This window comes from Ranitomeya imitator, chromosome 2, assembly GCF_032444005.1.
Source record: "Ranitomeya imitator isolate aRanImi1 chromosome 2, aRanImi1.pri, whole genome shotgun sequence".
Lineage (NCBI taxonomy): Eukaryota > Metazoa > Chordata > Amphibia > Anura > Dendrobatidae > Ranitomeya > Ranitomeya imitator.
The window spans coordinates 304,400,872-304,524,974 of NC_091283.1; the positions used below are offsets into that span (position 1 = coordinate 304,400,872).

General features: G+C 45.7%; 1 protein-coding gene and 1 pseudogene across 1 annotated transcript; both read right to left on the bottom strand.

Moving 5' to 3' along the window:
* The window catches only part of LOC138666457 (oocyte zinc finger protein XlCOF6.1-like), a 9,660-nt pseudogene extending 3,891 nt beyond the window's left edge, over positions 1-5,769 (bottom strand).
* A 35,221-nt stretch (positions 5,770-40,990) lies between these two features.
* On the bottom strand, positions 40,991-93,764 carry LOC138666938 (zinc finger protein 182-like). Its single transcript, XM_069755133.1, has 12 exons — positions 93,624-93,764; positions 93,315-93,494; positions 93,118-93,241; positions 92,937-93,034; positions 92,660-92,750; positions 73,411-73,568; positions 55,815-55,961; positions 55,506-55,685; positions 55,304-55,427; positions 55,123-55,220; positions 54,834-54,924; positions 40,991-42,806 (listed from the first exon to the last, which is right to left on the bottom strand). Exons 1-12 carry the CDS (start codon positions 93,699-93,701, stop codon positions 41,221-41,223), a joined length of 2,955 nt encoding a protein of 984 aa, XP_069611234.1. The 5' UTR covers positions 93,702-93,764; the 3' UTR covers positions 40,991-41,220.
* Positions 93,765-124,103: the final 30,339 nt, after the last annotated feature.

Genomic DNA, 124,103 nt, shown 5'->3' on the forward strand with positions numbered 1-124,103 from the left:
ACTCTGCTGACCGCAATCCCTAATCCTATCAAACCACACTAGAGGTAGCCGTGGAGCGCTCCTGACAAAAACCTAGGCGCCTCGGGCACAGCCTGAGAAACTAGCTAGCCCTGAAGATAGAAAAATAAGCCTACCTTGCCTCAGAGAAATTCCCCAAAGGAAAAGGCAGCCCCCCACATATAATGACTGTGAGTAAGATGAAAATACCAACACAGAGATGAAATAGATTTTAGCAAAGTGAGGCCCGACTTACTGAATAGACCGAGGATAGGAAAGATAGCTTTGCGGTCAGCACAAAAACCTACAAACAACCACGCAGAGGGGGCAAAAAGACCCTCCGCACCGACTAACGGTACGGAGGTGCTCCCTCTGCGTCTTAGAGCTTCCAGCAAGCAAGAAAAACCAATATAGCAAGCTGGACAGAAAATATAGCAAACAAAAGTAACATAAGCAAAACTTAGCTTATGCAGGGCAGACAGGCCACAAGAACGATCCAGGAGAGAGCTAGACCAATACTGGAACATTGACTGGAGGCCAGGAACAAAGAACTAGGTGGAGTTAAATAGAGCAGCACCTAACGACTTAACCTCGTCACCTGAGGAAGGAAACTCAGAAGCCGCAGCCCCACTTACATCCACCAGAGGAAGCTCATAGACAGAACCAGCCGAAGTACCACTCATGACCACAGGAGGGAGCTTGACCACAGAATTCACAACAGTACCCCCCCTTGAGGAGGGGTCACCGAACCCTCACCAGAGCCCCCAGGCCGACCAGGATGAGCCAAATGAAAGGCACGAACCAGATCGGCAGCATGAACATCAGAGGCAAAGACCCAGGAATTATCTTCCTGACCATAACCCTTCCACTTAACCAGGTACTGGAGTTTCCGTCTCGAAATACGAGAATCCAAAATCTTCTCCACTATATACTCCAACTCCCCCTCAACCAAAACCGGGGCAGGAGGATCAACGGATGGAACCACAGGTGCCACGTATCTCCACAACAATGATCTATGGAATACGTTATGGATGGAAAAAGAAGCTGGAAGGGTCAAACGAAAAGACACAGGATTAAGAACCTCAGAAATCCTATACGGACCAATGAAACGAGGCTTAAACTTAGGAGAGGAAACTTTCATAGGAATATAACGAGATGACAACCAAACCAAATCCCCAACACGAAGTCGGGGACCCACACAGCGCCTGCGGTTAGCGAAATGTTGAGCCTTCTCCTGAGACAATGTCAAATTGTCCACCACATGAGTCCAAATCTGCTGCAACCTATCCACCACAGTATCCATACCAGGACAGTCAGAAGATTCAACCTGCCCTGAAGAGAAACGAGGATGGAAACCAGAATTGCAGAAAAACGGCGAAACCAAAGTAGCCGAGCTGGCCCGATTATTAAGGGCGAACTCAGCCAAAGGCAAAAAGGACACCCAATCATCCTGATCGGCAGAAACAAAACATCTCAGATATGTTTCCAAGGTCTGATTGGTTCGTTCAGTCTGGCCATTTGTCTGAGGATGGAAAGCCGAGGAAAAAGACAAATCAATGCCCATCCTAGCACAAAAGGCTCGCCAAAACCTCAAAACAAACTGGGAACGTCTGTCAGAAACGATGTTCTCCGGAATGCCATGTAAACGAACCACATGCTGGAAGAACAATGGCACCAAATCAGAGGAGGAAGGCAATTTAGACAAGGGTACCAAATGGACCATCTTAGAGAAGCGATCACAAACAACCCAAATTACCGACATTTTTTGAGAGACGGGGAGATCCGAAATAAAATCCATAGAGATATGTGTCCAGGGCCTCTTCGGGACTGGTAAGGGCAAAAGCAACCCACTGGCACGAGAACAGCAGGGCTTAGCCCGAGCACAAATCCCACAGGACTGCACAAACGAACGCACATCCCGCGACAGAGACGGCCACCAAAAGGATCTAGCCACCAAATCTCTGGTACCAAAGATTCCAGGATGACCAGCCAACACCGAACAATGAACCTCAGAGATAACTCTATTCGTCCATTTATCAGGGACAAACAGTTTCTCCGCTGGGCAAAGGTCAGGTCTATTAGCCTGAAATTTTTGCAGCACCCGCCGCAAATCAGGGGAGATGGCAGACAAAATTACCCCCTCTTTGAGAATACCCGCCGGCTCAGACAAACCCGGAGAGTCGGGCACAAAACTCCTAGACAGGGCATCCGCCTTCACATTTTTAGAGCCTGGAAGGTACGAAACCACAAAGTCAAAACGGGAGAAAAACAGCGACCAACGAACCTGTCTAGGATTCAACCGTTTGGCAGACTCGAGATAAGTCAAGTTCTTGTGATCAGTCAAGACCACCACGCGATGCTTAGCTCCTTCAAGCCAATGACGCCACTCCTCGAATGCCCACTTCATGGCCAGCAACTCTCGATTGCCAACATCATAATTACGCTCAGCAGGCGAAAACTTCCTGAAAAAGAAGGCGCATGGTTTCATCACCGAGCCATCAGAACTTCTTTGCGACAAAACAGCCCCTGCTCCAATCTCAGAAGCATCAACCTCGACCTGGAACGGGAGTGGAACATCTGGTTGGCACAACACAGGGGCAGAAGAAAAACGACGCTTCAACTCTTGAAAAGCTTCCACAGCAGCAGAAGACCAATTGACCACATCAGCACCCTTCTTGGTTAAATCAGTCAACGGTTTAGCAATACTAGAAAAATTATTGATGAAGCGACGTTAAAAATTAGCAAAGCCCAGGAACTTTTGCAGACTCTTCAGAGACGTCGGCTGAGTCCAATCATAAATGGCCTGAACTTTAACAGGGTCCATCTCGATAGTAGAAGGGGAAAAAATGAAACCCAAAAATGAAACCTTCTGAACACCAAAGAGACACTTTGACCCCTTCACAAACAAAGAATTTGCACGCAGGACCTGGAACACCATTCTGACCTGCTTCACGTGAGACTCCCAATCATCCGAGAAGACCAAAATATCATCCAAGTATACAATCAGGATTTTATCCAGGTACTCTTGGAAGATGTCATGCATAAAGGACTGAAACACTGATGGAGCATTAGAAAGCCCGAATGGCATAACCAGGTACTCAAAATGGCCCTCGGGCATATTAAATGCTGTTTTCCATTCATCGCCCTGTTTTATACGCACAAGATTATACGCACCACGAAGATCTATCTTGGTGAACCAACTAGCCCCCTTAATCCGAGCAAACAAATCAGACAGCAGCGGCAAGGGGTACTGAAATTTGACCGTGATTTTATTTAGAAGGCGGTAATCAATACAAGGTCTCAGCGAACCATCCTTCTTGGCCACAAAAAAGAACCCTGCTCCCAATGGCGACGACGACGGGCGAATATGACCCTTCTCCAAGGATTCCTTTACGTAACTCCGGGATTCCTTTACGTAACTCCGCATAGCGGCGTGCTCAGGCACAGACAAATTAAACAGTCGACCTTTAGGAAACTTACTACCAGGAATCAAATCGATAGCACAATCACAATCCCTATGCGGAGGTAGGGCACTGGACTTGGGCTCATCAAATACATCCCGGTAATCCAACAAGAACTCTGGGACCTCAGAAGGGGTGGATGATGAAATAGACAGAAATGGAACATCACCATGTACCCCCTGACAACCCCAGCTGGACACAGACATTGATTTCCAATCCAATACTGGGTCATGGACTTGTAGCCATGGCAACCCCAACACGACCACATCATGCAGATTATGCAACACCAAAAAGCGAATATCCTCCTGATGCGCAGGAGCCATGCACATGGTCAGCTGGGTCCAGTACTGAGGCTTATTCTTGGCCAAAGGCGTAGCATCAATTCCTCTCAATGGAATAGGATACTGCAAGGGCTCCAAGAAAAACCCACAGCGCCCAGCAAACTCCAAGTCCATCAAATTCAGGGCAGCGCCTGAATCCACAAATGCCATGACAGAATAGGATGACAAAGAGCAGATCAAAGTAACGGACAAAAGAAATTTCGACTGTACCGTACCAATGGTGGCAGACCTAGCGAACCGCTTAGTGCGCTTAGGACAATCGGAGATAGCATGAGTGGAATCACCACAGTAAAAACACAGCCCATTCTGACGTCTGTGTTCTTGCCGTTCAGCTCTGGTCAAAGTCCTATCGCACTGCATAGGCTCAGGTCCATCCTCAGATAATACCGCCAAATGGTGCACAGTTTTATGCTCACGCAAGCGTCGACCGATCTGAATGGCCAAAGACATAGACTCATTCAGACCAGCAGGCATAGGAAATCCCACCATGACATTCTTAAAAGCTTCAGAGAGACCTTTTCTGAAAATTGCTGCCAGCGCACATTCATTCCATTGAGTGAGCACAGACCACTTCCTAAACTTCTGACAATATATCTCTACCTCATCCTGACCCTGACACAGAGCCAGCAAATTTTTCTCTGCCTGATCCACTGAATTAGGTTCATCATACAGCAATCCGAGCGCCAGAAAAAACGCACCAATATTACATAATGCAGGATCTCCTGGCGCAAGGTAAAATGCCCAGTCTTGAGGGTCGCCACGTAATAAAGAAATAATGATCTTAACTTGTTGAACTGGGTCACCAGAGGAGCGGGGTTTCAAAGCCAGAAACAGTTTACAATTATTCTTAAAACTCAGAAACTTAGCTCTATCTCCAGAAAACAAATCAGGAATAGGAATTCTTGGTTCTAACATAGAATTCTGAACCACAAAGTCTTGAATATTTTGTACTCTTGCAGTGAGATGATCCATACAAGAAGACAGACCTTTAATGTCCATCACTACACCTGTGTCCTGAACCACCCAAATGTCTAGGGGAAAAGAAAGACAAAACACAGTACAGAGAAAAAAAAATGGTCTCAGAACTTCTCTTTTCCCTCTATTGAGAAGCATTAGTACTTTGGGCCTCCAGTACTGTTATGAACAGGTGATTCAGAACCACAATGGACCTAGTGGTTAAGAGCACACAAAGTGACCTGATAGTTACTAACATAGGACGAGCTCTGAGACGTGGAAACTCTGTTGACCGCAATCCCTAATCCTATCAAACCACACTAGAGGTAGCCGTGGAGCGCTCCTGGCAAAAACCTAGGCGCCTCGGGCACAGCCTGAGAAACTAGCTAGCCCTGAAGATAGAAAAATAAGCCTACCTTGCCTCAGAGAAATTCCCCAAAGGAAAAGGCAGCCCCCCACATATAATGACTGTGAGTAAGATGAAAATACAAACACAGAGATGAAATAGATTTTAGCAAAGTGAGGCCCGACTTACTGAATAGACCGAGGATAGGAAAGATAGCTTTGCGGTCAGCACAAAAATCTACAAACAACCACGCAGAGGGGGCAAAAAGACCCTCCGTACCGACTAACGGTACGGAGGTGCTCCCTCTGCGTCTCAGAGCTTCCAGCAAGCAAGAAAAACCAATATAGCAAGCTGGACAGAAAATATAGCAAACAAAAGTAACACAAGCAAAACTTAGCTTATGCAGGGCAGACAGGCCACAAGAACGATCCAGGAGAGAGCTAGACCAATACTGGAACATTGACTGGAGGCCAGGAACAAAGAACTAGGTGGAGTTAAATAGAGCAGCACCTAACGACTTAACCTCGTCACCTGAGGAAGGAAACTCAGAAGCCGCAGCCCCACTCACATCCACCAGAGGAAGCTCATAGACAGAACCAGCCGAAGTACCACTCATGACCACAGGAGGGAGCTTGACCACAGAATTCACAACAAAGCCCTTGTAGTCCATGGCAGGTTGCGGTCCCAGGGATGGTATTAGCGCAGGACCTGTGATGACGTCGCAGTCACATGACCGTGACGTCATGGCAGGTCCTTCTGCCACCGGAACCTGCAACGGAAGATGGCGGCCGCATAGGCAGCATCAATAGTAAATAGTTGGGGACACACAGGGTTAATAGCAGCGGTAGCGAAGTGCGTTACACCGTGGACCGTTACCGCTGCCATTAAACCTGTGTGAGCGGTGACTGGAGGGGATTATGGAGCGGGCGCCGGGCAGTGAGTGCAGGGGAGTAGGGGAGGGACTAATCAGACTGTGCCCGTCACTGATTGGTCGCGGCAGCCATGACAGGCAGCTGCTGAGACCAATCAGCGACACGGGATTTCCGTTACGGAAGTTGAGGACAGACAGACGGAAGTACTCCTTAGACAATTATATATATATAGATTCATTGAGGGTTATAATTTCCAAAATGGGGTCACTTTATGGGGATTTCTTAATGCAGTTTAATTATATGAGAGCTATTGCAAATGATGTGTCCCATATCCTCTGGGATCTCCTCCTGCGCCATCTTCTGTCACCAGGTGCCGCCTTATTCATTCTGCAGGCAGTGCTGATAATGGAGGAGAAGTCAGAACTAGAAGCTTTGGGGTGGCACAGTCTCGGTGTGACCACTAAGATTAGGGTGCCTGGGACCTGTAGTACCTTACAGTTTGACAGAATGGGTTTGTGTGCTGTCCAGCTTCAGCCAACTGGAAAGCACCACACCCTACTAAAGCTCGAAGCATATTTCCTGAAGCTGACAGATACAGCATTGTTCCTCTCTGCTTCAGTCCTCTGACTCCCGACTTGTGTATTTGTTTCCTGTGGTTGCCCTGGTCTGATTTCTGACTTCTCTGGTGTCTTCTGTTTTTGCATTTTCTCTGCTCTCCTGGTTCTGACCCGGCTACCTGACTATTCTTCTTCCCATCTCACACCAAAGAACAGCAGGTAACACTGTGGCCCAAGCCTAGGGGTCTCTGTGTAAGTCCAGAATCATGTAGAGGGATTATAGGAAGATGATCAAGACAATCCCTGAGATCTAGAGAACAGAATGGATAGTGCCAGGCCTGTTCCTGGTGGCCATTTTTTGAGCTGCCAGGTGATCATGACTAGGGTTGAGCGAAATGGATCGGACAAATTAAAAAACCGCCAACTTTTGGCAAAGTCGGGTTTCATGAAACCCGACCCAATCCTAGTGTGAGATCGGCCATGAGGTTGGCGATCTTCGCACCAAAGTCGCGTTTCCTATGACGCTTTCAGTGCCATTTTTCAAGCCAATGAAGGAGGACGCAGAATGTGGGCAGTGTGATGACATAGGTCTCGGTCCCCACCATCTTAGAGAAGGGCATGACAGTGATTGGCTTGCTTTCTGCGGCGTCACAGGGGCTATAAAGGGGCGTGCACGCCAACCGCCATCTTACTTCTGCCGATCGTAGCATAGGGATTGGTTGCCGCAGCTTCATCAGAAGAAGGGATATAGTTAGGGAGGGAAGATTAACCCCTGAAACTGCTTGTGATTTCCAGTGACTTCCACAATGGAGTCTATATTTTTGTGCATCAGCTCTGTAGCTTATTAGGCTGCCTTATAAGGCTCCCTGATAGCGGCATTGCTGTTTGCACGCTGCTGTGAAAACCAACTTATTTTTTAAAAGCAAAAATCCTGTTGCTCCTTTCTGCCCAGTTATCTTGTTTATTTGTCCACACTTTTGTGTGCAGGAGTCCTTTTTATTGCTGCCATACTTTTCCTGAGATCATTGTAGGGAGATTGAAATTGTACTACAGTCTTTGTATTTTTCATATATCTTCCAGCCACTTTCTGCCACTTATATTGCGTTGTTTTATACACTGGGCCTGATTTTTGGGTCAGTCTCCCCCCAAAAAAGGGAGATTCAAATTCTCACAAAGTGGATCTACTGCAGTCCTGTTAGTTTGGTGTATGTCAGCCAGCCACTTTCTGCCACTTAGATTGCGTTGTTTTATAAACTGGGCCTGAGTTTTGGGTCAGTCTCCCCCCAAAAAAGGGAGATTCAAATTCTCAACAAGTTTATATACACCTTCTACCTTGTTTTACAGTACCATATAACGGTTGTTATTTTGGTTAGATTTTCCAAAAAATGAGGAAGTCTCGTGGAAGAGTCCGTGGGCGGTGGTTGCCAGCTGGTATTGATGGTGGTGGCGGTGATGCATCTGGTGGTAGTGGCAAAAGCACAATACACCTAAGGCTGGAGGTGTTGAGCCAGCGTCATCGTCTGGCTACACAAGGCATCGAAGGCTCCCTTTTCCGGGAGTAGGAAAACGGCTTTTAAAGCCGAAGCAGCAGGAAAAAGTTTTGGCTTTCATTGCTGACTCAGCCTCTAGCTCTTTCGCCTCCTCTTCAGAAAGTTCCAAATATAAAAGCAGCGAGTCGTCAGTGGATGCTCCCGGTCAGGAACAAGATGTTTCCTTGTGTCCTTCACCCAAACCAAAAGTGAAGGATGCGTCAGGCGACACTACAGGTTACTCCATGGAGCTCTTTACACATACCGTGCCTGGGTTAGAATGGGAAATTAACTGCCCATTACAAGATGAATCGGACATGGAGTGCACTGATGCACAGCCACAGCTAGATTATAATGCTGTTCCATTGACTCAGATCACTACATTTCCCTCGCAGTGTACTGAGCCAGAATCTGACCCTGATGAGACTATGGTGCCCCGTCCCGAACGCTATAGCACCTTACACGGTGACACAGAGGAAGGTGCACATGACATTGAAGAGGAGGTGATAGATGACCCAGTTGACCCAGATTAGCAGCCATTGGGGGAAGAGGGTGCTGCTGCCAGTAGCTCTGAAGCGGAGGAGGATGATCCGCAGCAGCCATCTACATCGCAACAGCTGTCATCTGGCAGGCCCGTATCAGGCCAAAAACGTTTGTCAAAAACAAAAACAGTTTTAGGACGGCGTGGCCATCCGGTGAAAGTAGCACAGCGTGCAATGCCTGAAAAGGTATTCCATAGTAGGAAGAGTTGTTGTGAATTCTGCTCTTGTGTTCCCTCCAGTGGTTGTAGGTGGGAATGCAGTTGTCTCTGAGTCACAGCACTGGCCAGGTGTATCAGCTAATTGCTGTTCTGACTGGGATATTTAAGTGTGCAGGATTCATTAGCCCTTTCCAGTTGTCAGTGTTTCTTTGGAAGTATTGGATCTCTGCCTGGCCTCACCTGTTTAGCTGCCAGTTCAGCAAAGATAAGTGTCTGTTTCTTTTTCTGAAGCACACTTGCTGTGTGCTTATTTTCAGTGCTGATCTTTTGTTTCTATTTGTCCAGCTTAGACTGTGTCAGCTGTTTTTCTCAGTCTGGTTGGATTCTCTGGAGTTGCAGTTATACTCTCCACGTCTTTAGTTAGATGGTGGAGTTTTTGTATTTTCTGCTGTGGATATTTTGGAAGGGTTCTATTTAGCTAGAAGTGGCCTCCTTTGCTAAGCCTGTTTTCTGCCTGCGTGTGTCTTTTCATCTCTAACTCACAGTCAATATTTGTGGGGGGCTGCCTATCCTTTGGGGGTCTACTCTGAGGCAAGATAGTTTTCCTATTTCCATCTTTAGGGGTATTTAGTCCTCCGGCTGTGTCGAGGTGTCTAGGTTTTGTTAGGTACACCCCACGGCTACTTCTAGTTGCTGTGATAGGATCAGGGTTTGCGGTCAGTATTAGTTACCACCTACTCCAGAGAAGGTTTTCATGCTGCTCCAAGGCCACCTGATCATAACAGTACAACTGGCCAACAATGAGTTAAATGCATCTCAGAAGAAGGGAGGAAAGTTCTTGAGCCATTTTTTTTTCTTCAGTCTGTTTTGTCTTCTCCTCCCTCTTTATCTCTGAGTGGCTGAAGAGCCTTGATCTAGCATGAATGTTCAGGAATTAGCTTCTCGTGTAGACCAGCTTGCTGCTAGGATACATGGTATTTCTGATTATATTGTTCAAACTCCTGCTTTAGAACCGAAGATTCCTACTCCTGATTTGTTTTTTGGTGACAGATCCAAATTTTTGAGTTTTAAAAACAACTGTAAACTGTTTTTTTTGCATTGAAACCTCGATCCTCTGATTCCATTCAACAAGTTAAAATCATCATCTCCCTGCTGCGTGGTGATCCACAGGATTGGGCATTTTCCCTGGAATCTGGAGATCCTGCTTTGCTTAATGTAGACTCCTTCTTTCAGGCATTAGGATTACTGTATGATGAACCTAATTCGGTGGATCAAGCTGAGAAGACTTTGTTGGCCCTGTCTCAGGGGCAAGAGGCGGCTGAATTGTATTGTCAGAAATTCAGAAAATGGTCTGTGTTGACTACATGGAATAATGATGCTTTGGCGGCAATTTTCAGAAAGGGTCTTTCTGAATCCGTTAAAGATGTTATGGTGGGGTTTCCCACACCCTCCAATCTGAGTGATTCTATGTCTCTGGCCATTCAGATTGACCGACGCTTGCGGGAGCGCAGAACTGTGCGCGCTATGGCGTTATCCTCAGAGCAAATTCCTGAGCCTATGCAGTTTGACAGGATTCTATCTAAAACAGAACGACAAGGTTTCAGACGTCTCAATAGGTTGTGATATTATTGTGGCGACGCTTCCCATGTCATTTCAGTCTGTCCTAAGCGGACAAAGAGGATCGCCAGTTCATTTACCATCAGCACTGTACAACCTAAATTTCTGTTATCTGTGTCCTTGATCTGTTCATTGTCATCATTTTCTGTCATGGCGTTTGTGGATTCAGGCGCTGCCTTGAACTTGATGGACTTTGACTTTGCTAGGCGTTGTTGTTTTCCCTTGCAGCCTTTGCAGAACCCTATTCCTTTAAGGGGCATTGATGCTACACCCTTGGCTAAAAATAAGCCCCAGTTTTGGACACAGGTGACCATGCACATGGCGTCAGCCCATCAGGAAGATTGTCGATTTCTGGTGTTGCATAATTTGCATGATGCTGTCGTGCTGGGTTTTCCCTGGTTGCAGGTGCATAATCCTGTTTTGGATTGGAAGTCCATGTCTGTGACTAGTTGGGGTTGTCAGGGGGTTCATGATGATGTTCCTCTGATGTCTGTCGCCCCTTCTTCCTCTTCTGAAATTCCGGAGTTTTTGTCTGATTTTCAGGATGTATTCGATGAGCCCAAGTCCAGTTTCCTTCCACCGCACAGGGACTGCGATTGTGCTATTGACTTGATTCCAGGCTGTAAGTTTCCTAAGGGCCGACTTTTCAACCTGTCTGTACCTGAACATGCCGCCATGCGGAGCTATATTAAGGAGTCTTTGGAGAAAGGGCATATTCGGCCATCTTCTTCACCGATAGGAGCGGGGTTCTTTTTTGTTGCTAAAAAAGATGGTTCCTTAAGACTCTGTATTGATTATCGCCTCTTGAATAAGATCACGGTCAAGTTTCAATATCCTTTACCTTTGCTTTCCGATTTGTTTGCTAGGGTTAAGGGAGCTAGTTGGTTTACTAAGATTGACCTTCGGGGGGCTTATAATCTTGTTCGTATTATACAGGGTGATGAATGGAAAACTGCGTTTAACACGCCCGAAGGCCATTTTGAATACCTTGTGATGCCATTCGGACTTTCTAATGCTCCATCTGTTTTTCAGTCCTTCATGCATGATATCTTCCGGGATTATCTTGATAAATTCTTGATTGTATATTTGGACGATATTTTGATTTTTTCCAATGATTGGGAGTCTCATGTGCAGCAGGTCAGGATGGTATTTCAGATCCTTCGTGACAATGCCTTGTTTGTGAAAGGGTCTAAGTGTCTTTTTGGGGTACAGAAGGTTTTCTTTTTGGGCTTTATTTTTTCTCCCTCGTTTATAGAGATGGATCCGGTTAAGGTTCAGGCCATTCATGATTGGATTCAGCCCACATCCGTGAAGAGCCTTCAGAAATTTTTGGGTTTTGCTAATTTTTATCGCCGTTTCATTGCTAATTTTTCCAGCGTGGTTAAACCCTTGACTGATTTGACGAAGAAGGGCGCTGATGTGGAGAATTGGTCCCCTGCGGCTGTCTCTGCCTTTCAGGAACTTAAACGTCGTTTTACTTCTGCTCCAGTGTTGCGTCAACCGGATGTTTCTCTTCCGTTTCAGGTTGAGGTTGACGCTTCTGAGATTGGGGCAGGGGCTGTTTTGTCCCAGAGGGATCCTGTTGGTTCCTTAATGAAACCGTGTGCCTTATTTTCCTGTAAGTTTTCGCCTGCTGAACGCAATTATGATGTCGGCAATCGGGAGTTGTTGGCTATGAAGTGGGCGTTTGAGGAGTGGCGACATTGGCTTGAGGGAGCTAAGCACCGTATTGTGGTCTTGACCGATCATAAGAATCTGATTTACCTCGAGTCTGCCAAACGGTTGAATCCTAGACAGGCTCGATGGTCCTTGTTTTTTCTCATTTTGATTTCATGGTCTCGTACCTTCCGGGTTCTAAGAATATTAAGGCTGATGCCCTCTCTAGGAGTTTTTTGCCTGATTCTCCTGAGGTCTTAGAGCCGGTCGGTATTCTGAAAGAGGGGGTGGTCCTTTCTGCCATTTCCCCTAATTTACGATGGGTTCTTCAGGAATTTCAGGCTGAAAAAGCTGACCTCTGTCCTGTGGGGAAACTGTTTGTTCCTGACAGATGGACTAGTAGAGTGATTTCTGAGGTTCACTGTTCCGTGTTGGCTGGTCATCCTGGCATTTTTGGTACCAGAGATTTGGTTGGTAGGTCCTTTTGGTGGCCTTCATTGTCACGTGATGTGCGTTCTTTTGTGCAGTCCTGTGGGACTTGTGCGCGGGCCAAGCCTTGTTGCTCCCGTGCTAGTGGGTTGCTTTTGCCATTGCCGGTCCCTGAGAGGCCCTGGACGCATATTTCTATGGATTTTATTTCCGATCTTCCTGTTTCCCAGAGGATGTCGGTTATCTGGGTTGTTTGTGACCGATTCTCTAAGATGGTTCATTTGGTGCCTTTGCCTAAATTGCCTTCTTCTTCTGATTTGGTTCCGTTGTTCTTTCAGCATGTGGTCCGTTTGCATGGTATTCCGGAGAATATTGTGTCCGACAGAGGTTCCCAGTTTGTTTCTAGGTTTTGGCGGGCCTTTTGTGCCAAGCTGGGCATTGATTTGTCTTTTTCCTCTGCATTTCATCCTCAGACAAACAGCCAGACCGAGCGTACTAATCAGACTTTGGAGACTTATTTGAGATGCTTTGTGTCTGCTGATCAGGATGATTGGGTGGCTTTTTTGCCATTGGCCGAGTTTGCCCTTAATAATCCGGCTAGTTCGGCTACTTTGGTTTCGCCTTTCTTTTGTAATTTTGGTTTTCATCCTCGTTTTTCTTCTGGGCAGGTAGAGCCTTCTGACTGTCCTGGTGTGGATTCTGTGGTTGACAGGTTGCAGCAGATTTGGGCTCATGTGGTGGACAATTTGGTGTTGTCTCAGGAGGAGGCTCAGCGCTTTGCTAACCGTCGTCGTTGTGTTGGTTCCCGGCTTCGGGTTGGGGATCTGGCCTGGTTGTCTTCCCGTCATGTTCCTATGAAGGTTTCTTCTCCTAAGTTTAAGCCTCGGTTTATTGGTCCTTATAGGATTTCTGAGATTATTAATCCGGTGTCTTTTCGACTGGCGCTTCCGGCCTCTTTTGCTATCCATAATGTCTTCCATAGATCTTTGTTACGTAAATATGTGGAGCCCGTTGTTCCCTCTGTTGATCCTCCGGCCCCTATGTTGGTTGATGGGGAGTTGGAATATGTTGTTGAGAAGATTTTGGATTCCCGTTTTTTGAGGCGGAAGCTTCAGTACCTTGTCAAATGGAAGGGTTATGGCCAGGAGGATAATTCTTGGGTTTTTGCCTCTGATGTCCATGCTGCTGATTTGGTCTGTGCCTTTCATCTGGCTCATCCTGATTGTCCTGGAGGTCCTGGTGAGGGTTCGGTGATCCCTCCTCAAGGGGGGGGGTACTGTTGTGAATTCTGCTCTTGGGTTCCCTCCAGTGGTTGTAGGTGGGAATGCAGTTGTCTCTGAGTCACAGCACTGGCCAGGTGTATCAGCTAATTGCTGTTCTGACTGGGATATTTAAGTATGCAGGATTCATTAGCCCTTGCCAGATCTCTGCCTCGCCTCACCTGCTTAGCTGCAAGTTCAGCAAAGATAAGTGTCTGTTTCTTTTTCTGAAGCACACTTGCTGTGTGCTTATTTTCAGTGCTGATCTTTTGTTTCTATTTGTCCAGCTTAGACTGTGTCAGCTGTTTTTCTCAGTCTGGTTGGATTCTCTGGAGTTGCAGTTATACTCTCCACGTCTTTAGTTAGATGGTGGAGTTTTTGTATTTTCTGCTGAGGATATTTTGGAAGGGTTTTATTACTGACCGCACAGAACTCTGTCCTGTCCTTTTCTATTTAGCTAGAAGTGGCCTCCTTTGCTAAGCCTGTTTTCTGCCTGCGTGTGTCTTTTCATCTCCAACTCACAGTCAATATTTGTGGGGGGCTGCCTATCCTTTGGGGGTCAACTCTGAGGCAAGATAGTTTTCCTATTTCCATCTTTAGGGGTATTTAGTCCTCCGGCTGTGTCGAGGTGTCTAGGTTTTGTTAGGTACACCCCACTGCTACTTCTAGTTGCAGTGATAGGATCAGGATTTGCGGTCAGTATTAGTTACCACCTACTCCAGAGAAGGTTTTCATGCTGCTCCAAGGCCACCTGATCATAACAAAGAGTGCAGTGCGGCAATTTTTTAACCAAGATCCGAATGATCAGTCAAAAGTTATCTGTAAGAAATGCTCAAAGACCTTTAGCAGAGGGAAGAATCTTCAAAATTTAAATACAACGTGCATGCTTAGACATTTAACCAGCATGCACTTGCAAGCCTGGACTAACTACCAAACGTCCCGTACCATTGGTGCACCTGCTGAGAATGAAAGTAGTCAGCAACGCTACATTGCTTTCCTCACTGTAATCCCACAGGTTAGGACACCAACAACAGCAAATGTGGAGGTATCGTCGCAAGGCCAAATCAGTCAGGGAATCACAAGGTTATTGGTAGGAAACACTGTGCAGTCATGGACAAAAATTTTGAGAATGAGACAAATATTAATTTTTCCAAAGTCTACTGCTTCATTTTTTCTAATGGCAATTTGCATATACTCCTGAATGTCAGAGTGATCAGCTTAACAGCAATTACTGTACTTGCAAAGTCAATATTTACCCAGAAAATGAGCTTTAACCCCCAAAACACATTTCAACATCATTGCAGTCCTGCCTTAAAAGGAGCATCTAACATCGTTTTAGTGATCGATCCATTAACACAGGTGTGGGTGTTGATGAGGACAGGGCTGGCGATCAATCAGTCATGATTAAGTAAGAATGACATCACTGGACACTTTAAAAGGAGGCTGGTGCTTGGTATCATTGTTTCTCTTCAGTTAACCATGGTTATCTCTAAAGAAACACGTGCAGCCATCATTGCACTGCACAAAAATGGCCTAACAGGGAAGAGTATCGCAGCTACAAAGATTGCACCTCAGTCAACAATCTATCGCATCATCAAGAACTTCAAGGAGAGAGCTTCCATTGTTGTCAAAAAGGCTCCAGGGCGCCCAAGAAAGACCAGCAAGCGCCAGGACCGTATCTTAAAACTGTTTCAGCTGCGGGATTGGCCTACCAGCAGTGCCGAGCTTGCTCAGGATTGGCAGCAGGCTGGTGTGAGTGCTTCTGCACGCACTGTGAGGCGGAGACTCTTTGAGCAAGGCCTGGTTTCAAGGAGGGCAGCAAAGAAGCCACTTCTCTCCAGAAAAAACATCAGGGACCGACTGATATTCTGCAAAAGGTACAGGGAGTGGACTGCTGAGGACTGGGGCAAAGTCATTTTCTCTGATGAATCCCCTTTTCGATTGTTTGGGACATCTGGAAAACAGCTTATTCGGAGAAGAAGAGGTGAGCGCTAGCACCAGTCTTGTCTCATGCCAACTGTAAAGCATCCTGAAACCATTCATGTGTGGGGTTGCTTCTCAGCCAAGGGAATTGGCTCACTCACAGTTTTGCCTAAAAACACAGCCATGAATAAAGAATGGTACCAGAATGTCCTCCAAGAGCAACTTCTCCCAACCGTCCAAGAACAGTTTGGCACCCAACAATGCCTTTTCCAGCATGATGGAGCACCTTGCCATAAAGCAAAGGTGATAACTAAATGGCTCATGGAACAAAACATAGAGATTTTGGGTCCATGGCCTGGAAACTCCCCAGATCTTAATCCCATTGAGAACTTGTGGTCAATCATCAAGAGACGGGTGGACAAACAAAAACCAACAAATTCTGGCAAAATGCAAGCATTGATTATGCAAGAATGAACTGCTATCAGTCAGGATTTGGTCCAGAAGTTGATTGAGAGCATGCCAGGGAGAATTGCAGAGGTCTTGAAGAAGAAGGGTCAACACTGCAAATATTGACTTGCTGCATTAACTCATTCTAACTGTCAAAATAACCTATTGGTACTCATAATATGATTGCAATTATATTTCTGTATGTGATATAAACATCAGACAAACACTAATAAAAACCAGAGGGCAGCAGATCATGTGAAAATATAATTTTGGTGTCATTCTCAAAAATTTTGGCCATGACTGTATGTAGGCCAACATCAAGAATACCATTACCAACCCTCTCTCAATCCGCCATGTCCACCACCACCACCACCGCTAGTTCCACCATATGCACCTCTCCAGTGCAGATCACCCTACAAGAGACGTTAGGAAAAGAAAGTACTCATCCTCTCATCCGCGTACACAGGGTTTGAACGCCTCCATATTGCAAGACTAATCTCGTTAGAGATGATGCCCTACCGGTTGGTTGAAAGCGAAGCTTTCAAAGCCCTGATGGCCTACGCAGTACCACGCTATGACCTACCCAGTCAACACTTCTTTGCGAGAAAAGCCATCCCAGCCGTCCACGAGCACGTCAAAGACCACATTCTCCATGCACTGAGGCAATCAGTCAGTAGAAAGGTGCACCTCACAACAGATGCATGAACCAGTAGGCATGGCCAGGGACGTTACGTGTCCATCACGGCACACTGGGTTAATGTGGTGGAAACAGTTGGCTGTAGGCATTCGCAACCCCTCCTCCTCCTCCTCCAGAAGCAAAAGCTCATCCACAGAGCGCAGTTGCACGACCACTCCATTCGCGGCTGCCAGTGTTGCACATGAGTTGTCCCATTATCGAACAGCTAGTGGTAAGCATCTGCAGGCTGTTAGAAATGAAGTGTTTGGGCGACAACAGACACACCGCGGAAGTACTGGCCGAGAACTTGCAGTAATAAACTCAGTCATGGCTGGGCAGTGTACATCTTGAGGCAGGCAAGGTAGTCAGTGATAACGGAAAGAATTGTATGGCTGTCATAGCCCTTTCAGAACTTAAACACATACCTTGCCTGGTTCACACCTTGAACCTGGTGAAGGTGCGAAGATTTTGCTTGCACATCCGCCAGTCGCCCGTACATTCCAGCCGTATGCTGAACCATCAGCGATCGCTGAATCTTCCCCAGTACCGCCTAATAATCGACGTTGCAACATGGTGGAACTCCACACTGCACATGGTTCAGAGGCTGTGCGAACAGAGGCGTGCTGTGATTAATTTGTGGGAGGATACACATACAAGGGAAGGCAGTTGGATGGCAGACATGGAGTTGTCTGGTGTGCAGTGGTCGAAGCTCCAAGACCTCTGTCAAGTCCTTCAGTGTTTTGAGGAATGCACACGGCTAGTAAGTGCAGACGACCTCATCATAAGCATGAGCATCCCACTAATGTGTTGCTGATGCAAAGTTTGACGCACATTAAGTAGCTGGCGTCTGCAGCAGAGGAGGAGGGAAGCTTTGATGACAGTCAGCCATTGTCTGCTCAGGGAACTCTCCTGGACGAGGTGGCGGACGAAGAGGAGGAGGATGGTGGGGATGAATATTTTTGGGAGGAGGATGCTTCTCAGGGGGCAATAGAAACTGGTGGCATTGCAAGGTCAGGTACAGGGTTTTTGCAGGACACAAGTGATGTTGATTTGCAAGAAAGTGCTCCTCAACCCAGCACAAGCAGTGAATTGACACCTGGAACATTGGCCCACATAGCTGAGTATGCCTTGCATATCCTAAAAAGGGACCCCCGTATTAACAAAATGATGACCGATGATGATTACTGGTTGGCCTGCCTCCTGGATCCACGATATAAAGGAAAATTACCTTGAGCAAATATTGGCTACCAAACAAGCAACTCTTGTAGACCGTTTGGTTCAGGCATTCCCAGCACACAGCGGCAGTGATGGTTCTCACACGAAACGTAGCGGGCAACATGGCAGAGGTGTTAGAGGTGCACAAATCCGAAGTTGCGTTGGAAAGAGGGGTTTTATGACCAGGTTGTGGAGTGATTTCGCAATGACCGCTGACACGATAGGTAGTGCTGCATCGATTCAAAGTGACAGGAGACAGCATTTGTACAGTATGGGTACAAACTACTTTTCCTCCCTTATCAAGGTTCTCCCTCACAGGTCATTCCCCTTTGATGACTGGGCATCTAAAATAGACACCTGGCCTGAATTGGCAGAATATGCATTACAGGAACTCGCTTGCCCTGCTTCTAGTGTGCTATCAGAAAGAGTCTTCAGTGTCCCCTCAACCCTTTAAACCATCCTTTGTTTACTCTTGGGAATCTGACCTTAATTTTATCTTTTCAGATGATCAGATCTCAAAGATATTGAAGTTTGCCAGGGGGTTCTCTAGATGCATCCTGCTACAGGAAAATTCATATAAGATATTAACCAGATGGCATTTGACACCTGTGAAGCTCCAACATTTAGGCTTATCGGATTCTGACTTGTGCTGGCGTTGCCAGGTTGCCCAGGGGAACCATGCACACATATTTTGGGAATGCAGTATGATTAAAGATTTCTGGGAGGGAGTAAATTCAACACTTAAAAAGCTAAAACTAATTAAATCTAACCTACTAGCGGTCGAAGCCATTCTCTCATGCCCGACAAGCAACTTCAAACCTACTAGGTACGGTCTCCTACCCTTAATGCTCAGTGCTGCAAAACACTTGATAACCACCCACTGGAAGAGTGTGTCCCCTCCAACACTAGGTGAATGGTTTAACAAAATTGACCATATTTATAGATTGGAGGAACTATCGAGTTGGGAAGCGCATGCCCATGATCGTTTTGCTTCAAACTGGCTTCCATGGAGAAGATTTCGTTCAGCTGCTCCTTAATATTGCTACTAATGTCTTCTTAATAACGAGAATTTATGCTACCGTACTGTTTGTTTTTTAGTGCTATAACCACGTGTACTTGAACTGTTATGTTCACTGCTCCCCCATCCCCCTTTTTCCCTATTTTGTCCCTTCTAACTATTATTCCTCAAACCATACCCCCCCCCTCCTTTCCCAATCCTTCCTCCCTTACCCCCCACTTCCCTTTCCTCTCCTACCATTTTCCAAAGTTGGTGGCCTGGATTCGATTGCTGCCATTGTTAAAACAGTTATGTTTTATTTACTTATTCTAACATTGCATGTATGTAATGTTTCCAGCTTCTATCTTAAATAAAGAATTTACAAAAAAAGAAAGAGTCTTCAGTGCTGCTGGTTCAATACTGACTGAAAAAAGGACACGTCTGGCTACCCAGAATGTTAATGATCTAACCTTCATTAAAATGAACCAATCATGGATTTCAAATTATTTTGCCCCACCTTCTCCTGCTGACACATAGCTTGCCTGAAAAATGTCTTGCTTTTGGCCTCCTCTTACTGACTTCTCCAATTCCTCCATTTGCAGCTGCTGAATGTCCACCATAGGCCATTTTTATACCTCCCTAAATGGGCTGACTCCCCACACAGGGCCGTGGTCACCACCTGGCGCAAGCACCCGTGCGAGTGCCGTTTGCCTGGACAGGTGGGTGTGCCAACTCTAGGGCGACGGCACTGGCACAGGGTCTCTCATAGTACAATGAAGTGTCTGACGGTGGTGGTGCACAACCAATGTCAGACACACCGTCGTAATATGAGGGGCCCTGTGCCAGTACCACCGCCCACGAGAGTGTTCCCCCCCAGCTCGAACAGTGCTCTACCACTTGCAATACTTATCTCTCCCTGCTCCACCACTGTGTACTCTGTGCTGTTAAATCCTTCAATGGCACTGCCAATACAAATTTGTTGAAATGATAGATGATAGTTAAAATATACAGGGGCCCTGGCCTCCTTTTAGACCAGTTAATACTTTGCGCCTACTACCACTGTCTGCTACTCAGCAGAGGAGGCCACCCCAGTACCTAGCTATGCCACCTGTTTAGTCCTGTTACCAATTTTGAACTGCTTTTAGCCTACTTTTGTATTTTGGGCCTACTACCTGTGTCTGCGCCACTCATTACAATGGTCCTCCACAGAAGAAAGCTATGCTGCCTGTTTAGCCCTGATACCAATTTTGAACTGCATTTAGCCTACTTTTTAATTTTGGGCCTACTACCTGTGTCTGCGCCACTCATTACAATTGTCCTCCACTTAACAAAGCTATTCCGCCTGTTTAGTGATGTTACCAATTTTGAACTGCTTTTAGCCTACTTTTTTATTTTGAGCCTACTAACTGTGTCTGTGCCACTCGTTACAATTGTCCTCCACTGAACAAAGCAGTGCCGCCTGTTTAGTCCTGTTACCAATTTTAAACTGCATTTAGCCTACTTTTTTATTTTGGGCCTTCTGTTATGATCCGGTGACCTTGGAGCCGCATGAAACTTTCTCTGGAGTAGGTGGTAACTGTACTGACCGCAAATCCTGAACTAACACCGCAACTAGAAGTAGCCGTGGGGTGTGCCTAACAAACCCTAGACACCTCGACACAGCCGGAGGACTAAATACCCCTATAGATGAAAATAGGAATTCCACCTTGCCTCAGAGCAGAACCCCAAAGGATAGGCAGCCCCCCACGAATATTGACTGTGAGTAGGAGAGGAAAGACACACGCAGGCAGAAAACAGGATTTAGCAAAAGAGGCCACTCTAGCTAAAATAGGAAAGGATAGGACAGAATACTTAGCGGTCAGTATTAAAACCCTTCCAAAAATATCCACAGCAGAAAATACAAAAAATTCCACCATCTAACTAAAGACGTGGAACGTATATCTGCAACTCCTGAGAATCCAACTAGACTGAGAAAATACTGACACAATCTAAGCTGGACAAGAAAAAACAAATGAATAGCACTGAAATATAAAGCACACAGTATGTGTGCCACAGAAACAAAACCAGACACTTAACTTTGCAGATTTGGCAGCAAGGCAGGAGGAAACAGATAGAGGTCCAACACCTCCCAAAAACCATGGACAACTGGCAAGGACTAATGAATCCTGCACACCTAAATACCCCAGTCAGAACTGCAATCAGCAGATACACCTGACCAGGACTGCAACCCAGGGACAACTGCATTACCACCTACAACCACCGGAAGGAGCCCAAAGGCAGAATTCACAACAGCCTTCTACCTGTGTCTGCATCACTCATCACAATTGTACTCCACAGAACAAAGCTATGCCGCCTGTTTAGTTCTGTTACCAATTTTGAACTGCTTTTAGCCTACTTTTGTATTTTGGGCCTACTACCTGTGTCTGCGTCAGTAAAAAGACACAATAAGAAAAGAGAGGCAACACTAGTGCCACGCACGGACGCTATAACCAGATATAGTCAGGTGGTACATGTATGGATAAATAGTATCACACCAAACTATTTTATGGAGCAAATCATCAAAGCTGAACATACAAAAATAGAGTGGTTACATTGTATATACATAGCAAATAATTATTTAATATGCCAATAAATATATGATTACAAGCAAGAATTAAAATTACTAGACCATCTGTGCACAAACTTAGCCAAAAACAAGAGATGCAACCACAAATGTAGATAAGCTCCAAGACTATATCCGGATCAGAGAAGGTTCTTATAAATAGATAGTTTTATAATAAAGTGCATAATGCAGTCACTATATGAGAGTTATAACACTCAATATAAGCCAATAAGAATAGTGCATAGCCTAAGATATACCGGGAAGTCCCATGTAATATATTATTAACCAAGACTACACATAAATTATCCAAGAGAAATTCAGTAAGAACTTAGTGAAAAGAACCAACCTGCTGCTGTGCGTGGAAAGAGGGGCCCCAGCGCGCGTTTCGCAATTGTTGCTTCCTCGGGGGGTGCTAGTGTGAAGTGGAGAAAGGGCCTGCTTTTATACGGGGCATAAAAGGTCTCAGCGGCTGTAGCGGCGCTTACCCGGGCACTGCAGTAACCGGAAGCGGTGGGGTCGGCGTCCAACGTCACACAGCCGCGCCCCGCACTGACGCGTCAGTGGGAGGGGCCAGATGTGCGACGCACCAAGGACGCGTATTCCAGAGAAAATTGGCAAACATTAAAGATCCTAGAAAAAATATCAAGTGAAGTGTATCTTCCATGGCTTAGAGGTAAAAGAATATCTCAGGTTGGGTTACGTTGTGACGTTTCTCCTGGGGCTTTTGCTTTGCCAAATTGATAGTGGTGAAGTAGTGTGAAGTTCCAGTTTTTAATCCGCCAGGTTAGAGAGCGGGATCTCCAAATCAGAACAGAAAGCCGGAAGGTCGTTGAGGGAACATAAGACAGTAATGCTTCCATCTTTCATCGCTAAAAGTGCAAATGGAAAACCTCAGCGTTACTTAAAATCTGTTTTTTCAAGGATAAAACATGTGGTTTTAAGTGTCTTCTTCTTTGGAGAGTTATCCTGAAGAGGTCAGAATATAATTGAATGGGAGTCCCTTCAAAGTCAATTCTACGGAGAGTGCGGGCTTTAGACGTTATGCCCTTTTTTAACTGGAAGTCATATACACAGCAGATCAGTGGTTGAGCCTGAAAGCCACTAGGGTGAAGTGCTCGGTCTAGTTTAAACTTATAGGATGCAGGTTGGCCCAGGATGGAGTTGAACACTGATTCACGTGTTGCATGAAGATCTTCTGGTCCTGCAGCCTCAGGAATGCTTCTCACCCTTATGTTGTTGCGCCAAACCCCTATTGTCCTAGTCCTCAAGATGTTTGTTTCATCCAAAGTAGAGATGGCGAACCCAAACAGTAAAGTTTGGCATCTATACCAAACACCTACTGTTCGGGGACAGACACTGAACATGGACTTCACCAGGAAGTCCATATTACTGTTCGTGTTCAGCCCCCGAACAACGGGTGTTTGTTGTGCTGTCATGTGCAAACACTGCTTCTGATCAGCGGTAAAATCATCATTGCCAGTCAGACAGCCATGGTTCCCATGCTGTCAAATGACAATGTGAGACTGCAGCTGTGATCGGAGGTATAAAGCAGGGGTCCCCAACTCCAGGCCTCGAGGGCCGCCAGCAGTGCAGGTTTTCAGGATATCTTTAGTATTGCATCGGTGGTAATGTGATCATCTGCACAGGTGATGATTCCAACCCCTGTGCAATACTAAGGAAATCCTGAAAACCTGCACTGTTGGCGGCCCTCGAGGCCTGGAGTTGGGAACCACTGGTATAAAGTTTACCTCCGGTCACTGGTGTCGGCTGATGGGAATACTACTCCCGTCAGCAGATGCCTGCTGCCGCTAATAACAGTGATAAATAAATAATTTAAAAAACGATGTGGGGTCCCCCCCATTTTTGACAACCAGCCAAGCTAAAAGCAGACAGCTGGGGGGTCGGCATTCTCAGGCTGGTAAGGGGCAATGGATGCCCCCAAACCTAAAACTAGCGGCCCACAGCTGCCCAGAAAAGGGGCATCTATTAGATATGCCAATTTGGGCGCTTTGCCCGGCTCTTCCCACTTGCTGTGTAGCAGTGGCAAGTCAGAGTTCATTTTTGTGGGATTAATGTAAACTTTGTATTGTCAGGTAACATCAAGCCCACGGCTTAGTAATGGAAAGGCGTCTATAAGACAAATCTCCATTACTAATCCTATATTTATGTGGTAAATAAAGCCACAGCCAGAATGAAGTGTTTTATTTGAAATAAAACAGACACTTTTCCATTTTTATTTAAAAACTAGCTGAAGAGCCTGGCGTTGCCTGGGCCTAGTAAATATCTGTGGTTAGTCATAGCACCTCACTTCTCTTATTTTCCCATCACCCCTCTCATTTAGCACCTCACTTCTCTCATTTTCTCACACCTCTCATTTTCCCCCTCACTCCTCTCATTCCCCCCTCACTCCTCTCATTCCCCCTAACACTTGTCATTTTGACCTCACATCTGTCATTTTCTGATTACTCTACTATTTTCCCTCACTCCTCTCATTTTGCCCTCACACCTTTTCATTTTCACCTCACACCTCCCATTTTCCCCTCAGTATATACGTTTGTCATCTCCCTTATATATAGTATACACCTGTATGTCATCTCCTGTATATAGTATATACCTGTATGTCATCTCCCCTGTATATAGTATATACCTGTATGTCATCTCCCCTGTAAATAGCATATACCTGCTGTAAGTCATCTCCTCCTGTATATTGTATATGCCTGTGTCATCTCCTCCTGTATATAGTATATACCTGTATGTCATCTCTTCTGTATATAGTAAATACCTGTATGTCATCTCCTCCTATATATAGTATATACTCCTGTATATACTATATACCTCTATGTAATCTCCCCTGTATATAGTATATACCTGCTGTATGTCATCTCCTGTATATACCTATGTGTCATCTCCTCTTTTATATAGTATATACCTGTATGTCATCTCCTCCTGTATATAGTATATACCTGTGTGTCATCTCCTCCTGTATATAGTATATACCTGTATGTCATCTCCACCTATATATAGTATATACCTGTGTCATCCCCTTCTGTATATAGTATATACCTGTAAGTCATCTCCTCCTGTGGCCTCCCCTCTAACACTCTCGCACCCCTCCAATCTATTCTAAACTCAGCTGCCCGACTAATCCACCTGTCCCCCTGCTATTCCCCGGCCTCTCCCCTCTGTCAATCCCTTCACTGGCTCCCCATTACCCAGAGACTCCAGTACAAAAGCCTAACCATGACATACAAAGCCATCCACAACCTGTCTCCTCCATACATCTGTGACCTTGTCTCCCGGTACTTTCCTGCACGCAACCTCCGATCCTCACAAGATCTCCTTCTCTCTTCCCCTCTTATCTCCTCTTCCCACAATCGCATACAAGATTTCTCTCGCGCATCACCCCTACTCTGGAACTCTCTACCACAACATATCAGACTCTCACCTACCATCGAAACCTTCAAAAAGAACCTGAAGACCCACCTCTTCCGACAAGCCTACAACCTGCAGTAATCACTGATCGACCAAACCACTGCACGACCAGCTCTATCCTTACCTACTGTATCCTCACCCATCCCTTGTAGATTGTGAGCCCTCGCGGGCAGGGTCCTCTCTCCTCCTATACCAGTTGTGACTTGTATTGTTCAAGATTATTGTACCTGTTTTTATTATGTATACCCCTCCTCACATGTAAAGTGCCATGGAATAAATGGTGCTATAATAATAAATAATAATAATATAATATAATAATAAGATAGTATATACCTGTGTGTCATCTCCCCTGTATATAGCATGTACCTGTATGTCATCTCCTCCTGTATATAGTATATACCTGTATGTCATCTCCCCTGTATATACCTGCTGTATGTCATCTCCTCCTGTATATAGAATATAACTGTAAGTCATATGCTCCTGTATGTAGTATATACCTGTGTCATCTCCCCTGTATATTGTCTATACATGTATGTCATCTCCTCCTATATATAGTATATACTCCTGTATATACTATATACCTGTATGTGATCTCCCCTGCATATAGTATATACCTGCTGTATATCATCTCCTCCTGTATATACCTATGTGTCATCTCCTCTTTTATATAGTATATACCTGTATGTCATCTCCTCCTGTATATAGTATATACCTGTGTGTCATCCCCTCCTGTATATAGTATATACCTGTAAGTCATCTCCTCCTGTGGCCTCCCCTCTAACACTCTCGCACCCCTCCAATCTATTCTAAACTCAGCTGCCTGATTAATCCACCTGTCCCCCCGCTATTCCCCGGCCTCTCCCCTCTGTCAATCCCTTCACTGGCTCCCCATTACCCAGAGACTCCAGTACAAAAGCCTTACCATGACATACAAAGCCATCCACAACCTGTCTCCTCCATACATCTGTGGCCTTGTCTCCCGGTACTTTCCTGCACGCAACCTCTGATCCTCACAAGATCTCCTTCTCTATTCCCCTCTTATCTCCTCTTCCCACAATCGCATACAAGATTTATCTCGCGCATCACCCCTACTCTGGAACTCTCTACCACAACATATCAGACTCTCACCTACCATTGAAACCTTCAAAAAGAACCTGAAGACCCACCTCTTCCGACAAGCCTACAACCTGCAGTAATCACCGATTGACCAAACCACTGCACGACCAGCTCTATCCTTACCTACTGTATCCTCACCCATCCCTTGTAGATTGTGAGCCCTCGCGGGCAGGGTCCTCTCTCCTCCTATACCAGTTGTGACTTGTATTGTTCAAGATTATTGTACCTTTTTTTATTATGTATACCCCTCCTCACATGTAAAGTGCCATGGAATAAATGGCGCTATAATAATAAATAATATAGTATATACCTGTGTGTCATCTCCCCTGTATATAGTATGTACCTGTATGTCATCTCCCCTGTATATAGCTGCTGTATGTCATCTCCTCCTGTATATAGTATATACCTGTAAGTCATATGCTCCTGTATATAGTATATACCTGTGTATCATCTCCCCTGTATATAGTATATACCTGTATGTCATCTCCTCCCGTATATAGTATATAACTGCGAGTCATCTGCTCCTGTATATAGTATATACCTATGTGTCATCTCCCCTGTATATAGTATATACCTGTATGTCATCTCCTCCTGTATATAGTATATACCTGTGTGTCATCTCCCCTGTATATAGTATATATCTGTGTGTCATCTCCTTCTGTATTAGACCTCGTTCACACGTTAATTTGGTCAGTATTTTTACCTCAGTATTTGTAAGCTAAATTGGCAGCCTGATAAATCCCCAGCCAACAGGGAGCCCTCCCCCCTGGCAGTATATATTAGCTCACACATACACATAATAGACAGGTCATGTGAGTGACAGCTGCCGTATTTCCTATATGGTACATTTGTTGCTCTTGTAGTTTGTCTGCTTATTAATCAGATTTTTATTTTTAAAGGATAATACCAGATTTGTGTGTGTTTTAGGGCGAGTTTCATGTGTCAAGTTGTGTGTGTTGAGTTGCGTGTGGCGACATGCATTGTCACGATCCATGTTTGGATCTGTGGCAGATCTGGTTTGCCTCAGTTAAAGACCTTTTTTCCTTTCTGGTCATCGGGGGTTAATGCAGTTTCTTCCCCCCGGTGGCCGCTGATGTTACTGCATTGCTGCTGGCTCAGCTGATGCTTGTGATGACCACTCCCTCCATCCTTTAAAAGGTCACCTGGTTCATCAGCTGACTGTCGGTGTTAGTTCATTCTTCAGCGACCAAGCCAGGAGTAGGAGCTAGCTGGGAACTGCTGTTCTACAGCTGTGTCCGTTGTATCTGGTGTTTCTTTCTGAGGTGCTGTACCTTGCAGCATTAAGTTAAGTTTGGTTTTCCTTTACTTTGTCTGTTTTCCTGTTTTTTGTATAGTTATACACTGGTGCAGTTCACCTCCCTTGGGGGGAGTGGGGGTCACTATAGGGCCTGCATAGGAGACAGTGATACGCTCGGGCCTCCTAACATTCATGGGTACCCCTGAGATAAGGGAAAGCCAGGGCTCCTTATAGTGGCAGGGACAGGAGTGGGTTCCAAATAAGCCATCCTAATTAACCAAAAGAGAAAGCATTACTGCAAGAAATCGCAGACAATAAAAACATAATTAAAAACATATAGGCGCCATCAAGAACACACAGGAAACACAAATCATGACTCAGTGTAATAAAGTGACCCAAGATAGACCTAGTGGCTCATGGGGTGTTACGCAAAAATATTAGTAGTAGGACAGTGCCAAAATAGCTCGCAAGGCCGCAAGCACGGTACCAAGTAAACAAACGGTAACAGGCACAAAAAATGTCCAAGGAATGATAAATAGCAACGAGCCAAAAGGCAGACTGATAGGTCACCTATATATAATAATATCACTGGGTCGCAAAACATAAATGGGAGAAACCTCCCATGCAAGTACAACCTGGTGACGTGATGCCCCACGCGTCTCGCCCGGCGAACCAGGCTTCGTCAGGGAAGATCTTCACCCCATGAGCCACTAGGTCTATCTTGGGTCACTTTATTACACTTTATTACACTGAGTCATGATTTGTGTTTCCTGTGTGTTCTTGATGGCGCCTGTATGTTTTTAATTATGTTTTTATTGTCTATGTTGTGTGTTTTTTGATCTGTTAATGAAAATCAGCCTGTGTTATTTTATACACATTTGTTTATTATTTGATGGTGTGCGATTTCTTGCAGTAATGCTTTCTCTTTTGGTTAATTAGTTCAGCTTTTATTACTGTTATTGCACCCTCAGGATTTTTCTATATGGTATACAGCAGTGCGCCCAATTTTCTTTATTTTCCAAATACGCCGTCCTGCCCCTTTATCGCCGTAATTGGCGTGACATTAACACCGACCTTCACATTTTTTCTGGTGAGCTATGGCTCAAATGCAGGCCTTTGCCCAACTGCTTCAGACCCTCACCGACGAGTTTAAGGTGCTGCGTGATGAGGTGGTGCAGCAGTTGGTGGGGTTTTGGGCTTCGGCCCAGGTAAATGCTCAACCTGAGCCCAAGTTATCTCTTCCTGACAGGTTCTCTGGTGGGAGAGATACATTTTTGGTTTTTAAGGAGGCCTGTAAGTTATACTTCAGCCTTCGCCCTCGTTAATCAGGGAGTGATGAACACCGGGTGGGAATCATCGTTTCCCTTCTTAAGGGTGATCCCCAATCCTGGGCCTTCTCCCTGCCGACCGGTTCTCCATCTCTACGGTCAGTGGACGAGTTTTTTGCGGCTCTGGCGCTGGTATATGGTGACCTGGACGGTGTCTCCTTGGCGGAATCCCGACTCCGAAAGATCAGGCAGGGGGCTCGGCCAGCGGAGGAGTACTGTTCAGAGTTCAGGAGGTGGGCCACGACACACAGTGGAATGACCCGGCCCTTAGGAGTCATTTTGTGTAGGGTCTGTCCCCTAGGTTGCAAGATACTCTGGTACAGTACGCCGCTCTCAAGTCATTGGAGGCCGCCATGTCCCTTGCCATCCGGGTGGATAGACGTTTGAGGGAGAGGCATACACCAAATGTGCCCCAGGTAGTCCTTGCTAGGGAGGAGGACACACCTGACCAGGTGAACAAACCCATGCAGGTGGGAGGAGATGCTTCCCAAACGGGGTTGTCTGGGGTTCGCCGTGGTGTGGGGGCATGTTTTTACTGTGGGCAGACTGGTCATTTTATCAATGTCTGCCCCGCTTGCGCCAAGATACCTGTTTCATCTAAAAAGCCACGTCCCCCTGGTTGTGTGGAAGGAAGCGACCAGGGAGTGTATATTTCCTCCATTTTCTTGTCTCAGTGTACCTTACCTGCTGAGATGGTTGTAGGTGGGGTAACTGAGAATATTCCGGTGCTTGTGGGCAGTGGAGCAGGAGTCAATTTGGTGGATGCTCATTTTGTCCAGAACCATAGCCTGATGAGTAGGTCGCTAGCTAGACCCCTAAGCGTTCAGGCCATTGACTCTGTCCCGCTCAGCCAGGGGAGCATTACCCAAGTCGTTGGCAAGATACATTTGCGTATAGGGGCTTGTCATGAAGAGTTCCTGTCATGCTACGTCTTGGAGAACATACCAACTCCCATTGTCTTAGGTCTCCCTTGGTTGAGTAAACACAACCCGGTCATAGACTGGCGGTCCAGAGAAGTAGTCAGCTGGGGTCAGTCGTGTAAGGACTGCTGTCCGGGAGCTACGATCTCTGCTTTCCTTCTACAACCTACCCCTTCTTCTCCTGTGGGGGCAGTAGAGGTGTTTGAAGGGAGTAGGGGCGAGACTCTACCCTCATTACATTCTAATCCGATATGTCAGAGACCTCTTAGGAGGAGGGGTCGGAGGAGAGTGGTGGTTCCCTCGGTGCATAGTGGGGGTGTGAGTTTGGTGACACAGGGGGACGCCACTGTTGTTGGTTCTATAAAAAGAGTTCACCATCTTGTGGCAGACGTGTGTGTGAAAAGAAACGTTCAGGTCCGGACCTGTGTGTGAATGATTACGTATGGGTGTCTACCAAAAATATCAGGTGGAAGTGTGGAACTGGAATCTGGAGTTCGAGGGTAATCGGGCCATACCGGGTGTCAGCCATTGTCGGTCCGAAGACTTACCAGTTGGAGTTACCCTCTGTAATGCCCATTCACAACTCATTCCACAGGTCGGCACTCTGGAGATTTGTGCTGCCTACGTTGTCATCTCCAATGTGCTGCGTCCACCGTAAACCTAAGGGTCAAGTGACTGAGGAGGTGAACTCTTGTGAATCGAGACGTTCTCACTGTAGGTTGTTTACTGGTGAGGTCCAGTGTTGAGGGTCCAGAGGCCCCTCATTGAAATGGGGGTACTGTCATGATCCATGTTTGGATCTGTGGCAGATCTGGTTTGCCTCAGTTAAAGACCTTTTTTCCTTTCTGGTCATCCGGGGTTAATGCAGTTTCTTCCTCCCGGTGGCCGCTGATGTTACTGCATTGCTGCTGGCTCAGCTGATGCTTGTGATGACCACTCCCTCCATCCTTTAAAAGGTCACCTGGTTCATCAGCTGACTGTCGGTGTTAGTTCATTCTTCAGCGACCAAGCCAGGAGTAGGAGTAGGAGTTTTGTGTGGCGACATGCATGTAGCAACTTTTTGTGTGTCGAGTTGCATGTGACAGGTTAGTGTAGCAAGTTGTGTGCCGCAAGTTTTGCGCATGGCGAGTTTTACGTGTGGTGCGTTTTGAGTATGTGCAAGTTTTGTGTAAAGCAACTTTTGCATGTGTTGCAACTTTTGTGCATGTGGCAATTTTTCCGCGTGTGCAAGTTTTGCGTGTGGCGAGTTTTCCATGAGGTGAGTTTTGCATGAGTGGTGAATTTTGCGTGAGCCTAGTTTTGCATGTGGCGAATTTTGCGCGTGGCGAGTTTTGAGTGGAGACTTTTGTGTTTTGACTTATGTGGCAAGATTGGTGTATGTGTGCTGAGGATGGTATATGTGTTCGAGCACGTGGTAGTGTGTGGCGCGTTTTGTGTGTGTCATATCCCCGTGTGTGGTGAGTATCCCATGTCGGGGCCCCACCTTAGCAACTGTACGGTATACAGTCATGGACAAAAATTTTGAGAATGAGACAAATATTAATTTTTCCAAAGTCTACTGCTTCATTTTTTCTAATGGCAATTTGCATATACTCCTGAATGTCAGAGTGATCAGCTTAACAGCAATTACTGGACTTGCAAAGTGAATATTTGCCCAGAAAATGAACTTTAACCCCCAAAACACATTTCAACATCATTGCAGTCCTGCCTTAAAAGGAGCATCTAACATCGTTTTAGTGATTGATCCATTAACACAGGTGTGGGTGTTGATGAGGACAGGGCTGGTGATCAATCAGTCATGATTAAGTAAGAATGACATCACTGGACACTTTAAAAGGAGGCTGGTGCTTGGTATCATTGTTTCTCTTCAGTTAACCATGGTTATCTCTAAAGAAACACGTGCAGCCATCATTGCACTGCACAAAAATGGCCTAACAGGGAAGAGTATCGCAGCTACAAAGATTGCACCTCAGTCAACAATCTATTGCATCATCAAGAACTTCAAGGAGAGAGCTTCCATTGTTGTCAAAAAGGCTCCAGGGCGCCCAAGAAAGACCAGCAAGCGCCAGGACCGTATCTTAAAACTGTTTCAGCTGCGGGATTGGCCTACCAGCAGTGCCGAGCTTGCTCAGGACTGGCAGCAGGCTGGTGTGAATGCTTCTGCACGCACTGTGAGGCGGAGACTCTTTGAGCAAGGCCTGGTTTCAAGGAGGGCAGCAAAGAAGCCACTTCTCTCCAGAAAAAACATCAGGGACCGACTGATATTCTGCAAAAGGTACAGGGAGTGGACTGCTGAGGACTGGGGCAAAGTCATTTTCTCTGATGAATCCCCTTTTCGATTGTTTGGGACATCTGGAAAACAGCTTATTCGGAGAAGAGGTGAGCGCTAACACCAGTCTTGTCTCATGTCAACTGTAAAGCATCCTGAAACCATTCATGTGTGGGGTTGCTTCTCAGCCAATGGAATCAGCTCACTCACAGTCTTGCCTAAAAACACAGCCATGAATAAAGAATGGTACCAGAATGTCCTCCAAGAGCAACTTCTCCCAACCGTCCAAGAGCAGTTTGGCGCCCAACAATGCCTTTTCCAGCATGATGGAGCACCTTGCCATAAAGCAAAGGTGATAACTAAATGGCTCATGGAACAAAACATAGAGATTTTGGGTCCATGGCCTGGAAACTCCCCAGATCTTAATCCCATTGAGAACTTGTGGTCAGTCATCAAGAGACGGGTGGACAAACAAAAACCAACAAATTCTGGCAAAATGCAAGCATTGATTATGCAAGAATGAACTGCTATCAGTCAGGATTTGGTCCAGAAGTTGATTGAGAGCATGCCAGGGAGAATTGCAGAGGTCTTGAAGAAGAAGGGTCAACACTTCAAATATTGACTTGCTGCATTAACTCATTCTAACTGTCAATATAACCTATTGGTACTCATAATATGATTGCAATTATATTTCTGTATGTGATATAAACATCAGACAAACACTAATAAAAACCAGAGGGCAGCAAATCATGTGAAAATATAATTTTGGTGTCATTCTCAAATTTTGGCCATGACTGTATACTCTTTGGTGCCATCGCTCTCATTCTTTAAGTCCCCCTTGTTGATATCTGGCAGCTGTCAATTTGCCTCTAACACTTTTCCTTTCACTTTTTCCCCATTATGTAGATAGGGGCAAAATTGTTTGGTGAATTGGAACACGCAGGGTTAAAATTTCGCCTCACAACATAGCTTATGACGCTTTCAGGGTCCAGATGTGTGACTGTGCAAAATTTTGTGGCTGTAGCTGCGACGGAGCAGATGCCAGTCCCGGACATACACACATACATACACACATTCAGCTTCATATATTAGATAAGAAACACAGTTATACTCATCTAAAGCCTAATTCCACTGTAATAAAATAAAAATAAAAACAACAATATCCCTCCCCTCTCTGTCGTTCTGTCCCATGCCGTACTCCACGTCTGGGGTTTAATAGTTTTCAACCTGAACAGTGCTAAGATGCGACCATCCAGGCTGGGAACCACTGGTGAATGAGCTGCTGCGAGCACAGTATCGGTGACCAACGGTGACATCATAGAGGTTACTGAAGATCACTGAGGCTGTGTTCCCAGCTGGTCTGAACTGCGGCGACCTCGGTGAGATCCCCGCTAGCACCATGAAAAGGTCTCAATATGGTGCAGAGGCGAGTTCAACTGCGGTGAATCAGGCCTTCTGATTTACCACTGAAATAGTTTTATAACAAATGATTTGGAGTAGCAAACTGCCTGCAGAGGCTGCCACACAGTTTTTGCACAATCTTCTTCCATGCTGGAAGATGGATTTCACATAGGACAGGATCCTATCTATTTAAATGACAAATTCACTTTCAGCAGCCGCACTAGCGCAGGAGCAACCTCTCTGCACTGTGACACTGACAATAGCGCCAGCAAAATAAGATGTCCCCTTTTTATAGGGCTAGAGACATGAGACTTCTGCAGCCAATCACAGACCTTGTTTCATGACATTGTGGATGATTTGTGGGCCGATTGCAACACAAAGTTAAAAAAGCGCAAGTCGCTCCTCTAACCTCTCCACACACCCTCATCTCATCAAATGCGTCTCCCCGTGCCCCCCGCTCATCATAGAGCAACACTATCCTAGCCAAACGAAATGATTTATCGAACTGTGACCAAATTTTGCCGCTTTGAATGAAAATGCTCGTGAAAGTGAAAAAGAAATCTGAATGTGCTACGTTCGTGCCGAATTTGCGTTTGGCGAACGTTTTCTGAACAAGTTCACTCATCTCTACACCGGACACACACGGTAAAACTGCGGTGGTCAGTTTCTTATTTCTCGCACATATATCGATAACCTAAGATGGAGTCAGAGGAACCCTCCTACAAAACATAAGAACAAAGTCATTACTACAGGACTGTATGAGAAATGGATTAATTCTACAAGAAATACTAGGGCTCCAAAAGAGAAAATCAGGGCCCCGTGGCTGGATACTCAGGCCCCCAGCATGTTAGGACCAGACGGGGTCTTTGTCCCTGGAACTTCTCTACTCGGTATAATGAGACTCTGATCTTGTCATATAAAGAGGGTTGGCGTAAGATAGAAACTGCCTGAATATGAGACCTTGTCTGATCTCTGTGTCCTGTGTAAGGACTATGGATATAGCGCTATTCTTCTGTATAATGGGGCATGGCGCTGGGGCCTAAATATGAGACCTTGTCTGATCTCTGTGACCTGTGTAAGGACTATGGAGATAGCACTATTCTTCTGTATAATGGGGCATGGCGATGGGATCTGAATACTCCTGTACAGGGGTCTTTGGAGACATAATCTGACCCAAGTATTTTGGTTTGGGAGAAAATGGGATTGGGGACATTTTATCATAATTGTCATTTTAAAAAGAACTAATAAAAAATAACTGATTAATACAAGTTTTTTGTTTTCCCCCTATTTTGTCTGTAGGAGAGGTAAAGAGCGAGGCTGAAGATGCTTTATCTAGAGAATTTTACTAAAGAGGGAGGATTGGTAACTTGGAATGTCCTTGTCTAATTTGGGATTGGGAGTTAGGAAAAGGGGCAGGAGACATTTCGGGTTTTGTTTTGGGGGTGGGGACAAAAGATGCAGTAGTTGTTCATATAGTGTAAATATATGAATGCAGTCAGGTCCAGAAATATTTGGTCAGTGACTGAAAATTGATTTCAGCTTTGCAGGCCAACACATTTAGATTTAATATGAAACAACTGAGGTACAATTGAAGTGGAGACTTTCAGGGTTTTTTGTTTTGTTTTTTTAATAGAATTTTTATTGAATTTTCCAAAACAATGTACAAATAGCATAAGACAAAAAGACATTTTTCGTGACATATTGTAATTCGTAGTAATAGTAAAAACTTTTTGATATAGCTTGTGTTTAATTGTGAAACTTTTTTAGCAATTTTCAAAGTTTGAATTTTTATGCCCTAAAATCAGAGAGATATATCACATAAAATAGTTAATAAATAACATTTCCCACATGTCTACTTTACACAATTTACTGAAACATTTTTTTGCTGGGAAAATATAAAGATTAAAAGTTGACCAGCGATTTCTCTTTTTTCCCCAAAAATATTTACAATACAATTTTTTTAGGAATCACCTCACATTTGAAGTGACTTTGAGGTGCCTATATGACAGAAAATACCCAAAATGACAAAAAAAAGACTCGCACATCCAAACTAGTGTGAATAGGTGCATACCAGGAGCAGCTACCTCCATACATAAATATACAAAAAAGGTTGCACTCTATCGTGCAAAAGCATGTCTAATCTGAAATATCTGAAATATGAATAGCAAAATGGCTTTTGAACATTAGGAAAATATTTAAGAGACGCTTTGCACAGAATTTGATATAATCAAATAGTGTGAGCCCATCAACCGTCGTCAAGGTGGTCTCATAAAACTGATGGGTCCCTGACCCCCCTGTCCAAATGTGAACACTTACCAAAGGCCAATGTCTGTATGCCTGGGTGAATGTGGACACCTCTGTTCAGCAAAGCCTACATATGAGTTGGCCGGGACCAAGTGTGATGAGATGCAATTAAAAACCACATGGTGATGGGAGGAGTGCTTAGTCAGTCAGCTACCATAGAAATGACAAAAAAAAAGACTCGCACATCCAAACTAGTGTGAATAGGTGCATACCAGGAGCAGCTACCTCCATACATAAATAAATTTTTTGTATATTTATGTATGGAGGTAGCTGCTCCTGGTATGCACCTATTCACACTAGTTTGGATGTGCGATTCTTTTTTTTGTCATTTCTATGGTAGCTGACTGACTAAGCACTCCTCCCATGACCATGTGGTTTTTAATTGCATCTCATCACACTTGGTCCCGGCCAACTCATATGTAGGCTTTGCTGAACAGAGGTGTCCACATTCACCCAGGCATACAGACATTGGCCTTTGGTAAGTGTTCACATTTGGACAGGGGGGTCAGGGACCCATCAGTTTTGAGACCACCTTGACGATGGTTGATGGGCTCACACCATTTGATTATATCAAATTCTGTGCAAAGCGTCTCTTAAATATTTTCCTAATGTTCAAAAGTCATTTTGCTATTCATATTTCAGATATTTCAGATTAGACATGCTTTTGCACGATAGAGTGCAACCTTTTTTGTATATAGAAAATACCCAAAAGTCACAACATTCTAAAAACTGCACCCCTCCAGCTGCACAAAACCAAATTCAAAAAGTTTATTAACCCTTCAGGTCCTTCATAGGAATTTTTTTAAATGTAGAAAAAAAACAAAAAAAGGAACATTTTACTTTTTTCCACAAAAAAAAAAAACTTAAGACCCCAAAATTTTTATTTTCACAAATTTTACAAGAAGAAAATGGACCCCAAAATTTGTTGTACAATTTATACTGAGCATGACAATATGGCATATATTTATTTTTCACACCATTCCTCGTGCGGTATAAGTGATTAGGCAACTTTATTCTTTGGTTCAGTGAAACCAGATTTACATCATTTTTTTGTTCGGCTGCTGTCACACACTTAAAAAATGCTTTTTATTGTGCATCACCATATCATGTGAGGGCATGTTTTTTGCGAGATGAGTTGACGTTTTTATTAGTACCATTATCAGACACATGACACTCTTTGATCGCTTTTTATTCTGATTTTTGGGTGGAAGAATGAACAAAAATCCGCAATATAGGATTCTTTTTTGTTATGTCGCTACGCATGTGGCAAAATTGATAACACAGTTTGATTACAGTAATACCACAGTTTTATCTTTTTTATGTTTTGGTGTTTTCACAAAAAACAATTTATAGAAAAATTATTATTTTTGCTTTTCTTTATTCTGAGAGCTATAACCTTTTTATGTTTCCAGTGATGGAGCTGTATGATGGCTCCTTTTTTGCAGGCAAGATGTCGTTTTCAGCGGTACCATGTTTATTTATATTTTTGATTGCTTTTTATTCCTCTTTTTGTCAACAATATGATGACAAAGCAACATTTTTTATCTTGTTTTTTTTATTTGATTTTTATGGTGTTCACTAAAGGGGTTAAATAGCGGGACAGTTTCGCAGGTCTGTTCGTTTATTTTTGATCTTTTTTATAACTTTTTTTTTACTTTTTTTACTTTATCCCACTATGGGACTTTCATTTTTTCCAGGCTGATCACTTGTATAGCAATGGGATGCAGGAGCATCCCTATGCTATGCAAACTGTCACCGCTGCTCTGACACACAAAGTTGCCGATTATGATAAAGCAACTTTGCTAGCTCAGGTCATAATCACGACATTGTGTCACCATGACAACGATCAGGACCCCACAAAGATGTTGCAGGGTCTCGGATCCAAAGGCAAAGAGGCGGTCTGCTGTGAGTTCGATCACATCACTTAGGGGGTTAAAGTATCAGGAGCGGTGTGGGACCACTCCTGGCACTGAGTGTCGGGAGTCAGCAGTCAGAATCAGCTGACTCCCGGCGGTGATCGCGTTTGCACAGGCCGTGTGAGCGCAAAATCGTTGGGATGTCATTTTGACCCAGGTTACAGGGACATATGGATACGTCCAAGGAGGGAAAGGGGTTATCAAAGCCAAACATGATGAATGACAAGGGATTGCCTTAATAGTGGACAACCACTTTAACCCCTTAAGCCCCAAGGGTGGTTTGCATGTTAATGTCCGGGCCAATTTTTACAATTCTGACCACTGTCCCTTTATGAGGTTATAACTCTGGAACGCTTCAACAGATCCTGACATTGTTTTCTCGTGACATATTGTACTTCATAATAGTGGTAAAATGTATTCGATAAGACTTGTGTTTATTTGTGAAAAAGCAGAAATGTGGCAAAAAATTTCGAAAATTTTGCAATTTTCCAACTTTGAATTTTTATACCCTTAAATCACAGAGATATGTCACACAAAATACTTAAGTAACATATCCCACATGTCTACTTTACATCAGCACAATTTTGGAACAAAATTGTTAGGGAGTTATAAGGGTTAAAAGTTGACCAGCAATTTCTCATTTTTACAACACCAATTTTTTTTTAGGGACCACATCTCATTTGAAGTAATTTTGAGGGGTCTATATGATAGAAAATAACCAAGTGTGACACTGTTCTAAAAAACTGCACCCCTCAAGGTCCTCAAAATCACATTCAAGAAGTTTATTAACCCTTCAGGTGTTTAAAAGGAATTTTTGGAATGTTTAAATAAAAATGAACATTTAACTTTTTTTTCACACAAAATTTACTTCAGCTCCAATTTGCTATGTTACCAAGGGTAACGAGACAAATTGTACAACAACATTTTGGGTCCATTTTCTCCTGAGTACGCAGATACCCCAATTGAGGGGATAAACCACTGTTTGGGTGCATGGCAGAGCTCGGAAGGGAAGGAGCGCTGTTTGACTTTTCAATGCAAAATTGACTGGAATTGAGATGGGATGCCTTGTTGCATTTGGAGAGCCACTGATGTGTCTAGACATTCAACCCCATCTGAAGGGGTTAATTTTTTTACAGCCAGGAGCTCTGCTATAATGCAGCTATGCTCCTGACTATAAAACCCCAGCGAATGAATGGAAACTAGGTCAATGACCTGTAGTTACCTTCATTCGCAGTGAGGCGCCCTCTGCTGGATGTCCTTCGAGCGTGGGAAAAATTCAGAAAAGTTCCCAGGCTCGAGTTCATATGAGGACAACCAGCAGAGGGCGCCTCACCGCGAATGAAGGTAACTACAGGTCATTGACCTAGTTTCCATTCATTCGCTGGGGTTTTACAGTCAGGAGCATAGCTGTATTATAGCAGAGCTCCTGGCTGTAAAAAAAAATTAACCCCTTCAGATGGATTTACAACGTGGGACGTTACAGATCCTCGGAAGGTATGTATATTGTTGGTTTATTATTTTTTCTTTGTCACAGAGCGAGGGTCTTCAGCCAGTGGATTGAGCGTACAATAAAATATTACAACAAACGGTGTGTTTATTTCATTAAAATACTTTTTAATAATGTGTGTGTGTGTGTGTTTTTAACTCTTTCATACAATTGGATTAATAATGGATAGGTGTCATAATTGACGCCTCTCCATTATTAATCTGGCTTAATGTCACTTTACAATAGCAAGGTGGCATTAACCCTTCATTACCCCATATCCCACCGCTACACGGGAATGGGAAGAGAGTGGCCAAGTGCCAGAATAGGCGCATCTTACAGATGTGCCTTTTCTTGGGTGGCTGGGGGCAGATGTTTTTAGCCAGGGGGGGCCAATAACCATGGACCCTCTCCAGGCTATTAATATCTGCCCTCAGTCACTGGCTTTACTACTCTGGCGGAGAAAATTGAGCGGGAGCCCACGCCAATTTTTTCCACCATTTAACCCTTTAATTTAATAGCTAGAACGGCCAAATTTTGCACATACACACTACTAACATTAGTAGTGTGGAATATGCAAAAAAAAGGGGGATATGACATGGTTTACTGTATGCAAATCATGTCTCAAATCATGTTGGGTTTTTGAAGGAGATAGCAAAAGCCGGCAATTGAATTACCGACTTTTAAGCTATCTAGCGCTGGATGAAATATTTATACATATATGTGTCTCACTAATATATATATATATATATATATATATGTTTTTTTATTTTTTGAGCACATGGATTCCTTGTAAATCCGTATGTCGGTTTTGGAAGCCTGCGAGAAAATCTCGCAGTACGGAAGCCATACGGATTACATACTGAGGATGCCATGCGCAAGATACGCTGACACACCCTGCCTACAGAGGAGATACGGACCACTATTTTGGGCACTTTTCAGCATATTACGGCCGTAAAATACGGACCGTATTGTCTTACGCCGAGTGTGACGCCGGCCTTAGGGTCAGATCGCTGATCTGACACTTTGCAGAGCACTGTGTCAGGTCAGAGATCTGACATGCAGGGCTGCAGGCTTACCAGCGCTTGCTCTGAGCAAGCACTGGTAAACCACCTCCCTGCAGGACCCGGATGTAGCCCCGCAGCCATTTTGGATCTGGGGCCTGCAGGGAGGAGACGCTTGGTACAAGGTGAGCACATCGCCTTGTACCGAGGGTCTTAGGGAAGCATGCAGAGAGCCCACTCCCTGCACGATGCTTCCCTATACCGCCGGAACACTGCGATCATCTTTGATCGCAGTGTGCCGGGGGTTAATGTGTCCCGGGGGCGGTCCATGACCACTCCTGGCACTTCGTGCCGGATGTCAGCTGACACCCGGCCGCAATTGGCCACGCTCCCCCCGTGAGCGCAGCCGATCGCTATGACGTACTATCCCATCCCTGGGAATTAAGTCCCAGGTCACCTTGACGGGATAATACGTCATATGGGATTAAGGGGTTAAGAAAATGCAATTATTGGTTTAAACATTTCCAACATTCTGAACATGGAAAAGGCTTCTCCCCTGTGTGACTGCACTGATGTTTATTTAGAGTGCCTCTGTACAAATCCCTAGTTAGACCGCACATGGAGTACTGTGTCCAGTTTTGGGCACCGGTGCTCAGGAAGGATATAATGGAACTAGAGAGAGTACAAAGGAGGGCAACAAAATTAATAAAGGGGATGGGAGAACTACAATACCCAGATAGATTAGCGAAATTAGGATTATTTAGTCTAGAAAAAAGACGACTGAGGGGCGATCTAATAACCATGTATAAGTATATAAGGGGACAATACAAATATCTCGCTGAGGATCTGTTTATACCAAGGAAGGTGACGGGCACAAGGGGGCATTCTTTGCGTCTGGAGGAGAGAAGGTTTTTCCACCAACATAGAAGAGGATTCTTTACTGTTAGGGCAGTGAGAATCTGGAATTGCTTGCCTGAGGAGGTGGTGATGGCGAACTCAGTCGAGGGGTTCAAGAGAGGCCTGGATGTCTTCCTGGAGCAGAACAATATTGTATCATACAATTATTAGGTTCTGTAGATGGACGTAGATCTGGGTATTTATTATGATGGAATATAGGCTGAACTGGATGGACAAATGTCTTTTTTCGGCCTTACTAACTATGTTACTATGTTACTATGTAGAGTTAATTTCTGTGTAAAATATTTTCCACATTACTCACAAGAAAGAGGCTTCTCCCCTCTGTGAATTCTTTTGTGACTAACAAAATCTGATTTCTGTTTAAAACATTCCCCACATTCTGAACATGAAAAAGGCTTCTCCCCTGTGTGAGTTCTCTGGTGACTAAGAAGATTTGATTTATTCACAAAACATTTCCCACATTCTGAACATGAAAAAGGCTTCTCCCCTGTGTGGGTTCTCTGGTGCGTAACCAAGGTTGATTTTTGTTTAAAACATTTCCCACATTCTGAACAGGAAAAAGGCTTCTCCCCTGTGTGAGTTCTCTGGTGCGCAACAAGAATAAAATTATGGTTAAAATATTTCCCACATTCCGAACAAGAAAAATACTTCACCCCTGTGTGACTTCTCTGGTGTTTAATCAAATTTGTTTTCTGGTTAAAACACTTCCCGCATTCTGAACAGGAGAAAGGCTTCTCCCCTGTGTGGATTCTCTGGTGTGCAACAAAATATGATTTATGCTTAAAACATTTCCCACATTCTGAACAGGAAAATGGCTTCTCCCCTGTGTGAGTTCTCTGGTGTGTAACAAGATCACATTTGTGGTTAAAACATTTCCCACATTCTGAACAGGAAAAAGGCTTCTCCCCTGTGTGAGTTCTAAGGTGCTGAACCAAATCTGATTTTCGGTTAAAACATTTCCCACATTCTGAACATGAATAAGACTTCTCCCCTGTGTGGATTCTCTGGTGCCTAACCAAATCTGATTTTCGGTTAAAACATTTCCCACATTCTGAACAGCAAAAACGCTTCTCCCCTGTGTGAGTTCTATGGTGCACAACCAAATCTGGTTTTCGGTAAAAATATTTCCCACATTCTGAACAGCAAAAAGGCTTCTCCCCTGTGTGAGTTCTATGGTGCACAACCAATTCTGATTTTCGGTTAAAACATTTCCCACATTCTGAACAGAAAAAAGGCTTCTCCCCTGTGTGAGTTCTATGGTGCACAACCAAATCTGCTTTTCGGTTAAAACATTTCCCACATTCTGAACAGAAAAAAGGCTTCTCCCCAGTGTGAGTTCTATGGTGCACAACCAAATCTGATTTCTCCTTAAAACATTTCCCACATTCTGAACAGGAAAAAGGCTTCTCCCCTGTGTGAGTTCTATGGTGCACAACCAAATCTGCTTTTCGGTTAAAACATTTCCCACATTCTGAACAGAAAAAAGGCTTCTCACCAGTGTGAGTTCTATGGTGCACAACCAAATCTGATTTCTCGTTAAAACATTTCCCACATTCTGAACAGGAAAAAGGCTTCTCCCCTGTGTGGGTTCTTTGGTTTATGGTGTTTCCATATTCTGAATGTGAAAATGACTTCTTTTCTTTAGGAGCAGATTGTGTTTTAATGCTTATCTTGTGACTTTCATTTTCCTTTGTAGTCAGTAATAAATCAGAAGACAGGACCTGTTTCAAAGGATCAGATGACAGATCGTTGCTATGAAGGGATGATGGTATGTCTGAAGTAATGGCATTCAATTCAGTTGCATCCTGTGGGATTTCGAGATCATCTGATTTAAAAATTGAAGATGTCAGCTGTCCCTCTGATCTCCGGGTACAGTCAGCTGTTAAGAAAAAAACAATTATTTTTGAATAAAATATTCTTGAATTTTATATTTTTGAACATATCTACTTAAACTGTAAATAAAAATGGCAAGCTATGTAAAAAACTGTAATTATTTACCAAGTCAATGACAGTTCACAGTCTAATAGAAAACCTTACAAGATGAATCAGTAGTGCGTGGTGTTCAACTGTTTGTTCATTGTGCCTCCCAAATATTGAATCAAAAGAAACAAAATCAATGTTATGTATGCAAAAATAATATCAATTCTCATCTCACAAAAAACAAGTCCCCACTCAGGTCCACCCTCTGTCAATGGAAAAACAGAGGTTCCCAAACTATTAGTGGCTCAAAGGCTGTTGAAAAGCAACAGGGTTTCTATAAACCAATTCAGCAAAATCTGCTCTCACTTCTGAGTCTTGCAGTGTGCAAAAACAAAATTTAGGATCCCTGTGTTTAGCATTATAGTGAGCACAATCTTGGCACTAAGTGTTGGGTAATAAAATGGCAAATGTGTCATTTTCACTCTCCAAATTCCACTGCATGTTAATTTCTGGAAAGTGGCTGTGGAATCAAAATATTCAGTCGCCCTTCACACGTGGTCGAAATAGTGGTTATCCCTCGTTTAATGACCGAAAATCCCACAACAGTCACAAAAATAACTTGAATCTGACAAAAGTAATAATATCTATGAAAATGAACAAATAAACGTCAGACATTGCTTTTCAACCATGCTTCCACAGAATTTAAAAAAAAATAAAACTCATGAAATAGGCCTGGACAGAAATGATGGTACCCCCTGAAAATGTGACAAAAGGGACATGTTAAATCAAGGTGTGTCCACTAAATAGCATCACAGGCGTCTACAATCTTTTTTATTTATTATTACTTTTGTTAGAGTCAAGTTATTTCTGTGACCATTGTGTGTTTTTCTGTAATTAAATGAGGGGTACCAACAATTTTGACCACGTGTGTACGATTATAACCCTCAGTGAATTAATTTATAAAATGGAATCACTTTATCGGGATTTCGACTATTCTGGTTTTCTGTCCTTTAGTTATATTAGGGCTAGGGTTGATCGCATAGCTTTGCAAAACTCCTTATCTTAATAGCTATAGCGCTTACCGAATAGTTGCCTCGGGAACCTTGTTACATGGAGCGCTCCCGATAATCATCTGTTCAGCGCTGCAGCTGCCTGTGTTGTGGCTGTGTGACAGTCACAACACATACATACAGAGCCTGTGCCTGTTTTTCGGCTATCCATGCATGTGTTGTGACTGTCACACAGCCACGACACATGCAGCAGTGACGCCGTCACACAGCCACGACACATGCAGCAGTGACGCCGAACAGCTCATTATCATGAGCACTACAGGTATCCAGGTTACCGAGGCAGCTATTTGGGAAGCGCTATAGCTATTCGGATAAGCACTTATCCAAAGCTATTCGATCAACCCTAATTAGGGCTTCTGCATATGGTGTTGAATCTCCTCTGGGATCTGTTCCTGCTGTCCAGCTGGAGTAATCTGCTCCCTACTTCAGCCATTTGGAAAGTACCACACCCTACTAAAGCTCAAAGCATATGACAGGAATCTGGCAGAAACAGCGTTGTTCTCCTCTGGTTCAGTCCTCTGTGCTCACCTTGTGGCTTGTGTATTTGCTTCCTGTTGTGAACGTGGCCCGTTTACTGACTACTCTTGTGCCTTCTGATTCTATCCTTCTGGTTCTGACCCAGCTACCTGACTATTCTTCTTGCCATCTAACACCACAGAATAGCAGGTAACACCGTGGTCCAAGCCTAGGGGTCCCAGTGTAAGTCAAGATACATGTAAGGGTATTAAAGGGCGATGAGCAAGGCAATCCTTGGGATATGGAAAGCAGAGAAGCTAGTATCAAGCATGTTCATGGTGGATATCTTTTGAGCTGCCAGGTGACCCAATATATTGTGTCTGCAATCTATTCTAGCTAGATCTACATTCAAATAGCTACATGGCGCTCCTTCCATTCTGAACACTGCCATGTGCCCAGACAGTACAATCGTATGTAGCGTATTGTGCAAAGTTGGAAAATAATTTGTAAGATCCATTTGTTTTCTATTACACTGGTCTACAAAAAATTTTTTTTACTGGCATGGACTTTTAGAACAGTTTTAGACTAATTTGAGGGTGCTGAATTCAAATCTGATCATATAATTTCTCTATCACATCACGTTTTTGCGCTATAGGTATATAGCACATTTTCATGAATTCCATGATAAATATAAGTAGTGTATGAAAAGTGCTGGTTTATACGGTTCACTAAGGTAAATTTAGTTTTCATTTAGTCTCCCAATAAATGTGAGAATATCTTTGTTTTCTTTGAACATGCATAATTCCCATTTGTTATGATAACAACCTTGTTTTCTGTGCTACTGGGACAGCACAGCTACAGCAGAGCATAGGGTGAAAACTGAATGGCCTCAGCGACAGAGTTTGGCATCTGGCGACAAAAATGTCATCCATGATCCTCTAGTGGATAGGAAAGACATTGTCTTTCCTCCCTTACACATAAAACTTGGATTGATGAAGCAGTTCGTCAAAGCTCTCAATCACAGTGGAGAATGCAGTAACTATACATGTTCAACTTTTCCTGGTCTTAGTGAAGAGAAGAAAAAGGCTGGAATATTTGATGGACCTCAAATAAGAACACTTATGAGAGACCGAAATGTTATCACATCAATGAATGAGACAGAAGAAAGAGCTTGGAATGCATTTTGTAATGTGGTGCAGAATTTTCTAGGGAATAAGAAAGCAGACAACTATGAAGAGATTGTGGAAGAGCTACTAATGAGTCTGCGAAATCTTGGATGGAGAATGAGTATCAAGATTCACTATTTACACAGCCATTTGGACTTTTCTCCAGAGAACCTTGGGGATGTGAGCGAGGAACAAGGGGAGCGTTTTCATCAGGACATTAAAACAATGGAAGAACGGTATCAAGGCCGATCGGACTTTCATATGATGGCTGACTATTGCTGGAGCCTGATGAGAGACAACCCAGAAGCTGTTCATCACAGATCAACCAAGAAAAGAAAGTTCAAATAACTGACATTTGTCATTCATCTGTGTGCCATATATGTGTTTTTATATTTTGTAGTTTAATTCTGTAAGTATATTTGATTTGCTGTACATAGACTTTGTAATCTTTGTAATTCCTTGATTAAAAATATACAAAATGTAGTACCGAAAATCATGTGTTTTTATCATAAAATATTAGGAGTAATTTTCATCAAAAATTGAAAATATCTCGAAATCCTGATGTGATAGCCAAAAAAGGAGTTCATATTCGTAATCAGCAGCCACAATTGACTTAAAATATGTTTTAAAACCTTTTGAAAGAAAAATTGCATTGATCAGTGTTATCCTTTGTGAATATCGTAATTCCAAAGTTATCACTACATAACGTGACACAAGTCAGATATGAAAAATGGGGTCTGATTAGGAACACAAAACTCGCTGCAGGAAGAGGTTAAATCAGAGTATTTTTGACACTGACTACTGTAATCAAAAACTGTGACTACAGACAATAACACATTTACTGAAATGATCAACCTCAGCCCTCATCAGTGATAAATGAGTAGCTAGTGGTGAAACCTCTCTGGGGTAATTAGATTAGGGGCTCAGTGACTTCACAATCTAAACTATCCTAAGGGTACCGTCACACTATAACATTTCGATCGCTACGACGGTACGATTCGTGACGTTCCAGCGATATCGTTACGATATCGCTGTGTCTGACACGCAGCAGCGATCAGGGATCCTGCTGAGAATCGTACGTCGTAGCAGATCGTTTAGAACTTTCTTTCATCGCTAGATCTCCCGCTGTCATCGCTAGATCGGTGTGTGTGACACCAATCTAGCGATGCGATCCAGCGATGCGTTCGCTTGTAACCAGGGTAAACCTCGGGTAACTAAGCGCAGGACCGCGCTTAGTTACCCGATGTTTACCCTGGTTACAAGCGTTAAACTAAAAAAAAAACAAACAGCACATACTTACATTCTGGTGTCCGTCAGGTCCCTTGCAGTCTGCTTCCCGCACTGTGACTGCCGGCCGTAAAGTGAAAGCAGAGCACAGCGGCTGTGCTTTCACTTTCACTTTACGGCCGGCAGTCACTGAGTGCGGGAAGCAGACTGCAAGGGACCTGACGGACACCAGAATGTAAGTATGTGCTGTTTGTTTTTTTTTAGTTTAACGCTTGTAACCAGGGTAAACATCGGGTAACTAAGCGCGGTCCTGCGCTTAGTTACCCGATGTTTACCCTGGTTACCCAGGGACCTCGGCATCGTTGGTCGCTGGAGAGCTGTCTGTGTGACAGCTCCCCAGCGACCACACTACGATTTACCTACGATCACGGCCAGGTCATATCGCTGGTCGTGATCGTAGGTAAATCGTATAGTGTGACGGTACCCTAAGGGCCAATATTTTCTGTCAGATGAGTATCAAGAAGAAATATTACACATTTAAAAAGAACTGTGTATAATAGTGCAGAGCTGAGATATCTTAAAGGGAACCTGTCAGTAGGATTGTGCACAGTAACCTACAGACACTGTCAGGTGGGTGCCGTTATACTGATTACATTGACACCTGGTGATGAAATCCGTCTTGTGGTTGTTGTTTAATCTTTATCTGTAGTTTTCAGTTAATGAGACTCTCGTGCTCTGGGGTGGGGCTGTGGGCGGGGCTTTATGTGGTGCCCTGATTACATATGCATCTGTATTGGCTTATGGCAGGTCACTGATACCTCAGTGACCTGCCCGCCATTTTTACGTAATGCATATAATAGCGCTGATATTATTGTTGATAATGCCTATAATATTGTGGCTGTTGTGAGGATTAGAAAATAAATTACATGCAGCAAAATGTCAACGGCGATGGCGGCGCCTGTCCTGTAGCATCTATAAGTAAGAGATAGATGCAACTGGCAGGCGCCGTCGGTGTCATTTTGCTGGATGTAAAAAGAATTTCTAAGCCCCACAATAGCCACAATGTTATAGGCATGATCAACTATAATATCAACGCTATTTTATGCCAATACAGTTGAATATGAAAGCAGAGCACCACATAAAGCCCCACCCACAGCCCCGCCCTAGAGCACGAGAATCTCATTAATGAGAAAAACCACAAGACGGATTTCATCACCAGGTATCAATGGAGAGCTTTTTTTTTTAAGACTATCAGGGAGTTACAGACTCACATAAGTGAGGCAGATCAATCCCACCACAATTAAACTATCATACAGAATGAACAGGTAAAAAAACAAACATTTTTATTATATGTTACATCCCCAACAATAACGTATGTACGAGGGAAGAACTTCAACATTAGACCGGAGTTGCACTCATTTATGGCGGACCATTGAAGCTACTATGAGTCCTGACCAGAAGATTAGAGAATATAATATTGCTCCACATTTCAGGAGAGATTGTGCAGTAATCTGAATTCCTTAGGATCGAAAACATAATGTCATTTATAACATGAATGAAGCCATGAAACCAGGGCTCGAGCCAACACATCTCCTGCAGGGGTGAATAAATGTATATTACAGCCATCAGCCACGCACAGCTTAGAGATATATCAATGCACAGGTATAATGGTTTATGCAGTTTATCACAATCTTTCTTGAAGTTAGTTGGTTCTAAAATAAATTGAAATTTCAGGATAAAGGGAAACTCTGCTGTTATTAATAGTACAATCGATGTGAATACTTTCTGCCCAATGATGACAAAAGTATTCTAGGAGCGATACCTTTATTGGCTAACCAGAAAATAATATGTTTGCAGCAGGGCCGGACTGGGACTAAAATTCAGCCCTGCCATTTGAAGCTACACAGGCCCACTTGTCACATGGTGACTGTATAATATCTTTGTACACTTGTAGGCAGGGCTGGTTTAAGGCAAAGTGGGGCCCTAGGCAAAGTTTAAAATGGGGCCCCAAATGCTAACATATTGCACATCACACAAAAGCATTTCGGTTGTATTTACAAGCGCTGAGTTCAGGCCGCTAAATGAGTTTGATCGACAATACTGAAGTTGTTCAACGCTTGTTTCCCGACCTCTTTCCACCAGCTGAGGAATAATGATGGGACAGAACGATCACTAATAGATCACTAAAGGTATAGTTACAGTAAACGACTTACCAACGATCACTACCAGCGATACGACCTGGCCGTGATCGTTAGTAAGTCGTTGTGTGGTCGCTGGGGATCTGTCACACAGACAGCTCTCTCCAGCGACCAACGATCAGGGGAAAGACTTCGGCATCGTTGAAACGGTCTTCAACGATGCCGAAGTCCCCCTGCAGCACCCAGGTAACCAGGGTAAACATCGGGTTACTAAGTGCAGGGCCGCGCTTAGTAACCCGATATTTACCCTGGTTACCATTGTAAAAGTAAAAAAAAGAAAAAAACACTACATACTCACATTCTGATGTCTGTCACGTCCCCCGCCAGCGTCCACAGGGTTAAAACTGCTTTCGGCAAGAGCGCTACTCATGCACACGCTGCTGCCGCGAGTTTCCCTGCACTCACTGTCAGCGCCGGCAGTAACGTCACCGCTGTGCTCTGCTTTACGGCCGGCGCTGACACAGTCAGTGCAGGGAAACTCTCGGCTGGAGTGCGTGCATTAGCAGCGCTCCTGCTGAAAGCAGTTTTAACCCTGTGGACGCCAAGGGACGTGACAGACATCAGAATGTGAGTATGTACTGTTTTTTGTTTTTTTTTACTTTTACAATGGTAACCAGGGTAAATATCGGGTTACTAAGTGCGGCCCTGCGCTTAGTAACCCGATATTTACCCTGGTTACAAGTGAACATCGCTGGATCGGCGTCACACACGCCGATTTAGCGATGACAGCGGGTGATCAGCGACCAAAAAAAGGTCCTGATCACTCCCCAACGACCAACGATCTTCCAGCAGGGGCCTTATTGTTGGTCGCTGTCACACATGAGATCGTTAACGTTATCGTTTTGTGGGACGGTACCTTAACAGATCACCATTCAGTATCATGTTATCAGCAGCACATCTACAGTTTACACCGGCGATGTGCTGCTGAGAACAATGATTGTCTCTTGCACTCTCTTCAGTCAGACCCACTCCAAATAGAAAGACAGGCTTGTCTCCTTTTGAAGTCCTGTTTGGTAGTGCCCCAAAGACTGGTCTGTACTTCCCACAGGTGCTACAAATGCCACAAGGTGCTATGACAGCCCATGTCCAGGCCTTGCAGAAAAGACCTAATGTGGTGCATAAACAGGTGTTCTCATCCATTCCAGATCCTAATGCCAGTGCAGACGTACATCAGCTGAATCCAGGTGATTGGGTGGTCATACACAGACACGTGAGAAGGAGCCTAGATCCACGGTTTGATGGCCCGTTTTAAAGTCCAGCTGACCACATTCACCTCAGTGAAACTTGAGGGAAAGGCCACCTGGATCCATGCCAATCACTGCAAAAAGATCTTTTCACCAGCAGAATGACTGTTGTCCTAATCACCTTGCTGGCAGTGGTAGGATGTTTGCACCTTACAGAGACACTGGATAAACAAACTTATTCAACATCTTGCTTTTTTTTTATAAAAGACGCGGAAGGACAAAAACTGTTGGACTGTTGGATCTGTACACACAAACCAGTATCTGCAAGGACTATGCTGTACTTAGCCTTACCCCAGGAGCCAAGGAAGTTATTAACACCACACTGCATGCACAATGAGACTTGGACTCAGATTTTCTAGGTTCCTTAAGGCTCTAATACAATACAGAGACTCCTTTTTAATCCAGCCAATTGGCTTAGCGGCCTAGCGGGATGGATTATTTTTGGCATTATACAGACTTGCATGCAAATTTTGTTGTTTTGCTTATTGTTTTATGTAGCCGTAAAAGCGCTAATATATATATTACCTAAGCTATTGAAGAGTGTATGTTTAAGGAAGGAATCTAAGGCTGTATCATCTATAGCAGACCTGGGCAAGATGCGGCCCGCGGGCCGCATCCGGCCCACCTGACGATTTTAAACGGCCCGCCGCCCGCGGCACCGCTCGGCCAGCCGCCAGAGACAGTGCAGCTGCTGCACGTTGCTACGGCGCTATCAGCCAGGTTCCCCTTCTCTTCAGCCACTCCAGCGCCTGCGCCTGTGCGCCCTGCATTGAAACCCCTGTCCGCTGAGAGGCGCTGACCGCCGCTGGCACTTCCGCATCAGGGAAGCGCCAGCAGCGGGTGACTTCACTGAGCATGACACAGGCTGCTGCGCTGCTCCTTCATCCGTAGCGCTGGACGCCGGTGTTCTGTGCGGCTGTACTGTGGTAACTTGTGGGGTTGGATGGTGCCGGTGGTCGGTGGTAAGTGCTCCATACAGCGGCCACGGGGAATGGGTAATGGAGCTGCCTGGCGCCTGCCTGCATGCATGATAGGGGGGAGGGAGCAGCGGCCAGCCCTGGGGGAGATGCGGATGGGGGCACATGTGACATACCATGGGGGCACAAGTGACATAAAAGGAGAGTATGGGGGCACAAGTGACAAATCAGGACAGTATGGGGGCACAAGTGACAAATCAGGACAGTATGGGCCCCATACTGTCCTGATTTGTCACTATGGGGGCACAAGTGACAAATAAGGACAGTATGGGGGCACAAGTGACAAATCAGGACAGTATGGGGGCAAAAGTGACAAATCAGGACAGTATGGGGGCAAAAGTGACAAATCAGGACAGTATGGGGGCAAAAGTGACAAATCAGGACAGTATGGGGGCACAAATGAAATCTGGACATTATGGGGGCACAAATGAATGAAATCTGGACATTATGGGGGCACAAATAAATGAAATCTGGACATTATGGGGGCACAGATGAATGAAATCTGGACATTATGGGGGCACAAATGAAATCTGGACATTATGGGGGCACAAATGAATGAAATCTGGACATTATGGGGGCACAAATGAATGAAATCTGGACATTATGGGGGCACAGATGAATGAAATCTGGACATTATGGGGGCACAAATGAATGAAATCTGGACATTATGGGGGCACAAATGAAATCTGGACATTATGGGGGCACAAATGAATGAAATCTGGATAGTATGGGGGCACAAATAAATAAAATCTGGACAATATGGGGGCACAAATGAATGAAATCTGGACATTATGGGGGCACAAATGAAATCTGGACATTATGGGGCAAAAATGAAATCTGGACATTATGGGGGCAGAAATGAAATGTAAATGTCTGCATTGTTTAACATACTGTTTGTTTATGAAAATATAGCATATGTATACTACAGTATTGGGTAAAAATGAGTTAATTATATTAGTCCGGCCCTCTGAAACCATCCAAATTTCTCATGCAGCCCCATGGCAAAATTAATTGCCCACCCCTGATCTATAGTGTATCATAGATCCCGGATAACCACTGCTGACTGAGGAAGTGAGTGTCCACACTGAGGGTGGATGGGTGAAGCAGGTAGAAAGACCCCTTATGGTGACTAGACCCATGAGACAGTAGCTCCTTTGTGGATATCAGCTGACCCGGTGGCAGAGGTTATACCATTTACAAAAGGGGGAAATTGATATAGAAGGGTTAATAGTTTGCCTTTAAGTGCCTTCTGCCTTTAATTGTTAGAATTACTAGAATCTGTTGACACAGTAGTCTGATGGTCTCCTCTTCAAGGAGACCATACTTCTTATCATGTATGTTCTCAATAGTCAGCAACAACATGTTCTGGGTGCATGGTAAATAAAGTATGACCCTGGGTGATGGTGGGGGCTACATGACTTACATTGAAATACATTTGTTGTAAATGGTATAAAACTTTGCCTTGTTCTTTGATATATCAGATAAAAGTGACTTGCTCACAGAATATGTGTGAGGTGTCCTTTGTCTCCAAGCGCGCTTGTAAAATGACAGGTGTAACCTCCTGATTTGGCCTCACTGGTGATCTGTCATGTCAGAACGAAAACAGCTACGACAGTCAAGCTCTGAGGTATATTCGGATCTGTTCAGACAGTAAAGAAAGGGAACTACAGCTGCGATCACTGAGGAACACATTCCTACAACAAGGATACCATCCACTGGTAATAGATGAACAGATCCACAGGGCTACAAGGATCCCAAGAAACGGCCCCCTGGATTCCAAACAGAGAGGACAACAGGGTGCCTCTTGTGGTTACATACAACCCCCACATGAGCATCCTAAGAAAAATTGGTGCTGATTTCCAACCCATATTCCACAGAGACAACAAATTGAAAGACATTTCCCCAGAACTACCACTTCTCTCCTATAAACGGCCCCCTAACTTAAGGAATCTCCTTGTTAGAAGTGTCCTGTCATCACCATCAGTGACTGGCACATTCCCATGTAACAGTAAAAAATGCAAAACTTGTATTCACATATTACTGACAAATATAGTCCGTGTACAAAACACAAATCAGGACAATAAGGTCCTTTTCATGTACATCCTCCAATGTGGTGTACATGATACAATGTACGAGGTGCCCTGGAAGTTCTATATTCGGGAAACTATGCAACGACTACAAACTAGGATGAATCTACACAGACACACAATCAGGAATGAAATGGACACGCCTGAGGGAAAACATTTCTCTGGACACAGTATGACAGACTTAAAAGTCTTAATACTAAAAGGTCATTTTAAGGATGACAGGGAAAGAAAAGTTTGAGAATTAGGCTTCTTTCACACTAGCGTCGGGCTCGGCCCGTCGCAGTGCGTCGGGCCGAGGTTACCGACGCTGGCGTTGCCTCCGCCGCACAACGGGTGCAGCGGATGCTGCTTTTCAGCGCATCCGCTGCCCCATTGTGAGGTGCGGGGAGGTGGGGGAGGAGTTCCGGCCGCGCATGCGCGGTCGGAAAAGACGGTCCGTCGGCTGCAAAAAATGTTACATGGAACTTTTTTGCGGCCGACGGTCGGCCGAAACACGGCGCAACCGTCGCGCAACAGTTGCGACGTGTGGCAATCCGTCGCAATGCGTCGCGTAATGTTAGTCAATGGAGAAAAAACGCATCCTGCAAACACTTTTGCAGGATGCGTTTTTTCTGCAAAACGACGCATTGTGACGGATTGCAGTTAACGCTAGTGTGAAAGTAGCCTTAAAACTAATGAAGAGGTTCAATTCTTTGACACTAGGACTCAATTTAACACCTGGATTTATGAGTCACTACATGGATACAATTTACACCTGTGCTCTGAAAGCTGCAAACATTATTTTCTGGTTAGCCAATTAAGGTATCATTCCTAGAATACTTTTGTCATCTTTGGGTAGAAAAGTATCCTGTTATTGTACAGAAATTCACACATGGCCCTCACTGCTCAATGCTTAAAGGGAACCTGTCACCTGAATTTGGCGGGACCGGTTTTCGGTCATATGGGCGGAGTTTTCGGGTGTTTGATTCACCCTTTCCTTACCCTCTGGCTGCATGCTGGCCGCAATATTGGATTGAAGTTCATTCTATGTCCTCCGTAGTACATGCCTGCGCAAGTAATGTTGTCGATCATAAAAGCAAAGTTTGGCCAGAAAGACCGGACCTGGTCTTGTAGGGGCCATATGAGCACATTCAGCGGCACAGAAGGGAGAGAAGGTAGATTCATCCAATAAGATATCAGGGTTCTAGGAAGCCAACAGCATCATTACCCTCCGCTTTCTCTTACAGACCCATCGTAATACTTTTCCTCAAGTGATTGTCTAACTTGTCAGCACATTCTACGTACGCTGTCATTTGGCTTTGTAGTTTACAGATCTGGGCAGGTAACGGTCACCGTCTTCCATCCCCAGAGGGTAGGTGGATCCTCCAGGTTGTAAGTTCTATATGAAAGGGCTTTCAATTCCCAAAGTCACTTGAACAGTTTGGGATAGAGGAGAATGTTGTGGTCTAGAGGCAAAATGGCGATCATGGTAATACAGCCGGACTACACCACCGATAAAGCAGCCACAGCCAGTGACTGAGAAGAATCTGTGACTTCTCTGCATTTAGTGGTTATTACTCACCTGGGTATTCATATGTAGGAATCTCCTCTTTACACCGCTCATCACCCCTCACATTTGTCTCTGTAGTATTAATATGGGTCAGATCTTCACCCTGAAACAAATATTGTAGAAGTCACAAACAGATGGAAAAGTCACATCTATGATCATCACTAATCCTGCCATCTCCACCGTTCTCATTACACAAGTATAAAACATATAATACTGGTGGATAAAACAAGACTGGGCACAAGATCTCCACAGCCAACTACATATCACAAGGGAGATCTCATGACATTTTCTCTCCATCTACCTGATGATTCTGAAGAATATCAGGATCTTCTTGTTTACAGTCCTGTGGAAGAAGAGGACGGGGACATCTCTCTGGTGTTCTCCTCCTACTGGATAGATCTGGAGGAAAAACATACAGGGACTGAATTCATTCTTTACATACAGATAATTATAGGCCATGAGTATTTAGTCCTGTCTATTACCTGGTGATGTGAGGGTCTGGGGAACCTCCATCATGACGTCCTTGTACAGATCTTTGTGTCCTTCTAAATACTCCCACTCCTCCATGGAGAAATAGACGGCGATATCCTGACACCTTATAGGAACCTGACACATACAATGATACCGTCATCCCCCCGGATCCCTTCATACTGAATAATTTCCCAGCATTCCCAGTAGTGTCACCTCTCCAGTCAGCAGCTCAATCATCTTGTAGATGAGCTCTAGGATCTTCTGGTCATTGATGTGCTCATGTATCAGGGGGTGAGGTGGAGGCCCCGTGATTGGGCTCAGGGGTCTTCGCCATCCCTCAGACACAGGGTTCTGACAGCGATCACTAGAGTTCTTCTTCACTACTGTGTAATCCTGTTTATGGAGAGACACATTAATAAATCTCACTACAGACATTTCCAGAGTCCTCACCTCTCCAGTTCTGTCCATCTGTTATTCCCATAGATGAGAATCATGTAATGTGACGTCATCAGAATCTCTCACCTCTCCAGTAAGCCGGAAGAGGATCTCTAGGGTGAAGTGTAATATTTTCTCTGCCACCTTTTCTCTGTCCATATCCATCTTTGATGGGCAAATCAGGAAAATTTTCTTATGTAGATCTTCACTGAAAGGATCTGATATTGTAGAGACCTGAATGAGAAGAAGATGAGCCAAAGTAACATCATAAAAATCCTGTGTAATAAAACAATTACTGGAGATTATAAGGGAAACATATGAGGAGATTTATCATTTAAATCAACGGCATTTTTGACAACCAGCCTTGCCAAAGCTCACAGCTGGGGGCTGGTATTCTCAGGCTGGTAAGAGGTCATTGATATAGGCCCCCCAGCCTTAAAATAGCAGCCCGCAGCTGCCCTATTAGATGCACCTATTCTGGCACTTTATCGGCTCTTCACACTTGCCTTGTAGCGGTGGCAAGTGGGGTTAATATTTGAGTAGTTTTGTTTGTTTTTTAATTTACATAAAGAAAAGTATTTATTGGAACTATATATATATTTTCAATTTATTTAGGTTTTTGTTTTTTTTACACATGTAATTATTATTTTTTTAACTTTTTTACTTTGTCCCAGGGTGCGACATCACTATGTAGTGACAGATCGCTGATCTGACACTTTGCATTGCACTGTATCAGATCAGCGATCTGACAGGCAGTGTTGCAGGCTTGCCGGCGCCTGCTTTGAGCAGGCGCTTGCAAGCCACCTCCCTGCAGGACACGGAAGGAGCCCCGCGGCCATTTTGGATCCAGGGCCTGCAGGGAGAAGAACGGAGGAGAGGCTCGGAGCAACACGATCACATCGCGTTGTTCTGAGGGTCTCAGGGAAGCACGCAGGGAGCTTTCTCCCTGCACGATGCTTCCCTATGCCGCCGGAACGCTGTGATCATGTTTGATCCTATAGTTACATGTTAAATAAAGGCACAGCCAGAATAAAGTCTTTTATTTGAAATAAAACTAAACACAGTTTTCCATTTTTATTATTACGCCTAATCCCAGCGAAACCCTCGAGCTCCTGTAATACAAATAAAATGAAAAAAAAAAAAAAACAATATACCTGTTACAGAACCCCCCAGCACCAAGAATGTTATGCAGTATATGTATGTATAATAGTTTCCATGTGAAATGCATCAGTCCACAGGCTGCGCCCCTGGACAAGATATTCTCTTTCTGACCTCCCCCCACATTTGTAATTCCCACAGTAAATATTGGCAGGCTCCGGCCCCCTGCAGCTATTGTAATGTAGGTCTGGCCTGCTGTGTTCCTATTGGCCTGCCCTGTGTATCTGTGTTATATATTCTGTGTGCTGTAAATAAAGGGTGTTCTTAGACTGGAAATACGTGGGGTAGCAGTCAGCTTTTATATGCTCTCATGTAATCAAGAAATTTCAGCCAGCGTCCTTCATTCAGAATCTACATTAAAAGCAGAGTGGACTTCCTGAAACACGGGGTACCCCAGCTTGGTAGACCCCGTTACACTGGTGGCAGACAGCGGGATGTGATATCCCTTCTACAGGAGGAAAGGAATGAATGGAAGACAACTACCAGAAGTTAAAGAGGACTACATTAAAAGATCTGGTGGAAGCCCGAGGGTTAATCGCCAGCAACAAAACAAAAGCGGATTTGATAGCAGCCATCATGGAACACGACAGTGCAGCGCCCCCCAATGTGAACATGGAGGACACTGAATTCCAGAGGGAGGTAAAGAACAGACTGGCGTTCTATGGCCCAAACCCTGCAGTAGAGATCATACGAGAGGTGATGGCTGATGTGCGCACTGATCTGAAGGAAGAGATGGCCGAGCGGACCAGGATAGAGCTAACCAAGATGGAGATGGCAGAGCGGACCAAATTGGAGCTGGCCAAGATGGAGATGGCAGAGCGGAGAGAGGAGAGTCAGCGAGCAAGGGGGGCTCTGGCCTCCGCCCAGGTACCTTCAATAGTAAGCCACAAAAAGATCCAGTATAATGCCTTCCGACAGTAGGGGGAGGCAGAGGAAGACATTGATGGCTTTCTGCAGGACTTTGAGCGGCAGTGTGCCCTTCATCAAGTGAAGCCGGAGGAACGGGTTCAGATTCTGGCCAGCAAGCTGACAGGCCGGGCAGCGGACGCCTATCGCACGGTACCCGATGAGGACTGTTTCGACTATGAGCAGATCAAAGAAGTGATCTTGGCCCGGTATGCGCTGACACCAGAGGCATACCGCCAAAAGTTCCGCGGACTTATAAAACGAGTAACCGATACCCACGCTGAATGGGCCTGTAAATTACGGCGGTCACTGCTACAGTGGGTACAAGGGAGCAAAGCAACCACTAAGGAGGACGTCCTCCAGCTCTTCTTGTTAGAACAACTCTTTAATGGACTAAACCCCGAGACACAGGAATGGCTTCGGGACAGGCGGCCAATGACTCTTGAGGAAGCCGCTCGTCTGGCCGATGAACATCATGACGCCAGGAGGCCTCAGTTGTCCGGATCAAAGATGGTCACTAGGGGTTCGCCCATGGACCTGGAGGGCCCCAAACCACCGAAGATTGTAGGGGGACCAGCTAGAAACCCGGCCTACCACAGTTCCCCTGGGGCGCGATGCCACACCTGCCGTCAGCTGGGCCACCTGCAAAGACAATGTCCCAACCGGACTCAGCATACCCAGTGGCCAAAGGCAGGAACAGCTACCTTCCGCCGGGCCACTGTACACTGCTACCAAGGCGAAGCTGACCCGGCATTGGGGGCTACAACTAACCAAGGGGTGGAAGACATGGAGGAAGTGCTGCATGAAGTAGACCCCGTGCAGGCAGCCCGGGCAGATAATCGACAACAGCATCGACAGGTCGTGTGGGTTAATGGGAAACGCATGCAGGGACTAAGATTCCGGAGCAACTTTGACCCTTGTGAAGCCTCATCTTGTTCGGGACCAAGAGAAGACGGACCAGACAGTGGCAGTCCGTGTAGCAGGGGGAGCCATACATCGACTGCTCACTGCCAGGATTCACCTGAACTGGGGAGTTGGGGATAGCCTTGCTGAGGTCGGCTTGATGGAGGATTTGCCTGCAGACGTTTTGCTGGGAAATGACTTGGGGCCCATGTTGTCTGTCTTCTCGGTTGCCCCTCTGGCTGAGACATATCCTGTGACCACCCGGAGACAAGCTCGAGTTGCGGAGGCAGAATCACACTCAGAGGAGCCCCAGGTAAGACATCCCAGCCCTACACGTATTCCCATAGCCAGACACATTTCTTGGGCCACCCCAGATGAATTTAAGAGGGAGTTACTTGAGGATCCTTCATTGGAGGGATATCGTGGGAAGGCACAGGAGGGGAGAGGGGTACTGGAAGGGGAACAGTTTATATGGAAGCAGGGACTCCTCTACCGGATCACAGAGCAGCACCACACAGGGAGGAGCCCCACTATAAAACGACAGCTGGTAGTTTCCAAGAAGTATAGGCAGGAGTTACTGCGAATCTCTCATGACATACCCTTGGCCGGGCACTTCGGCGTCAGTCGCACCAGGCATCGTCTGACACAAAACTTCTTTTGTCCGGGGGTAACCTATGATGTTCGTCAATACTGCCAGACCTGTGACAGTTGCCAGCGCATTGGCAAGAGGGGAGATCGATGCAAGGCCAAATTACGCCCCCTCCCCATTGTGGAGGAACCATTTAGCAGAGTAGCGGTCGATCTGATAGGGTCGTTAGCCAAACCCAGTCCGTCAGGGAAAAGGTATATATTGACAGTGGTAGATTATGCCACGCGGTATCCAGAGGCGGTTGCGTTACCTAACATAATGGCAGAGACAGTGGTGGCTGCCCTGCTCCAGGTTTTCTCACGGGTTGCATTTTCCCGGGAGATTATCTCAGACCAGGGTACCCAGTTTACAGCAGAGGTGACCAACCAACTGTGGAAGCTGTGCGGCGTAAAGTCCATTAGACGCGCCCCGTACCACCCGCAAACCAATGGGTTGTGTGAACGCTTTAACGGGACATTAAAACAACTCATTGGGACTTTTACCAGGACCTACAGGGACTGGGAGAAATTCTTGCCTCACCTCCTGTTTGCCTATCGAGAGCTGCCTCAAGAATCCACGGGGTTCTCCCCATTCGAACTGGTATACGGGAGACGGGTAAGGGGACCCCTAGACTTAGTGCTAGAACACTGGGAAGGTGAGGGCATCATAGAAGGGGTACCTATTGTACCCTATGTGCTGGAATTTCGGAACCGCCTACAGGAGCTGACCCAGGCTGTACGTGGGAACATGCAGGTGGCCCAGCGGCGCCAGCGCGTATGGTACGATCGGAGGGCCAGAGAGCGCAACTTGGAAATAGGGCAGAAGGTCCTGGAGTTAGAGCCCACTAGGCAGAACAAGTTCCAAGCTGCATGGCAGGGGCCCTACCAGGTAGTGGGGAAAATAGCTGACACCACCTATAATGTCGCCGATTGTGACGACCCCAGGGTTATCCGCATGTTCCACGTGAATATGCTGAAGCCCTATCGGGAGCTCCCTGAAGAGGTAGTGGCCATCTGTGCACCTGAAGCAGAGGATTTAGTCAGACTTCCCTTGCCTGATGTCTTAGGGAAGAGGATTCAGTCTAAAACATGGGACCAGGTACACTGGGGTGAAGACTTAGGTCCCCGGGAGAGACAGCAGGCGGAGGAGTTGTTGAGGCAGCGACAGAGGATGTTTTCTGGGAACCCAGGTACACTCACCTGGCACAACACAAGGTTGAGACCCAGGATCAGACCCCCCTGCGACAACCCCCCTTCCGCATCTCTGAGTCTGTACGAGAAGGGATGCGACAAGAGATACAAGAGATGTTGCGTTTAGGGGTCATTGAAGAGTCAGATAGTCCCTGGGCATCCCCATAGTGTTAGTGCCCAAGAAGGATGGGACTACACGGTTTTGTGTAGACTATCGTAAGCTCAATGAGAAAAGTGACGGATGCGTATCCCATGCCGCGTGTGGATGACTTGTTAGACCGGCTGGCAGGGGCAAAGTATTTGACCACGATCAATCTATGCAAAGGCTACTTGCAGATTCCCCTTAGTCCTGATGCTATTCCCAAGTCGGCATTTGTCACCCCGTTTGGCTTATTCCAGTTTCGAGTTATGCCATTCGGGATGAAGACTGCCCCGGCGACCTTCCAGAGGCTGGCTGACCGGCTTCTGGATGGACTCCAGGACTATGCGTGTGCCTACCTGGATGACATCGCCATCTACAGCGTGACATGGGAAGAGCATCTAAATCACCTAGAGACAGTATTAGACAGGATCCACAAGGCCGGAATCACCCTGAACCCAAACAAGTGTCACGTGGGCAAAGCGGAGGTTCAGTATTTAGGGCATTGGGTGGGAAGTGGGAAACAGAGACCAGAACCTGCCAAGATTGAGGCCATAGCCAAATGGCCCACTCCACGCACTAAAACCCAGGTCATGGCGTTTCTAGGGACAGCGGGGTATTACAGGAAATTCGTTCCCAATTACAGCAGCGTAGCCAAGCCCCTCACTGACCTGACCTGTAAGAACCAACCCCGCCAGGTAACCTGGACCCCAGAGTGTGAGGAAGCCTTCCGCCAGCTAAAGGACGCCCTCACCAATACCCCTGTATTGGCCGCACCAGATCCAACTAAACGTTTCCTTGTCCACACAGACGCTTCTATGTTTGGATTGGGGGCAGTACTAAGCCAAGTCGGGCCGGACGGCCAAGAACACCTGGTAGCTTACCTGAGTCGGAAACTACTGCCCCGTGAAGTGAGCTATGCGGCCATCGAGAAGTAGTGCCTGGCAATAGTATGGGCACTCAAAAAGTTACAACCATATTTGTATGGACGACAGTTTTCCCTCCTAACGGACCATAATCCCCTAGTCTGGCTTAATCGGGTCTCCGGAGACAACGCCAGATTACTGCGGTGGAGTTTAGCCCTACAACCTCTGGACTTCACCATCCACTACAGACCCGGCAAACAAAACGGTAATGCCGATGGACTGAGTCGACAAACGGAACTTGTACCAACCCCATAAACTTCGGTCATCCCCAAACCGATCCGTTAAGGATCAGACTGTGTATGCCGATCGCGTCGCTGAAAAGGGGAGCCATGTTACAGGACCCCCCAGCACCAAGAATGTTATGCAGTATATGTATGTATAATAGTTTCCATGTGAAATGCATCAGTCCACAGGCTGCGCCCCTGGACAAGATATTCTCTTTCTGACCTCCCCCCACCTTTGTAATTCCCACAGTAAATATTGGCAGGCTCCGGCCCCCTGCGGCTATTGTAATGTAGGTCTGGCCTGCTGTGTTCTTATTGGCCTGCCCTGTGTATCTGTGTTATATATTCTGTGTGCTGTAAATAAAGGGTGTTCTTAGACTGGAAATACGTGGGGTAGCAGTCAGCTTTTATATGCTCTCATGTAATCAAGAAATTTCAGCCAGCGTCCTTCATTCAGAATCTACATTAAAAGCATAGTGGACTTCCTGAAACACGGGGTGGTACTGAAAGAGGTACCCCAGCTTGGTAGACCCCGTTACAATACCATACCTGTCCGTTGGTCTCTCCCACGCCGTAATCCATGTCTGGGGGCTAGTTTTCAACCTGGACGGTGCCAAGATGTGACTGACCCGGCTGAAAACCACTGGTCAATGAGATGCTGAGAGCGCAGCATCATTGACCAGAGTGACATCATCACTGGCATTTTCCCACGGTCCTGAGGTCACCGAATTTCAGCTCAGCCTCGATGATGTCACCGCTGGTGAATGATGCTGCGCTATCAGCCAGGACGGTCGCATCTTGGCACCGTGAAGGTTGAAACTATTTAGCCCCCCCAGACATGGATTACGGCGTGGGACAGAACGATTGGACAGGTATGGTATATTGTTGGTTTTTTATTTTATTTTTGTTAGAAGAAAATGAGGGCTTCACTGGCATTAGGGGATGCAGTAAGTATGGTTTCATTGAGATTAATAAAGGAGTCTGTGTAATTTTTTAAAATAAAGGATTTTAGTCTTGCTGTGTCTTTATTTACCATACAATTATAGGATTAGTAATGGGTGGGTGTCTTATAGACACCTCTCCATTACTAAGCCGTGGGCTTGATGTCACCTAACAATTCAAAGGTGACATCAAACCCACAAATATTAACCCCACTTGTCACCACTACAGGGCAAGTGGGAAGAGCTAGGCAAAGCGCTAAAAAAGGTGCATCTAATAGATGCAGCTTTTCTGGGCAGCTGCGGGCTGCTGTTTTGACGCTGGGAGGCCTATATCCTTCTCCCTTCTGTGAGTTCTCTGGTGTGTAACAAGATTACATTTGTGGTTAAAACATTTCCCACATTCTGAACATGAAAAAGGCTTCTCCCCTGTGTGAGTTCTATAGTGCTGAGCCAAATCTGTTTTGTGATTAAAACATTTCCCACATTCTGAACATGAATAAGGCTTCTCCCCTGTGTGAATTCTCTGGTGCTTAACCTGTCTCTGACCTTAGACGTAGTATCCAGTCATGGTGACCTGGGCCTATCTGACCCTTGACGGGACAGTACATCCAGCCGATTAGCCGCCCCAGGGGGGGGGGGGGGAAGGGGAGTGCGACCAATTGCGGCCGGGTGTCAGCTGATTACCACAACTGATATCCGGCACATTAACCCCCAGAACACTGCGATCAAACATGTTTGCGGCGTTCCGGCGGCATAGGGAAGCATCGCGCAGGGAGAAGGCTCCCTGCGTGCTTCCCTGAGACCCTTAGAGCAACACGATGTGATCGTGTTGCTCCAAGCCTCTCCTCCATCCTCCTCCCTGCAGGCCCTGGATCCAAAATGGCCGTGGGGCTTTTTCCAGGTCCTGCAGGGAGGTGGCTTGCAAGCACCTGCTCAAAGCAGGCGTCGGCAAGCCTGCAGCACTGCCTGTCAGATCGCTGATCTGACACAGTGCAATGCAAAGTGTCAGATCAGCGATCTATCACTACATAGTGATCTCCCACCCTGGGACAAAGTAAAAAAACAATAATTACATGTGTAAAAAAAAATAAAAAATTTTACTGGCCTTTACTCCTTGTTGGTAACTATTTATTAGTTCAGGATAGTATTATCCGTACCTATCCCCACATCTCAGAAGCCCCTTGTGCCCTATACAACCGAGCATTACATTATGTGCTGTTTTGGGTTGCACCTTTACATTTGCTGAATGGGGGTTTTGCTGGAGTTATCCATTGTTGATTCACCGATCCTCAACACATATTGTTTGACTACTGGTATTTTAAAAAAATTGCTGTACTATACTAATAAAGTTTATATTCTTTACTAGATGGTGGCCCGATTCTAACGCATCGGGTATTCTAGAATATGCATGTCCACGTAGTATATTGCGCAGCCCACGTAGTATATTGCCCAGTCAAGTAGTATATTGCCCAGCCACGTAGTATATTGCCGAGCCACGTAGTATATTGCACAGCCCACATAGTATATTGCACAGCCACATAGTATATTGCACAGCCCACGTAGTATATTGCCCAGTCACGTAGTATATTGCCCAGGCACGTAGTATATTGCCCAGGCACGTAGTATATTGCCCAGATACGTAGTATATTGCCCAGATACGTAGTATATTGCCCAGTCACGTAGTATATTGCCCAGGCACGTAGTATATTGCCCAGATACGTAGTATATTGCCCAGATACGTAGTATATTGCCCAGTCACGTAGTATATTGCCCAGGCACGTAGTATATTGCCCAGGCACGTAGTATATTGCCCAGGCACGTAGTATATTGCCCAGTTACGTAGTATATTGCCCAGTGACGTAGTATACAGCACAGAGCCACGTAGTATATTGTACAGCAACGTAGTATATAGCAGAAAGACACGTAGTGCATTGCCCAGCCACGTAGTATATTGGCCAGTCACGTAGTATATTGCCCAGCCACGTATGTCACAGGTTAAAAAATAAAAAATAAACATATACTCACCTTCCGAGGGCCCATTGTAGTTTGGTGACATGGCCGTGATGTCATGGCATGTCCTTCTTGCGCAGGCGCGCAGGGCCTGTGATGACGTCGCGGTCACATGACTGTGACGTCATGGCAGGTCCTTCTCCCATACCATCCTTGGCACCGGAACCTGCCGCTTGCATGGAGCGGTCACCGGAGCATCGCGAAAGGTGAGAATATAATGATTTTTTATTTATTTATAATTATTTTTAGCATTAGATGTTTTTACTATTGATGCTGCATAGGCAGCATCAATAGTAAAAATTTGGTCATACAGGGTTAATAGCGGCGGTAAAGGAGTGAGTTACCCGTGGCATAACGAGGTCTGTTACTGATGGCATTAACCCTGTGTGAGCGGTGACTGCGGGGAGTATGGAGCGGGTGCCGGGCGCTGACTGCAGGGGAGTAGGGAGGGACTAATCGGACTGTGGCCATCGCTGATTGGTCGCGACAGCCATGACAGGCAGCTGGAGAGACCAATCAGTGACTTGGATTCCATGACAGACAGAGGCCGCAACCAATGAATATCCGTGACTGACAGAAGGACAGACAGACAGAAAGACGGAAGTGACCCTTAGACAATTATATAGTAGATAATTGATAATGTCATGTTTATTTAAGAGGCATCATGTTCTTGTTAAGTTTATAGGATAATATTTATGTGGGAGTTTGCCCCACCTCCTCCCCGTCAAAGTGCTATGGGCACTTTTTGTAGAAGGGAGTGGTACATTTATGAACGTATCCCAAGGTCGGTCTTTGTTATAAATTATAAACTTCTGTGAAGCACTTAGAGGTTCAAAGTGCTCACCACACGTCTAGATAAGTTCCTTAGAGGATCTACTTTCAAAAATGGTGTCACTTTTGGGGGGTTTCCACTGTTTAGGCACATCAGGGGCTCTCCAAACGAGACATGGCGTCCCATCTCAATTCCAGACAATTTTGCATTGAAAAATCAAATCGCGCTCCTTCCCTTCTGAGCTCTGCCATGCGCCCAAACAGTGGTTTACCTCCACATATGGGGTATCAGCACAACAAAGTTTGGGGTCCACTTTCTCCTGTTACCATTGGGCAAATAAAAAATTGGGGGTGAAAAATCATTTTTGTGAAAAAAAAGGCATAGTTACTCACCAATAACGGTGTTTCTCAGAGCCCATGACAGCACCACAGAGAGAGGGGATCCGCCCTTCAGGGATAGGAAACCTACAGGATAAAAGGGCGATACCTCTCCCCTGCATCAGTTTGGTTTACAGAGCATCGGAGGTCCTCCAGGTTAGTGACAATAAAAAATATACACTTAACATAATGCTTAACAGGTGTACACCGTGTCTATATGAAACACACACTTCGTATAATATAATGTGCTCACTGCACACGTGATGAGGGGGGAAATAAGCGGGTGCTCTCATGGGCTCTGAGAAACACCGTTATCGGTGAGTAACTATGCCTTTTCTCAGTCCCCCATGACAGCACCACAGAGAGAATTGCAGAGATTGTTGCTTAGAGAGTTTCCACAGCCTGCAGAACTCTTATTCCGAAGGTTAAGTCAGATGAAGAGGCTAGGTCTAGACGGTAGTGTCTAAAGAAGGTTGAAGGTGATGACCAAGTGGCCGCCTTACATATGTCCTCTATTGGTACCTCCGACCTTTCGGCCCAGGAGGTCGCCACAGACCTTGTAGAGTGGGCTTTCAGTCCCTCTGGAATTGTATTCCTGGTAGATGAGTATGCCAGGGCTATCGCATCTGTTATCCAGCGTTCTGTAGTGCCCTTGGAAGCTTTGAGTCCTTTCCTGGGTCCCTGGAAGCAGATAAAGAGAGACCCTTCCTTCCTATGCTGCTGGGAGGATTCTAAGTATTGAACTAGACACCTCTTTACATCTAATTTGTGGAATTTTCTTCCTTTTTATTTTTTGGGTCTGAGCAGAAGGAAGGAAGGATTAACTTCTGAGATCTGTGGAATCTGGACGCTACTTTGGGTAGGTAGACAGGGTCAGTTTTAAGGATAACTCTATCATCCAAGATTTTTGTGAAGGGAGGACTCACGGACAGGGCTTGCAGATCACTTATTCTACGGGCTTACGTTAGAGCTATCAGAAGTGATAAGGTTTTAAGGGGTATTAACTCTATAGGCTCAAATGGAGAGTCTGTTAAAGCTGACAAGACTAGATTTAAGTCCCAAGGAGGAAGTCTTTTTATATCGGTCTAGATCTTGATGCTGCTCTAACAAATCTTGTTACCAAGGGTTGGCAGCTATATTTTCACTGTACAATGCTCCTAGAGCCGCTATCTGTACTTTTAGAGTACTCACTGAGAGGCCCAGATCTAGACCCTTCTATAGGAATTCTAATATCTCAGCAATTTGAACCCCATGCTGTAATTTTACCCCGGATGTGGATAAAAATTTTTTCCAGGTCTTGCCATAGATTTTAGTGGTTACAGTTTTCCTACTTTTCCTTAATGTGGAGAATAGTTTATCCGAAAACCCTCTTTCCTTCAGTAGTGACCTTTCAAATTCCACGCTGTTAAGTGGAGTTTCTCCGACTGAGGGTGGAACACCGGTCCCTGTGATAGGAGGTCCGGCAGATCCGGAAGAACCCAGGGATCGGTGATCGATAGCATTCTCAGCCAGGAGAACCAGGCTCTTTTGGGCCAAAAGGGGGCTATTAGAATGAGTCTTGCCCCTTCCTGCCTGATTTTTTGTAGAACTGCTGGGATGAGGATTAGTGGAAGAAACGCATATGCAAGGCCTTGTGTCCAAAGAATCGTGAAGGCATCTAGCGCCCGAAAGCCCCCCTTGAGTCTAGAGAACAAAAAGCTTTCACTTTTCTGTTGTCTATATTGGCGAAAAGGTCTATTACAGGAATTCCCCAAAGCGCTGTGAGCTGGCGGAAAATGTGTTGATTTAATGCCCATTCTCCCTGTTTTAATTGGGTATGGCTCAGGAAGTCTGCTTTCGGATTCTCTACTCCTTTTATATACAGTGCAGAGAGGCATAGTAGGTTGTTTTATACTAAGCTGAAGATTTTGGAGGCGGCCGTCATTAGGGCTCGAGACCTGGTCCCCCCTTGGTGATTCAGGTAGGCTACTACAGTCTGATTGTCCGAAAATACTTGGACATGATGCCCCCATAGGCTGTGGAGGAAAAATAATCGGGCACGGCCCACTGCCCGGAGTTCTTTTTGGTTTGAGGAAGCCTCGAGTTCCTGACCTGTCCAAGCTCCCTGAGTGACCCTGTTATTCAGGTGAGCTCCCCACCCCATGGGGCTTGCGTCTGTGGTAACTATTTGAGATACTTCTATTACCCAAGGGATCCCTTTTGCTAGGTTGTTGGGATCCATCCACCAGGCTAGGGAATGAATAGTGGCTGAACTTAGAGTCATGTGGTTTTCAAGGTGACCTCTTAGAGAAGCCTGATTTTTCAAAACATCCCATTGGAGGTCTCTCATGTGAAGTTGTGCCCATTGGACCGCTGGGAGGCAGGCAGAAAGGGACCTTAATAACGACATCGCCCTTCTTAGGGTCATAGAAGGGTTTGAGCAGGCTTTCAACACCAGATTTACTATCTTTAGTTTTTTCTGAACTGGGAGGCGGCATTCTTGTGTTGTGGAGTCCAATGTTAGACCCAAAAATTCCTGAACTCTGGTTGGGTTTAGTTTTGATTTTTGTAAGTTTAGGAGCCAGCCTAATTTTGTTAGAGTGTTTATCACTATGTTGCAGTGTTGTTGGCAACGTTGGGCCAAGTTGCTCACAATCAAAAAGTCGTCCAAGTATCGGACTATTAATATGTCTTTTTCTCTCAGATGGGACATCATTTCCCCTATCAGTTTAGTAAATATGCGGGATGCGACTGATATGCCAAAGGGAAGGGCTCTGTATTGGTATTCCCTTATTTCCCCTTTCATGGCCACTGCTAGTCTGAGGAATTTTTTAGAGTTTTTGTGGATGGGGATGGGATAATACGCATCGGTGTGATCCAACACTATCATGAAACAGTTTGGAAACAGATTTTTGATCGTTGATTTGATCGATTCCATTTTGAATTTTTGATTCCTCACATAACTGTTTAGCTTCCGTACGTTTATTATCCTCCGGAAGGATCCATCCGGCTTTGGAACTAGGAATAGTGGGGAATAGAATCCCTTCCCTTCCTCCAGTAGGGGAACTTCCTGTATAACAGCTTTGTCCATGAGTTTTATAATTTCTTGTTCTAGGGCCTCTTGTTGTTGGGGGGAGGACCTCAGCGGAGTTAGTACATAATTTTGGGGAGGAAGGGAAATAAAGTCTATCCGAAGCCCCGATTCTATTAAGCTCAGTATCCAGGGGCTGGTTGAGATTTTTTCCCAGGCCAGGAGGAACTGAGACAATCTTCCTCCCACCCTGGGGGAACTGTCACTTGGGAGTTTTTTTTGCCTCGAGTGGAATTGCCGAAAAAAAAGAACCCCCTCTCTCTCCTTTTCCCTTCATCCCATCTGTTCTGCTCCCTCGGGGGACTTCTTCGGAAAAATTTCCTATTCCGAAAGGGCCGTTTAGCAAATGGTGAGGCCAAATTAAGGAACCCTTTCTTCTTGTCCCCTGCTTTTTGTAAGATATCATCCAAAGTTTCCCCGAATAAAAATTTGCCTTCACATGGGATCGAGTAAAGTTTCTGCTTGGTTTGCAAATCCCCCGGCCAACTATTTAGCCATAATGTTCTACAGGCTGCGTTTGAAAGGGCTGCTGATTTAGATGCGAGTTTAACCGAGTCGGCCAAAGAGTCTGCTAGAAAGGCTGCCGCTCCGCTTATCATAGGGATAGAGTCTAGCACCTTATTTCTGGACACCCCATCCCTCAGTTGTTTCTCTAAATTATCAACCCAAATCATTGGGACCTAGAGGTGCATGTAGCTGCTATTGCTGGTCTTAAACATCCTCCTGCCGATTTCCAGGCCCCTTTAAGAAAGGTATCAGCTCTTTTATCAAGGGGATCCTCTAGGGTACCCATATCCTCAAAAGGTAGTACAAACTTCTTTGAGGCCTTAGCCACCGCAACATCAAGTTTGGGGGCTTTATCCCATGAAGTAGATGCCTCCTCCTCAAAGGGATAATTTCTTTTAAGGATCCAGCACCCCCATAGTCGATCTTACTGCCTTCACTAGTGTGTCAACTTCGTCTAGGAGAAAGCAATGACGACCTCCGCTTCCCTTGTCAGAAGAAGAGCAAGAGGAGTCCCGTGTATCTGAGTCTCCACTTTCGAAGCTAGAGGAATCAGAGTGGGAATAGGGTATAGGTGTTTTTTCCCAACTTTTCCCCCTTTAAGGGATCTAAATACTGATTCTAACTATGATTTAATTACTTATCGTAATTCAGAGGCAAAACTTGTTGTTTCCACACAGAGGACTCGTCCTCTACAGGAAAAGGAAAAAAAGAGAAAGGGCTGACAGCACTCACTCAATGGGGCGCCCGTTCCATGTCCAGGGAACCATCCCGGATGCTTCAAACAGTCCGCAAATAGATGAACAACGCTCCAACCAGGTGTAGTATTATCAAAATAGAGTATTTATTTAGCCATGGTACAGCAACGTTTCGACCAAAATATGGTCTTTTTCAAGCATGCTTGAAAAAGACCATATTTTGGTCGAAACGTTGCTGTACCATGGCTAAATAAATACTCTATTTTGATATTACTATACCTGGCTGGAGCGCTGTTCATCGTCCTATACAGGAGTCACAGAGCTTCTTAACCCAGGATTGTGGTAGGGCGATCTCACACAAGGGGCAGGTTCTGTGTTTTGTTTTCCCCATACTTTTCCTTGCCCAAGATGAACAGAGAAGAGGGGACCCCAATTATAATATTAAACTGACACGAAGATCTCTCACCCACCTGACGCAGCTGCAGGTACCAGTTCTAGAGGAGGAGTAGGATCCTGTAATGTAAGATCCATAGGTGGTGGCATAGGCAGGTTTTTCACGCTGGAGCTCTTGCTACGTTGCGTGGAATGGCGGCTGGACCGAGTATTCCAGGTGTCTGCAGAAGATCTTTTTCTCTCCACATCCGGTTTCGTCCTCTGGTGGTGTTGCCGCTGCTGCTGTGGCGGCTGCGGTGGTTGGAGCTGCTGGTCGCCATCTTCCATGGTTCCTTCCTTGGAATAACGTGGCTGCGTCGCTGGAGAAGCGCTGTTTTTTTTTCCCCTGCGCATGCGCGCTCTCCCGGGAACCCGGAAATGCTTGTGGATCTGGGGCGTCGGCCATCTTGGTGCACCTTGCGCACTGTCTGCGCATGTGCCCGCCTCGACCCGGAAGTTGTCCTCATTTCCGGCATGACGTCCATCTTGGACGGACGCTCCTCATGCAAGCCGGGTACCGGAGCCCCTACTGTTGTGAATTCAGCTTTTGGGCTCCCTCCGGTGGTTGTAGAGGGTAATGCAGTTGTGCCTGGACAGGTGTATCTACTAATTGCAAAACTGACTGGGGTATATAGCCTTGCAGGACTCTTTAGTCCCTGCAGGTTGTCCATTGTTTTTGGAGGATTCACTTCCCTGCTGGTCTCTCCAGTTTGCTGTGCTTTTCTACAAAGATAAGTCCTGGCTTTGTTTTTGCTGTCCACCTGCTGTGGACCTTTTAGTTCTGTGCATATTCATGTTTTTGTCTTGTCCAGCTTTGTCTGTGAAGGATTTTTTGCAGCCAAGCTGTGTCTCTGGAGATGCAGATATACCCTCCATGTCTTTAGTCAGATGTGGTGATTTGTATTTTCTGAGGTGGATATTTTCTAGTGTTTTAATACTGACCGCATAGTACTCTGTTCTATTCTTTCTTTTTAGCTAGTATGGCCTCCTATGCTAAAATCTGATTTCATATCTGCGTATGTTATTTCCCTCTCCTCTCACAGTCAATATTTGTGGGGGGCTATCTATCCTTTGGGGATTTTCTCTGAGGCAAGATAGGTTTCCTGTTTCTGTCTTTAGGGGTAGTTATTTCTTAGGCTGTGTCGAGGGGTCTAGGGAGTGTTAGGTACCCCCCACGGCTACTTCTAGTTGCGCTGCTAGGTTCAGGGTTTGCGGTCAGTACAGGGACCACCTTCTCCAGAGTCCGTCTCATGCTGCTCCTAGGCCACCAGATCATAACACCCTACCTCCTATCCAGAGTGGCGGCTGCGCTTCTCCCCTACCACGCTGCAGACCTGTTGGTCCCAGCGGTGGTGGCTTCGGACACTGCACCATCCGTGGCAGGGGCCTCCCCGCTGCCATGACCCAGACTGGCCGGCTCCGGACTTGCTTCAGGCGTCTTCAGAATCTTCAGGTACCGACACCTAGTAGGTTCCCCATCAGGGACAGGAAACCGAACTGATGCAGGGGAGAGGTACCGCCCTTTTATCCTGTAGGTTTCCTGTCCCTGAAGGGCGTATCCCCTCTCTCTGTGGTGCTGTCATGCGGGACTGAGAAAAAGATTTTTTATTTTTACGGCTCTACATTATAAACTTCTGTGAAGCACTTGGGGGTTCAAGGTGCTCGCCACACATCTAGATAAGTTCCTTAGGGGGTCTACTTTCCAAAATGGTGTTACTTTTTTTTTTTTGGGGGGGGGGGGTTCCACTGTTTAGGCACATTAGGCGCTCTCCAAACGAGACATGGCATCCCATCTCAATCCCAGACAATCTTGCATTGAAAAGTCAAATGGCGCTCCTTCCCTTCGGAGCTCTGCCATGCACCCAAACAGTGGTTTACCCCCACATATGGGGTATCGGCGTACTCAGGACAAATTGTACAACAACTTTTGAGGTCCAATTTCTCCTTTTACCCTTGGTAAAATAAAACAAATTGGATCTGAAGTACATTTTTTGTGAAAAAAAGTTAAATGTTAATTTTTTTTAAACATTCCAAAAATTCCTGTGAAACACCTGAAGGGTTAATAAACTTCTTGAATGTGGTTTTCAGAACTTTGAGGGGTGCAGTTTTTAGCATGGTGTCACACTTGGGTGTTTTCTATCATATAGACCCCTCAAAGTGACTTCAAATATGATGTGGTCCCTAAAAAAAAAAAGGTGTTGTAAAAATTAGAAATTGCTAGTCAAATTTTAACCCTTATAACTCCCTAACAAAAAAATTTGGGTTCCAAAATTGTGCCGATATAAAGTAGACATGTGGGAAATGTTACTTATTAAGTATTTTGCGTGACATATCTCTGTGATTTAAGGGCATAAAAATTCAAAGTTGCAAAATTTGCAACATTTTTGCCAAATGTCCATTTTCTTCACAAATAAATGCAAGAAATATCAAATAAATGTTACCACTATCATGAAGTACAATATGTCGTGAGAAAACAATGTTAGAATCATCAGGATCCGTTGAAGCGTTCCAGAGATATAACCTCATAAAGGGACAGTGGTCAGAATTGTAAAAATTGGCCCGGTCATTCACGTGCAAACCACCCTTGGGGGCAAAGGGGTTAAGCAAATCTGATTGCTGGTTAAAACATTTCCCACATTCTGAACAGGAAAAAGGCTTCTCCCCTGTGTGGGTTCTTTGGTTTATGGTATTTCCATATTCTGAATGTGAAAATGACTTATTTTCTTTAGGAGCAGATTGCGTTTTAATGCTTATTTTGTGACTTTCATTTTCCTTTGTAGTCAGTAATAAATCAGAAGACAGGACCTGTTTCAAAGGATCAGATGACAGATCTTTGCTGTGAAGGGATGATGGTATATCTGAAGTAATGGCATTCAGTTCAGTTGCATCCTGTGGGATTTCGAGATCATCTGATTTAAAAATTGAAGATGTCAGCTGTCCCTCTGATCTCCTGGTACAGTCATCTGCTAAGAAAAAAACTATTATTTTTGAATAAAATATCCTGGAATTTTATATTTTTGAACATTTGTGCTTCAACTGTCCATAAACATGGCAAGCTATGTAAAAAAACTGTAATTATTTACCAAGTCAATGACAGTTCACAGTCTAATAGAAAACCTTATTAGGTGAATCAGTAGTGTGTGGTGTTCAACTGTTTGTTCATTCTGCCTCCCAAATATTGAATAAAAAGAAACCAATCAATGTTATGTAGGTGAAAATAATATCAATTCTCATCTCACAAAAAACAAGTCCCCACTCAGGTCCACCCTCTGACAATGGAAAAACAGAGGTTCCCACACTATTAGTGGCTCAAAGGCTGTTGAAAAGCAACAGGGTTTCTATAAACCAATCCAGCAAAATCCTCTCTCACTTCTGAGTCCTGCACTGTGCAAAAACAAAATTTAGGATGCCTGTATTTAGCAATATTATAGTGAGCACAATCTTGGCACTAAGTGTTGGGTAACAAAATGGCAAATGTGCAATTTTCACTCTTCAAATTCCACTGCATGTTAATTTCTGGAAAGTGGCTGTGGAATCAAAATATTCAGTCCTCCTACACATGTGCATGTGGTCAAAATTGTTGTTACCCCTTGAATCTGACAAAAGTAATAATAAATAATCTATGAAAATGAACGTCAGACATTGCTTTTCAACCATGCGTCCACAGAATAAAAAAATAAATAAAAACTCATGAAATAGGCCTGGACAGAAAGGATTGTACCCCTGAAAATGTGACAAAAGGGACATGTTAAATCAAGGTGTGTCCACTAATTAGCATCACAGGCATCTACAATCTTTTTTATTTATTATTACCGTATATACTCGAGTATAAGCCGACCCAAGAATAAGCCGACCCCCCTAATTTTGCCACAAAAAACTGGGATGACTCGAGTATAAGCCTAGGGTGGGAAATGCAGCAGCTACCGGTAAATGTCAAAAGTAAAAATAGATACCAATAAAAGTAAAATTAATTGAGACATCAGTATGTTAAGTGTTTTTGAATATCCATATTGTATCAGGAGCCCCATATAATGCTCCATACAGTTTATGATGGCCCCATAAGATTCTCCATATTAAAATATGCCCCATATAATCCTGCATAAAGGTTAATAATGGCCCCATAAGATGCTCCATAGATACATTTGCCCAATATAATGCTGCACAAATGCTGATTATGGCCCCATAAGATGCTCCATGAAGATGTTTGCCCCATATAGTGCTGCACAAATGCTGATTATGGCCCTATAAGATGCTCCATACAGATACTTGCCCCATATACCGTAATGCTCCACAAACGTTAATTATGGCCCCATACAGACACTTGCCCCATATAGTGCTGCACAAACGTTATGGCCCCATACAGTGCTGCACAAACGTTATGGCCCCATATAGTGCTGCACAAATGTTATGGCCCCATATAGTGCTGCACAAACGTTATGGCCCCATATAGTGCTGCACAAACGTTATGGCCCCATATAGTGCTGCACAAATGTTATGGCCCCATATAGTGCTGCACAAATGTTATGGCCCCATATAGTGCTGCACAAACATTATGGCCCCTTATAGTGCTGCACAAAAGTTATGGCCCCATATAGTGCTGCACAAATGTTATGGCCCCATATAGTGCTGCACAAATGTTATGGCCCCATATAGTGCTGCACAAATGTTATGGCCCCATATAGTGCTGCACAAACGTTATGGCCCCATATAGTGCTGCACAAACATTATGGCCCCATATAGTGCTGCACAAATGTTATGGCCTCGTATAGTGCTGCACAAATGTTATGGCCCCATATAGTGCTGCACAAATGTTATGGACCCATATAGTGCTGCACAAATGTTATGGCCCCATATAGTGCTGCACAAACCTTATGGCCCCATAGATGCTCCATACAGACACTTGCCCCATTTGCTGTTGCTGCGATAAAAATAAATAAATCACATACTCACCTCTCCATCGCTCAGGCCCCCAGCACTTTCAATAGCTACCTGCTCCTTGTTCCAGTGCAGCTCCATCTTCCGCACTGATGTTCAGCAGAGGGCGCGCACTAACCACGTCACCTCGTCCCCTGACCTGAGCCTCACTGCTGAAGACAGAGCGACGCCCGGAATGAGGAAAGGTGACTATCGCGCAGCGCTCCCCTCCCCGTATACTCACCTGGTCCTATGCAGTCCCTGCTTCCCCGAAGCTGCAGCTTCATCCTGTACTGAGCGGTCACCGTTACCGCTCATTACAGTAATGAATATGCGGCTCCACCTCTATGGGAGGTGGAGCCGCATATTCATTACTGTAATGAGCGGTACCATGTGACCTCTCAGTACAGGAAGAATCTGCTGCTGCCGGGGAAGCCAGGGACGAGCAGGAACCGTGCCAGGAGTAGGTGAGTATAATTTCACAGCCCCCGCTTCCCCTCCCCTGCCGACTCCTGGGTATGACTCGAGTATAAGCCGAGAGGGGGACTTTCAGCCCAAAAAAGTGGGCTGAAAATCTCGGCTTATACTCGAGTATATACGGTACTTTTGTTAGAGTCAAGTTATTTCTGTGACCATTATGTGTTTTTCTGTCATTAAATGAGGGGTACCAACAATTTTGACCATGTGTGTATAGATTATAACCATCAGTGAATTAATTTATAAAATGGAATCACTTTATGGGGATTTCGACTATTCTGGTTTTCTGTCCTTTAGTTATATTAGGGTTAAGGTTGATCGCATAGCTTTGCAAAACTCCTTATCTTAATAGCTATAGCGCTTACTGAATAGTTGCCTCGGGAACCTTGTTGCATGGAGCGCTCCCGATATTCATCTGTTCAGTGCTGCAGCTGCCTGTGTTGTGGCTGTGTGACAGTCACAACACATACATGCAGAGCCTGTGCCTGTTTTTGGGCTATCCATGCATGTGTTGTGACTGTCACACAGCCACGACACATGCAGCAGTAACGCCATCACACAGCCACGACACATGCAGCAGTGACGCCATCACACAGCCACGACACATGCAGCAGTGATGCCATCACACAGCCACGACCCATGCAGCAGTGACGCCATCACACAGCCACGACCCATGCAGCAGTAACGCCATCACACAGCCACGACACATGCAGCAGTGACGCCATCACACAGCCACGACACATGCAGCAGCGACGCCGAACAGCTCATTATCATGAGCACTACAGGTATCCAGGTTACCGAGGCAGCTATTCAGGAAGCGCTATAGCTATTCAGATAAGCACTTATCCGAATTTGATCAACCCTAATTAGGGTTTCTGCATATGGTGTGTTGAATCTCCTCTGGGATCTGTTCCTGCTGTCCAGCTGGAGTAATCTGCTCCCTACTTCAGCCATTTGGAAAGTACTACACCCTACTAAAGCTCAAAGCATATGACAGGAATCTGCCAGGAACAGCGTTGTTCTCCTCTGGTTCAGTCCTCTGTGCTCACCTTGTGGCTTGTGTATTTGCTTCCTGTTGTGAACGTGGCCCGTTTACTGACTACTCTTGTGCCTTCTGATTCTATCCTTCTGGTTCTGACCCAGCTACCTGACTATTCTTCTTGCCATCTAACACCACAGAATAGCAGGTAACACCGTGGTCCAAGCCTAGGGGTCCCAGTGTAAGTCAAGTTACATGTAAGGGTGTTAAAGGGCAATGAGCAAGGCAATCCTTGGGATATGGAAAGCAGAGAACCTAGTACCAAGCATGTTCATGGTGGATATCTTTTGAGCTGCCAAGTGACCCAATACATTGTGTCTGCAATCTATTCTAGCTAGATCTACATTCAAATAGTTACATGGTGCTCCTTCCCTTCTGAACACTGCCATGTGCCCAGACAGTACAATCGTATGTAGCGTATTGTGCAAAGTTGGAAAATAAATTGTAAGATCCATTTGTTTTCTATTATCCTTTGTGAATGATTCCAAAGTTATCACTACATAACGTGACACATATCAGATATGAAAAATGGGGCCTGATTAGGAACACAAAACTGGCTGCAGGAAGAGGTTAAATCAGAGTATTTTTGACACTGACTACTGTAATCAAAAACTGTGACTATAAACAATAACACAACTACTGAAATGATCAAACTTATTAGTCTTCATCTGTAATAGCTAGCAGTGAAATCTCTCTGGTGTAATTAGAGTATGGGTCTCAGTGACTTCACAATCTAAACTATCCTAAGGGCCAATATTTTCTGTCAGATGAGTATCAGGAAGAAATATTACACATTTAAAAAGAACTGTGTATAATAGTGCAGAACTGAGATGTCTTAAAGTGAACCTGTCAGCAGGATTGTGCACAGTAACCTACAGAAACTGTCAGGTCGGCGCCGTTCTACTGATTACATTGATACCTGGTGATGAAATCCGTCTTGTGGTTGTTGTTTAATCTGTATTTGTAGTTTTCAGTTAATGAGATTCTTGTGCTCTGTGGGGGGGCTTTAAGTGGTGATTAAGCCAATTGTATTGTAAGCCAATACAGATGCATATGTAATCAGAGTATCACATAAAGCCCCGTCCACAGCATGACAATCTCATTAACTGAAAACTACAAATAAAGATTAAACAACAACCACAAGACGGATTTCATCACCAGGTATCAATGTAATCAGTATAACTGCGCCAACCTGCCACTGTCTGTAGGTTACTGTGCACAATCCTGCTGACAAGTTCACTTTAAATGTAGATCTTAGGCATTTGGAAGAGGCGATGGAGAGCTTTTTTTTTTTTTTTTAAGACTATCAGGTAGTTACAGACTCACATAAGTCAGGCAGATCAATCCCACCACAATTAAACTATCATACAGAATGAACCGGTAAAAAAAATACATTTTTTTATTATATGTTACATCCCCAACAACAACGTATGTACGAGGGAAGAACTTCAACATTAAACTGGAGTTGCACTCATTTATGGCGGACCATTGAAGCTACTGTGAGTCCTGACCAGAAGATTAGAGAAAATAATATTGCTCCACATTTCAGGAGAGATTGTTCAGTAATCTGAATTCCTTAGGATCGAAAACATAATGTCATTTATAACATGGAGTGAATCCATGAAACCAGGGCTCGAGCCAACACATCTCCTGCAGGCGTGAATAAATGTATATTACAGCCATCAGCCGAGCACAGCTCAGAGATATATCATGGCACAGGTGTAATGGTTTATGTAGTTTATCACAATCCTCCTGGAAGTTAGTTGGTTCTAAAAGAAATTGAAATTTCAGGATAAAGGGAAACTCTGCTGTTATTGTACAATCGATGTGAAGACTTTCTGCCCAATGATGACAGAAGTATTCTAGGAGTGATACCTTTATTGGCTATCCAGAAAATAATATGTTTGCAGCTTTCAGAGCACAGTGGCTCCTTCTTCAGGCAAGATTACAAATAGATTAATAAGAAAAAAGCACAACATTTAAGCAATACTACAGTAGGACATTTGTTCAGGGGATGGGAGAGATAGTGCCTCCTAAAGATAAACCAAGGAAATCTAATTAGGCATTTTCTAAGGGTACCGTTACACTAAACGATTTACCAACGATCACGACCAGCGATACGACCTGGCCGTGATCGTTGGTAAGTCGTTGTGTGGTCGCTGGAGAGCTGTCACACAGACAGCTCTCCAGCGACCAACGATGCCGAAGTCCCCGGGTAACCAGGGTAAACATCGGGTTACTAAGCGCAGGGCCACGCTTAGTAACCCAATGTTTACCCTGGTTTCCATTGTAAATGTAAAAAAAAAAAAAAAAAAACACGGCATACTCACATTCCGGTGTCTGTCGCGTCCCCCGGCGTCACCTTCCCGCACTGACTGTCAGCGCCGGCCGGCCGTAAAGCAGAGCACAGCGGTGACGTCATGACGTCACCGCTGTGCTCTGCTTTACGGCCGGCCGGAGCTGACACAGTCAGGGCGGGAAGCTGACGCCGGGGACGTGACAGACACCGGAATGTGAGTATGTTGTGTTTTTTTTTTTTTTACATTTACAATGGTAACCAGGGTAAACATCGGGTTACTAAGCGCGGCACTTCTCTTAGTAACCCGATATTTACCCTGGTTAACAGTGAACACATCGCTGGATCGGCGTCACACACCCAATCCAGCGATGACAGCGGGTGATCAGCGACCAAAAAAAAGGTCCTGATTAGGGTTGAGCGAAACGGGTCGAACATTTTCAAAAGTCGCCGACTTTTGGCTAAGTCGGGGTTTCATGAAACCCGATCCGACCCCTGTGCGGGGTCGGCCATGCGGTACGCGACTTTCGCGCCAAAGTCGCGTTTCAATGACGCGAAAAGCGCCATTTCTCAGCCAATGAAGGTAAACGCAGAGTGTGGGCAGCGTGATGACATAGGTCCTGGTCCCCACCATCTTAGAGAAGGGCATTGCAGTGATTGGCTTGCTGTCTGCGACGTCACAGGGGCTATAAAGAGGCGTTCCCGCCGACCGCCATCTTACTGCTGCTGATCTGAGCTTAGGGAGAGGTTGCTGCCGCTTTGTCAGAAGCAGGGATAGCGTTAGGCAGGGTCCATTAACCACAAAACCGCTTGTGCTGCAGCGATTTGCACTGTCCAACACCACCCTCGGTGTGCAGGGACAGTGGAAGTTTTTTTTTTTTTTTTTTTCCCCTCAGCGCTGTAGCTCATTGGGCTGCCCTAGAAGGCTCCCTGATAGCTGCATTGCTGTGTGTACGCCGCTGTGCAAACCAACTGCTTTTTTCAAAGCACAAATCCTCTTGTTCCTTCCTTTCTGCACAGCTATCTTTTTTGTTTGTCCACACTTTTTATTTCATTTGTGCATCAGTCCACTCCTTATTGCTGCCTGCCATACCTGGCTGAGATTACTGCAGGCAGGGAGATAGTAGCTGCCTGCCATACCTGGCTGAGATTACTGCAGGCAGGGAGATAGTAATTGTAGGACATTCCCTGTTTTTTTTTTTTTTTTTTTTTTGGTGGGAGATTAAGATTGGCAATTTGGCATTTCTGCTAGAGTGCCATCCCTGTGTGTGCCATCTCTCTCACATAGTGGGCCATAGAAAGCCTTTTCATTTTTCTGTATTTTTTTTTGTGGGGTGTATAAATTCTCCCTGATAAAAATACAGTGGGAGATTAATATTGGCCTTTGGGCTTGTGTGCCAGTCCTGAGTGTGCCATCTCTCTCACAAATAGTGGGCCATAGAAAGCCTATTTATTTTTTTTTTTGGTTTTATAAATTCTCCCTGAAAAAAAGGGAGATTAATATTGGCCTCTGGGCTTGTGTGCCAGTCCTGAGCGTGCCATCTGTGCCAGCCCTGAGCGTGCCATCTCTCTCACAAATAGTGGGCCATAGAAAGCCTATTTAATTTTTTTTTTTGTTTTATAAATTTTCCCTGAAAAAAGGGAGATTAATATTGGCCTCTGGGCTTGTGTGCCAGTTGTGAGCGTGCCATCTGTGCCAGTCCTGAGCGTGCCATCTCTCTCACAAATAGTGGGCCATAGAAAGCCTATTTAAATATTTTTTTGGTTTTATAAATTCTCCCAGAAAAAAAGGGAGATTAATATTGGCCTCTGGGCTTGTGTGCCAGTCCTGAGCGTGCCATCTGTGCCAGCCAGCCCTGAGCGTGCCATCTCTCTCACAAATAGTGGGCCATAGAAAGCCTATTTAATTTTTTTTTTTGTTTTATCAATTTTCCCTGAAAAAAGGGAGATTAATATTGGCCTCTGGGCTTGTGTGCCAGTTGTGAGCGTGCCATCTGTGCCAGTCCTGAGCGTGCCATCTCTCTCACAAATAGTGGGCCATAGAAAGCCTATTTAAATATTTTTTTGGTTTTATAAATTCTCCCAGAAAAAAAGGGAGATTAATATTGGCCTCTGGGCTTGTGTGCCAGTCCTGAGCGTGCCATCTGTGCCAGCCAGCCCTGAGCGTGCCATCTCTCTCACAAATAGTGGGCCATAGAAAGCCTATTTAATTTTTTTTTTTGTTTTATCAATTTTCCCTGAAAAAAGGGAGATTAATATTGGCCTCTGGGCTTGTGTGCCAGTTGTGAGCGTGCCATCTGTGCCAGTCCTGAGCGTGCCATCTCTCTCACAAATAGTGGGCCATAGAAAGCCTATTTAAATATTTTTTTGGTTTTATAAATTCTCCCAGAAAAAAAGGGAGATTAATATTGGCCTCTGGGCTTCTGTGCCAGTCCTGAGCGTGCCATCTGTGCCAGTCCTGAGCGTCCCATCTCTCTCACAAATAGTGGGCCATAGAAAGCCTATTTTATTTTTTTTTTGGGTTTTAGAAATTCTCCCTGAAAAAAGGGAGATTAATATTGGCCTCTGGGCTTGTGTGCCAGTTGTGAGCGTGCCATCTGTGCCAGTCCTGAGCGTGCCATCTCTCTCACAAATAGTGGGCCATAGAAAGCCTATTTAAATATTTTTTTGGTTTTATAAATTCTCCCAGAAAAAAAGGGAGATTAATATTGGCCTCTGGGCTTCTGTGCCAGTCCTGAGCGTGCCATCTGTGCCAGTCCTGAGCGTCCCATCTCTCTCACAAATAGTGGGCCATAGAAAGCCTATTTTGTTTTTTTTTTGGGTTTCAGAAATTCTCCCTGGAAAAAAAAAGGGAGATTAATATTGCCCTTTGGGCTTGTGTGCCAGTACTAAGCGTTCCATCTCTCTCTCTCTCTCAGTCAGTGGGCCATAGAACGCATATTTTTGGTTTTATTTGTTTTCTAAATTCTCCCTGAAAAAATCATTTTATTTTATTTGGTTTCTAAATTCTTCCTGATAAAATCATATTTTTTTTATTATTTTTATTTCTAAAGTCTCCCTGAAAAAAAAAAAAAAAAAACAACCAAAAAAACAGTGGGAGATTAATATTGGCCTTTCTGCTTGTGTGCCAGTCTTGACTCCTGGGTGTGCCATCTCTCTCTCTCTCTCTCTCTCTCTCTCTCCAATTGTGGTCCATAGAAAGCCTATATTTTTTTTCCTTGATTTGGGTTCTAAAATCTACCAGAGAAAATAACTACATCAATCATTGGTAGAAAAATATTGGCCTCTGGGTTTGTGTGCCACTCCTGACTCCTGTGTGCGTCATCTCTCAGTCAGTGGGCCATAGAACGCCTATTTTTGGTTTTATTTGTTTTCTAAATTCTCCCTGAAAAAATCATTTTATTTTATTTGGTTTCTAAATTCTTCCTGATAAAATCATATTTTTTTTATTATTTTTTTTTCTAAAGTCTCCCTGAAAAAAAAAAAAAAAAACAGTGGGAGATTAATATTGGCCTTTCTGCTTGTGTGCCAGTCTTGACTCCTGGGTGCGTCATCTCTCAGTCAGTGGGCCATAGAACGCCTATTTTTGGTTTTATTTGTTTTATAAATTCTCCCTGAAAAAATCATTTTATTTTATTTGGTTTCTAAATTCTTCCTGATAAAATCATATTTTTTTTATTATTTTTTTTTCTAAAGTCTCCCTGAAAAAAAAAAAAAAAAAACAACCAAAAAAAACAGTGGGAGATTAATATTGGCCTTTCTGCTTGTGTGCCAGTCTTGACTCCTGGGTGCGTCATCTCTCAGTCAGTGGGCCATAGAACGCCTATTTTTGGTTTTATTTGTTTTATAAATTCTCCCTGAAAAAATCATTTTATTTTATTTGGTTTCTAAATTCTTCCTGATAAAATCATATTTTTTTTATTATTTTTTTTTCTAAAGTCTCCCTGAAAAAAAAAAAAAAAAAAACAACCAAAAAAAACAGTGGGAGATTAATATTGGCCTTTCTGCTTGTGTGCCAGTCTTGACTCCTGGGTGTGCCATCTCTCTATCTCTCTCTCTCTCTCTCTCTCTCTCCAATTGTGGTCCATAGAAAGCCTACATTTTTTTTCCTTGATTTGGGTTCCAAAATCTACCAGAGAAAATAACTCCATCAATCATTGGTAGAAAAATATTGGCCTCTGGGCTTGTGTGCCACTCCTGATTCCTGTGTGCGTCATCTCTCACTCAGTGGCCCATAGAAAGCATATAGTTTGTTACATTTGTTTTCTAAATTCTCCCTGCAAAAATCTATTTTTTTTTTTTTGGGGGGTTTCTAAAGTGTTCCTGAAAAAAATAAAAATAAAAAAAAAATAATAGTGTGACATTAATATTAACATTTGTGCTTCAGTGACAGTCCTGCGTGTGGGGCATCTCTCTAATTTGCAGCCACCAAAAAAAGAGTGTGTAACATTGGGCCTGATTTTCGCTGTGGTCTCACCAACCTGTAAAGGGGTAGCTAAATCATACTGAAGTTATAGCTCACCGTGTAAGTTGTGTGACTGCAACAAATAACGTTAGTTTGGTTACGTTTTTAAAACAATGAGGAAGTCTAGTGGAAGAGGTCGTGGCCGGGGGCGTTCATTGTCAGCTGGTAATGAGGGTAGTGGTAGTGGTGGAGCATCAGGTGGTCGTGGGGGAAAAAATATTGCACCTAAGTCTGGAGCTGTGGAGCCAGGTTCGTCGTCCGGCTACACAAGGCCTCGAACGCTCCCTTTTCTGGGATTAGGAAAACCGCTTTTAAAGCCGGAGCAGCAAGAGCAAGTTTTGGCTTATCTTGCTGACTCAGCCTCTAGCTCTTTTGCCTCATCTCGTGAAACTGGTAAAAGTAAAAGCAGCGCGTCGTTAGTGGATGTTCACGGTCAGGGACAAGTCACTTCCTTGTCCTCTTCAGCAAAAACAACAACAGAGAAGAATGCAGCAGGCGACACAACGGGTTACTCCATGGAGCTCTTTACACATACCGTCCCTGGCTTAGAAAGTGAAGCAGTTAACAGTCCATGCCCATTACAAATTGAATCTGACATGGAGTGCACTGACGCACAGCCACAGCCAGACTACTATGCTGGTCCTTTGACTCAGACCACAACATTGCCCTCGCAGGGTGCTGATCAAGAATCAGACCCTGATGAGACTATGTTGCCCCATCACGAACGCTATACCACCGAACGACACGGTGACACAGACGAAGTTGCGCAGGAGGTACAAGAAGAGTTATTAGATGACCCAGTTCTTGACCCCGATTGGCAGCCATTGGGGGAACAGGGTGCAGGCGGCAGCAGTTCTGAAGCAGAGGAGGAGGAGGGGCCGCAGCAGGCATCAACATCGCCACAGGTTCCATCTGCCGGGCCCGTATCTTGCCCAAAACGCGTGGCAAAGCCAAAACCTGGTGGAGGACAGCGTGGCCATCCGGTTAAAGCTCAGTCTGCAATGCCTGAAAAGGTATCCGATGCTAGAAAGAGTGCAGTCTGGCATTTTTTTAAACAACATCCAATTGATCAGCGCAAAGTCATCTGTCAAAAATGTTCTACTTCCTTAAGCAGAGGTCAGAATCTGAAAAGTCTCAATACTAGTTGCATGCATAGACATTTAACCACCATGCATTTGAAAGCTTGGACTAACTACCAAACGTCCCTTAAGGTTGTTGCACCCTCGGCCAATGAAGCTAGTCATCAACGCAACATCCCTTCCGGCAGTGTAGGACCACCATTTAGCGCACCACCTGCTGTATCTGTGCAGGTATCTTTGCCAGGCCAAAGCAGTCAGGGTCAGGGAATCACCAGTTTCGTAGTAGGAAACACTGCATCTAGGGCACCGGCGGCAACAATACCATCTCCCACCGTCTCTCAGTCTGCCATGTCCACCGGCACCCCCGCTAGTTCCACGATCTCCAGCTCTCCAGTCCAGCTCACCCTACATGAGACTATGGTTAGAAAAAGGAAATACTTAGCCTCGCATCCGCGTACACAGGGTTTGAACGCCCACATAGCTAGACTAATCTCGTTAGAGATGATGCCCTACCGGTTAGTTGAAAGCGAAGCTTTCAAAGACCTGATGGACTACGCTGTACCACGCTACGAGCTACCCAGTCGACACTTTTTTTCCAGAAAAGCCATCCCAGCCCTCCACCAGCATGTTAAAGAGCGCATCGTCCATGCACTCAGGCAATCTGTGAGCACAAAGGTGCACCTGACAACAGATGCATGGACCAGTAGGCATGGCCAGGGACGTTACGTGTCCATCACGGCACACTGGGTAAATGTGGTGGATTCAGGGTCCACAGGGGACAGCAAGTTTGGGACAGTTCTGCCTAGCCCACGGTCTAGTAAACAGTTGTCTGTAGCCGTTCGCACCCCCTCCTCCTCCTCCTCCTCGTCCTCCTGCAGAAGCAAGAGCTCGTCCACAGACCGCAGTCGCACAAACACTCCATCCGCACCTGCCACTGTTGCACACCAGGTCTCCCATTATGGGGCAGCTACTGGCATACGTCAGCAGGCTGTATTGGCTATGAAGTGTTTGGGCGACAATAGACACACCGCGGAAGTTCTGTCCGAGTTCTTGCAGCAAGAAACGCAGTCGTGGCTGGGCACTGTAGATCTTGAGGCAGGCAAGGTAGTGAGTGATAACGGAAGGAATTTCATGGCTGCCATCTCCCTTTCCCAACTGAAACACATTCCTTGCCTGGCTCACACCTTAAACCTGGTGGTGCAGTGCTTCCTGAAAAGTTATCCGGGGTTATCCGACCTGCTCCTCAAAGTGCGTGGACTTTGCGCACATATCCGCCGTTCGCCTGTACACTCCAGCCGTATGCAGACCTATCAGCGTTCTTTGAACCTTCCCCAGCATCGCCTAATCATAGACGTTGCAACAAGGTGGAACTCAACACTGCACATGCTTCAGAGACTGTGCGAACAGAGGCGGGCTGTTATGTTTTTGTGGGAGGATACACATACACGGGCAGGCAGTAGGATGGCAGACATGGAGTTGTCAGGTGTGCAGTGGTCGAAGATTCAAGACATGTGTCAAGTCCTTCAGTGTTTTGAGGAATGCACACGGCTGGTTAGTGCAGACAACGCCATAATAAGCATGAGCATCCCCCTAATGCGTCTGCTGATGCAAAGTTTGACGCACATAAAGGATCAGGCGTCTGCACCAGAGGAAGAGGAAAGCCTTGATGACAGTCAGCGATTGTCTGGTCAGGGCAGTGTACATGACGAGGTACCGGGCGAAGAGGAGGTGGAGGATGAGGAGGATGATGGGGATGAGTATATTTTTAATGAGGAAGCTTTCCCGGGGGCACGGGAAATTGGTGGCGTGGCAAGGCCGGGTTCTGGTTTTTTGAGGGACACAAGTGACGTAGATTTGCCTGCAACTGCCCCTCAACCAAGCACAACCGCAGATTTGACAACGGGAACTTTGGCCCACATGGCGGATTATGCCTTGCGTATCCTCAAAAGGGACACACGCATTACAAAAATGATGAACGATGACGATTACTGGTTGGCCTGCCTCCTTGATCCTCGCTATAAAGGCAAATTGCAAAATATTATGCCACATGAGAACTTGGAACTAATATTAGCAACAAAACAATCAACTCTTGTTGACCGTTTGCTTCTGGCATTCCCTGCACACAGCGCCCGTGATCGTTCTCACACGAGCTCCAGGGGCCAGCAGACCAGAGGTGTTAGAGGGGCAGAAATCAGAAGTGGCGTTGGACAGAGGGGTTTTCTGACCAGGTTGTGGAGTGATTTTTCTATGACCGCAGACAGGACAGGTACTGCAGCATCAATTCAAAGTGACAGGAGACAACATTTGTCCAGTATGGTTACAAACTATTTTTCATCCCTTATCGACGTTCTCCCTCAACCGTCATTCCCATTTGATTACTGGGCATCCAAATTAGACACCTGGCCAGAATTGGCAGAATATGCATTGCAGGAGCTTGCTTGCCCGGCAGCTAGTGTCCTATCAGAAAGAGTATTCAGTGCTGCAGGTTCAATACTAACAGAAAAAAGGACTCGTCTGGCTACCCAAAATGTAGATGATCTAACCTTCATTAAAATGAACCACAACTGGATTTCAAAATCTTTTGCCCCACCCTGCCCGGCTGACACCTAGCTTTCCTATGAAAAGGTCTTGCCTGTGGACTATTCTGAATGACTTTTCCAATCTCGTAATTTTCTTCACCTGATTGTCCAGCATACGACATGTTTCCACCTCACGAAATGGCCAAACTCCCCACACGGGGCCGTGCTATCGCCACTTTGCGCTTGGACCCTTGAGAGTGCTGTTTGTCTGAAGAGGTGGGTGTGGCCGCTTTTGGTCGACGGCACTGCCACTGGGTCCCTCATAGTACAATAAAGTGTCTCTGGCGGTGGTGGTGCGCACCCAACGTCAGACACACCGTTGTAATATGAGGGGCCCTGTGCCTGTACCGCCGGCCACAAGACAGTTCCCCCCCCCAGCTCAAACAGTGCTCTACCACTAGCAAAATTATCTCTCACAGCTTCACCAATGTGTAGTCTAGCCGCTGACATCCTTCAATGCCTGGCACTGACAATACCATTGTTTTGACATTTTTGTTATGTTAGGCCTTCGAAGCCTGTCTGCGGTCCATTTTTTCAACTACTACTACACTGACCAGGTCACTGCTGCCCGTGTACCCCTGGAACCAATTTAAAATTGCCTACAGCCATGTGTTATTATTTTAGGCCTTCGATGCCTGTCTGCGGTCACTCCTTCCACTAGGCCTCCACTGACCACACCACTGCTGCCCGTGTACCCCTGGAACCAATTTAAAATTGCCTACAGCCAGCCCAATTTTTTTATTTTAGGCCTTCGATGCCTGTCTGCGGTCCATTCTTTCAACTACTACTACACTGACCAGGTCACTGCTGCCCGTGTACCCCTGGAACCAATTTAAAATTGCCTACAGCCATGTGTTATTATTTTAGGCCTTCGATGCCTGTCTGCGGTCACTCCTTCCACTAGGCCTCCACTGACCACACCACTGCAGTCCGTGTACCCCTGGAACCAATTTAAAATTGCCTACAGCCATGTGTTATTATTTTAGGCCTTCGATGCCTGTCTGCGGTCCATTCTTTCAACTACTACTACACTGACCAGGGCACTGCTGGCCGTGTACCCCTGGAACCAACATCAGAAAATATAAAAATAAGTATTTTGCTTATAAAAAAGAAAATACTGGTGAGATATCAAATGCAGACATTTTAACATTAAAAACAAACACACAACTCTAATCTGGTACAGTACTAAAAATGGCCACCAGCTACAATTACTTTCTCCTGCAAGTAGTTAACTGAAAGTTTTTTTAAATTGAAAACACACATATGGCATCCACCGAGTGTTGTCCTGTCGCGTCTTCTTTATATTATTGCCGAGAAGATGCAAAATAATGAAAATAATAAAATCATTAATTACCAAAATAATAGAGAAAGTCAACACCACATTGCAAATAAACATTCATTCCAAATAAAGAAGCAGGGCGCGTCCGAGGGTGAGTATATACCTAATAAGAATATAATCACCCTCGGACGCGCAATGCTTATTTCCAACAGCCTTCCTTCCTAAGAATCAGCCCTTCCGTCGTGTAGAGAGACGTTGTGTTACACTCCAAGGTGTTCCCCAGGTTGCCTTTCCTGAGCTTCGATCTTCCGGCTCTCGTTTAGTAGTTCTTGGAAACTACTCTGCATTAGGCCTTCAAATTGGGTATGGGGTGTAGAGAGATGGTGTGTTCCACTCCAAGGTGTTCCCCAGGTTGCCTTTCCTGAGCTTCGATCTTCCGGCTCTCGTTTAGTAGTTGTTGGAAACTACGCTGCATTAGGCCTTCAAATTGGGTATGGGGTGTAGCGAGAGGGTGTGTTACACTCCAAGGTGTTCCCCAGGTTGCCTTTCCTGAGCTTCGATCTTCCGGCTCTCGTTTAGTAGTTCTTGGAAACTACACTGCATTAGGCCTTCAAATTGGGTATGGGGTGTAGAGAGAGGGTGTGTTACACTCCAAGGTGTTCCCCAGGTTGCCTTTCCTGAGCTTCGATATTCCGGCTCTCGTTTAGTAGTTGTCGGAAACTACGCTGCATTAGGCCTACAAATTGGGTATGGGGCGTAGAGAGAGGGTGTGTTACACTCCAAGGTGTTCCCCAGGTTGCCTTTCCTGAGCTTCGATATTCCGGCTCTCGTTTAGTAGTTGTCGGAAACTACGCTGCATTAGGCCTACAAATTGGGTATGGGGTGTAGAGAGAGGGTGTGTTACACTCCAAGGTGTTCCCCAGGTTGCCTTTCCTGAGCTTCGATCTTCATGCTCTCGTTTAGTAGTTGTCGGAAACTACGCTGCATTAGGCCTACAAATTGGGTATGGGGTGTAGAGAGAGGGTTTGTTACACTCCAAGGTGTTCCCCAGGTTGCCTTTCCTGAGCTTCGATCTTCCGGCTCTCGTTTAGTAGTTGTTGGAAACTACGCTGCATTAGGCCTTCAAATTGGGTATGGGGTGTAGAGAGATGGTGTGTTCCACTCCAAGGTGTTCCCCAGGTTGCCTTTCCTGAGCTTCGATCTTCCGGCTCTCGTTTAGTAGTTGTTGGAAACTACGCTGCATTAGGCCTTCAAATTGGGTATGGGGTGTAGCGAGAGGGTGTGTTACACTCCAAGGTGTTCCCCAGGTTGCCTTTCCTGAGCTTCGATCTTCCGGCTCTCGTTTAGTAGTTCTTGGAAACTACACTGCATTAGGCCTTCAAATTGGGTATGGGGTGTAGAGAGAGGGTGTGTTACACTCTAAGGTGTTCCCCAGGTTTCCTTGCCATTGCTTCGGTCTTCCGACTCTCGTTTAGTAGTTGTAGAAAAGTACACTGCATTAGGCCATACAAAATGGGTATGGGGTGGAGAGAGATGGTGTGTTACACTCCAAGGTGTTCCCCAGGTTGCCTTTCCTGAGCTTCTATCTTCAGGCTCTCATTAAATTGTGGTTAAATGGAACAACTGCATTTGGCGTACTAGTTGGTTTGGGGCCTACTATCGGTGTCTGCCACTCCTTGCTGTTCTCCTCCACTGAACAAAGCTGTGCCGCCTGTTTACTACGGTTGCCAATTTTGAACTGCATTTCGACTACTTACTGATTTGGCCCTACTCTCTGTGTCAGCCTCTCATTCCAGTTGTCCTCCACTGCAATGCCCCCTGGTTATTCCTGTGTTACCAATTTTGAACTGCATTTAGCCCACTTTCTTCTTTGGGCCTATATCTGTGTTTCCACTTCATCGTGCCCATTGCCCAGCCAGTGATAGATGAGTCTGCTGGTACATTGACCCATAACGCAACATTCCCCGTGCACGCTACACAACAACATTGTGACCCTGCTGAAAGTCAGGTTGCTCTTCCCGCATACCATACCACCTTACACGGGGACAAAGAGGAAGGTGCAGATGAAAGTGCAGGTTCCTTCATCAGGTGGGGGGAGGAATACTAGTTGGCGACGTCACTGGCACAGGGCCTCTCATAGTACGCAAAAGTGTTGCTGCCGGTGGGAGGCGCCCCCGCCGTGCAAACACACCGCTGTACTTTGAGGGGCCCTGTGCCAGTGCCAATGCCAACGAGTGGGCCCCCCCTGCTTGCTCAGGTTCACAGCACTTGCAAAGTTGAAATACTTACCTCTCCCTGCTCCACTGCCGTGACGTGGTCCAGATTTCCTGGGCCCACTAATTACTTGAACCAGCCCTACCCCCCACAACTTTAGCCAAATGACCCCCAATTTCAAATGCCTTCCAATTATTATAAGGTAAATTACGCTTGACAAGCTTCATTAAGAAGAATGGATGGTTTTGACATTAAAATGGCCACTCTAGGTGTTTTCCTGGCCCCCACTCACTGCCGACTATGCTGCCCCATTGACTTGCATTGGGTTTCGTGTTTCGGTCGATCCCGACTTTACGTCATAATCGGCCGATTTCACTCGACCCGACTTTGGACATAGTCGGGTTTCGCAAAACCCGGCTCGACTCTAAAAAGGTCAAGGTCGCTCAACTCTAGTCCTGATCATTCCCAGCGACCATCGATCTCCCAGCAGGGGCCTGATCGTTGGTTGCTGTCACACATAACGATTTCATTAACGATATCGTTGCTACGTCACAATAAGCAACGATATTGTTAAAGAAATCATTATGTGTGACGGTACCTTTACAAATGGAGTGGCAGTGGGAATGATTTTCTTAGTTATCTGGAGTCCATCAGGTGGAGGTGTGAATTGTATCCATGTAGTGACTCATAAATCCAGGTGTTAAATTGAGTCCTAGTGTCTCAAAGAATCTTCAGTAGTTTGAATTCTCATATTTCTCTCTCTCTGTCATCCTTAAAATGACCTTTTAGCAATAAGACTTTTAAGTCTCTCATACAATGTCCAGGTCCAGAGAAATGTTTTCCCACAGGCGTCTCCCCAATATGAGCCAAGCACAAAACAGCTTGATAGGGCTCAGTTCTGTAGCGATATCGAGGAATTCTTCCACAGATTGCGACCCAAAGAATTCTTTCATAACAGATATCACATCACAAGATGTGAACGACACAGCAAAAAAGAAAAAGAGGACAAACTGGACCCCGCAACCTGGCCACAACCAAACTCTGGATCACTACATTGACTGTTTCCGTAAAAAAGTTAAATCTGACATTTTGGACAGATACCATAAAGTGCCGCAAAATATCACTATGGAAGAAAGAAAAGCCATACAATCCTTAAAAGCCAATAACAATATCATCATCAAACCAGCAGACAAAGGAGGAGCTGTAGTCACAATGAGCACGACAGATTACATCCAGGAAGAAAACAGACAACTCTTGGATATAAAATACTACACTCCACTTCAGGGAGATCCGACCAAAAAATACACAGAGGAACTAACACATATCATCAATGGATTTGATTCTACTTCATCCTCAATGCTGGAACTAACACCAGACAATCCCCTTGATGGTTCTTGCTTTTTTTTTTTACCATTGTGGTTATTGACATTTTGCACCTCTCCTGTGCCGTTATTCGTTTGTATTCTTATACATACTCCATACCTATTAGATCTTCAAGTGGCACATGTTGTCAGCACAATGCACTTTTTGAGCATACCTACATAACTATCATTATGTTTTTGCCTTGGGTTTTATTGCCTGTTTTTACTGTGGTGCCTTCCTTGCTCTTGGTTGACCACTGTCATTTTCCTGTGATTACCCTTTTGTTATGTTTGTTTCTGTATTTTAATGGTATTTAATAAAGTTTTGTACATTTAGTGGTTACTACTCACCTGGGTAGTCACATGTAGGAATCTCCTCTTTACACCACTCATCACCCCTCACATATGTCTCTGTAGTATTAATATGGGTCAGAACTTCACTCTAAAACAAAAAGTCACAGATAGATGGAAAAGTCATATCAATGATCAACTCTAATCCTGCCATCTCCATCGTTCTCATTACACAAGTATAAAACATAATACTGGGGGATAAAACAAGACTGAGCACAAGATCTTCACAACATCTACACATCATAGGTGAGATCTCAGGACACCTCTCTCCATCTACCTGATGATTCTGAGGAACATCGGGATCTTCTTGTTTACAGTCCTGTGGAAGAAGAGGACGGGGACATCTCTCTGGTGTTGTCCTCTTACTGGATAGATCTGGAGGAAACACATACAGGGACTGAATTCATTCTTCACATACAGATAATTATAGGCCGTGTGTATTTAGTCCTGTCTATTACCTGGTGATGTGAGGGGCCGGAGAATCTCCATTATGACGTTCTTGTACAGATCTTTGTGTCCTTCTAAATACTCCCACTCCTCCATGGAGAAATAGACGGCGACATCCTGACACCTTATAGGAACCTGACACATACAATGATACCGTCATCCCCCGATCCCTTCATAGTGTTACTGTACAATGTCCCAGCAGTGTCACCTCTTCAGTCAGCAGCTCAATCATCTTGTAGATGAGTTCTAGGATCTTCTGGTCATTGATGTCCTCATGTATCAGGGAGTAAGGTGGAGGCCCTGTGATTGGGCTCAGGGGTCTTCTGCATCCTTCAGACACAGGGTCCTGACAGCGCTCACTAGAGGTCTTCTTCACTACTGTGTAATCCTGGTTATGGAGAGACACATGAATAAATCTCACTACAGACATTTCCAGACTCCTCACCTCTCCAGTTCTGTCCATCTGTTATTCCCATAGATAAGAATGATGTAATGTGACGTCATCAGAATCTCTCACCTCTCCAGTAAGACGGAAGAGAATCTCTAGGGTGAGGTGTAATATTTTCTCTACCATCTGGTCTCTGTCCATATCCATATTTGCTGGGTAAATCAGGAAAATTCTCTTATGTAGATCTTCACTGAGAGGATCCGATATTGTAGATACCTGAATGAGAAGAAGATGAGCCTATGTAACATCATAAAAATCCTGTGTAATAATACAATTACGGGAGATAATAAGGGAAACATATGAGGAGATTAATTAATTTTACAGTATTTCGTTTTCTTCTCTACATCTACTAATAAAACCTATATATTTTAGGCCACAGACAACAAGCAGTTTCTTCCTCGGAGTCGGCAGCTGAGTACGTTCCTCATAGACTCATCTTCCATAACGCTAATTCTCGTCTCATTTACCGACACTGGAATCGGCATTAGCAATACTGCAGGAGATATTCATTACACGTGACAGGAGAAATAACTACTTCATGATGAGGATGACATCTTCATCTTCTACTACGACTCTAAAAACATATTTGTCCCGAGTCCGTCACTGACTCCATCACCACCGGCCGTCTATATGAAGGTTTCCCGTCTTCCCCGCACTGTAATCTTCTATCACGTTAGATCTCAGGTCTGATTCACACACAGAAGTTTGAGGCTTTTAAAAAAGCTTTTTTATAAGAGCATCAAGACAGGAGTAATTTGATGCCAACATCTCCATGTAGGCTTCCATATATTACATGAACAACACCAAAAAAAGGTGTGAAAATATTCCAAAAATAATCAAAACAACGGAATAAAGAAAATCAGCACTCACCCATTTTAGAAGATACTTCAGTCCTTTTTCATTTTCATTTGATTCAGGACAATGACAAAAAGTGCAAGCTGAAGCATCTTCTAAAAGGTGTGAGTGCTGACTTTCTCCATTCCGTTATCTTGAATACAAAAATTATATTGAGGATGATGGTACTGTGGGAACGTTATACTGTGTGTGGGGACCAAAAAAGGGGCACCATACAATGAGAGTAATGTATGTTTCCTTAGTTCCCGTCTTTCATAGTTGGGTCATTTGTATCTATCAGCGGAAAAGAAACAAAACCATTGTGATTCTTATAAGGAGACAACACAAAACCCCCCTAAATATAACATTTTATAACAACCCCACAATCTGTGACTCTTCAGGGTAAATCGCTCTCTCACCATTGGATTAGAGCTGATATTATGAAGCTAAAGTGACTAAACAGACTTTCTGTCACCTCCATAAAGGGGCACTTTTCCGTGTTTGTCAGAACTGTACGAGGATTATTAGAGGTGACAGTTTCCCCCCAATTAGAAGGGACACCTGTGGATATTGGGGTCTTTACCTGCTGTTTTTTTAATAAATAGTATCCTACACACAAGCTCCACACATTACACGTGTAAAGCACCACTTGCGCAGACATCCCCAGGGTTTTGAAAGATAAAATAAAAATGGCCCATTCGTCAAGACGGTATTCACCAGAGGAGGCATACACTTTCCTTGCCTCCAAGATGGATTCAGCCAGTGAGAAAGATCCCACATTCCTTTAGTCCTCCTCCTCATCTAGTTAGGAATGAACCCCAACAAGGCACCCTAGGACCTAAGCAACCCCTCCAACAATCAATCCTATATAGATTGCATCTCCCGAAAATTATCAGCCCGTCATCCCGGATTTGATCAGCAGTTAAGGAATCCAGTTTGACACCACTGGCCTCACTGAAACTGAATTCTTTAAATTCTTTTTCAGTGAGGAAATAATAAATCTTATGGTGGCCCAGACAAACTTGTATGTCCATCTATTTTTCACCCAAAATACCACATTATCATACATCAGATTGACCCCTGTAGATGCAGCAGAGATGATGACATTTTGGGGAATTGTGCTGCATATGGGCATAATCCAAAAACCAGAGCTTCGGCAATACTGGAGTACTGATATTCTCTACAGCACCAATATTCTGTATGGCCATAACAAGTACACGATTTGAAGAGATCCAAAAATGATTGCATTATGGTGATAATGCGCAGTGTCCTCCCCGAGATGATCCGAACTTTGATAATCTGTATAAAATTAGGCCAGTGGTTGAACACTTCAGTGGAAAATTTGCTGAGGCGTACAACCTCCAAAGGGACATCACTATAAATTAATCTCTGGTTTATTTCAAAGGGAGAATAAATTTCAACAATACCTGCCCAGTAAAAGGGCCAGGTATGGAATTAAACTGTACAAATTGTAAGAGAGTACCCTAGGGTAAACACACAGGTTTAGGGTCTACAAGGGAAAAGACACCCGGGGTGAGTGGGAAAATTGTGTGGGAATTGATGCACCCACTGCTGGATAAGGGTTATCACCTCCACATTGATAACTTTCACAGCATCCCCCTCTTCAAGACCCTCTCTGCGAGAGGTAAAGTTGCCTGCGGCACCTTGCGAAGAAATCAGAGAGACCTGCCTAAGCCACTAAATCGGCAAACGCAGAGAAAAGGCGAAAGCCGAGCCCAATGCAGCGACAACATGCTGGTGGTCAATTATAAGGACAAAAGGGATGTCCTTATCTTCACCACCATACACCATGACAACAGCTCCCTTGTCACTGTTCGTGGTACCACAACACAAGTCCCAAAGCCAGATTGTAACTTGAATTACAATCGGTACATGGGTGGTGCAGAATTCTCAGATCAGGTCCTCAAACTCTACAGTGCCATGAGAAAAGCCAAAGTATTGTACAAAAAATTGGCTGTGCACATTGTATAGATGACGTGATGCAGCTGGACAGTCACAGTAACGCCAGTAGCCAACATGGCTACGGTATTACTGTATATGATGGGCAATCCCCGCATGTTTATTGGCTGGGAACTGGAGCATGGCTCTCCATCACCTGCGATACTCACTCCAGTAACAAGCTTGTCCGAGCTCCCAATGCCGGATCGAGTAGTGGAGAGCGGCTCACTCATCACTAGTATCTACATTATTGTGCTGGAGCAGAACTAGGAGAGAAATAATTGCATTGTGGGAGAACTTCTCTGGGCTTCTGTCCTCTCATCTTGCAGTTGTCTGAATGGATCTAATGTGGGCTTGGGAACCAGCTAAGCCGCATTCTGTCCACAGCTGTTACGCAGTAGTGTATCTACTGGGGGGGCAGAGGGAGTGGTCACCCTGGGCCCCGTGCTCTGAAGGGGCCAACCCGGAGCTAAGCTACTGTAACTGTATTGGCTTGCACAGCATGCCCATACAGTTACATTCTGCCGCAGTGCAGGGACAATCGATCTCCCAGCTCTGCCGCTATGGAGCCCTTGAGCAGGCGGGGGCCCGGTGCCAGCAGTGGGCCCTCCATGCCCGTCATCACAAGTTCAACTGTATCGGCTAGATTCCGATACAGCTAACCGCATTGATGAGAGAAGAAGCGTTATGCTCCCTCTCCCATTATCCCCCTCTCAGCGTCTGATATCACTAACGCTGACACTGACAGGGGGTCACGATGACATCACCACCTAGAGCAGCTGCTCAGAGCACTGGAGGAACCAGGAAGAAAGGGGAGTATTGGTTTAATTTTTTAATGGGGCTGAATTATGCTATAAAGGCTGCCTATGGGGGTTTATTATATTAAGGGCTACATTATACTATAGATCAGGTGTCCCAAACCTGTAGCTCGGGACCCACATGTGGCTCGCAGTCCCATGAATTGTGGCTCGCGACTGTCTGCCAGCTTGATGCATTAGCTCCAGGTCTAGCAAACAGATGTGAAGAGTACATCTAAAAATGGTGAATTTTTAAGCAGCCCTGCAAAGAAGAGCAGATCTGGATTCACATATACTGGTCTTAGGGGTTTAGAGGTGTTTTAGGTATGGAGGATGATATTACCTGTTAGAGGAGGTTCTTGAAGCTGGATGCGACAGTGTGTTGTCAGTCCTTGATGGGAGAATACTGAATTGGGGCATTGTGGTAACCCCTGGATCTCAGTGTACTGCTTTGGAATTATTTCTGTCGAAAAGCTGGGGTTATCATTGAACCCGTAATGAGGGTTTTGCTTGACACTACATTGAGGGGGACAGAAGCAGGATGTTGCTCGCGACCCGCTGTCAGAGCTGAATGAAGCTCGCGACCCTCTCTCAGTACTGAATGTGGCTCTCTTGGTCAAAAAGGTTGGGGACCACTGCTAAAGAGGCTGCCTATGGGGGTGCATCATATTAAGAGCTGCATTATACTATAGATGCTGCCTATGGTGGATGTGGCGTTGCGCCTACTGTTTGTGTTGGGGACCACTCGCTTGGCAGCGGATTAACGTAGTCAGGCACAGTTTTTTCACACAAAACAGTCCAAATGATTTATTGAAACGCCATAAACCGCTCCGCAAACCAGGTTGCATATCACCGGCTTACACATAGACCATTACTTCATCACGCATGGCTTTAAAAAGCATTCACCAGTCAAGCCTGTCTCTCTCCAGTCACCGGGTGACTGCGCAGTTCAGTAACTGTCATTTGTCAGTGCACATAGTTCTTTCCCCATACCCGGGGTTACCTCTCAGGAGCTCCGCTCCACAAGCTGACTCCTTGTCAGTCCTGGCTTTGCCAACAAAGAAGCCATCCCAGACTCTGCAGGTACATGGTCTCACCAGGTGCTTCCAGGAAGTCTCCACTTGCCGGAGCTTCCAACATAGACCTGACCTTTTTCAGGACCTACAACACAGACCACTCAGATCCATACACTGACAATGTGACCAGACCTCAGTCACATTATATGGTTGTAACCACCCCCCATGGATGGGCGGTGCATGTGTGGTTAGTCAATTCCCACCCAGCTCTTTGACTAACCCTATAAGCCCCCCTTATAAGTAAACACAACAAACACTTGTGAAACTATAAAGGTACCGTCACACTACACGATATCGCTAGCGATCCGTGACGTTGCAGCTTCCTGGCTAGCGATATCGTCCAGTGTGACAGGCAGCAGTGATCAGGCCCCTGCTGTGATGTCGCTGGTCGGGGAAGAAAGTCCAGAACTTTATTTCGTCGCTGGATCTCCTGCTGACATCACTGAATCGGCGTGTGTGACGCCGATTCAGCGATGTCTTCGCTGGTAACCAGGGTAAACATCGGGTTACTAAGCGCAGGGCCGCGCTTAGTAACCCGATGTTTACCCTGGTTACCATCGTTAAAGTAAAAAAAACAACCACTGCATCCTTACCTACCGCTGTCTGTCCCCGGCGCTCTGCTTCTCTGCACTCCTCCTGCACTGGCTGTGAGCACAGCGGCCGGAAAGCAGAGCGGTGACGTCACCGCTCTGCTTTCCGGCTGCCCGGCGCTCACAGCCAGAGCAGAGAAGCAGAGCGCCGGGGACAGACAGCGGTAGGTAAGTATGTAGTGGTTGTTTTTTTACTTTAACGATGGTAACTAGGGTAAACATCGGGTTACTAAGCGCGGCCCTGCGCTTAGTAACCCGATGTTTACCCTGGTTACCGGGGACCTCGGGATCGTTGGTCGCTGGAGAGCTGTCTGTGTGACAGCTCTCCAGCGACCAAACAGCGACGCTGCAGCGATCCGGATCGTTGTCGGTATCGCTGCAGCGTCGCTAAGTGTGACGGTACCATAAGTCCCAACATAACCGTATCATTTTGGAATTACAGCGCAGAGAAACATACCAGCCATTTACAATAATGCCACTCCCTAATTCACCATCAGAATTGTGCCTCCAAGTGCATCCTGAAGCGCTCACACAGCGCCCATTAGCTGTAACAGGGGTCACTGCGTCACAGGGTGCATTATATTAAAGGTTGCATTATATTATACAGGCTGGATATGGGGGTGCATTATACTATAGAGGCTGCCTATGGGGGTGCATTATATTAAAGGTTGCATTATAGTATAGAGGCTGCCTATGCAGGTGTATTATATTAAGGCTGCATTATGCTATAGAGTCTACCTATGGGGGTGCATTATATTAGGCGCTGAATTATGCTAGAGGCTGCCTATGGGGCGCATTATATTAGGGGCTGAATTATACTATAGAGCCTGCCTATGGGGGTGCATTATACTAGGGGCTGCTTTATGCTATAGAGGCTGACTATGGGTGTGCATTATATTAATGGTTGCATTATGCTATAGAGGCTGCCTATGGGGGTGCATTATATTAAGGGCTGCATTAAGCTAGAGGCTGCCTTAGGGGGGTGCATTATATTAAGGGCTGCATTATACTATAAAGGCTGCCTATGGGGGTGCATTTTATTGTGGGCTGAATTATGCTATAGAGGCTACCTGTAGTGGTGCATTATATTTAGGGTCAGAATTATGATATAGAGGTTGCCTATGGGGGTGCATTATATTAGGGGCTGAATTATACTATAGAGGCTGCCTATAGTGGTGCATTATATTAGGGGCTGCATTATGCTTTAGAGGCTGCCTAAAGTGGTGCATTATATTAGGGTCAGAATTATGATATAGAGGTTGCCTATGGGGGTGCATTATATTAGGGGCTGAATTATACTATAGCGGCTGCCTATAGTGGTGCATTATATTAGGGGCTGCATTATGCTATAGAGGCTGCCTATGGGGGTGCATTATATTAGGGGCTACATTATCCTATAGAGGCTGCCTATAGGGGTGCATTATATTAAAGGTTGCTGTTACGGAACTCCACTGCACCATGAATATGTTGTGCCGCCCCGGGGCAGAGAGGACAAGATATTCCCCTTTTGACCTTCTCCACCTTTGTAATTCCCACAGTAAATATCGGCAGGCTCCGGCCACCTGCGGCTATGGTAATGTATGTCTGGCCTGCCGCTTTTGAATTGGCCTGCCCTCTGTATATGTGTGATATATATTCTGTGTCCTGTGAGTAAAGTGTTGTCATACTGGAAATATGTGGAGACGCAGTGATATTTTATATGCGCCCATGTAATCAAGGAATTCCAGCCAGCGTCCTTCATTCCGACTCCAGCCAAAGCAGAGTGGACCTCCTGAAACACGGGGTGGTACTGAAAGAGGTACTCCAGCACGGCAGACCCCGTTACAGTTGCATTATACTATAGAGGCTGCCGATGGGGGTGCATTTTATTAAGGGCTGCATTATACTATAGAGGCTGCCTATGGGGTGCATTATATTGGGGGCTGAATTATTCTATAGAGGCTGCCAATAGGAGTGCATTATATTAGGGGCTGAATTATGCTAGAGGCTGCCTATGGGGGTGTATTATATTGGGGGATGAATTATACTATAGAGGCTCCATATGGGGGTGCATAGTAGGGGCTGAATTATGCTATAGAGGCTGCCTATGGGGGCTGCATTATATTAGGGGCTGAATTATACTATAGAGGCTGCCTATAGTGGTGCATTATATTAGGGGCTGCATTATGCTATAGAGGCTGCCTATGGGGGTGCATTATATTAGGGGCTGCATTATGCTATAGAGGCTGCTTATGGGGGTGCATTATATTAGGGGTTGAATTATGCTATAGAGGCTGTCTATGGGAGGTGCCTTATATTAAAGGCTGCATTATGCTACAGAGGCTACCTATGGGGTGCATTATATTAGGGGCTGAATTATGCTATGGAAGTTGCCTATGGGGTGCTGTATATTAGGGGCTGAATTATACTATAGAGGCTGCCAATGGGGGTGCATTATATTAGGGGGTGCATTATGCTATAGAGGCTGCCTATGGGGGTGAATTATGTTAGGGGCTGAAAAATGCTATAGAGGATGCCTATAGGGGTGCATTAAATTAGGGGCTGCAATATATTATAGAGGCGGCCCATGGGGGTGCATTATATTAAAGGGAACCTGTCACCAGGTTTGGCCGATAAGAGATACGACCATCACCTTTCAGGGCTTATCTACAGCATTCTATAATGCTATGTAGCCCCCAACCCGACCTGTAACAGAAGAAAAATAACTTTTATTATACTCACCTATGGGGCAGTCTGGTCCGAGGGGTGTCGCTCTTCTTGGCCCAGCGCCTCCCATATTCTTATGATCACCGTCCTCCTGCTTGCTTCATGGGGATGATGCATCACTGCTTCATCCACACAGGCTCCCCGACATCGCGCTCCTGCGCAGGCGTACTTATCTGCCCTGTTAAGGGCAGAGCAAAGTACTGCAGTGCGCAGATGTCAGGGCTCTTTGACCTGCGACATCCCTCAGACTGGGCTGCCCTACAGGTGATTATAATAAAAGGTCTTTTTCTTCTCTTGCAGGTCGGGTTGGGGGCAGATATACAGCATTATAGAATGCTGTATATCAGCCCTGAAAGGTGATGGCCGTAACTTATATAGGCCAAAACTGGTGACAGGTTTCCTTTAAGGACTGCATTATACTATAGAGTCTGCTTATGGGGAGTGTGTATTATACTATACAGAATTTGCCTATGGAGAGTGTGTTATACTGTGAAGGAGGAAAATTGCTAATGAAATCAATTATTAAACCTTATATAAGTCAGTTCAGATATGGTGTAGCAAGATGGCGATTGTGTCTGAAGATATCTTGGGGATCCTTGAAACTGTCTTGGAAGGAATCTTTGGAATGCAGGAGTGAAGATACTGGAATACACCATATTTGAAAATGAAGTTGGAATAAACCAATCAGAGTGACACTAACTATTCAGAAGTTGTGCGACCTACCCCATTTCCTGTTTCTAGTATCATCCTTTGTTCAGAATAAAGCAGTTGTGAGTAAGCCATTGCTGAGAGATGAATTTGTAACAGTCTCTGTGAATCTGATGCATTCTTGGCCTCTAAGCTAGCACTCAGCTTATATTTGGTCAGGTACAAGCAATCATATTGATCTCACTTTAAGAGATCACCCTCACATTTTTGGCGTCCCAACGTGCGGCTCACTGAGGATGTACACTCCCCAGACATTGACACCCAGAATGGATCGAGGAAGAGCGTCCAGAGTGGTTCGACTAGGAGACTGATCACTTCCAAAAAACCACGGTAAGTCTGTTGATTCCTTTATGAATCTGTAGTACTTGCCTGTGTGTCTCGAACCATTCTGTGTGTTCTGTACTCATGTTTGCCGAGTGTCTGTGCCGCCCTGACACGGTGGGTGTGTGATACATACACCTGGTGGCCCTAAAAAAAAACACGGCTACTGGCTGTGAGAAACACAAACCGTGATTGACTGCTTGTAGCCTGATGCATGTCTTGTCTCATACCAGCACTGTGCTGGGCTATTGAGTCTTCTGCCTGTGTGTAGCAGGCAGGGAGAGAGGAGGTTGTCTATGATACGGTGAGCGCAAAGTTGCTCCTAGAGTCAGGGGTGCGGAGCATGGCGTGATAGAATCACGGGTGGTCGAACCACGTAGTGCAAAAAACGGTAGAAACCTCTTTGAACCCTAGCATTGTGCACAAGGTCGGAGATAGAAATCCCAGTTACAGAGGACGGTCAGTTTTTATGTTTGTCCGTTCGTCTGGTTATGTGTGTCTGAGAGTGTTGTCCCTCTTCCAGAATTAGCTGTCCTGTCTGTGACCGCACGTGAGGAACGGCGAGATTTAGTGTTTGTGCTGGGGTGAGCGCAAATTCTGTGTGGTACCAGGTAACTCGGTGCAGTCCGAGGGGAGACACGGCATCCAGCAGACATGTCTCATTCTCTGTGCGGTTCATAGATTTGGGCTGGGACTTCTGGTGACTGGATAACAACTCCGTCTTTTTTTTTGTCTAAAGCCAGCAGAAAATGGAGACGTTTTTGCAGTTCCGTAAGAGAGGAGGAAATGTGATGATGGCAGATAAGACTGCTGTATGATAGTGTTTGCCAGACGGGGGAAAATATATATATAGAATATGAGGTGATTTGATGAAAATATGTGTATTCCCCGAGAAAGGCAGATTACAGTAGTTAGACTGACAGGGAGTTATTAAAGAAATGAAAGGAAATTGGAAGATGAGGAATTGCTGCAAGTAACTTTAGCATGGTGCAGAAGAACAGAAAATATGTCTGTCTAAGGAAAGTTGGGTGACTGACTTAATAAGGGTTTTCTGGAAATGTATTGAAGTAAAAAAGAGAGGATCTTTAAATGATGCTGGCTTGTTAGATCAGGCTGAGATATTATGGGAAAAAACTGCGTAATTAGAGGTAATATGCAGGAAGAAAAACACGGTGATCAGTTTTAGTATGAGAAAGTATGAAACAAAGATGCTGCTCCCAGTTTGTCTCCACCCCTTACATTGTGTATGTAGGAACTAGAATTTAGTTTGGGTGGAGACCTGTATGTGGTGCTCTCTGTTGGAATTATTAAACCTATTTCTAAGCTAGGATTGTATCCTTCGTTATGCCCCCCCTCCCACCTTTCATGTGCATAGTGTGCCTTTTGTCCAGTGCCCCAAATGCTACGCCCCCATACGTCTTGTCCATGCCCTCAATGAGTATTATGCATGCACTGGATGGGACCAGCACCCCCTTCAGGATCTGCCCTGCCCTCTAGTTTTTTTTCCTGATAAAATCCAAATGGATGCAGCAGTTACTAATACTTCTGTCTTTTGCTGCCATCTGAGACTCACTAGGACAATTACTCAGCCAGGGTGGACAGCCCACCTCAACCCCCTTCTGTTCTCTTGCAGGGCTCATCTGGGTTATAGCCACCAGACCTTACTACTCAGACTAGTGGACCAGTTATGGTACAGTCCCAGGAGAGTGTATGGCGTCCCTGGGATCCTAGTGAAATGCTGGCCATAATGAGTACAATGAAAGACCCTGGAATATTCCCCATGTCATTTGTTACAGAGGATTAAAAAAAAAATAGTAATGCTTTCTGCTGTTGCTGGTGAGATTTAGAAGAACAGATTAGCCTCCAGAAAGTCATCCTTCATGATATCCAACAGGATCCTACTGAATTAGGAGAAAATACTATACCTGGCTCTGGCAAAGTTAAAGGTTTAAAGTCTGTGATTATAGAGCCACTAATAATGTCCCACTCAGAGTATTAAAGTCATATTCCCAACTCTGATAATGCAAAAACCTTTTCCAGAGCCCCTGTTACGTAGACCAGGCAAGGGAAAAGAAATTTAATGTGTAAAGTAGAACAATATTTAGAACTGAGAGTCCTTAGTGGTTGATACCTTTTAGCAAGATATATCTTTCCTATATGTGTAAAGTATGCACACAGACGCTGTGCAGGAGGATAGCCCCCTCCTTCTCCCCTCTTCAGTCTCTTAAGGTACCGTCACACTAGACGATATCGCTAGCGATCCGTGACGTTGCAGCGTCCTCGTTAGCGATATCGTCCAGTGTGACAGGCAGCAGCGATCAGGCCCCTGCTGTGCTGTCGCTGGTCGGGGAAGAAAGTCCAGAACTTTATTTGGTCGCTGGACTCCCCGTAGACATCGCTGAATCGGCGTGTGTGACACCGATTCAGCGATGTCTTCACTGGTAACCAGGGTAAACATCGGGTAACTAAGCGCAGGGCCGCGCTTAGTAACCCGATGTTTACGCTGGTTACCATCCTAAAAGTAAAAAAAACCAAACACTACATATTTACCTACAGCCATCTGTCCTCCAGCGCTGTGCTCTGCACTCCTCCTGTACTGGCTGTGAGCGTCGGTCAGCCGGAAAGCAGAGCGTTGACGTCACCGCTCTGCTTTCCGGCCACTGTGCTCTCAGCCAGTACAGGAGGAGTGCAGAGCACAGCGCTGGAGGACAGACAGCGGTAGGTAAGTATGTAGTGTTTTTTTTTTTTTACTTTTAGGATGGTAACCAGGGTAAACATCGGGTTACTAAGCGCGGCCCTGCGCTTAGTTACCCGATGTTTACCCTGGTTACCGGCATTGTTGGTCGCTGGAGAGCGGTCTGTGTGACAGCTCTCCAGCGACCAAACAGCGACGCTGCAGCGAACCGGATCGTTGTCGGTATCGCTGCAGCATCGCTAAGTGTGACGGTACCTTTAGGGTGAGTCAGGGTCATGAAGCTGTGCTGCTGTGATAGCCCCCTCCCTCTCTCCCCCTTCTCTCAGTGCTGAGATCTCAGGTTTCACTGTGTCTGATAACATCAGCATTCATAGCGCAGCTATCCTGCTGCCTCTGGGTGGAAGAGGAGGGAAGTGGGTGGTAGTGGAACCTGCCTGACCTGCTAGTTGAACTACAACAGGACCATGACTGTGTACAGATAACCCAAACCATGAGCTCTTTGTGGATGGATTGCAGTATGGCATATGTGGCCAGTCCTACACCGAATATGCTGTTGGTCCATTAAACCATAAATGTGGAACTGCTGTCCCCACACATGGCGGTCCAGGAAGAGTACTCTGACGTATAGATGAGTCAGGAAACAGTGGGTTTTGCACATGTCCATGATAAACCCGATCCTAATGCAGATTTTGAGTTTTTTCTTGTAGATGGCTCCAGATACCACCAGGATGGGCGATTCTACATTGGATATGCAGTAGTATCCTCACATGAGGTAATCCAAGCTGAACCACTCGCTCCTTACATGTCGGTGCAGGAAGTAGAGTTGAAGGCACTCACTGAGGCGTGTAGAGCTGCTGCAGGTAAAGTCGCTAATATTTACACAGACTCGAATTATGGATGGAAAATATCCCAGGATTATGGCCCTATCTGGAGAAGCAGAGCGTTTCTTACATCAGCTTGTAAGCCCGTTAAAAATACAGAGCTGGTGGAACAAATAATAGAGGCATTGATGTTACCAGACCAGTTTGGCATAATCAAGGTGAAAGCACACAAAAACGGTGACTCCGTGGAGGTAGAGGGCAACAGAAGGGCGGACGAGGCTGCTAAAATAGCAGCAAGGCGACCTAGGGAGCAGTGGACGGTGGCGAGGAGAGTCAGCATATTCCAGCCACACTGAATCTAGATGTCCTGAAATCCCTCCAGCTGCCCAAACAGAGAAGGAACACTGGGAGAGAATGGGAGCTGAGCTGAATTCAGAAGGAGTATGGGAGAATAAGGATGAAATGTGTATGCCAAGGTCCCTGTTCCTAATTATGGCGCAAGTAACACATGGCCCCAGTCACGCCTCAAAATGTCTCATGTGTACCATGGTAAATGCCTTCTGGATCGCTCCTGGTTTCAGTTACGTAGCGGCGAAACTCGTACAGTCATGCCTCATCTGGGCACAGCACAACCCAGGTAAAACAGTAAAAGTCCTTAAGAAAGCGACACCCAGGCCTCTCTCTACCCGTTTCAGAGACTGCAGACTGGTAGGAGTGTATGACACCCAGGCCTCTCTACCCGTTTCAGAGACTGCAGACTGGTAGGAGTGTATGAATATGTCCTAGTATGTGTAGATCTGTTCTCTTGTTGGCTGGAAGCCCATCCAGTAAAACGTGCTAATTAATGCTAAAATGACACTTAAACTTAAAAATTCAGAAGGCCATGACAGACACATGAAAGAATTGGGTAGAGAGCTCGTCTCTTGCACTCTCTTCAGTCAGACGCACTCCAAATAGAAAGACAGGCTTATCTCCTTCTGAAGTCCTGTTTGGTAGTGCCCCAAAGACTGGTATGGGAAGAACAGAAGTACTACAGCCTATGTCCAGGCCTTGCAGAAAAAGACTTAATGTGGTGCATAACATGTGTTCTCATCCATTCCAGATCCTAATAAAAATGCAGACGTGCATCAGCTGAATCCAGGTGAATGGTGGTCATATGCAGACACGTGTGAAGGAGCCTAGATCCACAGTTTGAGTGGCCATACCAAGTTCTCCTGACAATGCCTACCTCAGTGAAACTCTAAGGGAGACCACCATGGATTCATGCCTAACAAAAAAAAGTGGACTAACCACCCGAGTAATACATATCCTTGCCATCATCTACCTAATGCTTTTATGTATAGGAAATGGGAAATAGGTAGCTGTAACTAAAGAAAATGGAATTATTACTTTTTGGTACAATTCCTCGAGTACAGTGGTGGCTACATATGGGTTTGATGCCTGTGGCATAATACAGGGAAGTGGGTGTGGGGAGTCAGGAGCATCACGACTCTCGGGAAAGACAGAACAGTTTGTATTCTTTATTTGTGGTAATTGGGAAAGAAGAAATAAAAACTGTGGTTCTTGGACATCTGTAGGATGGGATACAAGTGATAAAGAGTGGGGATATAAACCGACCCCTGCCTTCAAACAAAAGAGTAGTAAAGGGAAGTCCTTGCTTATGTGGATGACGCTACTCAAGTCTGACTCTAGTGACCAATGTAGGACAAAGTGTCATCCTTTGATACTCACTATTGAGGATCCATCACCTAATGATGTAGGAAAGTATACTTTAGGTGCATAATATAGTTAGGGGGGAAAGACCTCAACAGGCAATTTCCAACTGAAAGATATGTTGGAGTCTCAGGAATGGGCAAATGCGCAGGGTGAAAGTGACAAATCGGGAATACCATGAATTCCACTTCTTCAACATGTTTGTGTTTTTAGGGGCATGACTTCAATTCAGAACCCCACTTATGAGGATACACTTGCTATAGAGACTGGGTATACAGATGTTAACGCCTGGGTTGAGTGGATGAGGTACACTGCACAACAACAAAATAGAACCAATTGTTAAGTATGTGCAGCAGCCAGGCCCCATTTGGGATCTGTTCCACTATTAATCCCTGAATTGAAGGAGGAGTGTGTCCTTGCCCTCTTTACCAACACCTCCACTAATTATACACAATGTGGGAGATGGAGGGATAAATATCCTGTGTTGGATAAAACTCTGTCTTTTGGTTGAAGTATTACTATCTATCCTGGGAATTACACCTGTATGCAAGTACAAGGAGAAGACCGTTTCTTGGTGAATTTTAGTAAGGGTTTTTGCCATAATTACTCCTCAGCAACCCCTGAGAAGTTAGCACAGCAGGTCTCCTCAGTAGTGGACATATTCTGGATATGTGGGGATATGAAGTTAAGGTCTAAATTAGAAGGTAATTGGACGGGACAGTGTACTTTGGCGAAGGCCATCATGCCTTTTTCATCTTATCCCTGAAGGTTCGCCTTTGACTAATCAGAAACAGACCCAATGTATAAAAAGGGGAATTGCCCCCAAAGAAAGCTTTCACCCTCATGTGTATATTGACGCTATGGGGTACCAAGGGGGGTCCCTGATGAGTTTAAAGCAAGGAACCAGGTTAAAGCAGGATTTGAGTCTATAATCCCTATTGTAACTGTCAATAAAAACGTAGATTGGAATAACTACATATATTATAACCAACAAAGATTCATAAATTATTCTAAGGATGCATTAAAGGGGATAGCTGAACAGTTGGAAGCTGCATCCACTACAAAACTGGATGGCTTTGGATATGTTACTAGCAGAGAAAGGAGGGGTATGTAAAATGATTGGAGAAATTTGTTGTACCTTTATTTCCGATAACACAGGTCTGAATGGAAAAGTTACCTTAGCCTTAAAAAGCTTGAATCCTTATCTGAGGAACTTAAGGAAAATCAGGAATTGATGATCTTTGGGATACTTGGTTTGGGTGGATGACGGGATGGCAGAAATGGTTGGCACAGATTGGTACAATTATTATGGTAATCCTTATTTTCATGTCTGTGGTTTCTTGTTGTATATTTCCTTGTGTTAAACAGATGGTCAACAGGAGCGTGGACAGCCTAACCCCTACGCTGGCTTTCCAAGAAGATGGTGATGGCCATGATTCTATTATAAAACCCCTGAAGACCAATTCGATTTATTAAACAGGGATAAATATATATATATATATATATATATATATATATATATATATATATATATATATATATATATATATATATATATATATATATTATATATATCTGATTTCCACATGAATAAAGATTGTATCAAGGGGGGTAAAAGTTCAATATTGCCAGTCTAATGGACAGCTCAGATGTCATGATCCATGTACTGTGTTTTCTCCTTGTCTTTTTGTGTTTGTCACTGTCCCCTGTGTGTATTATTTGCAGTGGTGAGGCTAGCGTCCCTTGCCGGCCAGTGCACTAGTCAGGGCAGAATTAGGTATCAGTGAGGGATGAGGTTCCTGGCGGCGGTGGGGGGGAAGGACCCACTTAGGGCGTTAGGGCAGTGCAGGGACAGGTTCAGGTTAAATTCAGGTGGTGACCATTCCCCATTTCCCTATCGGTAAGGCCTTCCTTTCCCCACTTTCCCTCCCTTTCTGTGTGTTGCGCCATTGATTGACTGACCACCTATTGGGTCATATTACATTGTGACATCAGGCTAATAATTGATATAGGGGGGACTGTGAAGGAGGAAAATTGCTAATGAAATCAATTATTAAACCTTATATAAGTCAGTTCAGATATGGTGTAGCAAGATGGCGATTGTGTCTGAAGATATCTTGGAGATCCTTGAAACTGTCTTGGAAGGAATCTTTGGAATGCAGGAGTGAAGATACTGGAATACACCATATTTGAAAATGAAGTTGGAATGAACCAATCAGAGTGACACTAACTATTCAGAAGTTGTGCGACCTCCCCCATTTCCTGTTTCTAGTATCATCCTTTGTTCACAATAAAGCAGTTGTGAGTAAGCCATTGCTGAGAGGAGTTTGTAACAGTCTCTGTAAATCTGATGCATTCTTGGCCTCTAAGCTAGCACTCAGCTTATATTTGGTCAGGTGCAAGCAATCATATTGATCTCACTTTAAGAGATCACCCTCACAATACTATATAGAGTCTACCTATGGGGAGTGCATTGTACTATATTGAGGACTATATTGAGGATTGTCTGGTGCATTATACTATATGGAGGCTATCTAGGGGGCCATCATTGTTGTGAATTCTGCTTTTGGGTTCCCTCCAGTGGTTGTAGTTGGCAATGCAGTTGTCCCTGAGTTGCAGTCCTGGTCAGGTGTTTTTAAAACTCCAAAATTTGGACCTGTCACCAAAAAACAAATCAGGAGTAGGAATCTTCGGCTCTAAAACAGGAGTCTGAACAATATAATCAGAAATACCCAGTACCCTAGCAGCAAGCTGGTCCACACGAGAAGCTAATTCCTGAATATCCATGCTAGTACAAGACTCCTCAGCCACCCAGAGAATAAGAGGGAAGAGACAAAACAGAGTGCGGAAAAAAAAAATGGCTCAACACCTTTCTTCCCTTCTTCTGAGATGCATTTAACTCATTATTGGCCAGTTGTACTGTTATGATCCGGTGACCTTGGAGCCGCATGGAACTTTCTCTGGAGTAGGTGTAAACTATACTGACCGCAAATCCTGAACTTAACATCGCAACTAGAAGTAGCCGTGGGGTGTGCCTAACAAATCCTAGACACCTTGACACAGCTGGAGAACTAAATACCCCTATAGATGGAAATAGGAATTCTACCTTGCCTCAGAGCAGAACCCCAAAGTATAGGCAGCCCCCCACAAATATTGACTGTGAGTAGTAGAGGAAAAGACACACGCAGGCAGGAAACAGGATTTAGCAAAAGAGGCCACTCTAGCTAAAATAGGAAAGGATAGGACAGAATACTAAGCGGTCAGTATTAAAATCCTTCCAAAAATATCCACAGCAGAAAATACAAAAAACTCCACCATCTAACTAAAGATGTGGAGCGTATATCTGCAACTCCAGAGAATCCAACAAGACACAACACTGACACAGTCTAAGCTGGACAAGAGAAAACAAATGAATAGCACAGAATTATTAAGCACACAGCATGTGTGCCACAGAAACAAAAACCAGACACTTATCTTTGCTGAATTGGCAGCAAGGCAGGAGAAACCAGACAAAGATCCAAAACCTCCCAGAACCATGAACAACTGGCAAGGACTAATGAATCCTGCACACCTAAATACCCCAGTCAGAACTGCAATCATCAGAAACACCTGACCAGGACTGCAACTCAGGGACAACTGCATTACCACCTACAAACACTAGAGGGAACCCAAAAGCAGAATTCACAACACATCATACAGTGTGGAGATACACAGTTGGAGCTATCAAACCGTTTGGGGGATACTAAGGGGTCAGTATATATACAGTGAAGGGGCATTATACTGTGTATAAGAGAGCATCATACTGTGTATAGGGGAGCTGTACAGGGGGGAGTCTCGGGACATTATAAACTGTAAAGTGGGCACTTATTGTTATAGGGGAACTCAGGTTACTGTGACTGTCAAAGGGGCACACAGGGGGAATTATTACATTATAGGGGGAAAAATGTGGGTACTCTTTTCTAGGGCTCTTGCACCTGGCATTACTATATTCTAGAGCAGGGGTCCCCAACTCCAGTCCTCAAGGCCCACCAACAGGTCATGTTTTCAGGATTTCCTTTGCATTGCACAGGTGATGCAATTATTACCTGGGCAAGACTAAGGAAATCCTGAAAACATGACATGTTGGTGGGCCTTGAGGACTGGAGTTGGGGACCCCTGTTCTAGAGGGTTGCTTTAGAATTTAGAAGGCACAGCGAACCACACAGCAGGTGCAGTAATAAGGACACATACGGCAGCAGCGGCTTAGTATTGGGGTATCAGGGGCAGTAATAGGGACACATACGGCAGCAGCGGCTCAGTATTGGGGTATCAGGTGCAGTAATAGGGTCACATGCGGCAGCAGTGGCTCAGTATTGGGGTATCAGGTGCAATAATAGGGACACATACAGCAGCAGCGGCTCAGTATTGGGGTATCAGGGGCAGTAATAGGGACACATACGGCAGCAGCGGCTCAGTATTGGGGTATCAGGGGCAGTAATAGGGACACATACGGCAGCAGCGGCTCAGTATTGGGGTATCAGGTGCAGTAATAGGGTCACATGCGGCAGCAGTGGCTCAGTATTGGGGTATCAGGGGCAGTAATAGGGACACATACGGCATCAGCGGCTCAGTATTGGGGTATCAGGTGCAGTAACAGGGACACATACGGCAGCAGCGGCTCAGTATTGGGGTATCAGGGGCAGTAATAGGGACACATACGGCAGCAGCGGCTCAGTATTGGGGTATCAGGTGCATTAATAAGGACACATACGGCAGCAGCGGCTCAGTATTGGGGTATCAGGGGCAGTAATAGGGACACATACGGCAGCAGTGGCTCAGTATTGGGGTATCAGGTGCAGTAATAAGGACACATATGGCAGCAGCGGCTCAGTGTTGGGGTATCAGGAGCAGTAATAGGGACACATACGGCAGCAGTGGCTCAGTATTGGGGTATCAGCAGGATGAGGAGTTTGTGCAGGTTGGGAATAGATGGTGATGGGGCTGGAATATGAGAAGTGAAACGTGTCTTTGTTGTATTCTCTGCAGGCGAGTCCTGGCTGGTAGAAGTCATGTCAGTCTGGGCCAGATGGAAAAGACGGGAAAAGTGAACGATTCCATCAAAAAGAACATCAGTGGTAAGTCACCATCTATAACTGTGCTGTGATCTCATATATGTGCTGTAGGGCTGGTATCTACCACTGACCATATGGCGGTAATATCCATGTTGGTCTTTATATAGAGATTATTTTCAGTAACAGCGCGGTCATCTGCTGAGGTTCTCCTCCAGTATTAGGCTGGGATCACACACATGCGAGATACGGCCGAGTCTCACATCCCCGGCCCTGCCGCCTGCACTCCGGAGCGTGCGGTCGCATAGCAATACATGGAGCCGCACGCTCCGCTCCGGAGTGCAGGCGGCAGGGCCGGGGATTACTATGCGAGACTCGGCCGTATCTCGTGTGTGTGATCCCGGCCTTAGGGGGCGTCACCGAGCTGTAATCAAGGTTACCTGGTTAGGGGCCACTCAGAAGCTTCACCCCCTGAACCAAAACCCCAGCTATGCCTGTGTAACATAGTAACGTAGCTATTAAGGTTGAAGGAAGACTATAAGTCCATCTAGTTCACCCATTGCCTAACCTAACATGCCCCAACATGTTGATCCAGAGGAAGGCAAAAAAAAACCATGTGGAAAGAGTAAGCTCCACATCACTGCTCACACCACACAGAGACCCCAAAAGAGTCTCAGTGCTGAAGGGGTTAATGTCCCACCTCAGTAATGGGGAATCTCCAGCGCTTACCTCAACCCGCAGGGCCGCACTTCACATATATGGCTTTTCTGTGCGCACAGGACCTGTGATGAGGTCACAGGAGGGGAGGAGTCAGGGGTCACATGATCAGGGGCCTCAGTGTATGCAGGACTCTGCTGTGCTGACATTGTATTCAGCTCCTCTGCTGGTGCTGCTCCTTTAAAGGGACACTGTCACCTGAATTTGGAGGGAACAATCTTCAGCCATGGAGGCGGGTTTTTTGGGTGTTTGATTCACCCTTTCCTTACCCGCTGGCTGCATGCTGGCTGCAATATTGTATTGAAGTTCATTCTCTGTCCTCCGTAGTACATGCCTGCACATGGCAATCTTGCCTTGCGCAGGCGTGTACTATGGAGGACAGAGAATGAACTTCAATCCAATATTGCAGCCAGCATGCAGCCACCAGGTAAGGAAAGGGTGAATCAAACACCCAAAAACCCCGCCTCCATGGCTGAAGATTGTTCCCTCTAAATTCAGGTGACAGTGTCCCTTTAAGAACAGGTAATGTTGCAAAAAGTAGAACAATTCCCCCCATTAAGTGATTGGATCCCCCCCAGATCTTTCATAGACCTTAGTGATATTACAGACGGGAGATTCCAAGAGCGCTGGATTCAGGGGTAATCCTAGTGCTGTCTGAGCCGTGCGCCTCCATGTAAGAGAGCGGCCACAACCCCAGACGATGCAGCGGCCGGAGCAATGTTATTGATGGAGGGAATTTCTGAGAGCAGCAAATTAATAAGAATGTTTTACCGGAACCTCCTGGGGCAACAAGGAAAACCGTCTCCTATTCCCACCTGGAATCTGAGCCATAATTGCCAAATCCCCCGATCTGTGGTCATCAACCAGAAGAGACATTTACTGGGACAAATCCTCTCATCTTTCCCAAATCCTGGCTTTTCTCTCCCAGAATATCTCTGCCCATAACACAAAGGCTGGTGGAGCTGGTGCCGGTAACCTGATGCCATTAGAGGGTCACTACTGATACATTGGCTCCTTTCTTCTAGAGTCAGGAGGACTGTGGTGAATCTGTCGGCAGTGACATTGATGTCTAAGTCCGGATTAGCTCTCCTGTGCTCTCTATGAAGATCTTCTCTAGGATATTCTGTGTATTTGTCCCACAGAGCCGGGGATTGGAAGGTGCACAGGTTGTAGTTATTATAGGGAGCAGGTTAGAAGATGAGGAGGAAAGCGAGTGAGGGACGCCTCCTGCAATGTCATGTCCCAGTGTGGACCATCCTCCATCAGACCACGCTTTTGGCATGGCCTCCCTGTAAGTGTTTGTTGGTTCAGCTGTATGTACAGAAGACACTCGCCTTCCACCTTGGCATACAGATCCACTATACATTGATGAGAAAGTCGCCTACATTGTTGTCTGATCAGGTGCCGGGAACATTCAGGAAGGAAATGGAGGAGGTGCACGGAGGCCCTGAGTGACGGCTGGGAGGCGTTTGTGTCAGGGGGGAAAAGACATGCCCCCCTGGCAAGCCTCAGGTATGAGGGGCACATTATAAAGATGATTATTGCAGCGTTTGCAGGGACCCGAACTAAAAGAGCCACCTTGGCAGAATGCAGCATTAGTGCTTCACAAGGTGGCTCTTTTAGTTAAAAACACCTGGGGGGGAGGTGACAGGTTCCCTTTAAGGGCTTGTTCCCACTTGCGAGAAACACGTCCGTATCTCGCATGTGAAAACCAAGCTATGGCGCCGGCACTCCAGAGCGGAGCGTGCGGCTGCATAGCAACACATGGAGCCGCACGCTCCACTCTGGAATGCCGGCGCCAGCGCTTGGTTTTCACATGCGAGATACGCACGTGTTTCTCGCAAGTGGGAACAAGCCCTAAAGTTAAACCTTTTTTGCTGAACAATATTCTCATATTACGTCCATTTTGCTTATGACTTTCAGATTTGACCTAACTTCCAAACCCAAGTCAGCCTGCCCGACATTCCCATTGCTCAGATGTTTCTGCTGCCTTTGATTCAGCCTGTTTCATCCATTTCTTTTCAAGCCAGGGCTCACATTGTTCACTTGTCTCAGCTGTTTGAGAAGGTTTACTTTCTTAGCTTTTGGATTAACTTGGCCAATAGAAGGTCATTTTTGGGGCAGCATTTAAAAAAAAAAACCAGTTCTTAGTGTTATGACCCTTAGTAATCAGGCCACACTGATTAGAGATCTAATAGGTGAATCTATATATATAAAGCAGAAAATGTGTGACTGCCTCCCAGTCAGACTGTTCTAGTTGTCCATAGCAACCAATCAGAGCTCAGCTTTCACTTTACCTCAGCAGCTTCAATGCTGAAAGCTGCACTCTGGTTGCTATAGGTAACTAGAACGATCTTACTGTGAGGAAATTCTCATAAATGAGGTCCCAATTACTTCTGCAACAGCCGCTGTTATAATTACAGACGTTAGAGCAAGTTTTCTGGTTGCCCCACCTTAGCGACTCTATGGTTGCTGTCCCCTTTAAGAGCGACTCTTTGGGTGTTGTCCCTCTAAATCTTTAGGACCTTTTGGGCAGCAACTGTTGTTTTGCATTCAACACACACACGCCCATGTTCTCCTTTATTTCTATAGAGTCTTAATTCTGGGGGCCAAATCTTGTGAACAGGGCCGCCATAGGGCATCACTGCCCTGAGTAGCGTATGGGGCCCAATGAGCAGAGGGCCCACATCGGGCCCTGTCTCTTCTGCTCATCTGGCCCCAGTGGCAGGCTTTTGCCGGTGCAATAACTGAACCTGCGTCCGGGCCCGCACGGCAATAGTTAAAAGCCGCTAGCCAATTGGAGGCTGGCAGCTGACGTCAGCGCACACGTCGCTGGCATATGACATCATTGTCTTTCACCAGTGAGTGCACGCATGTACTGCATGGAGGGAGCATCGCCGCAGGAGCACTCCCAGGTGAGGAGAAAGGTTTTTTGTTTTTTTATTGAAAGCGACACGGGGCAGGACGAGAGACACAGGGGGAAGAATGGAGACACAGGGGGAAGAATGGAGACACAGGGGGAAGAATGGAGATATGGGGAAGAATGGAGACACGGAGAAGAATGGAGACACAGGGTGAAGAATGGAGACACGGAGAAGAATGGAGACACAGGGGGGATGAATGAAGACACAGGGGGAAGAATGGAGACACTGGGAAGAATGGAGACACAGGGGGAAGAATGGAGACAAGGAGAAGAATGGAGACACAGGGGGAAGAATGGAGACACGGAGAAGAATGGAGACACAGGGGGGATGAATGAAGACACAGGGGGAAGAATGGAGACACTGGGAAGAATGGAGACACGGGGAAGAATGGATACACGAGGCAGGATGGAGAAACGGGGCAGGATGGAGACACTGGGAAGAATGGAGACACAGGGGGAAGAATGGAGACACGGGGAAGAATGGATACACGAGGCAGGATGGAGAAACGGGGCAGGATGGAGACACTGGGAAGAATGGAGACACAGGGGGAAGAATGGAGACACAGGGGGAAGAATGGAGACACAGGGGGAAGAATGGAGACACAGGGGGAAGAATGGAGACACAGGGGGAAGAATGGAAACACAGGGGGAAGAATGGAGACGCAGGGGGAAGAATGGAGACACAGGGGGAAGAATGGATACACGAGGCAGGATGGAGAAACGGGGCAGGATGGAGACACAGATGGCAGGATGGGAGAAATGGGGGCAGAATGGGAGACACGGGAGCAGGATTGAGACAGATGGGGCAGGATGCGAGACACAGGGGCAGGATTGGAGACACGGAAAGAATGGAGATACAGGGGGAAGTATGGATACACGGGGCAGGATTGAGAAATGGTGCCGGATGGGAGACAGAGGGCAGGATGGGAGAAATGGGGGCAGGATGGAGACATATGGGGCAGGACGGGAGACAAGGGAGCAGGATGGAGACAGATGGGGCAGGATGGGAGACACGGGGGGCAGGATGGGAGACATGGGGGCAGGATGGGAGACACAGGGAGAAGAATGGAGACACGGGGAAGAATGGAGACACAGGGGAAAGCATGGAGACACAGGGCAGGATGGAGACAGGATCATAGGACAGATGGGGCAGGATCACAGGACAGATGTGGCAGGATCATGGGACAGATGGGGCAGGATCACATGACAGATGGAGCAGGATGGGACATCACATGTGGGCAGAATGGATGCTCATGAGGGCAGGATGAGAGACACAGGGGGAAGAATGGAGACACAGGGGGAAGAATGGAGACAGGGGGAAGAATGGAGACACAGGGGGGAGAATGGAGATATGGGGAAGAATGGAGACACAGGGGGATGAATGAAGACACAGGGGGAAGAATGGAGACACTGGGAAGAATGGAGACACAGGGGGAAGAATGGAGATATGGGGAAGAATGGAGACGCAGGGGGATGAATGAAGACACAGGGGGAAGAATGGAGACACTGGGAAGAATGGAGACACAGGGGGAAGAATGAAGACACAGGGGGAAGAATGGAGACACAGGGGGAAGAATGGAGACACAGGGGGAAGAATGGATACACGAGGCAGGATGGAGAAACGGGGCATGATGGAGACACAGGGGGAAGAATGGAGACACAGGGGGAAGAATGGAGACACAGGGGGAAGAATGGAGACACAGGGGGAAGAATGGAGACACAGGGGGAAGAATGGAGACACAGGGGGAAGAATGGAGACACGAGGCAGGATGGAGAAACGGGGCAGGATGGAGACACTGGGAAGAATGGAGACACAGGGGGAAGAATGGAGACACAGGGGAAGAATGGAGACACAGGGGGAAGAATGGAGACACAGGGGGAAGAATGGAGACACAGGGGGAAGAATGGAGACACGGGGAAGAATGGATACACGAGGCAGGATGGAGAAACGGGGCAGGATGGAGACACTGGGAAGAATGGAGACACAGGGGGAAGAATGGAGACACAGGGGGAAGAATGGAGACACAGGGGGAAGAATGGAGACACAGGGGGAAGAATGGAGACGCAGGGGGAAGAATGGAGACACGGGGAAGAATGGATACACGAGGCAGGATGGAGAAACGGGGCAGGATGGAGACACAGATGGCAGGATGGGAGAACTGGGGGCAGAATGGGAGACACGGGAGCAGGATAGAGACAGATGGGGCAGGATGCGAGACACAGGGGCAGGATTGGAGACACGGAAAGAATGGAGATACAGGGGGAAGTATGGATACACGGGGCAGGATTGAGAAATGGTGCAGGATGGGAGACAGAGGGCAGGATGGGAGAAATGGGGGCAGGATGGAGACATATGGGGCAGGACGGGAGACAAGGGAGCAGGATGGAGACAGATGGGGCAGGATGGGAGACACGGGGGGCAGGATGGGAGACATGGGGGCAGGATGGGAGACACGGGGGCAGGGTGGGAGACACAGGGAGAAGAATGGAGACACGGGGAAGAATGGAGACACAGGGGAAAGCATGGAGACACAGGGCAGGATGGAGACAGGATCATAGGACAGATGGGGCAGGATCACAGGACAGATGTGGCAGGATCATGGGACAGATGGGGCAGGATCACATGACAGATGGAGCAGGATGGGACATCACATGTGGGCAGAATGGATGCTCATGAGGGCAGGATGAGGGAACATATGGGGCCAGGATAGGAGAACATATGGCTGGAGCCAGGAATGAAACACACGGGGGCCAGGATGGGGGCTATTATTATCATAAGGGCTAATTAAGGAATATTATTATTGCAGTGATGTATTTATTTTAATTTTTGAGGATACTGTTTTAAATGCGGGAGGCGGTCCTGTTACTGTGAAGAGTGACACTATGTCGCCTTTTTTTCTTCATCTGGTGTAGTGTAGAAGTTGGGAAAAAATAAGCAATGTGTTCTGCAAGCGGTGCTCTAGCTAACCGTGTTATTTCCTGCAGAGATGAACCCTGGTTGGAAGAAGTGATGGTGGTCTGTGCGGGATGAAGATGAAAAGCAAAGATGAAGGACTTCACCTAGAGACATCACTGGTGAGTCAGTATGTTACCTGTACACTGACACTATACACTGTATACTATATACAGCTGCCCTGTGTACAATGTCACCAGTGATCACTGTATTATCTTTACACTGACACTATATACAGAGCTCCTGTGTATAATGTCATTGATCACAGTATAACCGTGGTGAACTGTGCCAGTGCAAGTGTAGTACTGGATGTAGCAGAGCTGGCTGATTTCCCTACTGACACTTGCAGCTCCTCCCCTAGTCTCTGGCTGTGTCCAGCTTAGTTAACTGTGGAGAGGAAATATCCCTGCACCTCCCCAACAGGACTACATCCTCCTCCATGTCTGCCAGGGGACGATATCTTGAACCCGGTGAGTGATTTTGCTGCAGGGAGGGACCCAAGGATCCCAAACTCACTGCGGCTGGAGAGCAAAACTCCGCTGGAGGTGACCGGGTCACAGGTTGCATCACACTATCCTGGGAGATCCGGCTGTTAATGGAGGTCTCAGTGCCCTTGCTGCTCCGGTCTTCTGTGAAGTAAAACTCCAGCTTCCCTTGGTTCTTCTGCTTTCTTCTACCTCAGGTCATCATGGAGGGTGTTAGATGAGAGGGATGAGCCATAAAAACTAGAATAAACGCTGCCTACGTTGCTATCCTGGCTCTGGGTGAGAAGGAGCTCAGTACTCAGCCATTTTAGTCAGATGCCAGGCCACGACCAATTTGCTACAAAGTATTAAACATGAACATTTTATTTACGGTAAACATAATTTGACCAATTACTTGCGAGCCCCTGAAATAAGAATTTGTAGAAAAATTCCTAAACTTTTCACAGGATTTTTTTTTTCAACCTCTTTAATTAAACCTAAAAGTCTCCACTTCAATTGTATCTCAGTTGATTCATTATAAATCCAAATTAGTGGCCTGCAGAGCTGAAATCACGAAGATTCAGCCACTGTCCAAATATTTCTGGACCTAACTGTATTCATATATTTACACTATAGGGCCAAATATTGCATCTCTTGCCCCCGACCCCGCAAACAAATCCCAGAATGTCCTTCTGCCCTTTTTCCTAACTCCCAATCCCAGAATAGACAAGGACATTCGGAGTTGCCAATCCTCCCTCCACTGTAGCCTTATGGAGATAAAGCATCTTCAGCCGCGGCTCTTTACCTTTCCTACAGAGAAAATGGGGGAAAACGAAACACTTTTATTAATCAGTTATTTTTTATGAAGGGAAAACACAGTGAAATGTCCCAATACCTTTTCCTTTCCCCCAATCCAGAATGCTGGGGTGGGATTATCTCTCCAGGGACGCCTGTACAGGAATATTAGACCCCCAGTGCCATGCCCCATTATACAGAAGAACAGTGCTATCTCCATAGTTCTTACACAGGACACAGAGATCAGACAAGGTCTCATATTTAGGCCTGTTCTATTTTACTCCAACCCTCTTTATATGACCGAGATCAGAGTCTCATTATACCTAGTAGCTCCAGGGACAAAGACCCCGTCTGATCCTCACACGCTGGGGGCCCGGAGTATCCAGCCACGGGGCCCGGAATCTCTCATTTTTGGCCCCAGTGTTTTTTGCAGAATAAATCCCTTTCTCATACAGTCCTGTAGTAATGACTTTGTTCTCACGTTTTGTAGGAGGGTTCGTCTGACTCCATCTTATGTTATCAGTAGATGTGCGAGAGACGAGAGGCCGACGGCCGCAGTGTTACCTTGTGTGTCCGGGGTGAGTTCTACAGGGGGATAGAGAGCTGAGGGGTCTGTGACCGAAGCTGTGGGGACACAAGTGTATACAGCGTACACAGGGGGGGGTGCAGCCGAAGCTGGGGGTATACAGGTGTATACAGCGTACACAGGGTGGTGTGCGGCCAAACCTGGGGGTATACGGGTGTATACAGCGTACACAGAGGGGTCTGCGACCAAAGCTGGGGGTATACGGGTGTATACAGTACACAGAGGGGTCTGTGACCGAAGCTGGGGGTATACAGGTGTATACAGGGGTCTATGACCGAAGCTGGGGGGATACAGTGTATACAGCACACACAAGGGGTCTGTGACCGAAGCTGGGGGTATACGGGTGTACACAGCATATACAGGTGGGTCTGCAACCAAAGCTGGGGGTTTATGGGTATACAGCGTACACACAGGGGTCTGTGACCGAAGCTGGAGGTATACAGTGTATACAGGGTACATAGGGGGGTCTGGGACCGAAGCTGGGGTGACACGGGTGTATACAGCGTACACAGAAGGGTGTGCGGCCAAAGATGGGGGTATATGAGTGTATACAGTGTACACAGAGGGGTCTGTGACCGAAGCTGGGGGTATATGGGTGTATACAGTGTACACAGAGGGGTATGCGGCCAAAGCTGGGGGTATACGAGTGTATACAGTGTACACAGAGGGGTCTGTGACCAAAGCTGGGGGTATATGGGTGTATACAGTGTACACAGAGGGGTCTGTGACCGAAGGTGGGGGTATACAGGTGTATACAGTGTACACAAGGGGTCTGTGACCGAAGCTGGGGGTATATGGGTGTATACAGTGTACACAGAGGGGTGTGTGGCCGAAGCTGAGGGTATACGGGTTTATACAGTGTACACAAGGGGTCTGTGACCAAAGCTGGGGGTTTATGGGTTTATACAGTGTACACAGAGGGGTGTGTGGCCGAAGCTTGGGTATACGGGTGTATACAGAGTATACAGGGGGGTCTGTGACCGAAGCTAGGTGTATACGGGTGTATACAGGATACACAGGGCGGTCTGTGACTGAAGCTGGTGGTATACGGGTCCACACCAGGTCTCACACTCCATGATGCCCAGGTGAAATTCTTGCTGTATGCAGATGACTGCTGCTGTCACCAACTGAGAAAGGTCTCCAAGAAAACCTGAAAATCCTGGAGATATTCAGCTCGACATGGGCACTGCCGATCAATGCCAAGAAAACCAACATTATGGTGTTCCAGAAGAGAAACCCAAGACCGAACCAGCACATTCCATTTGTGCTAAACAACTGCACCCTTACCGAAACGGACAAATACACCTACCTGGGCTTGGAAATTCACCAGTCAGGCAGCTTCAAACAAGCCATAGAGACACTGAAGGACAAGGCCTGCAAAACCTTCTATGCCATCCAAAGGAAACTCTACCATCTGAAGCCGCCAGTGAGGGTCTGGCTAAAAATATTCGATGCCATAATCACCCCAATCCTTCTGTACGGCAGTGAAGTCTGGGGCCCTCACACATACCCAGACGGGTCAAAGTGGGATTCCAGTCCAACAGAAATATTCCACTTGGAATTCTGTAAACACCTTCTCCAGGTCCATCGGAGCACCACCAACAGTGCCTGTCGGGCTGAGCTGGGCAGATTCTCACTGCACCTAGCAGTCCTGAAGAGGGCGCAGTCCTTCCAGGCTTACCTATAGAGTAGCAATCCAAGCTCCCATCACCATAAAGCCATGCTACATATAGGTGGTCCCCACAAACCAGGACCCCTAAAACAACTCACCCAAACCCAACCTGACCGAACCGTCAACCAAAACAACCTGACAAAAGCCACAATCAGGAAGATGGTAGAGGAGGGGCAGGAGGTACGTCAGTGTCTGGAGGAACGAGATCAGCAGCTCACAGAAACTGACCGTGTACCAGAGTCTACAGAGAGACTACAGACTGGCTCCATATCTGGAGAAACTCTTGGATGCCAGAGACCGCCAGATCCTGAGCCGGTATAGATTCAGTGCCCACAATCTGGCCATCGAGGTTGGCCGGCACAGACAGATCTACAAGCCCAGAGAAGACAGACTGTGCCTACACTGTGACCTGGAGGATGAGACCCACTTCCTGCTACACTGCACCAAATACTCAGCAGTGAGGGACACTCACTTCAGGAAACTTTCCGATCTCTTCCCGGATTTCAGCTCCATGAAGGAGGAAGAGAAAACCTATATCCTGCTGGGGGAAGAAGAGAGCGAAGTGGAGATAGCAGCGCAGTATGTGAGCGCGTGCCATAGACTGCGAGAAAGACAACCATGATATGCCATGGACTTCCTTAGCCCCACCCTGTACCCCATGCATCGTTCCCACAGTCCCCACCCATTATCACCACAGTCTCTACTCCCTATTCCCTACTGTACTTGTGCTTTGGCAAAACTAATGTTTATTTGGTCCTGCCAATAAAGCTTCATTGAATTGATTGTATACAGTGTACACAGAGGGGTCTGCGACCGAAGCTGGGGTTATACAGCTGTATACAGTGTACATAGAGGGGTATGGAACTGAAGCTAGGAGTATACAGGTGTATACTGTGTACACAGAGGTGTCTGTGACCGAAGCTGGGGGTATACGGATGTATACAGTGTACATAGAGGGGTATGCGACTGAAGCTAGGAGTATACAGGTGTATACTGCATACACAGAGGTGTCTGTGACCGAAGCTGAGGGTATACGGATGTATACAGAGTACACATAGGGGTCTGCGACCGAAGCTGGGGGTATACAGAGTACACATAGGGGTCTGCGACCGAAGCTGGGGGTATACAGGTGTATACAGTGTACACAGAGGGGTGTGCGGCCAAAGCTGGG

Bases quoted from the DNA above. Each gene is read 5' to 3' on its own strand.
- LOC138666938 (XM_069755133.1), bottom strand. From the start codon at position 93,701: ATGGATATGGACAGAGACCAGATGGTAGAGAAAATATTACACCTCACC. The intron at 54,925-55,122 runs GTAGATGGAGAG...TATTTGTTTCAG, and splicing joins ATATTCTTCAGAATCATCAG to GGTGAAGATCTGACCCATAT. The intron at 42,807-54,833 runs GTGAGTAATAAC...TTTTCTTAACAG, and splicing joins TCCTACATATGAATACCCAG to CTGACTGTACCCGGAGATCA.